Genomic DNA, 123,628 nt, shown 5'->3' with positions numbered 1-123,628 from the left:
GCACAGCCCCCAACGCGGGGCTTGACTCAGGAACTGTGAGATCATGACCTGAGCCAAAACCAAGAGTCAGATGCTTAACCAACTGAGCCACCTAGGCGCCCCAGTTTGGGATTTTTAAGAGGTGATCCAACTAGCAAAATCTTCTGCCTCTAGATAGGATGTTATTTAAGTTTCCTTCGATGCTTCCATGATTGTCCTCTCCTCAGGGCTACCCTATATCTGCTCACCTTTAGAATGTCCCCCTGTAGAAACATTGCTTCCTCCTCTCTTTCTGCACTTGATTCATACCTCAATTCCAGACAGCACAGTGTGACCCAGCTCCAAGTTTCATGGAGCAGAAATTGGACGGCTGTAGTGGGGAATGCAGAAGGCAGGAAATTGCCATTCTCCTGGGGGAGCCCAGACCCTGGCATCACAAGTGGATACTCACGCTGTTGTGGAATTGAGTTGAAGGCTTCCTCTCTGCCCCGCCCAGGAGACTTACTGGCTTCCCTCAGTGACTCCTTTCCAACTTTCCCTGCCAATTCCTAACCAAAACTCTTTACCCCGAATCTCAAAGCTTTTTTCTTGGAAGTAAATTACTAGATAGGAGCTGGCTTCTTCCCCACTCTTGTGGTTTTTATAGGAGGGAATTCTCTGTACCTTCCTGACTGCTTGCTTCACCCAAGACCCCTCCCCACTGGTGGGAGCTGGGTTTGCTGTGTGAAAGTTAAGGAGGGGAGAATTATCCTTCCAGGAAATAGAGCTGACATTTTTACTTCTATCTGCTGTTTCTGTATTTTGGAATTTGTGTGAGGAAAACATAGATGTTCTATATTGACCTCCTCGAGCCCCAGCAGGCCCAGAAAAAAACCACAGAGACATTTTCAAGAGCTGGCTTGTGCCCCAGAGGCATATGGTGCCCAAGGCCTGGCCCTCCATGTTCCCGAGTACCTGTTTGGGTCTCTAAACCCATTCATTGTTGTGCTATCTCCCTAGGGCCTCCTGACATGTATGGGTGCCTGGCTGGGTCCCAGGAGATGCAGTGTTGAATTAGACACTGTGCCCAGCCCTGTGTAATTATCCAGAGTCAAAATGAGTCAGCAGGCAACCCAGATTAAAAACTGTGGCTCCCGACTCAGGCCTGCACACACAAGTGCCCACAGTCGGCTGAAGGAAATCTCTGAAGGAAATCTGGGATGGGGGTGGGGGGTAGATAAAGAGGAGCCACCAGGGAGCTGGATTACATTCTGGGGGAGGCAGGAAGGATGATGAGTGTCTCAGGAAGGAAGTCAGGACCCTCTAGCACCCATTCTTTCTTTGTAATTAGAACCTCCCCTCCCCCATCTTCTAACCCCCAATACCCCACCCACCCACCCCCCACCCCGCCCCCCCAACACACACAGACACACTGCAGCTCTCTGCTCCATCCTGATTCCCTGGAGATCAGAAATATTGGTCAATACCTCCTGTTCACAGCAAACATTTGCAATAGACGAATTCTGGGCCCAACCCCAACCCCTGAAATGGTGCCATATGGAGGGCCATGTGAATCTACATAAAACACAGGTTTTTTAAGGATTTTAGGCCAGACTACACTGTCTATCTTCTGAAATAATTGTGGAGGATTCCTTAGCCTTCTATTGCCCTGAAGAGTTGACACTTGACAAGGTACATGAAGCAGTAATCGAAAGAATATTCCTGTAAAAAGTCCTGAAATTTCCAAGCCCCATGTGAGCCCAGATTAAACACTTTAAGAGGCCACTCTATCTTTAACCAACTCTGTGACCCAGCTGACCAGGAAATCAATGGAGTTGGGTGATTTTATAGCTTGGGTAATGCCAAGCTGTCATGTCCAGCTAGTGCGTTGATCACTTATCAATCTTTAGGGGTTTCCAAGTACTCTTGGGAGCATCATTGACATTCCACAGACCTGTCCAGAGTGGGAGACCTATGGGAGGAGCCAGGGCATTTAGTCTAAAGAAAGGAATACTCAGTCTATTAATGTGAGAAGGGTGCCTTGTGGACAAGGGTCAGGCAAGTTTAGTATAGTCCAGACAGCAGAACTGTTTTCAGTGGATGGAGGTAGTGAGTTTCCTGTCACTGAGGAAGTTAAAAGGGAGACTGTGTGTGCATAGTCAGAAGGGCTGTTTCTGTCACCTGTTGGGGTTGGCCCCCAAGACGCTTCCCACCTGTTATGGACTGAATGTTTGTGTCCCCCTAAATTCGTCTGTTGAAGCCCTAACCCCCAATGTAGTGATACTACAAGGTGAGGACCTTATGGGGTAATGAGATTTAGATTAGATTAGATGAAATTATAAGAGTGGAGTCCCCCTGATAGGATTAGTGCCCTTATAAGAAAAGGAACAGACACCAGGGCATCTTTTCTCTGCCAGGAAGTGAGACGGTACCTGTCTGCAAGCCAGAAAGCCGGCCCTCACCAAGAAGTGAATTGGCAAGCACTAGATCTTGATCTTGGACTTCCCAGCCACTGTGAGAAACAGCGGTCTGTCAGTTAAGCCACCCAGTTTATGGTATTTTATCATAGCAGCCAGAGCTAAGATACCAGCAGAGTCATTGATTTCATAGAAATTCAAGAGATGAGGTTGGGTCTACACCAGCCTTATGAGATCCCTTCTGCCCACAGAACTGTCCTGGTGCCTCCCTCTCTGGAAGGTTAAACAACAGCACCGAGGCAGGAATCCAGGACATTCACTAATTCAGCCAACCTCCAAGTGATCATCATGGAAAAGAAAATATGAATCTGGTCCCTCTTCCTTATGCTGATTTTATTTTGAATCTTGAGCTATTTTACAGTCACAGAATAATCTAACCAGCACCCAGAGTTTCACCGCTTAAAATTTAAGCTAAGATTGATTTCACCTTTGCTTTCAATCATTTCATTTTGTAAGAAATAAACATTTCAGGTAGAGCAGAGTGCCCTTGTAGTCGGGAAGTCAATCCTATTCTTACAACTCTGTGCAGCGTTCTGTTTGTGTAAATAAAAACAATGTAATTCTAAAATTACAAATGGGGACCGGCTCTCCATGATATTTTCAGTGCGGCCCGCTCCGGAGTGTCTGGGGCCAGCTGACCCCAGGTTCTCTCTGCCTCTCCCGCGGGCCGAGGGCCAGAGCAGCCGGAGAGGGAGGGGGTCGCTTCCTAGAAAAACCCGCCCAGGCTTCCGCGGCCTTGGCCATCCCGCGGCGAGCCATTGTGCGCGCGCCTGGGGACCGCGCCGCCGGCCGGGGGGAGGCGTTTCCTGGACGCGCGGCCGGGCAGCCTGGCAGGGCGGCCCCGCCGAGGAAGCGCTCGATTCTCCGAGTGGCACGTTCGCCTCGGGCCGTGCCAAATGCCCCGCTGGGCGGAGGTGAGGGGGGTGGCGCCACGCTGGGGTCCAAATCAGGCCCTGGGGTTTGCAGGGGCAGCCGGGTGCGCTCCCTTCTTGGATCGTTCCTTCGTTCCTTCCCCTGATCGTTATAGCACTTCGTACTGCCAAGCTGTGTTGGCCGCTGGCGTTACAAAGACGGTTTCCGCTTCATTCATTCATTCATTCATTCATTCGCTCATGCATTCGTTCCACAAGTAGTTACTGTTCTTTTAACTATTTGGCCAGGCACTAATGGGTCAGGCACTGTTCTAGGCGCTAGGGATACAGCCAGGGATCTTTGCTCCTAAAGCTTTCATTCTAGCGGAGGGACAGACCATGAATAACGGATGTAAAAAGTAATTATACAGCCGACAAGTGCTGCGGAGGGAAAGAAAGAGGAGGGGGTGGGAAGATCAATAATGGGAGTGGGGGGTTGGAGTTGCCAAATCGCTGTCTGGAGGAAGAACATTCTAGGTAGAGGAAACAAGCAATGGAAAGCCCTGAGGTGAGAGCTTGCTTGGCAGAATGTGACTTATACAGAGATCGTTGTTCTCCAACCCCGCCCCCCGCCCCCCTTAGCCACCTGGGCCTCACCTGGACCCCCAGAGTTCAGCTGAAGGGAAAAAAAATCTCCCTGAGGCAGGGCCAACATGAGTGGCCACGTCTGTGCTCCAGTGACTCCCCTCGGTCTGCAGAATAACATTGATATACCTTTGATATACCTTGGGATGCCCACAGGTATCCTCATTATCTGGGCCTTCTTTCTGTCTCCAGTCCCTCATCGGAGCCTTCTCCATTTGCACTGTGCCCAGCTTGCCCAGTGACTTGTGGTTCCCCAGGTGCATCGTGCTGCTTCAGGCCTGGGTACATGGCATCTCCTGGAATGCCACACACATTCCTCCTACCTGTGCCCACCTGACAAGCCCTTACTTTTCCTTCAAGAGTCAGTTCAATGTCACATCCTCCATGAGGCCCCTTTTCACTTCCCCTTGAATGTTCCAGCCCGTCCTCTGCTTATGTGATGCCTGGCACAGATCTCAACAGGCGAGTGTCTGGCCACGGGGCAGTTATGTGTTGACTTGTCGGTGGCCTCTTGTCAGTGACTCCCTCACCTCTGTATCCTCAGCATCCAGCACCTGCTTGGCACAGAGTAGGTGCTCAGTAAAGACAACTCGACTGAATGAGTGAGCAGTACTTGGCTGCTTTGGTTCCCTAAGTGCCTTGAGGCCTGAATCAACCAGTCCCTGGCCCTGCCCTTGGATATTTAACAGACTGTATTCACAGCTGTGGACTCCCGGGTCACGGATTTCCTGTGGGTGAGGGACTGGCCGGGAGAAAGGCCTTCATTTTAACTACAGAAAATGACGGGCTCACGGGGCATTGTTGTCCGAGAGAATAGGAGAGGCTGCCCCTCTCCCTGACTCCACCCCAGCCTTGGATGCCAGTCTGTGGCTGGCCACACAACTCCTGGAAACCCTGGTCAGAAATGGGCTTCCTCTCCCTCCCACCAGGACTCTGAGCACTCCTGCAGAAGCACCACTTACAAAGAGTTCAGTGGAAGAGTGCCTGGGCCGCTCAGTCAGGTGGGCATCCGACTTTGGCTCAGGTCATGATCTCATGGCTCGTGGGTTCGAACCCCGCATCGGGCTCTGTGCTGACAGCTCAGAGCCCGGAGCCTGCTTTGGATTCTGTGTCTCCCTCTGTCTCTCTGCCCCTCCCCTCTCTCTCTCTTTCTCTCTCTCTTTCAAAAATAAATAAACATTAAAAAAAAATTAAAAGTGCAGTTGACTGGCTGGCCGGTCACCGCTCAGCCTCCAAGGCCTGCCAGCCTTCCCTTGAAAGTCATTGTCCTTTTCTTCCTATTCTGACATGCACAGTCCTAACCCATGCCCCTGTCTTCTCATGTGGACAGCCCAGAAGGTTTTCTGGTTCACCACCTTGTCTCCATCCCCTATCAGTTCCTACCTTCTCCTTCCAATGTTAGAACCATTTTCAGACACTTCTGTTTTCTAAGTCACCTCTCACCTCCACTTGGAGAGGTGACTCTGGGTGTCAAGAGACAAAATCTGAACATTCAAACCTGGTGTCCTGGGTCCTCTGAAGATTGACCTTAACTCCCCTGTGTGCACCTTTGTTTACCCTTCCCTGTCACCAAACTCTGTGCAATAGTGTACTTACTGTCTCTCAAATACTGTCCCACTCTGGCCTTTACCTGTCCTCGATGCCTTTCCTGCTCCTCACTACTTACCCAATCCTAACAAATGCTTCCACGTACAAACCTGTCTAGACAGCCCTGGGCTACCCATCTCTGAGCCCTGAATCACATATGCTTACTACCTATGACAGTCATTTAATAACTAGAAAGTTGACCTTGAGAGCTTTTAGGGTCCCTTCCGTCCTGCAGTTGTATTACGACCATGTGATTTTGCTGTCATTTTTTGCAAGTTCACTTCTCTACTCATAGAGCAAGAGCCTTAGGGACCAGACCTTGCCTTTGCCAACTGGTATGTTCTGTGCTATAGCAATGCCTGGTGCACGATAGCAGGCTCAGTGTGGCTTTGCTGATGGGAAGTTTCCAGACCTCAGCCCCAGATGTTCCTGTCTCCAGTCATTCCCTGTATAGTTGCCATGTGCCGGGGCTGCCACCTACATGCTTCTGAAGGGGAGCTGATAAATATATGCATATTGAGGGATCGGGAATTTCATACATCTGTCCTCCAAAGGGAATCTGCATTGCCAGAGGTGCCTGGAAAGAGCATTAGTGAACCATCATTTAGCTTTTGTGGTGGAATGCCAGTTATCAACAAGGGAGGAATGGTGGGCATGAGAACCTTTCTCGGAGCCATTCAGTCATACCCCGCTCTCCTTGCCTTCTGTGCTGCCGGTTCTAGACAGGGCACGGGGGCAGGGCGGGAGACAAGGGGCACAGGGTAGAAAGAGGAGAAAGGAACTTACAAGGAAACCTACCACTCCCTTACTCCATGCAGACCTTACTTCTTTAGATATCGCCATGAGCAACCTTGTGGATGTTTGTCTGCTCCTCTGTCCCTGGTCAGCGTCAGCAAGGCAGCAAGCTCCTGCCAGCCCCTTGCCCAGAAGGAAGAGCTATCGGAAGGAACTAACTCAGTCCTCTTGGACCCATGGTCCCACTGGAGGGACAAATGTTACTCAATTATAGGAGAGTGGGACAGACTGCCAGTGGTGCATAAGGATGGGAAAAGCGGGTGTGGGGATTGAGAGGGAGGGAGGGAGGGATGAACTTGCATTTACTGAGCACCTATTGTGTGCCAGGCACTGTGCTAATCACATTTACATATGTTACCTCGCCTAATCTTCCCCCAAATCTTGGGAGATAATTGTCATTAGCTGCATTCCCCAACATAGTTTATTTCCTCTCACACCCTTTCTCCATTGTTCTTTTTCCTGGTTTTTTTTTTTTTTTCTTTTTTGGTCATAAAGTGATTCATATTCATTGTAAACATGGTATATGAAAATAATATAAAAGTGCAGGGGAGAGAAGAAACTCATCTCTAATCTCATAACAAAGATATAACCATTATTAGCACTTATATATGTGTATATTCCAGTTTTTAAAATCCATTTTAAATATATGTGATATTACCTTGTACCTACAATTTTCTATTCTTTTTTTTACTGAACTTTACGACAGAAATATTTTTATGTCATTGAAAATTCTAAAATAACATCTGTTGTGCCTTCGCAGTGGCCGTTCTGCGAATATACAACTAATTTTACTATTTCCCAACTACCGGGCATCTGTTTTTCTACCCTTTGAAATTATAAATAATGATTCAGTAACATCTTGGTACCAACATCTTTCTATGAATTTCTGAGTTTGTTTTCTGTTTTTGTATTTTTGATAGATTTGAAGAAGAACAGTTGGGGTCAGTGTAACTGATTTTAAATAGTAGTTTTATTTTCTGACTTCAAAAGTGAGAGTTGTTTTTTGTGAAATATTTGGAATGCATAAAAAAGAAAATAGCATCATAACTTTTCAAATGACTGTTATTAACATTTTGGGGTGCTTATTTCTCAGCGTTTTTTCCAATGACATACATATGTAAGTATAAATAAATATGACTGCAAAAAATTGGTATTACTAGTATATACCATGCTCCAGCCTGCTCATCAGCAAGCATTGTATTGTTAATTGTATTATTAATTATCTTTGACAATATTACTTTTTTTTAACTTTTTTTTTAACATGTATTCATTTTTGAGAGACAGAGAGGGACAGACTGTGAGTGGGGGAGGGGCAGAGAGAGAGAGGGAGACACAGAATCTGAAGCAGGCTCCAGGCTCTGAACTGTCAGCACAGAGCCCGACGCAGGGCTCGAACCCACGAACTGCATCATGACCTGAGCCGAAGTCGGATGCCTAACCAACAGAGCCACCCAGGCACCCGGACAATATTACTTTTAACAGCTGCCCAATGCCACTGTAGGGATGCAGCATACAAATGGAAGCCTTCTTTTATTCATGGCCACTTAGAGTTTTGTTTCCCCAAATTTTCCATTAGTAACTCTCTTATGAATATCTGAACATCTTGAATATCTGTGAATACTAATCTTTGACCTCATCTCTGATCATATCCTTCATACACATTCCTAGAAGTGAAATTACCAGGTCGAAGCCTACGAGCATTGTCAGAGCTACTGGCTCACATTGCCAAATTGCGTTCCAAAATGTATCCTTATAACCAGAGATAATTGCAATACTGATTATGATTCATTTCTTTAATGTTCACTTTTCTTATTAATGATAATGTTTTGAAATATTTATTAGCTACTTGTAGTTCATTTTGGGGGATTATCTGTTCATGACGCCTATTCACCTTACTGTTTTTGTCTTAGTATATATTTCTTGATGTTTTAGATGAACTCTGTGTTTTAAAGGTTATAAACATAACCTTATGTTTATCATACTTATTCTTGGAGAATTTTCCAAGTAAAGAAGAAAATATCTCCATTTTTACAGATGACTAAGCCAAGACTCAGTGAAGAAGTGAATTATCCAAGGTCACCCAACTGGCAAATGGTCTAGCTGGGATTTGAGCCCAGGTCTTACTGGCTGTAGAACTCTTAATCAGAAAAAATTATGAAGAGTAGAGAAATGGTAACGGTAGCTGTGGAAGCCTCAGTGGTGGAACTTGAGTCTGTTCTGTAGGATGAGTACAAATCAGCTCCTGGAAGCGTTGGAGATGTTTATGGAGGAGGAGAAGGAACACAGTGCTGGGGGACTTGGAAGCCAGGAAGGGGCCTGGCCTGGTGCCAGCTGTGCGTCTTTTTGATCATTGCTTCCAAGCTGAGGGACACCCTTCTGGCATCCTTCTTACTTTCATGACCCTTCAGGGGACTGCCTCCAGCAATTACCCACATCCTCTTCAAATCTGTATGCCGCAGCACAACTTTCAGTTTGTCCTCACCTGTATGTTCCCAGGTCTTTGAAAGGCCCCTTGTTACCTCTTACACTGATCTTTAGAGATGGGATAGGCCCTGGAGGCCACATCCTTCAGCGGAGTCCAGAATCAGAGGTCTTCTTTGGTCATCTTTTCTTACCCAGTTACATTTATTACAATCCTCATTTCTACTGATCCTTGCTAACTGCCAGGGAAAGAAAGAGGAAGAAGGCAGAAGACTGGATTGTTGATTTCCTTAGGATGGGTGCACGTGCTCTCCCGACTAGCACTTAAGCCCCTTGACATCCATGCAGGCTTCTCCTCCATGTTTCCTGCACCAAGCACAGGGCATGGGCTGAGATGGGCTCAGTAAATGCCTGTGAATGACTGACAGGGGGGTCTACACTACTGCTGAAAGGTTGTCTACTGTCCTCCCTCCTCCAGGAAAGAAAGGATGTAAGAACAGTAAATAAATGCAGTAGTTTAATTTTTCATTCTGGGGTGAAGCAGATACCCTTTAGAGGGAGGGCAGAGGCAGAGAAGGGGGTGGTGGCACAGGAAGGGGAAAGAAGGGATGCCCCTTGTTACTTGCCCTTTCCTCTCTCATAGCTCCATCTGGACCCATCCTCAGGGAGTTTGGAAATGCTTAAAATTGTATCTTGGCAGTTAACTGCACTATGGGGAATGGATGGAAACTTGCAGATTTTGGAGGCTTCAGTGTCCATGGAGGTGGGAAGAGAATTGTGGTGTTCTGCAGGTTGAAGGGAAATAATAACATGGAAGCTTGATCTACAGAAAGGAATAAAGAGCATCAGAAATTGTAATTATATGGGTAGCTCTAACAGAACAATCTTTCCATTCTTAATTTCTTTAAAAGACAGCTGTCAAGGGGCGTCTGGGTGGCTCAACTGGTTAAGTGTCCGACTCTTAGTTTCGGCTCAGGTCATGATCTCACTGTTTGTGGGTTCGAGCCCCACATCGGGCTCTGGGCTGCCAGTGCAGAGCCTGCTCGGGATTCTCTCTCCCCACTCTCTCTCTGCCCCTCCCCCACTCACGAGCTCTCTCCCTCTCAAAATAAGTCAACTTAAAAAAAATTAAAAAGAAAAAGACAATTGTCAAAAGCAATAACAACAACAACAACAATGTACCCTGGGGCTTATGTTCAAGAAACAACATACAGGACAACAGAACAAAGGATGGGGGGTGGGGGGGTGGGAAAGGGATTTGCACTGGTTTAAGTTCTCATATGCAAATCCCAGGTAAACTGGGAGAAGTTAAGGAGGCATATGGTAATACTTAGAACAAAAAGTTAAAACAACACAGAGGTTTAGCTACAAATCCAAGAGTGGAGGTAAAATGGAATATTAAGTTATAATCCGCAGTTGATCTGAAAGAGTACATGAAAAATGAGCACAGAACCAATGGACAGATAGGAAAGCAATGATAGCATCCATTAATGGTAATGTCATCCATGAAGGGAAGAAATGAGATCATCTCTAAGGTCTTTTCCAGCTTTTGTTGTCTCTGATTGTAATTCACGTGACAACATCTACTAGTGTCACTGAGGCAGAGTTTGTTAGGATGAGTTATGGCAGAATTGGGATGAATGAGTCTGCTGGTTCCGGGGTCTGAAATTAGCCCATGGAGACTATAGTTATGAGTCTGCCGTGCCATTGCCATTCGAGTAGCAACTTGAGGTGATGATTCAGGGTGGGGCAAAGTCAGGGAAGATGCTGGTGCTACCAGACAGGCCCAGGGTGAACGGCTGAATTTATAGTCAGTCTGCTTGGATTTGGTTTGCCTGAGAGCTCTGAGAGAGAGCTGGCTTAGAGAAGCCGGGGCTCAGGAAGGCCCAGTTGAGTGGGGCTGGGCTGGGCTGACCGGGCGGGCAGGGCTCCTGTGGCCTCTCACAGCAGCTGCTCCTTCAGGGGACCGGAGGCATGTGTTTCCCATTGCTAATAACCTCTCTTGCCCAGGACATTTTCTCTGTCTCTTAATGATACAGTGTAATAATAGCCATTCATTCAAAAACCTTTACTGATTACCCGATCTTACCTGATTACCCACCAGGTGCTATGCTAGCTACTGGGAGCGTGAACCTGGGGAGCAAAACTCCGGGGATGCATGGATATCACAGAGCTTAAGTTCTAATTGGGAGACCGTGTGCCCTCATCCTAAGGAAATCAACAATCCTGTCTTCTCCCTTCTGCCTTCTTCTCTTTCTTCCCTGGCAATTAGCAAGGATCAGTGGGTAGAAATGGAGAAGCCCCTGTGACCCATGAGGAGAGGGCTCTGAAGGCCAGTGGGGAGCTGGACCAGGGGGCTGGGAACCCAGAGCCTGGAGGGCAACACTGCCTGGGGGGGTGGGCAGGACCAGAGCTCAGAGAAGGAGTAGCAGCTGCACCAGGAAGGGATTGTCTTCCATTGCAGATAGAAGCCACGTGAGGGTGTAAAGAAAGGACTGACATGGCCACATCTGAGATTTCAAAGATGACTGGCCACTGTGTGGAGAATAGCCTGGAGCGGTGACAAGAGAAAACCAAACAAAACAGGACAATGGGCAAGGAGATAGGAGTCTTGGATTCCTCAGTGTGCTGTGTGTGATCTTGGATGCATCACTTAGCCTCTCTCCTGTCTTATCTGTCTGTCAAATGCCAGTAGTAGTATCTAGGCTATTTACGTCATAGAGAGAGGGTAGCAATCAGTGATAGACCATTTAAAACATTACCTTTAAAGGACAAAGGGCAGTACAAAACAAAGACTGTGGTATCTTCTTGCCCCTCAGTATGTTAGACACACTAAATTCAAGTGAAGAAGTGGGGTCTGCGTCATAAGAACTTGAGTTCATTTCCTCCATGAACATCATGGCGTCTGAGTCTTCACTGGCACAGAGGCTGGTCAGTTCATTTGGCTAATGAGGCCAAACTCAACCCCAGTGCCAGCCAGATTCTTTCCCTCCATCCCCGGGCCACGACCTGATCAGACAGCTTTTAGCTGGATGTCACTGGTCACCACTGGCCCCACAGAACCAGTGGCCGCCCCACCACCGCCACTAAGACAGCCTCTGTACAGGGGAATGGGAACATCACCTGGGACTGAAGATGAGTTTCAAACCAGCCATATGGCTGAGTTGCTTCACTCCTCCAAGGCAATTGCCTCGTAAGAATGGGGAATAGGGCCTTGTCCCGGCTTCTCCGGGGGAGTGTGGGATCCACAGAAATGGATGTGTTAGTCCTGGAGTGTTAGTCCTGTTGTTGCTGCTGCCAAGGGAACTACCACTGTTGTCACTGGATTGGGAAAGAAAGCCTGTGATACATCAAGAAAGATTATTGCCTCCAGCCCTGCAGGCTGGATTCCAGCGGAAGGCCATTTTGTGAAACACATGCACGAAGCAGAAAACAAACAAACAAACAAAACCGTAAGAAGCCAGAGTCTATGGGCACATATACCTTGGGTGAGATCAAGGTGTTTTTTGTGCCTTAGCACTGTGAGTGCATTAAAGCTCACTTCTTCCTAACCGGGTGGATATCATCATCCTCATTTTGCAGACTGAGAAACTGGTAATTCAGAGAAAGTAATGGATTTGTCCAAGGCTGCCTGATGGGCTGCAGAGCTGGGAGTTAGGCCCGGTCAGCTGATTCCAAGGCCTTGTGCACCCCAGCCCTGAGGCTTACAGTCCTAAAGCATTTAGGGTACCTCTCCATAGTTCTTTCCATGAAGGCCAGCTCTCCAGACATTCTGGGAACCCCTCAGGCCAGAGATGATTGAGGACAAAGTCAGACCTCTTGGGGCTGGCTTGTCATTTAATCCATCAAAAGACAAATGATCAATCAGCCAGCAGATGTTAATTACGGGCCTGGGGAAGAGGTCTGGCAGGCAGGCAGGAGGTGTGCAGATTCAAGAATAATTTGAGAACAAGATGCAGCCGTGTCTATGCCCAGAGGAGAGGCAGGGCTGGCCACTGAGGAAGGAGCTGACCAGGATCTGACAGTGAATCAGGGTCCGTGCAATGCTGACGGGTGGAAGAGGGTGATGATATGGGCTCAGCTACCACCATGAGAAGGCCAGAGGGCCTGACGGTTTCCCTTTCCAGGGTCTGGGACTCAGGTTGTATGTCTCTCTGAAGCACAGCAGAAAGCCGGGACAGGGCCACGGGAGTGCCCAGCACAGACTGCACGCACACTTCAGGATAGCCCAGATGCCCCAGGCACAGCCCCGGGCCCCGCTGCCCATTTTCCCTACAGAGTCATTCTCTCAGCATTGCCAGCTGCTAGCTGAGTGACTGGCTGAGTGACCGAGACTGAGGCTGGCTCAGTGACTGAGTGACTGAGGGCCTGGATGCAGGAACCGAGAGCTAGGAAAAGGGATTTCTTTCTATGTCAGGGGGAAGCCCCTGGGGAAAAGGGAAACACAGTGGGAAGGACAAATTCTTGCGGTAAGTCTGTGCAGGGCCAGCATAGTGCCCTCTAATGTGTGAGATTGGGTCCACGCTCCTCTGGGGTGACAAGGTGACAGGGTGTGGGGCTCAGCTGCTTGGCCTGCTTTAGGACCTCAGGCAGGGAGAGAAGAAGACGAACCTGCCCTTCCTGTCAAGTGGGCCTCCCTGCCTGCCACCCTCCCTCTCTCTCTCCCTCTACACTATTTTAAAAATGTGACTAGAGGCTTACCTGGTCCCCACCCATCTGCTCAGGGAGAAGGGGAGGGAGTTCAGCTGGATAGCTCTACCCTAGTGGGGGAGTGGGGTGGGGGGGTGGGGCCTCCCTTCCAGAAGTAGGCTAATTTAGCAATGGCAAAGAGCAGAAGACAGGGGTCTTTACTGACTCTTAAAAAAAAATGCCTCTTAATTTTAAAATAAATTGGTTTAAAATTATATTGGATAAATACTACGCTTCAAAGGTATGGAATTTACATTAGTATGCAAAATTCAGAGTTTTTTTTTTTTGTTCAGTCTGAGACGATTCCGTCTTGCTAATGCTTTCCCTTTGGAAATCCATAACAGTATGAGAAACTATGATATTGATAGGACATTAATAATCACATTTGTATCATAGTTTTATAAGGGGCTTCTGGGCACAGGATTGCATCTGACCCTGTCCCGAAGTCTGTGAAGTAGGAACCCTTAGTATCTTCATCTTGCATATGGGGACACTGGGACTCAGTGAATGAATCTGTGACCACCTAAGAAGTGGAGGCCAGAATCTGGGCTCCAGTCTTCAGACTCCAAGCCTACCAGTGGGGCTCCGCAGCACTGCCCCGTGCACAGCCTCTGGGCCCAAGGGAGAAAAGGGCACCTTTGAATGCGCCTCCTGTTCTAGCCCAGCCCAGAGCATTGAGTTCACACAGACCCGGTTCAGTCAAATCAGGTCCCTATGGTTATATAGGGCTTTAGACTCTCCTCATTCTGTGGCTCATTAACTTCCTCACCTTTCTTTTAATTTGGAAGAAAAATAAATGTAGGAGCAAATGGGAAGCGAGATGTGTTTATTCCTCATGCCTTCTCTTGAGGTCTCTTGGTCATACCTCTCCAGCATTTGTGGGCCCGATGCGCAGCCCGGTGCTGGCTTCTTCAGCACTGGCCTGAGTGACTTCAAGCCACAGAAGCTGGCTGGAGTGTCACCTCCCACACATCTTTGCCACCAGTTCATCTTGAACAGCCCAGGCAGGACTGCACAGAGAGACCTCTCAACTGTGCTCTCTCTTATGCAGGTACTAATGGAAGTGGCCTTCTTATCTCTGAGATCATTGTGTCTGGGAAAAGCATGGTCACTGAAACCCTCAAACTCAGTAGAAACTTGTGGAGAGAAAAGGTGTATTCACTGGGAGAGACGAGTGAAGAAAGAGAAGGAAGAAGGTAGGGAGCAGGTAGGGGGTGGGATTGTCCATGGCAAGACATACAGAAGAAACTTGCAGGGCCTGTGTCCACCCGTCACACCTCCAGGGGCCTCCCCCATGCTGCTTACACATAAATATCCCCTGAACTGGACTGTGGGGAGAGCTTGATTTGCCTTTGAACCTACTTAACATCCCCAAGATGCTATGGCCTCTACAGCTACCTGTCTATACTTCCAGGGCCGTGCATACAGACCAGAATCCCCTCAAATTTCAGGCCTGTACTAATTGGCTCCTTGCTTAGAGAGGTCGTACCCAGGAGATTCTAGAACCTACAGGAAGTTTGCTCTGATGTTAATGCCTATTGTGCAAAACTCTAGTATAAACTGAGCATGAAGGTTTTGTAAAAAAAAAAAAAAGGGGGGGGGTTGCTGAACAAGAATGATAAATTGTTCTTATGAAAGCCTGGGAAAAGCTACCTGGTAACCTGAGTTAAGGGCTGCCCAGATCAAGGACATCCACACTCCTTTCCACATGTGCTCCCAGAGTTTGCAGAGAAATACTCAGTCCTATACAGTGGTATCATTACTGCCACAATGGCCACCTAATTATTGGGAGCAAATTCATGATGGGAAAACTGGAATGTCATGGCTAAAAGAAGAGGGTCACAGTCCCTTCCTCACCAGCATAGGTGTTGCTGTCATCCTCCAAAGGTCCCAGGAGGCATGAATACAGGTGGTCTACGTGTTCTATAGAGCCAATAATAGCTGATGACCTCAGATGACAACAATAGCTAACCGCCCCTGAAGGGTGTTTTGTGTTGCTTCTGTATGCCCTTCCCTTTGCTCTGAGGGGTGTAAAAGAGGATTTGGTCCCTACTCCCAGACCCAAATGCTGTTCTGCCACTTCTCTGACTAGCAAACTCCAGGTCTACGCTTCAAGACCCAGCCAAAATGTCACCTTTCCTGCAGGCTTTTACTCTCATCCCCCAACCCCCACCAGACTGACAGAATCATTCTCTATTCTGAACTCCCAGAAAAACAAAAACGGGGGTGAAAACTTCTGCCGTGTGGTGTTTTGTCTGTTTCTGAGTTTGTCCCCAATGGTACACTGTGAGTTTAGAGGGTAGGGCTGTGTCTCACTCATCCGCCCAAGCTGAATTTCAACCACATTGATGAGTGTGAGCTGGGCACCCATTAAATGCTTAAGAATGGAAGGATGAATGAATAAAATTAATTAATTAAACAAAATCGGACTTCTTGCGAAGGGGATGATGCCTCACGTGGGATGAGATTTGAGGAGAGAATTTGGAAAGGTGCATTTTTAAACGCTGTTGTTTTATTACTTTTAAAATGTGCTATCTATTCTTAACTGGTAAAGTTACTATGGAATTGTCTTTAGATCTTTCAAGTACTCTTCTAAGTATGATCCTAATTATTGAACCTTGCGTATATGAGCTTCACTTTGATACGCAATGAACTCTGGGCTCTCTGACTTGGAGTCATCTACTTAGAGCTTTACCACTGGCATGTTTTTATGACAGAAGGCATCTCTCTACCATAAATTCCTGTCTGATCAAGGTTGACTTTAATTTAGCCTAAAATAGAATAATTAGGAAGGCTTATCTGCTCTAATTTAAAATTACCAAGATAAAGCATGCCCAGACCCATTGTCTAAAGGCTTTGACATGTCTATGCCTCCCCCTCCATCAGAGTAGATCATTGAGTACACTGGTCATAGCTGGGCTTGCAACCCCAGCATTCATGTACCTGAGTCTGCAATCCTCTGAAGCAGACCCAGAGAAAATCCTCAGAGTTTAAAATCTTAAGTATTTATAGGCACATTCTCGGCATTGCATCTCTGGTTTTCTTCAAAGGGCTAAGACAGAGGTATGCATTCAGAGAAAATCAAACATTTCAATGAGGTTTGTGTGGGAACTTATTTCTGGGCTTGGCACCTGGGGAGGTAAAGGTGCATGTAGGTGCATGAATGTACAGGTGCACTTAGGGCCATGTTAGTATGCACCCCTGACGCTCTCCCCTGTAACATCAGTGCTGCAGAAGGACCCAGCTTTAGTTCCAAAGTGATGCAGATAGGAAAAGCCTTTACATAGCCATGGAAATCATAAAGGGGCAAACTTTTTCCTCATTCCCTGTATATTAATAAGTTTCAAAACCAACTCCTATAGTATCCAGACCCCCTAAATGTCATGTGACCATCCTTCTCAACTACAAGTCTCAATTATATCTTGTTATCTCTGACCATTTCTTGAATCTGCAGGTGCTGTGCCGGGGAGACATGATAATGAGTTGCAGGGAAAGCCATTTGTGAGGTCGTGAGGCTTTTTCCTTCCATTTTCCCTTGTGTTTCTATTAGCTTAAATCTGAAATTTAAACCCAGAGAGAGTGGGCCAGACAACACTACGATCTGCTCGTAGTAGACAAGCCCCCTCACAGACCTTGCTGGGTGCTCTGTGGTCTGCCACAGGGATGGGTTCAGGCTGGCAGCAGAACGGCTCTAAATGAGATCAAGAGAAGGCAGGGTGAGAAGATGCTGGAAACCAGCTCCCACCGAGTCAAACGTTAGTCAAGCACCTGCCTAAATAAGATGCCGAGAGTGGTTAATTTCCCATGTAGGAAATGGAAGCCCTAAAGACATAGCTTATGGCCTGACCCAAAGTAATCCACAGATGGTCTCACATCTCTGCCAGCTGAAGCTAATGGGGTAAAGACCTCCGCTTAATTGAATGATGCATAGCCAATTCAAACGTCAGAGCCCAAAGTATCTAAAGATCCAGCCCTCTCACTTTAAAGAAAAGGAAACTCAGGGCCAGAGGTAGAAAATTAGTTGTTCAAGTTATCTGCCTGTAGGTTCCTTGAGGAATGGAGCATGTCTCATTGATCTTGGTGTCACCAATGCCAAGCAGCGTACCTGGCATATAGTGAGCATTCAACAGGTGCTGATCAAGTAAATACCATATACAAATGAATGAGGGAAGGAATGAATGAATATATCAGCCAAGATTCTTAGCTGCAAGTAACAGAAATTGTCTCTAGCGATTTGAGAAGAAATGATTTATTAAGAAGGTTCTGGTTATCTCACAAAATCTCTGGGGTGGGGGTGGTAACTGAAGAGTCAGAGGTTGAGGCAACCAGGAATAACGTCCCAGACTGGAACCACGAGAGCACCATAGTTGCCACCGCAGGTGACTGTAGTTCACATGGCCAACCCGCCAACTCATGACTCTGAACGCTGATGTCAGAACTGCTGGCACCAAGATGGCGACCACTTTGCAAGGTGCCCACTTCCCCCAGATTCAACTAGATTTGAAATCTAGGGAGACGTGTCTGATTCAAAGAACCTGAGTCACATGTCCATGCCAAGGGTTCTAGGGGAGCTGAGATTAATCTAGCATTTTTACTATCTTTAGTGAAAGGCAGGCCTTACTTCATAAGGTGAGTAAGGAACTCCCCAGTCATGGGAAGGTGCTAAGGTTCGGAAGCTAAGGAGCTAAGAAGAAAGAAAATATTCATTACCACCAATAAATTAAGAAAATGTAGGTGCAGGATGTAAATACATTGTGCATTTAGCCAACTCTTGCCTCTATTTGCTCCATTTGGCTGACTCTTGCTGCAGGATGCCCCCTCCTTGCTCCTCGGTCTCCCTGTTACTTATTTCTGGGAGTCCCTGGAGCTTTTTTTCATAAGTTCTACCTTTGCTGTCATTTTTCCCCCAGCCTTCTACAACCCTTCCTGTGATTTCCATAGTTAAGGCCTTCTGCAAAATTAGGTCGGTACATTTACCACTGCCTCCCGGGCCCAATTTTTTTTCTGGGCCACCTCTTGAGCCTCTTCCAACGAGTCTCTAAGCATTACTGTGGCTTCTGACATCATCCACACGCACAGACCTGAAAAGGGTCTCAAGACCTCTGGAAGAGTTACATTAAACAAACAGGGTGCGTATGACACAATCAGAAGGCAACATTATTATTTTCTTCCATTAAACTTTTAAGTAGTCCATTTGATGGATTATTTTATTCCCACTTCAAATAAAATCTCAGGTCCCAAGACTTTTTAAATCACTCTTTAGTAGTAAAAATAGAAATTCCTTTGCTCATATTAAATAAATGTCCAAATCCAGTAGATAATGAAAATTCCAAGCTTCACCCCAACTTAAAGCTCTGTCCTCCCCAGCTCAGACTTCCTTGAACTTGGAAACCTGTGCAGGAGGCAAGATGCTATACATTGCTTACACCTTAGAATCTTGACTGATCCATTCATTTGCTCATTCATTTATACATTTGCATATTTGTTTGGTCAGCATTTACTGGGTGCCCGTTTTATGCCAGATGCCCTCTTAGGCACTGAGGATGCTAAGATATTTCCTTACCTAGCACCTCTACACCTAACCCCTCTACTAGCCTACATTGGCCCCTCTAGGCTAGGAGAGAGGGAAAACTAAGATAAGAAAGGTCTTCTTCCTCTTCTTCCCCCTCTTCTTCTTCCCCCTCCCCTCCCCCTCTTCTCCTTCTCCTTCTCCTTCCTCTCCTCCTCTTCCTCCTCCTCCTCCTTCTCCTTTTTCTTCTTCTTCTTCTTCCTTCTCTTTCTTCTTCCTTCTCCTTCTCCTTCTCCTCCTTCTCCTCCTCCTTCTCCTCCCCCTTCTTCCTCTCCTCCCTCTTCTTCCTCTCCTCCCCCTTCCCCGTTTCCTCCCCCTTCTCCTTCCTCCCCCCTTCTTCTTCTTCTTCTTCTTCTTCTTCTTCTTCTTCTTCACTAGCATGAATGTAATTTCTCTTTGGTTTTCTCTTACCATGGCAGTTATTTGACTCTTTGGTATCTCTGTGGATTCCTTGGATATTCCCCTTACAGTCTCCTCCAACTGCAACCCCCATGGCTCCGGAAGGACCCTCCACCAGTGGATCACTTGTGATCCTCCTCAGTTTCGGCCTCCAGTAGTGCCCCCCATCTTTTTCTGTTGAGACCTTCTTGAAGAAGTCCATGTGGCAAGGTCATCTTAAAAATCCTCACTGGGGGGTGCCTGGGTGGCGCAGTCGGTTAAGCGTCCGACTTCAGCCAGGTCACGATCTCGCGGTCTATGAGTTCGAGCCCCGCGTCAGGCTCTGGGCTGATGGCTCGGAGCCTGGAGCCTGTTTCCGATTCTGTGTCTCCCTCTCTCTCTGCCCCTCCCCTGTTCATGCTCTGTCTCTCTCTGTCCCAAAAATAAATAAAAACGTTGAAAAAAAAAAATTCCTCACTGGGTATTCCTCCTGTGGATTCCACATCTGATCTGTAAACATCATGCTCTGTATTGGAGCTCCAAATCCCTACTCAGATCCCTCTGCAGGAATGAAGGCCTTTCCCCCCGCTGAGTGCTGTTGCCCAAAGCCACACCCCTTGACTGATCAACACAGAGATAGAAAGGCCTGGCCCCTTCACCCGACTTTGGGACTGTGAAGAGCCATTACAGTTCCAGACCCCCTGAGGGTTTGAATGAGACTTTTCTTGAGGCTCCACTTCTCTCTGCCCAATCCCACCTCTGTCCCCCAAATGTGATCCCTCAGAGCATTCCTTCATCAATCTGCTGAACACTAATCTCCCCCTCCTGTTGGCTTCCAGGGAATCCAGCCTGCAAAATACACCATTGCCATGACTAGGTGAGAGGGAGTAAGTTCCAAACCCAGCCCTCCACCTGGCTGCAATAGCCACTTAAGCCAGCTCTCACCCGGGGGCAGTGTCCTGTGTCCCTCAAGCTGCAGGGGACAGACATCAAGCTCTCATGTGGTCTCCAGTAAGCCCCAGTCACAGGACTTGGAGATAGTTGAAAAGCATTCCTTTGTCCATGGTGTAGGGAGGGGAAATTCCATGATGTTGACAACTCTACCCCAGAAATCAAACTCTTAGTCCTTGTCTCTATCAGTTCATGCATTCCCTTGAGATGGGCATTGACTAAAGCATGCAAAACCATTTTCAAAAGCACTCTGTCCAGTTCTGTATTTCTGTATTTTGAAACTGAGCTAGAAAAAGTCCCATTTTAACATCCTATTACAGGCCAAAGCCATACTATAGGAGTGGGGAGGGTGTCTCTGCCCCCCACTCTGTGTCATTCTTAGTTACCAGACTTCAGGGCAGTGTTGCTTGGGGCCCAATGTCATCATCTTTATTGACAGCGGCACCTTCATTTCTGCTTGTGTCCTTTCCACTCTAAGGTGGGGCTGGCACATCCTTCCTATTGGCCATTCCTCTCACATGTGTGTGACTTTACCACCCCAGAGCTCACACCCACCAGCCAGGCAGACGGGCCAGTGTGGGCGAGGCATCTCTGAGTCCTAGCAGTGAATATGGCTGGGACTCGAGGTTTACCTGCCTTCTTGTTCACTCTCTCCACCCTCCCACCCACCATCACCAGATTCTCACAACACCTATTGTTTAGAGTATATGATTTTGCTCTCAATGTTCATATTTAAAAAGTTCTAAGAATACATACCTATATATATGTATTTTAAAGTAGTCTGGGAGAGGAAGACTTCTTCACTATTTGTTGAGTGACAAAATGATAAACACACAAGACCTTTCATGGGCAAAGACATTAATCTCTAAGTCACTGATCATCCAGATGGGAGGGGGGATGGGGAAACTGTGTTTCTTTTAAAACTGGATCCTTCTTAGTAAGCACTAAGAATTCAAGTAGAAAAAAAAAAGCTCTACTTTTTCTTCCTCCTTTTCCTCAATAAGAGTCACAGAACTCTTTTTGAAAGATGACAAATTCTGGATTTGTACGGTCAAAAGTCACATTTCACTGTAGATATAGCATATGTCTGTGTGAAATAGCCCATGGCTTTGGCCTGAAGCCAAACACAAGGGGTGTGGTTTTCTGGTCACGGAGTTCACTGACGAGGGGTATGAGAATAGATTTGTAAAGTCACAATTTAAGAGTTGGTTTTGTTTGGAGGACTAACAGGCAAATATGAGGGAAGGGGTGACTTCCCTTCCAACCAAATAAATGGCGAGACTAGGCCAGATGGGTGTTACGAGAGATGACATATGTGGCAGGGCCAGGGCTGGTACCACCCTGAGAGTAAATACCTCCTTAAATTTTGCACCCTGGCCCTGACATGTGACAATACATTGCAAGTTGTAAAATAGTAAAGAAACAGCCCTGCCTTCCAAGATCTCTCCTGTTAGATCCCACTCATCCCAACCTAAATTCCAACCATATCCTGGATCATACTGTTACTTTAACAAAATTACTGAGGCCCTCTGTCTTCTACCTGCCCACTACCTCCCAGTGCCCGCTCTCTACTAAGTTTGTAAGTTAACTGTTTGTCTCGCATCTATCCCACCCTATCCTGTCCTATCCCTCTGTGCTCTACAGAGGACAGAGGAAGCTGGAGACCCAGTCTTGTCCCATATTAAAACAAGAGGGTGTTCTCCTGGGGTCACAGACTTTGTTGCCAAGAGGTCCAGGCTACAGCTGGGGGACAGGGAGGGAAATTTGCTGGGAGATGGGCAGCTGCTCCCATTTTAAGCAGTTTGGGAGTTTCTTTTAGTAATGCCCTCTGCTGCCCTCTGTGGCCAAAACATCAGTGTCTCTAGAGACACTCCTCTAAATCCTGGAATCCATCTCTCTCTGCCACTATCTTTTAAAGCTCTTCTCCTTTAGTGCTCCATGGGCATTAAAAAGTAAAATGGGACCCTCCAGCCACAAGCTGGTGTTGGGTTAACACTCTCAGCTCCTTCCTGAAAAGGTTGTTGAACTGAATCCTGGAAGAAATCTTAAAAGGTCATTGGGCTGCTCAGCTCTGCTCTAAGCAAGGCTGGGCCAATCCTTCTGTATAGGGCTTTTGGTGAATCTCTCAGATTCAATCAGAGAGTCTGGATTCAATCCCAGACTCTTCAAAGTTACTCACTGGGATTTCCACGAAATCCATCCAGTTGTTTATCAGAGCTTGGGGACCTTTCACTTAGAGGGCAAAATCCCAACTAGAAAGATGGGCAGGCTGGCCATGGGGAAGGAGCAATATTGATATGGTAGACGTGTTCTTAAGTGATCCTTTACCTTTCCTCTTTTTTTTTTTTTAACATCAAAAAATCTAATTTCATAAGCTCAGTACAACTGAAATGTTCTGTGTAGGTTGGAGGTGTTGTTCTGTGACTTGAGAGCACAGCCCAGGACTCAGGAGGTTTCTCCTTGCTCTGGCAGTGAACCACTTTGAGCACCTTGGAAGCTGCCAAAGCACCTGTTTCTTCTCCCACTCCTGCACCAAGTGAGATAAGTAAGCTAATTGTTGATTAAGGGAGCGCTGTGTCTTACCAATCTCCTTATTAAGGTTAATAAATGTGTCCACTAGGACTGGGCGGCTGGAGAAGCCCAGTTTGAAATCACTCTATTTCTGAAAACCCACAACCTCCAAGAAATGGCCCCCTAAAGATATTTGCAATCTTTGTTTGAATCCCTTCACTGTCAGGCGTGATGTTTGATTTCAAAGTCTGTGTACACAGTGCTCAGTGGCTCTAGGAAAATGAGAAAATGTGCTTGGTTATCCGGTTCTCAGCAGGTTTTCTCCTCTGCTTTCCAATGCCTTCCAGGCACCTGAAAAGTATTCCCATCCCTCCTGATATGCAAAACAAACAAACAAACAAACAAAAAACTCTGTATTTTGGTGATTAACACAAACCTATACAAAAAAAAAGTTCCACTTAGGATTATTTTTTCTTAATATTTATTTTTGTATTGTGGTAAAAAAGCATGGCATTAAATTTACCACCTTAACTATTTTTAAGTGTTCAGTTTAGTAGAGTTAAATATATCCACATTTTGTGCAACAGATTCTAGAATGTTTTCATCTTGCAAGAAGCAAAACTGTATACCCATTAAACACTAATTTGCCATCCCATCCCCCTCACACACAACCACCTTTCTACTGTGTTCCTATGAATTTGGTTACTTCAGATACTTCATGTAAGTGGGATCATATGGAATTTTTTTGTGACTGGCCTTTCTCACTTTGCATAAAGTCCTAGAGTTTCATTATGCAGATTATTTAATATAAAATATGGCAAAGCTTATGGGGAAACACACAGCAAGGCTTTTGGTGCCCAGGCTACCAGTTCTGTGGGCCTTTCTCTTCTTTTCCACTCACACCTGTGAAGCCCACAGGCTTTTCTCAAGGCTTGGAAGACTGAGCCTCCCCTGTCCCCGATCCCTACCACCTGGATCAACCAAATGTAGGTAGACGATGGGGTGGGATTCTTGGGAGAGCAGACTGAGTCCACCCAGTTACAGAGAACATAGGTGCCTGGGCCAGCACCGATTGAAGGCAGCGTTTAAAAAAAATTTTTTTTAATGTTTATTTTTGAGAGACACAGAGCACCAGCGGGAGAGGGGCAGAGAGAGAAAGAGAGAGGGAGACACAGGCTCCCATGCGGGCTCAGGCTCTGAGCTGTCAGCACAGAGCCCTATGACCGGAGCAGAAATCCCATCCTTGACCGACTGAGCCACCCAGGTGTCCCAAAGGCAGCGTTTAAAGCACATCTGGAAAATCCCTGAGTTCTGACAGACCGCTCCTTAGATCTCTGGTCTCCCCACACTCGACACCTGAAGTTTTCATGTTCCTAGTGCTTCAATAAAACCTTGGAGACACACAGGGCAGGCCTGAGATCCTGTGATTTGAGGACACGCTGTCAACTCTTAATCCGAAAATTACACTGGGAAGCCAGACTGCCTTGGCCAACTCTGAAGTGGCGCAGGCCCACGCTGTGGTGGCCAGGTGAGAGTAGGGTGCGGCAGGCAGGCCAGACAGCTCAAAGCGAGGACCCTCCTTTCCCGCATCCTTATCAAGGTCACAGGGTCCAACACAACCCCGCAAGCAAACCGGTGTATCAGTCGGAACGGAAGAGCAGGCGAAGCCCTAGCTCTGCCTCACCGAACTGTTTCCCCCAGACCCAACAGCTGCAGGTGGTCTCCCCGCCTCTTCTTCCAGACGGCAAAGTCAGCTGCGTTCGGCCGAAAAAGTGCATCGCCTAGGCTCGGAGCGCGGCTGCTGGGCCCTCGAATTATCCCCGTCGGGCCAGGGGACCAGGCAGCAGGGCGAGGGAAGCAGGAGCGCAGCACTTAGGAGCGGCTCTGCGAGGCCCGGCAGAGCGCGGGACCCTCTGAACTAGCGGTCCTGCCCCAGACCCAAAGGTATGGCGGAGGTGGAAGGACACCGGTGCAAAGGGGCGCTCCCGGTGCTCGCAGCACTCCGGGAGACCGACTTCTCGCTGCCGGTTAGCCCCACTTAAGCTGCGCCTGCCCGGTGCGGAGTCCCACCTTGCCACCCGCCACCCCGCGACCTCATAAACAACTTCTGGAACTGCGAAGGGAGGAGGCGGGGCGGGCGGGCCGCGGCGGAGCCGGGAGCGCGGGGGCAGGGGGCGGGCCGGGGTCAGGGCAGAGGCTGCGGCCGCGCCTCCCCATTGGCCGGGACGCAGTGGGCTGCCCCGGCGCGCGGCGCTGCGCGGGCGGGGTGGGCGGGGGCGGGGCCCGCCGGCGCACGCCCGCCCCCGCCCCCCGTGCGCCCGCGTCCGCGCCCCCAGCGCCCTCCCCCGCGCGGCAGTAGGAGTTTTTAAAGTGGGCGGGCGGCCGCGGGAGCCGGACATTCGAGAGCGGTCCGCGACACAGTCCCTGCACCCAACACAGCTCTAGCCTGAGGAGGCTGTACAATCCTCGGCAGTGTCCTGAGACTGTACGGTCATCTCCGCGTACGCGCCTGCCGGGCCTGGACTCTTCCAACTCCCATCGTTGCAGCCACTTTTTCTTCTCTCTCTCTTTTCTTTCCTTTCTTTTTTTTTTTTTTTTTTTTTTTTTTTTTTTGAAAACCCAGAAAAGTGACTCTTCTTCGTGGGAAAAAGGAACTTCGGTCCCGCTCTCTCTGCCCTCTTTTTGGATTTGACAGCCTCCTCCCACTCCTTTTCCCGACCCCGCCTCCCTGTGCAGGTTCCTCCCAGTCACCTTTCTCCACCCTCCTCCCCCGCACCTACCCAGCCTCCCGCAAACTTCCACCTGACCGTGCGGGGCGCCCGGAACCTGTGAGCACCTGGGACCTTTAACACCGGCCCCGGCCGCGAGGAGTTGGCGAGGGCCACAGCGAAGGCGGCGCCTGCAATCCCTACCGGCCACGGAGCCCAGGTGTCCGGCGTCTCAGAGCACCACGGCGACAATGACAACTGACAAGGAGAAGAAAAGGTAAGCAGGCGTCCGAGCCGGCGAGGGACCTGGTTGGAGCGGGATGGCCAGGCTGCGCGGGGTCGGCACGACCAAGAGCCGCTAGGAGAGAAGTGCGGAGAGGTCTTTGAGGCCCGAGGATCGGTTTGGAGGGGTTTGAGAGGGAGAGCAGGTGCCCCGTCCCTGGACGCGGACTCGGGGCTGCGGCTTCGCAGGGGAGGGTTCTGTGTCCCGAAGGAATCACGAATCTGAGCGCGCGACGAAGCCAGGAGGCCCAGGGAGATGGCCCTGGAGGTCGGAGGGGCTCTGGGGCGCAGAACCTTCCCAGATCGCCGCCGCTCCAGCCCCCGCACCGAACTCATGTGGCCAGCATGTTGAAATGTTTCTGGGTTGACTCGACTTAGGTCAACTTTCGACCTTCTCAGGTCTTGCATGTGGGGCACCATCCACTCGTCTTCTTTTCCTTCGGACCCCTCGGGTTCTTGCAAGTGAGCTATTTTCGTACTGCGCCCCAAACTAGCCAGGGGCCGGAAGCGAAGCGCGGCTCTGGGACGCGCCCCCGCGGAAGGGCCAGTACGCAGCAAAGGGCCCCCCCAACTCTGGGTTTACAGACCTTATTGAAGCCTGGAGAAACGCCCTTACTGGTCCCGCACCTTGACTCCGGAGGGGAGTGGGTGGTGGGCCAGGTTGCTTCGCGGGGGGCAGGTGTGTTGGTGTGCGAGGAGGGAATGGCGACACCGGGTGACCCCGGCAGGTCCTGGTGTCTCTCCCTCAAGAGGACAGAGAAGGGCAGCCACGATCTGCGCGTCTGCCCTCGTTAGCTTCTCGGCTCTGGGTGAGAGGCAACTCCGGCCAACTCTCACTGCTTTCCCGCCCCCTCCCAGCCGCTCCCCGCCTGGCCCTCTCCGGGCGGGGGTGGGAGCGCGCTGCGCGGCCGCACGGCGTGGGCATGGCCTCGCCTCCAGCAATGGAGCGAGGCCGGCCGCCTAGACCCCAACTGCTCAGGGTCTCCTCCTCTGGGGCTGCCCGGTGGGCTGGCGCTTTCAGCCCTGCCCTCGGCGGCGGCTTGGCGGGGCTGGGTTTCGAGGGAACCGAATCGAACTTGTTGTGGCCAGAGCCGGGTCAGATAAGCTGCAGGGCTGCGGGGCGGTGGTACGGAGATGGGGGAACGGAGCCGCGAAGGGAGGGGGTGACTGACCCCGAACCGAGGCCCGGGAGAGCTCCGTTCCGGGATTGATTTGCTCTTGTTCTGACTTCCACTGTGGGACCTGCGCCAGAAACAGTGCATCTTTCGGTCAAGCGGCGGTTCCCACCTCGAGGCACCGATAAGGATTTGATAACCGGGAGCGAATCGCGCGCGTTCTGGCAGGGCGCCCGGGCCGGCGCTCCCGGATCGCCGGGGGAGGGGACTGAGCCTGGCTCCCGAGTCACTGTGGCGCCCCCCCGGCCTGACACGGGTGAGGGAGCGTGGGCCCGGCCACGCTGGGTCCCCAGGGCCCGCAGCTTCTCTGGGGTCCTGTGTCTTTTGACGGCGGCAAAGCAAGAGACCTTAAGATCTCTTAAGACGTATTTTGTAAAACCAACACAGCCTGCATCGTCATGATGCCAATGCTAACGACTGAACAACCAAAAAACGAGGTTGTAGTCCGCTCTTATGAGCGCGCTCTGGGCTCCGGAGCCGGCGAGGGATCTTATGGTAGGTACATGTTACAACTGTGATGCCTATCGGGGAAGGTCGCAATCGCGGAGGTGGGGCCTGATGGTAATCTTGACAGATATGTGAAGTGTCAGTTTCTCCCCGCGGCTCAGCGCCTGGGTCCTTGTGTTATGTATTTTAATAATTGTAAGAAACTTGGGAGTAGGGGAAATAATTACTTCGATAAGCCTGGCTGTATTACCTCCTTGGTTAGAGATGGAGAGAGCTGGAATAGGAGAAGGAAAGAAAGTGGATAAACAGACTCCAATTAACTCTCCTGAACGGCGGCGGGTGTGAGAACTGCTGTGGGGATAGCGTGCAAAGTCGCCTTGAAGGCCCCCTTGGGGCTGAGGAGCAGAGCTGGTGACAGAGCCCAGTGTGTCTAACCTCTGTGGCTTGCTTTGATTTTTGCGTCCCAGACTGGCAGCATACACAGCATGCCCCTCACCTTCCAGATCCCCAGGAGGACTTGTCCAATTCCTGTTGGGTTGTTTTGAGATCTATTTACTTTTCCTGCCCGACTCTGTTTGTTCACTGCAGGCTCCTTGCGGGACCAAGGTGTAATTAAAGCATGTGAACCAATACATTGAAAGATACTGTCTTAGTTACTGTCTTAGTTAAATCTAAGTGTCTGTCCTTAGCTTTCCATACGTGCCTCACAAGTGATGCCTGCCCAGGGGGCTCTCAGGATGATGATTCTGAACATGGATTCTTAAGATTTTGTAATCTTCTGGTTCAACAGAACCATTTCTTACCCCAAATTCAAGAGGCACAGAACTTTTGCAATGTTCCTTCTAACAACAGCCCTTCAAGAAGTGGGCGGGATTATTTTGTTCCAAAAACGTTTATGCCTCCATGGATATGTTAATGTTTAATAGTAAAGAGTTTGCTTTCTAAAGGTTGGCTGGCTGGCCTCCAGAATGGGTATCAAAGTGCGCTTTTTGGGTGGTAGTGGGCATTCCCATTGATTTCAGAGGTCAGAAACCGAAGTTTGGTAAGGGTACTGCACTCACCTTTCTGTATCAGTCTATCTTGAGCAAGTGGGGGTCTCATTAGTTAAGGTTCCTGATTCTCTGAAGAGCTAGAAAGTGTCTCACCTCCTGATAAAACCATTCCTGAGTCCCTTCCCTGGGAGAGAAGAGTTTGGAAATCCTTAGCGATGTGGGGGATTTGGAGAGTGGTTCAGGTAAATGTAAATGAGATCTTTGGATAATCAGGGAGCAAAGTCTACCCCAAAGCCAGACCCAGCTCAGAGCACCTTTCTGGAATGCATAGGTCACTTAGTGCAGGGCCAGTAGTGGAACGGAGTTGGAGATATCTGGACCAGAAGTTTTCAAACTACCTCCCCATCCCCCTGCCGGCTGGAGTTAGTTGTTCTCTGCTAAAATAAACGCAAAGCCCATCTTTTCCCAATTCTGATGGGGATATTATTGCTAGGCACTTTTTCTCAATTTATTTCCTATAAATATTTCTTTATCATTTGATTATCTCTGTCCACTGCATGACCATGCAGAGATGATACGGAGTTGGTTTAACACATTAGGTTCAGGCATTTAAAATTTAATTCATACAGCTTTCACAAAGTTCAAAAAGAATGCTGTGGCTCAGGTTTTTTTCAGTGTCGCTGAAGAGGGGCTTAATGATCATTTTATGAGGGGTCATGGAAATCATCTAGTACTGAGGCCCAGAGAAGTTAAGTGACTTTTCCAGTCACAAGGAAAGTTAGTGCTGGTAAGAATCAGAACCCTGGTTCATTACTTTCATTAATGATGTATTTTCCTATTGTTGACCAAATAGTATCCCCTGCCCTGAAATGCCTCTAAACAGTGAGGATGATTTCCAAGGGATTACAGTGCCCTCTCCCCCACCCCCGCCAAATCACTGAACCTTGTAGAAAGGAGACTTGTTCTTCTAGATAATTATAAGAGACTCCAAGCTGCAGCAGGAGCAGTTCTGTTTGCTTTTTGCAAAATAGGAAGCCTGGTTCCATTGTCTATAAACTTGAGGAAGTATGAATTCAGTTGTTTTAGTGCTCTCCCTTTATTTCACTTAGAAGAAAATTTACTTATATGTGGACCTCATTAAACAAAACCAGTGCAAGGACTGTTCCACAGTAGGGCAGATTGCATTGTGAAGTAGTGAGCCCCCTGTCAGGAGACACATTCAAGCAGCTACTAGATTGATTCCTGTATGGAGTTGGTAGTACTAAAGTGTTTAATTCACTTGGAATGTAAATCAGTCACTCTGTGTGTACACATTTGTGTGTGTGCACACGTGTGTGCCTGTGTAGGGTGATCCTCAACTTTGTAGGAATTTATTCTATAAAATGTTTACAGAAAGAAGGAACCAATTAGATAATGCTTAGTGCTCCAGGATTTTAGCCCCATACATTTGAAAATACTTGCCATCATTACTTGTCTCAAGATTTAGGCTTTTTCACTTTTTAAGAAACCTATCCAGTCCTATTTGCTTTTACTGGCTTTTCCCCAGTTCTGTCTCCTACCAACATGACTTTTCCTTTTCATTTTAGCCTAATGAATCTTCCCTTTTGCTTTCAGTACTGCCCATCACTGATAGTTCATCACCGATAGTTCACCTGGTCGGGTGTTTGCCAATATTGTGAAGTTACCAATGTTGGCTCACCAGAGCCCTCCCTGCCCCCCTGCCACCCTCCCACCCCCCCACCACCCCGGACCATGATGTCATCTCTCCTGATGGAAACTGGCTCTGCTGTTCACACCATGATGTAAATCCCTAAGACAACAAACGAGTGTTGGACACCCGTACCTGGAGAAAATGCTAAACAAGAGACTAAGAAATAGGGGATATGGTCCTTCAAGTTGTTTAGTTTGATTGGTGGGGGGAGGAGGACACATAAGGAGGTTTACCTAAAAATATAGTTAGGTAGCAGCTTACATGTAACTTTTTGGTTGAGATCAAATCTTTTGAAGCCAAAGAAAAGAAGCTCATAACCATACACATAAGCACGCAGTTATTGAAAGGTATTGTGTGGGTTTGTGGGTGGGAGAGTTGGTTCATAGTTTTTCGTGGAATCGTACAGGCAGACGCTGATCACCAGCATGGAGACTGACTCTGGTAGGGTCAAACGGGGGTAGTCCGTGTTGGGGGTAATGAGAGTAAAGAGAAAATGGAGGATTCAGGAGTATTTCCTGTTGTATACTTCCATACTATGGACACAAAGGCCCCTAAGATGTGTGTTTGCTGTTCTTTAGAACTTTTGGATGAGGGGCATGGGAAGGGGTCTCTAGCAGGGCCCTGGGAGTGATGGGGATAGAGGTTGTGGTCCCTCTCCCTCTGAGGATAACAGTGTAGACAGCTGTGACTTCAAGAAGGCCAAGAAGACAGAGGGAGCTTCTTTTTTTTTTTAATGTTTATTTCTGAGAGACAGAGACACAGAGCACAAGTGGGGGAGGAACAGAGAGAGGGAGACACAGAATCCAAAGCAGGCTCCAGGCTCTGAGCTGTCAGCACAGAGCCCGATGTGGGGCTCGAACCCACAAACCGAGAGATCATGACCTGAGCTGAAGTCAGACTCCTAACCGACTGAGCCACCCAGGTGCTCCTTGAGAGAGAGGGAACTTCTTAACATGGGCTTTGTGAGTAGGCTTCAGGGGATGGTCTATGAGCTTCTGAAATTGGGTGCAAGATACTATGTATATATGCCTCCCCCCCCCCCCCCCCCCCCCCCCCCGCCCCAGGATGAAAGTCTGTTCAGCTCTCAATAGCCTTTAAAAGGTTCTAGGATCTGAAAAAGGCAAGCCCTTGTTCTTCAGTGTCTGATTCGGTGACTGCCTTCCATTTCAGGGTCTTTCTGTTCACGTCCCAGACAGTTCCTACATTTACTGCCAGTGTCTCTCCCCGGTTGCAAATGGGAGAGGGCTTTGGTATGTGTATCTAGTAGAGATTTTGTGGTGCACCTTAACCTTACCTGTACCTGGCTGTCCTGTGTATCCAGCTACATGTCTGCTTTCGGTGATGGAAGGAAGGGGAGCTGAGTGTGCAGCACAGGGTTAGCTCTGGTGTGATTCATTTTCTTAATGCTTCTTAAAACACCCGTGAAAATGTGTCCTCACATTTTCCATCATCCTCAAACAGTTATTTGGAGGCCCTTTTATGTAGTAAGAATGTGTGTCCTTAACAGAAATCATATATGCAGTAGGACAAAACCATAAAACCTGAACATTTTAGTCTTATTAGGGCAGGCTCTGTTCTCAGAACTGTACATGGATTAACTCTTTTAATCCTCCGATCAGCCCCGTTAAATAAGCCCTGTTATCCCCATTTCACCGATGGGAAAGCTGAAGTGTAGGAAGGTAACTGCCAGAGGTCACATGGGTGGGAGTGGGATTTGAACTGGGCAGATAATCTCCAGAGTCTATATTCTGAACTGGGGCTCCATTCCCCCTTACCTTTTCGAAGCTATCTAATACCATGCCTGATACGTGGTAAGTACTCTCTAGATGATAACTGCTTTTGCTGCTGTATTTATAATTATTACAATTACTTTTTTGTGACTCATCGCTGGATTGAACCTCATACACAGACAGGGATTGAAGATCTGAAGGGTAGACGTGGAAGTCCTGGAAATTCTTACTTTTCATGCGTTTTCCTCAGCTCTGATAGGAGGTGGTTCTCTACTGCCCCCAACAAGTTCAAAGCTTTCCACCTCCCACCCTTAACTGGTGGCAAGACTTCAATAATTACTTTAGCCTTCAGACCCCATTGTGCAGAAGAACCTGTTAGAAGTTTTCCTCTGTGGCTTCTGAAGAACCATCTCCAAATCAAGATGCACAAGACTTCCTCTGGCTCTTTTGATCTTTTGAAACTGCGAGGACAGGAAGGAAAGAATGGATGGGGGGAATAAAGAATAGCTATGACCGTTGCAATAATAATACATTGCGTTTTTCTAGAGCCCTTTCTCTGAGGAGCCCTGAGCTTTTTCGCAGCCGTCACACCATTGGCTTCTGTACTGTGGGCCTAGACGGGTTTCTTGAGTTTTCGTCATGCTGTAAACTATAAGTGCACCAACACATACCATCACACAGAGAGAAGCAAATCCTAGTGGCAGTTGCACATCACCGTATGTGTGGTAGGTCATGCGTGGGTGTGTGCTACTCACAGCATCTATGATTTTCAAGCAGAGTCTGGGTGTAATTTGTTGCCAGTTGTCTGGTATTGAAAGCCACAGACTGGTCTGCAAGTAAGTCAGGAAGAGTGGTGGGGCCCTTTGAGATCTCCGGAGCCAAGGAGGCAGGTGCAGAATGGGTCAGAACGTCATCTATTTCTAGGTGGCCTTTCTCTTTTTTTCTAGTTTCTCTAGAAATACTGGTTTGTTTGACTGCCTTGGGCCCTTCCCAGGGGCCACTTGTACATCAGCAACACTGATTACGTGGCATGACCACCAGAGGCTTCACGTGTTCCCAGGAGGCACACATTTCCCCCTTAATTTGGAAAAATTCTTCAGTTTTAAAGTTACAAGTAACTTCTGTGCAAGATAATGACTCTGAGAAGCAGTTTCTTTTCTCACATGGGAAGGTATTTCAGAAAGGGTGGTTCATGAGTAAGGAAAAGGACCCCGTTAAAAATGTGTATTGATCTGCCACACACCCATCTGGCATTTTCCCAATTCTACAAAGCCGTGAAATGGATTGTTAGAACTCTCTTCTTATATTCCTCTGGTGACTTCCCCTTTCCATGGCACCCTCCGATTAAAAAAAAAAAAAAAAAGTCAAACCTGAGAGGTTCTAGGAATCTTGGCAGATTAGTGATTTTATTGGGTTAGGCTGTGTAGGAAAACACATGAGTGGGAAAATGACTCCACTGTGCTATACTCATGCTGCTACTACTGGAGGGTAGTCCCCACCCCCAGGTTCGCTTCCTGCAACTGCTGGGGGTACAGCCAATATTATAGTTTCTGTAGGAGCTTGTCAACTCTGTGACAACTTTAGTTGACTCTCTCGGTCTTATTTTCAGTCTGAGGCTCCTTTCTCTTGTGGAGAGTCAGTGGTTTGCTATGCATAAGAGATCCATGGGTTCTATCTGAGACTGTTCAGAAGCATTTTGTAAATCCTTTAAAATACGTCAGTTAAAGTATATGGTTATTTTTGGTGGTAATCATTTAAGTCACTGTGCTGTATTGTCTATCCACGCAGTACTCTTTCTCTGTGTCTTGATGTTGTATTAACAAATACATGTATTTTACTTGTGATACAAAATTTTCAAAAAAAAAATTTTTTCATATTGTAACCACGTTGTATATAATATTGGTCCTGACTGCCCCTGGGTTGGGGGCAAGGGGAAGGAAGGGCAAAACATTATCCTAACTTTGTACTTGGGAAATTGAGCTGCTAACAGGAGCAAACCACGCTGTCTGCAGTGAAATCTACCACTGGGTCCAGGTGCCCTTGGTGAGGCTAGACCCCTAAGGCTCCTGCTATAAGGTAATAAAGAGTCAAGAGCACAAAAGGGGTGACTCAAATTTAAGTGGTAACTGTTCTCATTACTAATGAGTAATTATAGCAAATATTTACAGGCCTCCTTCCTACCTTTACGACTTCCTGTTGCTGAAGCACTTTGGAGTATTGAGAAAGATTGTCCTGGAAAAATACGTCATACACAGTTGCAGGAAAGAGTGGCTTTAAGCACACACGAAAAAATCGGTTGCTTGGCTCTGTTCACCGAGATTCCACATGGAAACAACAAAATTATGCTCATGAGGAGCTGTTTGAGGATCCATTCCTAGGAACTTTAAAACAAATTTTAAAAAATCAATTCTGGGTGATCAAATATATGGGGAAATGGGACACCAGATGTTTTTGCGGATTATTCTAGAAATGAAACGACTTTGCAAAGAAAAGTTTTTGAGTTCAAGCACAGGTCATTCGGTAAATACTATTTTATGAACGCGATCTCTACAGTATTTTTTTGAATGAAAACAGTCATCATAATGGAGTAAATCAGGATTTATAAAATATGCCATGTGGGGATTTCAGGGAGCAAGAAGAATATCATCCACTTAATAAAGATTCCGGAGTAAATCCTGATAATGCTCGTTTCCTATACACTTGGTTTAGAGAGCACTTCACTGCAATTTTTCTCTTCAGTGTCTGTAAACCACTGTACCCTTGTATTTCTCTCCCATGTTTCCAAGAGTCCTCAGATCCTATTTTAGAATGGCAGCTTTCACTCCAGCACTGGCTAAGGTTGATGAAGCTAATTTTGGTGCCCAGGGTAAAGGGAGAGAGAAGTCCTCTGCAGAGCCAAAAGGGCTTTCTGGTGCCTCGGTTTGGAGCAGCATGGTGTTGCCAGACACACCACATTTCACCTTTAGAACATTTATTTGTGTGCTTGCACAACAAATGTTTACCCAGATATTAAGATAAGAAAAGTATGAAGGTCACATTTTGCCAGGGACAGGCGCTTCTATAAATGTAACCATATCACTGTGCGGCAGGAGTCTGTCTTTTATTCTAAACCAGGGACTTAGGGGAATTAATGGTGGGTGGGGCATGGGAACCAGGCCCTTCTTGGTTTTTTGGCTTCCTTGCCTTTACTCAGCATGTCCTGGCTCAGCTGATGTGCCCCTCCCATTAGGCGAGGCCCTTTGGGGTGGTCAAGAAGTCAGAGGAAATTGTAGTCCACTGTGGGGCCCCACTCTCTGGCGTCTTATGGTGTTCCATGGAAGTTGGTGCCCCATGCATTTACCTGATATCTGACTGGCTGGGAAGCAGCCTGGCTACTAAAATAGCTTTCCTAGCCTCCCATCAGAGGTTTGCATGGTGCTGATACCGCCCCTGTTTTAGGCAGGGTTGTCACGTCCTCAGAGCACAGAGAGTCTTCAGGGTGGGAAAAGGGTTTCTTTTGTCGTAGATTGGACTGTTTCTCCTAAAGATCTCGAAGGATTGGCTTGCGTAGAGTCTGAAAGAAGACCTGGATCCTTGGCCTAATTTCCTTCCCAAGGGCAGCCTACACGGCAGTGGAAGGGACCCCATCCCAGCTCTCTCCCCCCAACCACCATCACCCAACATGCCTTCTGAGCTCCAGCTATGCAGACCTCCACCTCCCCGTGCCCTAGTGACTTGTTTACCTCATGTCACAGGCTCCTTCCCACCTGGATTCCCTCACCCTAGTACTGCTATCTTGGATGCTCTTTCTACTCAAATATCCGCCACTTTCCTAGTGCAAGCCCAAGTTCTCCGGCTCCAGCAAAGCCTGCTGTAGTAATTCCCATGCTCGTACCGCACCCCCCTCCACCGCACTGTAGCTCTTCCTTATGTTTACTAAAGAGGCTGCCTGATTCTGTTTCCTTGTTATCTAATGACATTTCATGTATTCTCGTCCTTCCAACTAGATTGTGTGTTGCTTAAGGGCCAGGGTGTCTAAATTTTCTGCTGTGTTCTGTAATATTTTCCATATTTTGAGTCCCTAAAATCACACTTAACTTTCAAAAATCATAGAATTGCTTGGTTGTTGGCCCTTGGGTCACTTAGAAAGCCCTCCTCTTGGGCCCTCCTTTTCTCAGTCATGTAAATTTGAGCCCTGGACTCATTTTCCTTTAAAAAGAACGAAAAAGGAAAAGAAAAACTTGGGGGAACCACATGCAGGTCTTGTTGATACCTGATTTTACATCAAATGCAAACCTCAGGCTAGAACTATGTCAACACTTCACTTCAGGAGCACCCAATACACCAAGGCAAGTGCGAGCCAAACAATAAAGTACTCCAGCTTAGTGTCAGTGTTTAAAAGGCCAGATGGGAAAGTGTGTGCAGAAGGAAACACAACTCTCAGTTCAGAAGAGTCACCTCCCCTGAGATACCTTCCCCGATCAGCAGCACATTGGTTACCCCTGTATTTATATGGTTTTCCGTCTGTATTTTATTTGTATGAGGCTTTCACACCTTGCTTTTGAGTGTGCGTGTGCATGTGTGTGTCTGTCTCTGAAAACATGTAGGTAGTAAGGCCTTCATGAGCAGGGACCAATCATCTTTTTCTTTTTGTTTTTTTTTGGTTTTTTTTTGTTTGTTTTTGCATTACACTTGTGATTTTACTCAGGTTTGATTTTTAAAAATGTGGCGGGGAGAGAGCCCGTAGGAAAGGGTGAAGCTAATGGAGGCAGGGCCCTCCCAAGTGCCTGAGGAGGAGGCAGGTCCCCTCCCCTCTGTCCTCTTCCTTCCCCAACTAAAGGGATTTGGGGAGAGACTTAGGGGAGGGATCTGGTGCCCAGTCTGTTGGGTGGTGCTTGGGGTAAAGGGCCATGGGGAGCAAGGGGCAGTCACCTTTCTCTTTCTTCCCATAGCACCCAGAACAGAGGCCCACATTTGGGTGCCCAGTAGTTCTTTGTAGACTCAGTAATTCTGTGACCGGAATTTTGGGTGCTTAGTTACAGAGGGTTGGAGACACAGGGAGAAACCTTTGCTCAGATCAACTTTCCCATTCTCCTTGGTCACCCACCATGCATGTGGTGAGGTCTGTGTGTAAACATTTATGGTCACCTACCACATTCAGGTGGCATGCCATGCAGTGAGGTCCATTAGATGGACCTGTACTCGGGAATTACAGTCTAGTGTTGGTGTTAACGAATCCCTAAAATTGTCTGTTTAACACATTGCAAGATGGTTATGTTGATGGGGACCCTAGGCCCCTTTTTAAGATTTACAGTCTTGTTTGGTAGTTGAAACTAGCTCAGATAAAAGACTGACCGAACAGTGGAATATTGGTAGTAATTAAATGAGTGTGAATAAGGGTAAATAGGTCTTGTGTGTTGCGAATAGTTAGGAAGGGAGATGGTTAGCATTTATTAGAGGGCCATTTAACAGAGGAGCCTTAAGATCTGGGTCTTGAACATTGGGTAGAACTTGGGTAGGCATGTGGGTATGGGACATTCCAGCTGGAGCGAACAGCTTAAGTTAAGGGAGGAGGCAGGAATAAACAAGGTGTGCATGTCAGGGCTGGTGCGCTGGCTCCTTGCACAGCTGAATCCAGAGCACTGTTAACAGACAGGAGGTGAGGACCAGGCCTGGGCCGCTATAGAGAAGTTTGGAACAGTCCGTCCTGAGTTATCTTGTGATAGAATCGTTGGACTGCCTTGGGGCCACAGGAGCAGCCCACGTCTCTCTTGAGAATTAGTGGGACAGGAGAGAGCTGCTCAGGGCACCTCTTTTATCTTCCAACCAGGAGCCTGGCTCTCGTGTGAACCCGGCAGGATGGCTGGATGAGGCTGTGGTTGTTCTCCGTAGGAATGACTTCCAAGACTGAAAAGTCCCCCCATATTGCTTAGGAAATCGGTCATTTGCCAGTGTATCCAAATCACACTGGAACATATATATAAATATATATAGGACTATACCATCACTCAGGGGCATAAATACCTCCCGTTGTACCAAACAGGAGCTCAAAGGGGTCAGCTTACCATATGCTACAATAGTTTCCTTCAGGCTCTGAGGGAGGGTGCAATGACCCTTACCCTGTGTTCTCGTTTTTGGTGGTAAAGTCTTTGTCCCCTTCAATTTGATCAAGTCTGTCACTCTGTCCCTTCTTGCTCTTTCTCATTCCAGATTCTAGGGCTTTGAGTCTGATTATTGTAAAGTCCCTTCAACACACCACTACTTATAGGAAGAGACACCACCAAATCCAAGTCAGACCAGCCCTCTTGCCAGTCTCTACCCATTAATAGCATTTCTTGTGCAGAGAACTGCAGCCAAGCAGTTCCTTGACCTTTGTCTTTCCTGTTGTGTGCCTACACCACTCCCTAAAGCCTGAGCTCTGATGTTCTTGGGCAGATGCTGCCAGAAGAGAAAGAAAAGGCATTATCTTTCTGGAGTCACCTGGTGGCTGAAATTTTTGCGCTCCCCCAGCAGGTGCAACCTTTCCCCTGGAGGTATTTAGAAGCACTAGAGGTCATGGTTGGACACTTGTGAGCAGAGCGTTGACCAGAGATCCCAAATCACTGGAGAGGATCCCACACCAAGGACCAGCAGAGTCACCTCAGCGCATGCTGTCCAATGGCACCTTGAGGGAGCCTGTAGCTCCTGAATGCTCTTGGCTTGGGATTTAATCTCATCATGACAACCGCATGTCTTCATCTCTTATTCCTTTTCTATCCCTTCAGTAATCAATAAATGGTTGTGAAACTGGGAAACTGCTACCCAGCGCTGGCATAATAGCTTTATTCAGCGGTGTGCTCAGTAATCATGTCTGTACCTACTCTGTGCAGGCTGCTGAACCTTGGGCCTGAACCGAAGGAAGGGCCTCTGGAGGCAGGTGGAAGGAGGCTTCCTCATCTGGGACTGCAGGTGACAGACAGCTGCAGAGCCCTGTGCAGCCCAGATATAGGGTTGTCTGGGGCCATGGGCAGTCCCCAGGAAGTTGCCTTTGGGGCATCCTAAGAACCCCCATTGGCCGGAAAGTGGTGTTTACTTGAATCTGGCTAGGCCTAGAAGCTTGAGTTTGGCGTCTACTTAACCTCAGCTCCAGGTAGGCCTTTGGGAGGAAAAGAAGGTGTCCTAACCAAGATAATTTGTGACTACACCACTGGGGTCTAAAACCTGTGAACATAGTGTATCCATTCCTTTGTGTTTTTCTCTTTTCCCTTCCTTTCCAAAGTAAAAATTCCTTTTGAAAAATTTCAATGTTGCCTCTGCAGAACTCCTGGCAAACTGTTCTCCCCACCTAGGTCAGTGAGGACAGGGGACCCGGGCACTCTTGGTGATGGTGGGATCACCACAGCCTCTGGCCAACTTCGGGCCTTGGGAAAGCCTAGTGACCAGAGAATGCTGGCAGAAAGGAGTCTGAGCTCACTATGAACATTGATCCCGTCTTTTCCAAGCCATTCATTCGAGCACCTTTGAAACTATTTCAATAGATTAGCATAAGCCTTGTGATTCTGGGCCACCTGTATCTCCTTGTATGGATTCAGATTTTATAAGGGTTATGACGACAGCTGTAATTCTCCTTGAGTTAGATCTTCTGGGCCACAGCAAGGTACATGTTTATTTTGGAAAGGGACAAACTTTCACCCACTTGAGTTTCTTTGCCTCCTAAATTAGCGTCAGGGAATGACCACAAGAGTTCCATATTTCTTTTTTTTTTTTTTTTTTTTAAGTGTTTGTTTGTTTGGAGAGAGTGCAGGGGAGGGGCAGAGAGAGAGAGAGAGAGAGAGAGAGGGAGAGAGAATCCAAGCAGGCTCCAAGCTGTCAGTGCAGAGCCTAATGTGGGACTCTATCTCACAGTTCATTAGATCACGACCCGACCTGAGCCAAAACCAAGAGTCGGACCCTTAACTGACTGAGCCACCCAGGTGTCCCAAGAATTCCATATTTCTTAGCCGTTGTGTTGCCAAACAGATTGTAAATGCTCCAGGGCCACCTTCATTTGTTTTGTGTCCCTGGCAGGACTTGCCTCCACGTGCAGGTCAGGGGAGCTCTCAACAGTCTCAAGGAATCTGAAAGACTGTTCTAGATTCCTTTCTGACTTGTGTGATCGAAAACCAGTAATTTAACCTCTCTGAATGTTTCTCACTCCTAGATGGGGATTAGACACACTAACTGCTTTCTATGAGTGCTGTCATGAGGTTGAAATGAGCTAGAGTTTCAATAAAACCACTTATGTTAAAAGTGTATTACACTTTAAAAATCATTTCTGCAGCCATTATCTCCCTACAAAGATCTTTGAAAGTATAAAGTGCAGACGTTAAGGCATCATTACTAACAAGCACAGCAGTGTAATTATTCAGCACATCGTTACCTTTTGGTAACTAATAACTGGTAACATGGTTACCTGTTGACTGCAGTTAGAAGGGAGTCTCAGGAGAATCTAAAAGAAGATGCTTTTCAGGATTATGGGCTCCTGCCAATAGTGATTTCAGGGCATGAGTTATATTTTTCCCATGCTCTGAGACGTGAGGAAATCTGATAACACCAAGAGACCAAGAAACCTTCCAGGACTCCTGAACAATGGTGTGACTTGGGACGTGTCCCTTTCCATGCCTGGCCTGTGTCCCCTCACCTGTGGAGACAGAGCATCCATGCTGGCTACCATCCTGTTATGAGTGGGAATTTCCCTTTGACTTGGCACCCCCAGATCTCATGATCTAAAGGGCTGTATCCACATCACATCTGCTCAGGACCCACCTGATGCTTTGCATCTTACAAGCAAGACCTAATCGTGGGCTCTTGAAGGGACAGGGTGCCTGGTCCAAGGTCTTTAAAATAAAGGTCAGGCAACTTACTGGAAGATCCAGATATGGGGGGACATACACTGCCTAGATGATACCTGGGCCTCTGGGTGTTACTAGAAGTGGGAAGAGGCTTTGGGTGGGAGGACCCTGGCTCTGCCACACGGTGACCATGATACTTGGCCTCAGATCTGCAGCATTCCTGATATCTCTTGTGCCTGAACCTGCCCTTCCTGCAGCCCCGTGCCCAGGCCAGCCAGCTGACTAGGGTCTGAGGTCTCAGCTTAAGTATCACCTCCTTGGGAAGCCTTTCCTGACCTCCCTCAGTTAATTTCCATCCCTCTGTCCCTGTTCTATTTTTTTTTTTAACAATACTTCCACATGCTGTTATTTTTTTATTTTTTTTTATTTATTTTTTTTTTTTTTTGTCTGCCTGTTACCTGTTGTTCTCCTCTAGTTTTAATATCCTGGAGCACAGGGACTGTGCTGACTTGCTCAACATCATATCCTTAGCATTTGGGAAAGTGCCAGGCACATATTAGATGCTTCTTAAATAATTGCTAAGTGAAATAATTAAGCTAGGATTGCTGGGTCTTTGTCCTCAACTCTGCACTTTTGTTTCTTACATTCATTTGGTGCTTAATTTTTTCCCCCAAAGCTCATGATATAGATTAAAGTAGTTGTCATTCTCATGTGGCATAAAAATGTGATCACAAAAAATGTTGGAGCCCGTGTTAACAAACCCCCAGGCCCAGCCTCTTTTTACTGATTTTGTGTTGTGATGATGTTATTGTTTGCCCTATTTGGCAATGTTTACACCGGAGGAGTAGTGGCCATTGTGTGTTGGTGGCGTCTGGAAATATACAACAGAGTCCCAGGAGACTTCCAGTGTTGCTCCTTACCACAATTGGCAATTGTCAGGCCAGGGGCAGTGACTGGGTTGGTGTCGTTCCCTATGTGGCTGGTTTTGCATGTTGGAATACCATTGCCTGCTCCTGACAGAGGCAAAGGGGAGTGGGAGTCCTAGGACCATAGCCGCATTTCTGCCTGCGTCTGTCTACCCCACCACCCACATCTTGTCCCCCTCTGCTTGGGAAAGGTCCTGTTTGGGTAGCTAGTGGAATTTCTGTGGTCTGGTGAAGAGGAAAGAGGCATGCTAACTGGCCGAGTGACCTCTGGGCCTCAGTGTCTCCACCTTTAAAATGGGCCAGTAGGGGGCAACCAGACACAAAGATGCCTTTTAGGGTTCTAATTCCATTGTGAAGTGCCGTCCAAGTGGAGCCTGGTTTCCAGGTGCTTCCTTAGGGAAGGAGGATGGGTGTTAAAGGTGATCAGTGGGTGCCTGGAGGAAGCCTCTCCAATTTCCCTGAACTGCTCCCCGCCCAAGAGGAGGTTCAAGTGGACAGGGGCAGAGACTTGGCAGTCGCTGTTGGGCATGGCGTGATGCCAGAAAGAAGGGCTGGATCCACTTCCACAGTAGCAGCAGGACCTCCCTTAAGTAGGAAGGGGTGAGCTGTGACACAATGTGCACTGCCCAGTGGTTTCTACAGAGGGAACAGCCGTGTGTTATCAGGAGGGGCAGTGGCTCATCTCCTAATGCCAGAGAAGTAGGGGGTGGGCTGCTGGGGTGAGTGAGAGCACCCTTAACTAAGAGACCGGCTCCCAACTGCCACAACCATGCTGCAGTCAGTCATGGACTCCCTTGGAGCCTCAGATTCCACATCTGTTACATGGCTGCTATTATCTCTGCCTGGGCTGAGAAAATAGAAACTGCTGCAAGAGAGGGTGTTATTACTGCCACGACCCCCCTATATACAGGAATAGGTATATGTGCATGTGTGTGTGTGTGTGTGTGTGTGTGTGTGTGTAAATGAACATAACTGGGGTCCTCAGGCTTGATATTGCCATGAGATGAGAGACACAAGCCACCTGAAAGTATTGATCTGAGGCAGTGAGCAGGAGGCCCGAGTCAGGAAGCCGGTGGCCTTGAGAGGAACAGGCTCAAACATTACTGAATGGAATCATGTTGTACTGGGGGGGGGGGGGGGGGCGGGGAGGGGAGCACGCTGTGGGACAGAGGTGAGTCACCGTGCGTGAGTGTTGGGGAGTCACCTTGAACTTGGGCCAAAAAAGTAGAAATATTGGGATGTGGGTTTATCTGCCTTTAATCAGGTACATCAAGTTCTGGATGGCGGCCCACTGGCCGGAGACCTGAGGTGGACGGCTCTCCCTTGCCGCCCTGGGAAGGCTCTCCGCTGGCTTCAGCACCACTGAGCAAAGTCCGCATGTTCACTGGAGTTCACACAGACTCCTTGCCAGGCCTGCCCAGAATCCTGTCTCCTCTGACTTCCTGTGCTCTTGCATAATATTTCCTTGCTTCTTGAATGGCTGCCCCCAGTGCAAGGGGCAGCTCAGTGACGCTGCTGGATGGAGAGCAGGATATGGAGGGAGGATGGGGATGTGTAAACATCACCCAGGAGTGCCCTGGGCCCTGTGAGTCAAAGGCAGGAGGGATAGTGCTCCCCATATTGGCTGGTGAGAGATGATAGCATAAGGGGAGTTGGGGAGACTGTGCAAGAATGTTCATGTACACACACACACACACACACACAGCAGTCCCTATAAATTGTCTCTCCTGTAAGATTATTTTTAAAGTGGCTAAGTTTTTTTATCATTAAAAGTATGCATTTTCCTATAAAAAGTCATAATATGCGAGGACCTCAGGATTAAAAATCAGCAAAATTTTACCACCCAGAGATAACACTGTTAACATTTTCTTGCTCGTACTTCTTTATATTAAATATAGATACGTAATTATAGAATACTATTATATCTTGTGAAAACTGCACTTTCTATACAGCAATATATCAGAGTTATTTCTTAGCTATCATGGTACATAGATTTAATAAGTAGCTGTATTACATCCCACTTACAGATGTATCATAATGCAACCCCTGTTCATTAACGTGTCTGGGCTCAGAAAACAAGCTATAACCAGCCCAAACATTATTCTCAAACCTGAAAAGCAGCATCTCTTCCATGTTCCCGACCAGTGTATTAGTTCTGGTATCCCAGAAATAACTACAAATTAAAAGGTGCTTCACCCCCCCCCCCCCCACCCATGTAAGCTTTTCTCTAGGCTTAGAATAATACACATGATTGCATAGAGAAGGCTGAGGCCATAGGGCTGTCAGGACTGGGCTTGGTCTCACTTTGGATAAGATGATCTCCCAGTGTGGCCCATGTATCTGCTTTGAGCAAGGAGCCACTAGCTGGGAGAACAAGTTTTTCTTCAGTGGTGTTCTTGTGCCTGAGATTTCAAATAAGCCCCATTTAAAATTTTAATTGGTTATTGCCCTTCTGAAATTTTGTGATACAATCCATATCTTGTAAAAGGCGCCCTTTCTTCTTCACACAATAGTGTGTTCCTGATACTGGAAACTTTAATGTGTGTAAAGTATCATTTGGGTATGTCACAGTTAGAAGATTTTTTTTTTAATTAGCTGATATAAATGGTATCAATACAATGTTTCTGTCCCATCCCTGAAAGCTATGTGTTTTTAAGGGTTATGATGAGCTATTTTTCTTCCTTTGCTGATGATGGCTGGAAGTGTGACATAGATTTAGTCCACTTTGACATAAAAATGGCTCCTGTTCATTTAGGAGCCTGGTGTCTACAGCATTTGCTTATTTTCTTTGAATGACTTTAAACTGGTCTGGCTATTTCTTTGATTTCATCAGGAGTTTTAGCGTGAGACTGGGGTTCATTACTCGTGGTTGGAAATTGCTTGTTAGGTTTACTCTTGAGTCAAAGACAAATTGTTTCCTAGAGCTTTCTGTTTCAGATTCTTCTTCCAAATCTAAACCTTCTGAAATGTGATAATGCTAGTCAATTGAAACACATTTATTTAAAACCTCTCAGGCATTATTTAAAAGAAAAAAATTGCAATCAAAATTAGCACCAATTAAATCCAAGTATCTTACCCCATTTCATTTATAGTTGTCTGCTCTCTGGGAAAATAATCTATTACAGCAAATTTGTGTAATTCTGGTTTCTCCTTCAGTTTATTCCCTCTGGACTCCTTTTTCTAGAATTACTGGCGAAATGGTTATTACATCAGATTCCCTGACTGTACTCCTGAGGAATTAGGATGGGGGTCAGAGATAGAGGAAATAACTATATTGCCTGCCTTACAGCGTTTTCAGTATGTGGACATGCAGCTGGTCAATTTTGTCATTGCTCTTTTTCTCGGTCATTTACCTGATTTTGGTGGGGTCTTTGCCACGTGGGCACATCTCGGAAGTGAGGAGGGACAACAAGACTGAATCGGTCCTCAGAACTATGAAGCGGGACTTTGTTGAAATTGATACTTCTGTACAATGAACATGGAGCAGCTGTTGGCATGGCAACCCCTACGTGGAAAAGTGCACGCTGCTTGCAGATGACTTTTGCAGTACTCAGTGTTAATCTGATAAATGGCTTTTTTAATAGTAGTTTGTGGGCTAATGGAAAGGTCGAAGCAAACCTTCATTAACAGGAAGAAGGATGGGGATTTTGAAGCTACCGAGCAAACACACTGGAGAGCCACAGCCAAATCTCCGTTTTCAGCTGAGTGTCTCTTTTTCACATCAGATATGCTCAGAGCTTGGCAAGCTGAAGTAAATTGGGAACACTGTCTTGAAAAGGTGTAGCTGTCATTATCATTTTAGATTTCAAACATGGAGATGTTTGGGAGTCCTTTTTGTTCAAGACATTTACTTTGAGACTTAAGACTACAAGGTTGCCATTGTGGTGTCTTTTTCCTTAGGTGATGGTGGTGGGGTGAGGGTGGTTAACGACTCTCTTTTTATTGTGGCAAAAAATATGTAACATAAAATTTACCATTTTAACCATTTTTTAAGTGTACAGTTCATTGGCATTAAGCACATCCACACTGTTTTGCAGCCATCACCACCATCCATCTCAAGAACTTCATCTTCCCAAATTGAAAAGTCTACATCCATTCAAAAATAACTTCCCATTCCTTCCTCCCCCAGGCCCATAGTAACTGCTACTCTACCTTGTCTGTGAATTTGACTCCTCTAGGTGCCTCATGTAAGCGGAATCATACAATATTTGCCCTTTTCTGTCTGGCTTATTTCACTTACCATAATGTGTCCAAGTTTCATTCATGTTGTAGCACATGTCAAAATTGCATTCCTATTGAAGAGTGAATAATATTCCATTGTGTGCCTATACTGCATTCTGTTTATTCTTCATAAATGGGCATTTGGGTTGTTTCCACCTTTGACTATTGTGAATAATGCTGCTAGGAACACTGGTCTACAAATACCTGTTTGAGTCCCTAGGAGTGGACTTGCTGGATCATATGGTAATTCTATGTTTAAATTTTTGAGGAACCACCACATGTTTTCCACAGCCCCTGCACCATTGTACATTCCCACCAAGAGTGTACAAGGGCTCCAATTTCTCCACATCCTCGCCAGCACTTGCCCTTCTCTGGTTTTTTGTTTTTGGTAAAAGCCATCCTAGCAGGTATGAAAAGGTATTTCATTGTGGTTCTAATTTGTACTTCCCTAACAATTAGCAGTTTATTTGTCTTTGTGCATATGTTGGCCTATGCGCGATGGCCTGTGTGGCGGTGGAAATCACGGCCTCGTTGTTTATATCTGTGAGGCGAATGGGACTCTCTGTGTGGTGATCCTCGTTGGAGTAGGAGGTGGTGGAAGGGAGGGAGGCACCGTATGATTATTGCACAGGCATGTCAGTAGACCACCTACCTATTCTCAAAGCCTGCACTGTGGAGCAAGTGAAACTGTGTTAAACTGGAGACCTTTGGGACTGAAGGAATGGCGGTTCTTTGGAGGAGATTTAACAAAGGCAAGCCCTCTGTGGGCTGGATCTACCCGCTGTAATCCTTCCTGCTTTAGCATGGTGTATAGGCATAAGTGTCTCTCTTCCCTGAGAATAATCATTGTTGGCACTGGCTACAGAAGCATGAGTCCATCTTCTTTCCTCTCCTTGGGGAGGAAGTCTCCCAGATGACTTACCAAGGGGGTTAGAATTGAGCACCCGTGGTTAAGCCTGGTACTTTGCTGGTCACTTTGTAGCAGATGAAAAACATGACTTCTGTCCTTAAAATAAGTTACTCTAGGACTTATAACTTAAGGACTCATATGACTCTTTATAACAGGGGTTCCAAACTTTAGTGTGCATCAGAACCAGAATTCACAATCTTGGGCCTCATCCCCAGAGTTCCTGATTCAGGATCTGGGGTGGGGCCTGAGAATTTGTCTTTCTAACAAGTTCCCAGGTGATGCTGCTGCTGGTGGTCTGGGGACCACACTTTGAGAGCCAGTACTTTATATCAACCCTGTGAAATAGATACTATTCCCATTTATAGAAAAGGAGCTGAGTTGTAGAGAGGCAAAATGACTTGCCCCGGGTCACCTAGAGTGCCAGAAGCCCAGATTTGAAGGTGTGGCCCTCACTCCAAAGCCTCTGTTGTTTCCGTTGAATCAGCAGTGGCAGGTACACAGCCTTTGAGCATCTCTCATCCAGTCCACCCCCAGGACAAGCAGTATTAACCAAGCATAGCATATCTGAGCACAGACATGGCCTTGGGCTCCTTCACACACTGCTCCCCACAACCATACCTACCCATCAGTGGGAGCCAAAATAAGTTATACCTATACCTAAAATAGAGACATTACCAAAAAGCGGTCTGTTAACATCTGACGAGCCCTAGCCTGAGCTCCAGTCCCCACTGCTTCGGAGAGAAGTAGTTGGTGGATTTGGAGCCGTGAGAAGCACAGCCATCCCAAACAGTGCCGGAACAGCATGGATCACCAGTGAGAGTCTTGGTTCAGCACCCAGGCAGGGACAGGATCCTTGGCTAGCGGCCCTCACCCATAACTTTTAAAATTTAGATGACATTAATAAGGAGATTTTTTAAGGCTGCCATAATCTATTCATCTCTGCTGTATTTTACTCAAAAATTAGTTATTCCATTAAAGCAGAGTTTTATAAAGGTCAAGAGTGTTCTAAACTATATATGGTAATGATCAAAGTAAACTGATTATGTCAGGTGTGATTATCCTGTCTTCTGAAATAACCCGCCCCCCCCAACCACCACCACCACCTTGTGCATGTTTCTCCCAGCCCACACAATGTCTGGCCCTCATCACCACCACCAACAGATATTTAGTCTGTTGCTATTATGTGTATAGGGAGATCTCTTGTTTCTTTGAATGTTTGCTTTGAATGTTTGTTCACAGCCTAAAAGGAAGGGCAGGGTGAATTATGATTTCGTATGTCTTGAGTCCCATAGTATTTAGCAAGACTTTGTGTAGTAGGTACTCAATAAAAATTCATTATCTGAAAACACAGATCTTTTCTTTTTTAAATTTGGGAAAAAGAAACAATGTAATGTCCATAAGCATACATATAATATGGGTGTATATGTATGCATCTACCTTGTATATCTGACATGAGAATGAGTAGGGTGGGTGTGTGTGTGTGTGTGTGTGTGTGTGTGTGTGTGTGTGTATTCTTTTTAAGTGATGGGTGACTTTGCATTTCAGATCTGAAATGGACATGTGATGGGGTTGAGGGGAAGATTGGGGCTGAGGTCACATGCACATGGTTGAAAAGAGCTTCGGTAGAGAAGGTGTATATATGTTGGAGGTGGGGAAAAGTAACTGTCCAGGGCTGTCTGGCCAAACCAGGAAGCAGTTACAGGGAGCATTTATGTTTATTACCTTGAAGGGCCTTCCTGGGTTTTGCCTTCTGGATTGTTTTAAAAGGAAAGACTTTGTGGTACTTGACCATCTCCACCTTGGAATCTTTATAGAGAAAAAAGAAAACCCAATTTTCTCTGCACATTCCTAATGCCTGTGTTTCTATATGAGTATGCTTGTAGTCATGCTATCTTTTTTTTAAAAATAAGACCACCTGTGTAGCCCCCTGGCAAAAGGAGGAAGAATATTTCATCCAACAATCTGTCTGGAGACAAGAACGCTTTCCAAGATATTGAATGGGTCTTCAATGAAACTGTATGGGATTAGAAGTCAGTTTCATGCAGATACACAATGATGACTCAGTTAGCTATTGAAAGCCATTGGCCATGGTTGGGCAGGTTAAACGAAGTAGATCAACAAGAACAGATCATTTAATGGTTAAAAACTTGAACCTAGGCCCCTAGAGAAAAACAAAAGAGGTTCCTTCATGATGTCTCCTGTCCTGGCTAATTAGTATACATGCTTTGAGCAGGCCATTTTAGTTTGGGAATAGCATATAGATGTTGGGAGCATAAGAAAAGGAATGACATCATCTCTGTCCATTTTGGCTTGATGATGCCCCATGGTGGGCAAGACTGGGGCTGGTTAGAATAAAAACTGGTCATCTTTGGGCAATTCCTAGATGCCAAGGTTTTTCCTTTCCACAGTAAGTTTTAAAGCCACGTATTAAAAACAGCTATGTAATTGGGAAGCTGACTGCACCTAATAAAAGGCTTAACAGAAGAGGCAGAGTCCTCTCTTTGGAGCCCGTTTCGTTAAATGTCAAGGGTAAGGAAATTCAAAACCAGTGAATGTTCCTGCTCTGCACTGAAAATGGATTTGGCTGGAGTCAGTCTCATGGCCTGCACGAACCATACTTTTGTTCTGCTTAATGTGGGTACAGACTTTAGCCGTAGTTAGTGCTGGATTGGGAAGTTCCTCATTGACAGAGATTGCTTAATATTCAGTTATGTTCTAGAGTTCGAACAACAAAAGAAAAGAAAACAGATCCAGTTTATCTTTTGGGTGGATATGAACTTCCCAGATGGAGCAGAGAAACCCCCTAAGGACAGGCTCCTGGGAAGAGCCCACCTCCCTGCCTAAGCACAGAGAAGAAGGTTTCCCAGTGCCTGATGGACCACTGCACTCCACTGGGCAGTGACTCTGGATATGCAAAGGTCAGAGTTTTCCAAAAGGTGTTAAAAGTCATTATTGTGTTACATTAGAATAATAATGTCTTTGGAAGTATTTTAGATAGTTATTCTTTGGAGGGAAAGCTATTTTGCCCCATCCACTGGAGGTGGGAGAGGAGAATGTAAAACAGCGTGTGAACTCTACTGATGTGTTTACTTAAGGGCTGAGAGACAGGGAGAGACACCAGGGGTGTGCGTCTTTCATGGTAAAATCCCTGATAGTCTCAGTGTAAGAATGCCCAGGAAGCCAGTGGGGGACAGATGAGGTGACTCACTCTGGTGGTGACCTCCTGGTAGTTCAACTGAGAGTCCAGGTGAATCGGGTCAGTAGAGGTTACTTGTATGGTAGCTGGTCAGCCTCCACATTGCTCAGCAGGAGAATTCCAGTGTTTTCAGGCACATGTTAGAGGACCCTGAGTTCCATAACCACTTTTCTCTCTTCCTGCCATCTGTTACAGAAAAACTCCACTGGGATGAGCACCCTCACTTCCAGTAGGTCTTGTTTACATTTATCCATAGCTGCTGTATAGACAAGAAATTTGGTGAAAAACTTGAAATTCCATTACCATGTTGGTTTTCAAAATTTGTGTTAGGGCTTTTTGCTTTTAAAACAAGGACGCAAAATATAGAAGAAACAGAAAGCTATATATACAAGGTTAATGAAAACCCCTCATTCCTACAGCATTTAAATCCTGAACAGAGAAAATAGCAAGCTGTAGTAATCACTTCCTGCAAAGAAAACTGTAATTATGGGGCCAGTTAGTCTTCCTAAGGGGCAGCCTTGGAGTAGCAGGGACACCATTTTGAATATTTGAGAAAAGAGTGGGGTTCTCTGTGAAAGGGACATGATCGCGTGCTGCTGGGATTGGACATGATCGCATGCTTCTGGGATTGCATGCCCCCGGCCTCAGTTGTCCATGGGGATAGCCCGGTTCCCTCTCCTGTGTGGAGCTGGGAAACACCCAAATCCAGTAGTCACTGCTGACTGTCTTGCCAGCAGGGGACCAACTTATGTTCCTGGGAGAAGCTGGGGGATGGTGGGTCTGCTTTCACATTAGTTTCCAGTCCCAGCTGCCTACTTAATATTAAGGGACATAAGATGTCTTGGAGTAGTAAGTAGCTTAAGGATGTGGGCCAGGATGGAGTCTTCTGTACAGAGTGAAAGAGTAAGGGAAGGAAAACCATGAATAAGCTGCAGAAAGGAGTGGCCAGATCACCTGCCTGGAGGATGAACCTCCCTTGTGACTCCATGGTTGTGCAAGAGTTGTGCAATGTTTGGTCAGGGTGGAGAGGCCTTGGCAAAGGCATTTGCACTTTTAACAGATGCCTGTACCCTGTAGGTAAACAGGGGAAACGTGGGGAAAACATGTTGGTAAACATGGGGAAAACAGGTGTAAAGAGTTCGTCACAGGGGCACCTGGGTGGCTTTGTCGGTTAAGCATCCTACTTCATCTCAGGTCATGATCTCAGGTTTGAGGGTTCGAGCCCCGCATCCGGATCCGGCTCTGTGCTGGCAGCTCAGAGCCTGGAGACTACTTCAAATTCTGTGTTTCCTTCTCTCTACTCCTCCCTCTCCCTCTCTCTCTCTCTCTCAAAAACAAATAAACATTAAAAAAACTTTTTTAGAGTTCTGCACAGCATTCTAGGAGGAAGAAATTTATTGCCTTATCTAGTCTAGCATATTTTATTTGTATTTTCTGGGAATTTTACCCATAAACATCCACTTTAGGGAAGGCACTGAATGGAGACCCTGGAAGATTAAAGGAGAAGAAAACACCTTTGTTCCTGCCCATGAGAGCTGCAATCTAGTGGGGGCTGGGTAGGGGGAGACAGGCATGCAGGTGGTCATAGTCAAGGCAGGAGATAGTAAATGCCATGATGGGGAATTGGCGAGAGATGATTCTAGGGGTTCTGGAGAGGAGAAATGGGATAGAGTGGTGGTAACCATGTATGCCCTGGAACCACATAGCCTCTGCTCAAGTCCCGGATCTGCTGTTCATTAGTGGAAGCATCTTGGATAAGTTGCTTAAGCACTCCCTACTCCTGTTTCTTCATCTGCAAAATGGGGGTCGTTCTAGTAGAGTCTATGTCAGAGGGTGTGTCCTAATGGCTCGTAACGTTGGTCTTAGCTCCAAGACGTGAAAATGGGTTGTGCTGCCTGAGTCAGTGAATGATGACCTCCAGCCTCAGTTTCCTCTGTGTCCATCAGAGGGACCTGATCCGACTAGATACATGCTAACATCGTGTGTACTCTAAAATGCTGTTGTTCTGTGATTGAGTGTACATTCAGTGCCAGTGGTGTGCTGGTCCCAGTACTGTGCTGAGCATGGTGGGAGAGAGAAAAAATAGAATATATGGCCCCAGCCCTCAAGGAGCTATAATCTAAGAGGAGAGAGGACATTAATATTCAGGAGAAAATTAGAGAGTGAGAGAATATTAGAAATTTAAATCTTGGTGGTAGGGGTGGTAAGACAATAGGAATAGAGAATATCAAGGGGACCAGAGCAGTCAGGAGATTTGTAGCAGCCATAAATCCAACACAAAGACTGTAGACGGCACCTCAGACCAGTTGATCAAATCCCAGGATTCTTCAGCTTGGAACACTGTATTCATATTTAAAGTAGAACTGTAGCAAGACCAGGGTTACACATCAGGATGGAGAGGGACAAAGTCTAGAAAACTCACTGGTTTTCCAGATCTTCTTAGACAATCATTCCGGTAGAACATAGCAGCTGGCACAAAGTAGGCATAAAGCAATCATGTGTTGCACGACTTGTGGGAAAAAAGCCCAGCGCTGTGCCCTCCCGAGGCTTCGAACGGCCCCGGGCATCCTGGTGGTGTTCTCAGCCCCTCCTCTAGAGGGCAGCGCTCAGAGGCAGCTCTGCAGAGCCCTCCAGCCCCAGCTTTGTCAGAGCTCGGTTTTACCTCATGCCTACTGAACCATCCTTATCAGAGATGAGTCCACCTGCTCCCTGAGGCTTCCCCACCTCTGCCCAGCAGTGTTGGAACTTAGGTTTTGAGGAAACTTGGCAATAGCCTCCAATTTCTCCTGCAGCCTGACTATCCCATAGTTCCTCAAGGTAGATATGCAGACTGGGCCTTGAGTGCCCCTGACCTACAAAGGTGACAAGAGACTTAACAATACTTGGCAAAGACCGCCGTGTGACAAAAGAGTGGTGCAGACAAAAGAGAGGTCACCCCAGCCAGGGAATGTGGGGGAATGTCCTTGGAGGGGTGAGCTGGGGGCTTGAGGAACAAGTAGAGGCCAAGTCAGCAGATAAGATGGGTAGAGGCATCAAGTATTTGTATCCCCCCTACTCGCACTCCCATACTTCCTCCTCACTAACCAAACATGGGAGGTGGCAGGGCCAGTTAGATCTGGCGCTTTATCCTGGGGGATGGATATGAAGTGGATATGACAGATGAGTTTCAAGAATGAACTCCCTGGCCTCCCTCGGTCACTGAGAACTTCTGCTCCCCAACCCCCCCCCCGCCCCAAGCCGTCAGTGATGGCCTGGCTCAATAGGCCAGTTGTGACACCCTGGCTTCAGATGCACAGACCACAAACCCTCACACACAGCTTTCTGCTGAATTCCTTTCACGGTAAAGAACCCAGAAATCTTGGTAATCCCTGTCAGTTCACTTTATTTATATAGCACCCTCTGTGAAGGCACAAGCTTGTATTACATTTGCCATCAGAGCACCCGTTGACACAAGCAGCCACAAAGATAGGGAGGACAGGTGCGGTCACACAGGTTCAGAAGAGTGAAGGGTACAGTGAGCTGGCCTTACGACCCTTCAGAGAAAATCAGAGATAAAAAATGTTCAGAACTTGAGCCTGCCCTCCAGGCCAGTATTCTAAGCACCTTTCTTCTCTCCCAAATTTTACCCTTGGCTCATCCCCCACCCCCTCCCTTCCTTTCATAAAAAAAGTTATTTTTTCCCAAATAAGCAAGATGGAATCAAACTTTGCAACCCCAAATATGTGAAATAAACATTATTCCTAATAAGCCTCTGGGAAAGTGCTCACCTTTGAACTTGGCCAAGGATTATGGAGGAAAGAAAACGTCTTAAGAACTTGATAGAGTGTTAGAGCTTCCTGGATTTTTTAAGTCAAGTTACATATTACATTTCCTTAATAAGGGCAGTTCCAGAAATCCTTCCTGGGTGATTAGACCCTGTCCTAAAGTGGAGACCTCTGGCTGGGGATGCTGGTTTGGGCATCATCATCTGGGTGCTAGGCAACATCAGGACAGGAGGTACCGTTTCTAGAATGCTCCTTCTTTCCTGGGACTCAGCCTCTACTCTGGATCCTTACAAGGCAGGAGAGGAGCATGGAGGTTATTCTGCAGAACAGGAAGATACTCAAGGGAAGCTGGCAGCTAAAAGCAATAGGAGTCAGGAGCCCTCCCTCTATATAGCAAGTTTTTTTTCCCTGGAGACTTGCTTGTTCATTGGCCTGTGCTCATCCCTATTTCTATCTCTAAGAAAATTTTAAGAATAGTAAGATTTTTCATTAAAAAAAAAAAACTTTCCCTAAAGCTAAAAGCACCACTGGCTATCTGGATAGCCTCTGCCTGCTTCTTAATGGGATAGTATACATTTTAATTTCCCCAGCCATCCCTTCACAGCCAGGAAGTTCACTTATAGGCATCAAGATGAATCATTCACAGTGACTTAAATCCAACTAAGAATGTGTAACTGCTGACCATATTTTGATTGAGGTCCCGGAACATATGTGCTTCCCTGCTTGTTGTAACATGTAGAAAAAACAGGAATATTTTCATCGTTTCCCTTTTCTTAAAACTTTTCCTCCAGTGTTTCACCTTAATGCTTTTGATCACGCAAGAGTCAAACAAGCTCAGTGCTCACCACTCCTTTGATGTGAGCTGTACTGAACACTCCCAGTCCACAGAAATCTGGGGTGAAATCCTAATTTATGGAATCCAGAAGTGCAGATGACCATTTCTTTTTTTTTTTTTAATTTTTTTAATATTATTTATTTTTGAGAGAGAGTGTGTGCGCATGTGAGTTGGGGAGGGGCAGAGAGAGAGGGAGACACAATCCAAAGCAGGCTCCAGGCTCTGAGCTGTCAGCGCAGAGTCGGATGCTGGGCTCGAACCCACAAACCACGAGATCATGACCTGAGCCAAAGTCGGATGCTTTAACTGACTGAGCCACCCAGGCGCCTGAACAGATGACCGTTTCTGTGCAGTTACTGCCTCACGGCAGAGGGTACTTCTTTCTTCCCTCAATTCCTTGCACACAAAGCTAGGCACACGAAGATGTTTAGTGTGCCACCCTGAATTGAAACTGTCCCCTGCACAGACTGTCTCCTATCCAACACCTGTGTAGCATGGCTTATCTTTTAAAATAAGCCATCCTGCAAAGAGCAGTTTCCCTGGTGGCCTTGAGGTTTGTCGGAGGTTCTCTAGAACTGGCAACTCAGCGGTGACCTCAGAAGTCTTGGCTCTGGCAAGGCAAAGTCTTTGCACTAAAACAGGCTCAGCGCCCATGGAGATAATCACCTCTTGTAATATCCACACAATCATCTCATTGTCAAAACACGAGGAATGCAAAAATAGAAGAAATGCCACAACAGGGTTGCCCCATGTTCCAGCGGACCCAGGATTCTGCCTCTGGCCGAGGGCACCTTGGGACACCTTGGGAGGGACGGTCCCAAACATTGTTCTGGAAGCCAGCCCCGATTGGTAAGGCCTGTGCTCCTAAAAACCTGAGCCAAGCACCTCCTTATTAGACCTCCCCAGGCCTGTTGTGCTGCATCTTCTCGAGACCCCTTTACCACTTCTTTGTCCTGGCCAACTCCTGTTTATCCGCACAGTCTCACTGAGAGAGCCCTCCGTGAGGCTCCCCTTCTCCCTGCCTTGGGTCACGGCACCTTCTGTGCTCCCAAGAGCACTCTCTGCTGACTTCTGCAGCAGCACCTTCAGCACCGCCCAGCCCACGGTGTGCCACAGACATGGATTGAGGCTACATGTACATGTGTTACTCCGCACAAAAGCTCAAGGAGGCCAGCACTTTTAGAGTAACTGTTTTGTAGGACACTGAGGTTTAGAAAAACCTGAGGGACTCTTGCTGGGTCACAGAGGGGGTGTCTGAGCCCCAAATTCCAGGCGGTCCACCTGGCCGTGGTTTGTTTATTTGTCTCCCTCACTAGACTGCCAGCTGGTTGAGGGCAGAGCCCTGTCTTTCCTTCTGTATCCCCAGTGCCTGGCACAGGGCGGACACTCAGTAAATGTTCAGTTAATGAAAGCTAAAAGCTCGCCAAACATAAACGCCAGATGGGACTTAAATTCCAGAGAGCCACACTTCTATCAAAAATGCTAAACTGCAAAGGAGTACTTGCCGTTTTAGCCAAGTAAATAGTGGCTTTGTAGACACCTCTGGCTGCTTTAGAACTTTCTTCCAGGTGCTACAGAGTTGTGGGGTGTGGCCCACCGCAGCGGGTATAGGACAAATGGGTTTGTCCCAGTCTGTAAGTCAATCAGAAGTCACTCAAAGCTGCATCTGGCATTTTAAAAAATAATTAGGAGAAACAAGTAAGCAGTAGGACAGAAAAGAACATTTCTTAGTTGATTCCGGAGGAATGGGCCTTTTCCTTCCACACGCTGGCGGCCTGGTTGGGACTATTCCAGGCATAGCTGAGAGCCACTCTAAAGAGCCACTGGGGGTTACACAACCACCCTCCGATCAGGTCTCCCTATACTAGGGCTAATCTTCTAAATCATTTAATCGAACACTGTCCGGCCTCTGAGGCCTCAGGGACTCTGGGGCTGTTTCTTCCCTGGGCTTAAAGTCTTTCTCTGCTGCTGACTCATATGTTAATTATCACTTTCTACAAAGTAGAATTAACAGTGCTGCTGCACTCGCCTGCCCAGATGTCATACAATCATTTTTATCTGCCGAGTTGGGACTGAGCGTGCAGGATGGCTGAGGCAAAACCAATGGGCCCTTCTTGAGCATTCGGGGTAATGGGCATCAGAAACATAGAAACCATCCTTGGCTCTGTAGCCATGATGGAAGAGGCTTCTGGGGTGCTCCGCTCCACCCAGGAAACAGAGGGTTAACTGCCCAGTCTTTTGCCCAAAATTGTGGCCAAAGAGTTTCAGTTTGCTGTCACCTGTCATCATTAATGGACGGAACTGGTGTTTCACAGAAAAAAATAGCAACTTGTTTTCTCTTTGACTGCTGGGCTGGATAATGAAGTAAAAATGACATTATCTCTAATAAAAGTGATCTGCAGAAATCACTGATAAAATATCAGTAGCAGAGATTTGCCATTAGCAGGTTAGCCAGATAAGGGGAGCAGCTGGGTTCTATTAACCCCCTCCTGGTCTGGTGTGTGTGTTGAGGGGGTGGGATTGAGGTTTGGGGACTAGATTTTTAAACACTGACATTTGGGCTAATGGAGGATGTTTATTCCAAAGTGTGGGTCCTTCTTGAACCCTTCTTGCTGACCTCCAGGGTATTCATTGGGTTTTAAATTTGTTTGGTTTTTGTCTCTTAGGATTTTTGTCTTTAGAAGCTTTTTTGGGGCGGGGGGATGGCTTGGCCCATTTTCTCAAGTTACATCACTAAAGGGGTGGAACCCTGGCCAACCCCTGGCATCTTCTTTGTTTAAAATCTGATTCCAAGAAGGGCATCCATACATGTGACGTAAAAGCTTTGGGTGATGGGTGGTGTTGGGCAGCAAATTGTTCTGTTGTGCCAAGGAACTGGGATCTGAGACAGAAACCTCCCCGGTCTCATCTGGTGCGGGGGGGGGGGGGGGGGCACCTCTGTCCAGGCTTGCACATTGTCAGTGAAAGCTGAGTGGCATTTGGCTCACTGAACACCCCCTGTGATGAGGACAGCAGGCACAGCCAGCACCTTCAGTATGAAGACAGGGTATGGAGACCTGTTTCCTGGGACAGTGAGGAGTCATCGGATGTTAGGTAACCTAGTGAGGAAGACAGTCACCATCGTTCCTCTTTATTAACCCCCTTTCTACTCAGAAAGCACCAAAGCATTAGAAATCTGCAGTCCTGATCCTATAGCTGGGGGTGGGGGGGGGGGGGTGGGGGGGGTGGTCTTGGCTGCTTTGGCCTTCACTCCAACTTGCCATCTGAAAGAGATGAAACTCTTATTTTGAGGGTAAGGTATAGTGCTAGGCTGTGTGTACATAAGAACTTGGACATTTGCCTCTGCCATCAGAGAAGGCCCATAAGATAAGGAACAATAAGGTGATGCTACCTTACAGGTAAGTATTGATCAGCTCTCCATGTGTTCAGGACAGCGGTGGGGGATCAGGGTGGGCTGGGTAGAGTGATCAGAAAAATCTCCATGGAAGAGGTGGTTCTGAAAGTACAGGGTTTGGAATATAGGAGAGTAAAGATCACATTTCAGGTGGAAAAAAATAACTGGGTGGCAGTTAGGGGTGCTCAGTGATGGGGGGGCGGTATGGAACGTGGTCTGGCTGGAGCAGGTAGGGTGCTGCTGGCTTCCAGGAATAAAGACGAGAAGGCAAGGTCGTGGCTAGGTGACCTCAAGGGACGTCTAGAGCTTGGGCTTCATCAGGAGGGCAGTAGGGAGCCACTCTCATTTTTAAACAGGGCAGTGACATGCTGAAATGGTCTGGGGGCAAGAGGAATGGACTGGAGAGCTGTTCCTTCCCCTGAGGTCTGATTGGAATTGTATTCTTCTCAATCAGGAAGCAAGGGGAAACAGCCAGAAGATGGGGGCTGATGTCTTTGAAAATAAACAAAGCACCACTGGAGCCAGAAGAGCCGCTCACCCTCAGTGAAGTTTGTTTTTCGTCCCATGGGTAGCGGTTATGAGTTACTGTTTAGCAAGCATGCCTTGCTGAGGTCTCTGTGGGCTGAGCCAAGGCTCCAGTCCGTGGTGGCCCACAATTTGCTGCCATATTTAGAGCTCCTAATAAAGGGACTCATTTCCCCTGGCATTACTTCCAAGAGGGGTTCTCATACTTGCTGTCCAGCGTGGCAAAAGCACATCCAGCAGAAAAGGGATCCAGGTTGGGTTCTGCCCTGCCCACCACCTGGCACCTCAGACACTACCAGTCAGTGGGGTAGGCAGGTATCTGATCATCAGACTTTATTTCCCTGTCGTTTTGTTGTTGAAAGCCCTCCTCTGTGCTTGGCACCTTGTGGATACTCAGTGGTGTTTGTGGAATGAATGCATCTCCCCACTCTGACTTCTCCAGCCTGGTACCTGCTCCAGCCTGTCTCCTGACTCCCAGCCACCCCGCCCCCAAATTTCTTCAGCAGTATCTTTGTCCTTGTCATCCCTCCTGCCCACCGATTGCCTCCCTGTACCCCCTGCTCCAGCAGCCCTCTTCCAGAAGCCAGCTTTCCCTGTATTGTTCAGCCTTGCAGACTTTTTCCTGGTGCCTGGCATCACAGTGGCTGATTGCCAGGCCAGCCCTTCAGGACTTGACCCTGCACTTCTCTGCAAACTCCCTGAGGCCAGGAGTGGTCATTCTAGGCTTCATTCTACTGCTCCCATTCTGAGCACATGAAGAGGGGTTCATAAATACTTGCTGAGTGAGTGGAGAGGAAAGGCTGTTGCCGGGGAGAAAACCCCATTTCCCAAATTGCTCAATATTATCATCTGAGAGCATGATAGTAACTTGGGGGAAGACTTTGGCATTTCCCGTGGCGTTTGATGACTTCTCTACAAAGGAATGGAATGTAGCTTCTATAATGTGCATGAACATCTCCCTTCTCATTGTAGTATGGCAGGCAGAATTGGAAGAAAGCAAGGACTAGCGTTTGGCCATGAATCAGATCCCACAGCTCTGGACATGCAACTGTGTAACAGTCTGAAAATAGGCTTGAAGCCCAGGACAGAAAGGGTCCCCGAGGTTTTCTTTGGGTTCCTTTCTCTCTCCTTTTCTTTTTCCTTAATCTTTGATTGCATTCTTCTTCTTCTTTTTTTTTTTTTTTTTTGTATTAAAAAAATTTTTTTTAATGTTTATCTTAGAGAGAGAGAGAGAGAGCGCGCGCGTGAGCGAGTGTGAGTGGGGGAGGGGCAGAAAGAGAAGGAGACACAGAATCTGAAGCAGGCGCCAGGCTCTGAGCTGTCAGCACAGAGCCCGACACAGGGCTCAAATCCACGAACCGTGAGATCATGACCTGAGCCGAAGTCGGACGTTTAACTGACTGAGCCACCCAGGTTCCCCATGTTCTTCTTTTTTTAAATAGGGAGGAGAGAAGGCGTTATGGGATGGGGGGAGAAAGTAAGAGATTCTGTCTGTGCGCCACCACCCCCCCCCCCCCGCCTTCTATTTCTGTTTTGAAATACTTTAAATACCAGGCACCAGAATTTCTGGCGTCAAATTGGGATTAGTAAGGCAGATCCTGGGATATTTCACTATTAGCATATGATCAAGCGTCAGTCCCGATTCAAAGACTAAATAAATGTTATTTTCTTTGAAATTAAAGTGTCTGAAATAGGAGAGAACAGACCTTTAAAATCATATTCTTTTCAAGAAGAGCGTTCTTTCTGACAACTGTCTACTCCAGTTATAGCTTTTTAAATTTTTTCACCCAGAATGCCTGACGACACTGCCAGGGGAATTTTTGCCCCCTCCTTCCTGCCTATGCCCAGCGCTGGCCCCAGAGGCGGCCCAGTTCTGTTTTCTCATGACACGGTGATTATTTTTGGCACTGCACATATTTTCTCTAATGTTATTACTCACCCCCTCCCCTCGGTTGCCTTTTTGAGGAGCAGTGGTTTGGGCAACTCCATGTACATCGGGGGTTAATTTGGTTCAGCGTGGTGAAGAGGGGGAGCGGGAGAGAGGAGGAGTTCTACTTTTGCACCCACTCTGCAGCACCCAGCCCTGCTTCCCTGCTCATGAAAGAGCTTGCTTTCACTAGGCTCTGTGCTCACCATTCATCCTTTGTGCCGAAGAGCTGAGGGGATATCTAGAGGTGAGGCTGGGGGCTGCGCCTTGGGGCTGGCATCTTAATGGCTTGACTTGGCTGACTTAGAACAGCCCCATTCAGAGTGAGTTCACTCCCTGTGCAGTTGGCTCGCTCAGCCTCCGTCCATAGATGTTCTCTTGTTCAAGCTGCATGAGGAAATGGAGGTTTCCAAGTGGGAAGCAGCCTTCCCGGTGCTTTAACTCTTCACTGAAGGGAAGAGGAGCTGCGGAGCACTACACAAAATCTAAGCTGGCCCAGCTGCAGCTCCTGGGAGAGGCAAGGCCCCGGGGCTGGGGCTGGAGGCCAAGGCTGCTGTGATCACTTTTGCTTTCGGCCCTGAGAGGGAAAGGAGAAGAGTAAAGGGCATGCTTGAATTGTCCTTAGAGTCAATTAGCAAATATTTACCCAGTGTGTCTGCCCTGGGCCAAGGTCCCGTGAAGGATGCACAGAAGTAAATGTTGTGTCTGCGCCCCTTCTCCGTGCAAAAGCACCAAGGTACTTACAGTCCAGCTCTAGCAGCAGGGCTCTGGCTTAGAAAAGCCAGCAAGACAGGGAGGCCTCTCATGAGAGCTAGTGAGTAATGTAGGCAGGAAGCGCCTTGGAGAAGGGAGTGAGGGTGGCCGGGAAGCGTCTGCGGGAGGTTGGGCTTGGACTGGCCCCTAGGGAAGGAGTTTTAAGAAATAAAAGGGGATGAGATGATGGAGGGAGGGGGTACTCAAAGGAGAGCGGGGACATCCAAGTGGAGCCCAGTGAAATATCCTGTAAGAAAATATAAAAAGAGAGGGAGCTTCTTCCTGGCAGAAGAGAGATCTGACTTGTTAGACTTTAGGTGGCTTTGGATAAGGATGACATCAAGGGTAACATTGACCCTGTCAACATCGACATCTCCGTTGTGTCCCTGGGTGTGGTCAGTGGAATCAGCATCGTCTGGAAGGTTGCTAGAAATGCAGACTCACAGGCCCCAGCCCAGACCTACTGAGTCAGAAACTGTAACAAGATCCTGGGGTGACTTGTGTGCGCAGTCAAGTTTGAGAAGTGCTGGTGCGTGGGACCCCACAGGCAGCTGTCAGCAGTACTAGTTCAGACCCCAGGTTTCATTCAAGGAGTTGGAAACGTGTGCGCCGCCCCCCCCCCCACACACACACACACACGCACACACACACACACGTCTTTGAATCTGTCTGTGGCTCTTCCTGGATGGAAACCTTTTATTCTGATTGAGAACTGGATTAGAATTCTTACAAAAGACCTAGAACGGTGAGAGACTTTGAGGAATTCACAGAACAGAAATCATTCAAGTGCTTTTTTTTTTTTTTTTTTTTAAATTTTTTTTTCAACGTTTATTTTTATTTTTGGGACAGAGAGAGACAGAGCATGAACGGGGGAGGGACAGAGAGAGAGGGAGACACAGAATCGGAAACAGGCTCCAGGCTCCGAGCCATCAGCCCAGAGCCCGACGCGGGGCTCGAACTCACGGACCGTGAGATCGTGACCTGGCTGAAGTCGGACGCTTAACCGACTGCGCCACCCAGGTGCCCCTCAAGTGCTTTTTATCCACTGTCTCCAATTTGTACCACTTTGTACTATTTATGCTTTAGAGGACACCAGAAGAACAGGTGATGGGTCCTTTCCCTGGGGAATATGTGGTCTAGAGGGAGAGACAAAGACTACAGAAGTGATATAAGAAGAGAATAAATACCAGGGCTGGATCATGCAGTGCGGAATCTCTGATGCGGGATGTGCAGAAGTCTGCAGAGGTGAGGCCTTCCCGGAGAACATGGGCTGCGGGAGGTCCCGAGAGATGGGTGTCACTTAGGCAGGCCAGGTGGATGAAGGGCATGTGTATCAGGTGGGATGTGGGACAGGGAAGGCCAGGAGCTGGTCTGTAGAGGCTGGGGTCACTGACGGTAAGCTGTTCCCGACTCCCTCCAGAGAAAGTGCATGCTTCATGCGTGGGAATCCGTTCACATCTCATCTCAGGCACTTTTTCCTTTGTCTTTCTGCTGTGTCATTTCTTCAGTTTTCTTAGCTGCACGCAGCGGTATAGGATCAGGATGGCTGCACATGCAGAATGGCTTGAGCCAAACCACCAGATCATGCGGTTGGAAGCCCGTGGGACCCAGGGGAAGAAGGGCTGCTGGCAGATAGAAGCTTTAGAGAAAGACCCTTGAGTGCGGACAGATAGTCTCAAGCCTAGGGAAGTCGCCCCGAGGAAAATAGTGTGGGGACCAGACGTATTGTGGTGATCACTTTGCAGTGTGTGCAGATAGAGAATCATTCTGTTGTGTACTTGAAACAAATGTAACTTAGGTCAATTAGACATCAATAAAAGTTTTTTAATAGGAAAAAATTAGAATGAAACACTTTACCTGTGGTGTCTGCAAAGTCTGCTAGCAAAGTAAGGACTTTTTTTTTTTTTTTTTTTTTTTTTTTTTTAACACAGACATCTCCAAGCAGAGAAAATATATCCCACTGGGCCTGGCTTAAAAGGGGCTGACCTAGGGCAAGAGGGTGGCCAGGGTGTCTCTTTTGGGGACATCCCTTCCCAGATCGAGAATTCATCTAATAAAGTATCCTTAGAGGGAAGGCTTCACCCCCAATACACCCAGCTCAGCTAACCCATTTGAACCTGCAAGAGGGATCTGCTTATGAGCATTTCCCAGAAGGTGGCAATGCAATGAAGAGAAATAGGATTTATGATTAAATGACAGGTTTGAAGGGCGCCTGGGTGGCTCAGTCGGTTAAGCATCCAACTTCAGCTCAGGTCATGATCTCATGGCTTGTGAGTTCAAGCCCCATGTCAGACTCTGTGCTGACAGCTCAGAGCCTGGAGCCGGCTTCGGATTCTGTGTCTCCTCCTCTCTCTGCCCCTCCCCCACTTGTGCTCTGTCTCTCAAAAATAAGTAAACTTTACAAAAAAATTTTTTTTAATGACAGGTTTGAGTGCTGGCTCTATCACTGGGTGATACCGGGCATGTCACTTAACATCCTTGCAACCTATTTCTTTCTGTGTAAAATGGGGATGATACCATACCTCCCTGATAGGATTGTTTCAGGATTAAATCAGAGGCAGTATGATGAGAGACCTTTACAACAGCAAGTATCTCATGCTGTAGCACCAGCAGCCACAGTATCTCAGCTCACTGAGGTTGATTAGTCCCTCGGCTAGAGTCTGCACAGTGTAGGGTCAGGCAGTAGCAGGCATCAGAGACCAGAGAGCACCATGGAGAGCCAGGCTGATGCCCCCCGCAGCTACTCGCTTTCCTCCCCTTCTCATGGGTACAGATGCCACGGAGCCTTCTCTGTCCACACATTGGTTGTGGTGAGATCAGAGTAGATGGAAAGACACTTATACAATGGGGAAGGAGGTCCTCCTGACCAACAAGAGTGGCTGCCTTTACAGAACTGGGATCTCCAATTCCAACTCAGTTGGCCATCTCTCTTCAGTTGTGTTAACATGGATATGGCAAGAGAGAGAAAGGAGGCCTCTGAGACTGGGCAGGGAAAGTGGCCAAGAGGGTGTGCGCTTTCTACCTTCCTGCCCCTGATACCTCCCTCTGCGGCACCTGTCCCGAGACCCTGCCTTCAATAGCAGCCGTCATGGCCCTGGAAATGCTAATGTTGTCCAGTCCTCAACTTGCACAGGGGAGTCACTGCGAGGCAGCTGTGGGGAGCTGAGAGCCAGCTGATACGTGTCCTCATTTATCATAAAAAATAAATTAGAAAGCAACACCTAATGCAGAGTCACCTTAGTGGTGTTTATAACACCAAGAAATTAGAAACCATAACTCAACAATAGCATAGTGCATTGTGATATACCCACACAATATATGACTGACTGTTATGAGTATCTTTAAAGAATTCTTTAAAATGTGATAAACCATTAAGAAGCCATAAATCCAATAAAATCTCAATTCGTTTTGTTTATACCTTTCTGAACTTTTAAAGTTGCCTACACTAAATGTGTATTACCCTTATCTTCACCAAAGCATTTTTTAAAAAGGAAATGATTTAAGATAAGCTAGGTTATAGAATGGCAATGAATAACGAAGGTCTGTTGCAGTTGTGTGACATGTCTAGTGCTGGTTGGCAGGGGGCTCTCTGTTCGTGTGTCCTTGGAAAACCCGGAGCTCAGGGCTCCTGTTCCAGCTCCGCACATTGATACTCCCCTTCTGAACTTCAAGTTGCCTCAGCTCTCAAATGGGGATAATGGTACCTGCTCTTTCTATCCTACTGGGTGAGATTTACAGACTAGCTCATAAAGCGCTTTACAAACTGTAGTGATTGGTACAAAGTGGTGTTGCTCATAATATGTCGAATAAGGAAAACCCCGCTAAGGCTTGGGCTCGGAGAAGCTAGGCACGGCAACAGTTCACCACTGGTACTCCTCTGCCTGCCTGGCTTTTCCCAGCTGGGCTGGGGACTGCACACGTCCTCAGATTATATAAGGCGCTGGGTCATCTGGAGCCCCACATGGGCTATACCTATGGGGCTGCTTGGTAATTGGGTCTGCTGCTCTTCTCCCAGGCTGCCTGGAGCCCAGAAGCCCACGAGATAAGCATCTCCAGCGGGCCCTAAGCAGAATTGACCATTAGAGGGCCATGTTGGGTGGGCCCCAGACATTACTGTCAGCTCTGAATGCAGTCCAGGCCCGCTCTCCAGGGACACAGACCATCAACGTGGGTCAGGGAGTCAGGGGCTCGGCCCCAGTGGAGGGGAGGTTGGGAGGCTGAGGTATGAGACACTCTCCAGGATTCGTCCTTCAGGGAAGAGATGAGTGGGAGCATCCACTCCTGTTTTAGCCACTCTAGCCCTCACCTCTTCTTGGTATTCCCTGTTTTAGGACTTTCGATACACAAATCTATAGTATTAGTCTTCTCTCCCAGTGAGGCTTGGTTTCTTTTCGGGCAGAGCCCATGCCTCTCACCAGAGGTGTGCATAGTGAAGCTATATTAATGTGGTTCCCCGCCCCCCCCCCCCTTGTGGAGGTCTGTCTGATATGCCCAGTTCCTCCTGAGTTTGCAAGTTTAATTTCTTCTATTTTGACTGATTAACATTGATGCCTTTACTCCCCTCTGTTATAGATTCATATACTAATTTCTGCTCCCTTTGGACAAACATCCGAATACACCAGAAAATTGGCCGTGAGAATACCACCCTCTTCTGCACATTTTTGCCACTCCTTTAGAATTGTCTGTAGAGCTAAAGACTATTCTTTTGAGTAACTTCAATTGTGGCAAGGCCTTATCTCTGAGGGCACATTTCATTCTTTCAAACAACCAACATCCATCCACAGCCAAATCTGGTGATTAAAGGAGGCGGGCAAACAGGATGATATTGTTTAGGGTTTAAAATGAAATATGTTCTGTGAAGTGTTACAACTGCTTTTCTTTTGTGGCTCTGAAATTCATTCTAAAAGGCCACCCCAAATACTTAGAGCAGTGGTTAATTTCAGAAATAGACATGGGTTTCAGGCCTCTGAAGACATGTGATCGCAGGTGTAGAAGCTTGTGGTTTAGTGAGCCCCCGGGTGATTCTGCTGGAGGCCAAAGTTGAGAATCACTGCTCTGCAAAAACCAGTACCAGTATCGCCCCATAGTTTAACCAAGGATCAGATGAGATTGTCCATGAAATGCACCTTGCCCCAGTGCGCAATAAATATCAATTTCCTTTTCCTTCCACAAAAACCAAAACCAAAACCTTTTTATTTTAAGCTGACTGCTTTGCAACAGTGGTTGCCAGGCCTGGGCGCACATGAGAATCACACGGGAAGCTTTAAAATCCCTGATACCCCGACTCCACACCATTAAATCAGTCTATTAAGTCAGACTCTGGGGGAGGGGACCCAGGCATCAGTCTTTAAGGCTCCTCTGGTGACTCAAGTGAGCAGCCAAGATTGAGAAGTACTTGCTTTGGCTCTGCTCTGATTTCATCCATGCAGCTGTCGACCCCTGGGTGTGGGGTTCGTCCTGATCTCTGGGACCTGAAGCTGTTGTTCTTCGTCCCTTTCAGGCGGCCCTTGTGCAGCGGCCACACAGCCTTACGGAAGGGTCACGAGAGCCCTCCCAAAGGCTTTTGACCTTCATCTGTTCACAACCTCCTGCAGTTTGGCACAGCTTAGAATTTTGCTGCCAACGGGGCACGTAGTGGCTCAGTTGGTTGAGTGTCCAACTCTTGATTTAGGCTCAGATGGTGATCCTGGCATTGTGGGACTGAGCCCTGCATCACGCTCCATGCTCAGCGTGGAGCCTGCTTGGGATTCTCTCCCCCCCCCTCTCTCTCTCTCTCTCTCTCTCTCTCTCTCTCTCTCTCTCCCTCTCCTCCCCCCTTCCCCTCCTCTCAAAAATAAACATTTTTAAAACAAAGAATTTCACCACCAACCAATAGACTGATGCAAGCTGGCTTAATTAACTTCAGTCTCTCTCTCTCTACCTGCTGAAATCCATCCTGCTTATAGGGTAACAGGCATAGTGTTTTGGTCCCCTGGTGGCCCACAGACATTAGGCACGGAGTCCTGAAGGTCAGAAGAAGATAGCTAATTAAGCAACCAGCCTTACTGGTGCCATGTGGGGACATCTTGGGGGCCCCACACCAGGCTGTATTCAGCTGGAAGTCAGCAACCAGGATCGTCTTGACCAAGAGCTGATAATGGTTCTATTATTGACTTAAGCCAAGCTTGGACCAATGACCCAGAAGTTGAGACATTTTGGAGAGCAAAGCTCTGGACACAGAGGTCTTTCCTGGCTGAGTTGTGGCATATACCCACTGAAGCTTTACATCAGTTTTGTTTTCTTTTCTGACTAGCTTCCTGGTCCTTACATGGTTGCTTCCCTTGATCAGGATCAAATGTTTCAGAATGTGAGTTTCCATCTTGGGGAGAGTAAGTATAAACTTGTAGGTATTAACATGTCAAAAAAAAAAAAAAAATGATAGAAACGTGTTCCTCCCCTGCAGCGTGGAGAGAAACGTATCTGCAGGCTGCATCCCACAGCCTCCAGCGGGTCCCCTCCAGCAGTCCCCCTCCACAATCCACCCCATAGTGATGGAGGCTGCATCCCATGAAGGGCCACCACACTGACTCCTGCCTTCTTCTCACACCCAATAGGAACACGGATAGTGCCCTTAATCCTCCTTCTGAGGTTTCAGGTCTTTTTCCCAAATGAGTGGGTACTCACTTAAGGACAGAGAATCTTTATGTCACTGTGTCCTTTTCAAATTTTAACCCACCTCTTTTCCCTGCAGTGTCTGGACATCCACTTTGTGGGAAAGTATCTAACACAGCATGTCAAAGCTGTGCAATAAACAGCAGTTTCCCCACTGCCAGTGGGGAAATCTTTGATCTTGGACCCAGAAGAACTCCCTTGGAGACAATGTCTTTTATCAAGTTACTTAATCTCTCTAAATCTCTGCTTCTTCATCTATTAAGTGGGGATAATAGTTCCTATCCCTCAGGGTTGTTGGAGAATCAAATGAGATAGCACATATATGGGTGGGGGAGGGGCAGAAGCAGTTTCTGACCCTCAAGCCATGTAAGGATGGTATTATGTATCCTTCTAGGATCTGCTGAAGTCCTGCCTCCCTGAGTAGTTTTCTGTGACCCTGCTCATCCTAGCTGGTTCCTTATCTTAACCGCTTATACTGTTTACTGCCTGTGGTTCACGGAGGTGTTTCAAGCTGTTGGCTCCTAACGAGACTGCATGTGGACTGCATGCTCCATGCAAACAAGGAATGAGCACCTTACCCACTCTGCAGTTTCACGAGGTCCAGCGTGGAGTTCAGTAAATGCTTCTGGGCCTGCAGGAGGACAGAGTTAACCAGGCCCATGTTTATGTTGTGCGTTCTGGATACCAAATACTCTGCAGGACCACCCTGTGGTTGCAGGAGGGCCACCAAGAAAGACAGGAGTGGGCACTTCGTAGAAAGAACAATTTGGAGTAAGAAATAAATTTGAGTCTTTTCGGATGATTTGGAAAACTTATTTAACTATCTTATGATGAGAAAGCAGAGAATTCTAACATGCCATGTCTAGAATTGTCATTAAAAACGAACAAAAAAAAAATGCTGGTCTATATTGCAGGTAATTCTAGTACCTATCTAGGGAGAGAAAACAAAATGCCAAGTATTTTAGTACATGAAGCCTCCTTGCCCTAAGAAGGTTCAGCAACAGGGGCGCCTGGGTGGCTCAGTCGGTTAAGTGGCCGACTTCGGCTCAGGTCATGATCTCACGGTCCGTGAGTTCGAGCCCCGAGTCAGGCTCTGTGCTGACAGCTCAGAGCCTGGAGCCTGTTTCGGATTCTGTGTCTCCCTCTCTTTGACCCTCCCCCGTTCATGCTCTGTCTCTCTCTGTCTCAAAAATAAATAAACATTAAAAAAAAATTAAAAAAAAAAAAAAAAAAGAAGGTTCAGCAACATAACGTGAACTGGTCAAGAGCAGCTTGACCCCCAGTTATGCCTCCAGCCCTGGGACAGTGTGGATTTGGTGATGAAGAGCAGCTGTTATGGCCAAACTCTGTGACTGACACTCAGATTAGCCTGATGTCATGATGGTTTTTGTTTGTGGAGAAGCTTTCTAGCGCTTCCAACCCTTGTACACTCACCTTTGATCCTGACAAATAAATAAGACATGAGACCTCTTCCATTTTTCAGATGAGGCTATCAAGGCACCGAGAATGTATTTCTTCATCTGTATCAGATAGTCTTGTGGCCAGTATATTAAAACACCAGTTGGGGCACCTGGGTGGCTCAGTCAGTTAAGCGTCCAATTTCGGCTCAGGTCATGATCTCGCAGTTTGTGAGTTCAAGCCCCGTGTTGGGCTCTGTGCTGACAGCTCAGAGTCTGGAGCCTGCTTTGAATTCTGTGTCTCTGTCTCTCTCTGCGCACCCCCCACTCCCCGCCCATCTCTGTCTCTCAAAAATAAATAAACATTTACAAAAATTAAAAATAAAACAAATACAGACAAACAAAAACACCAGCCCTCCTAACTTCCAGCCCCTTTTTCCATTTGCTGAGAGGCTCAACCTGTGGCAAATTGAAGTAGGCTGTGGATGTGTCTATTAGGGAGGTCTTACCTTCACACTTATCATTAATTATGCTTCTTCTTCAGTGTTGCTAATTAAATGAGAGCAGCGTTACACATTTTTGTTCTTGTAAGAGTCAGCATTAAACAGATATCCCTGGGCTGTGTCAAGGTTAACTAGATAATCTAATTAAAGTTATACTAGCCCCAGAGTGCAACTGTAAAAACAAGGTAGCTAACATGTAGCTCATGACTTTTAAAAGAGGCTGCCTGAGATTCTCCGTCTTTCTTTTTCTAAATGTTAAGATGTTGCGGTTTCTTTATTTCTTGCTAGAGCCACTATCTCCTGCCATTGAGCAGTGGACAGAGTATTGGCCTAGGAAGAGATGGGTTCTAGCCCTAGTTCCGCCACTGATTAGCTCGATTGTCCTAGGTAAGTAACTTAGCCTGGTCGGGCCTCAGTTTCCAGATCTGTGAAATGGGGGCAAGAGTTATGCCTGTCTTGCCCATCTCACATGCAGGTTGTAAAGACAGAATTAGACACAGAGCGTCAGCGCGTCTTAGGACTTCTAAGTGTCTGCTCAACTGACTTCATGCTTTCCAAGGGCTTAAGCAGGCATTTACTTTGTGACCGTGGGCAAGTTATACATCATGTCAGAGCCTTTGTTTTGACATGTATAAACTGTGCCCACAGTACCTACCATATTGTCATTAGAATTATAATAAGGTCATATATGTAAGGTCCTTGGTGCAGTTTTGAGGCACAAAAGGGGGTGTGAATAAACATTTTCATGGTTGAGGGAACATGGTAGGACCCAAGTCATGAATGCCATTGCCAGACAGAGCATCGACTCCAGCCTTTTTTTTTTTTTTTTTTTTTTTCCTTACCTCTGGCTCTTCCTCTCTGCCTTGTCTATCGCACTCTAAGAAAGGGGCAGTAGCAAAGGGAAGCTTTGTGCATGCAGATGTTGGCATGAATGTCACAGCCAGTGCTGGCCATCTGTTCTGCCCAGGATTGCTTCTCTAGAAGCCTTAATACTGATCATGTGCTGATGATGCTTTTGTTGGGGAGCCACGGGTTGGTGCTAGAGAGTGGAATCCATCATCTTGAAGACACTAGCGCTCCCTTGCCTGCTCTCATGACAGACAGGTGTGATGTGTCCAGTTTTAGCGTCCTGTCCCCTCCCAATCTCCTTCCCTATGTTGAAATGTTGGCAAGCCTTGAACAACTGCTTTTGCTCCACAGTCAGAGGTCAGGACTAAAATATAAGTGGAAGGGACTCATACACAGACTGCTGTTAAAACTCTTATACAGGAGCAAGCTGGTCCTGAGGTTCTGAGAGGGTGCAGGTGGTAGGGTATGGAGTGAGGACTCAGAGAATGGATGCAGGGGGAGCGAAGGAAACAGGAGTTTGGTAAAGGAAACAGAATAGGGAGAGGGGACAGGAAATAACTATCTAACCCATTTCACACTTTTTCTGAAGCTTCTCCCTGCCTATCAACAGCTGTTGGACATTCTTCCCGTAGTCTGAGTATGTGATGCTTAATCCATCCAGGGAGCTGGATTCTCTGTTTTTTAAAAATGAAGCATCTTATAAAGCCAAACAGTGCCTCCGCCCCAAATCTGGAGGGGTTGGAGAGACACGTCAACATTCTGTGAATCCCCAGATACCAATCTTCTGTCCAGATAATAGTCTGCAAAACCAAACAGAAGGAGAAGCCGTGGCTGGCTCTGCAAGTCTCAGATGGGAGGACAGAGGGAGCAAGGTGGAGCTGGTCGGATGAGGCCTTGGGAACTATTAACTACATTGGGCAGTTTATTTAAAAATGAAAGAATTTTGGGGGGCCCCTGGGTGGCTCAGTCGATCAAGCATCTGACTTCGGCTAGGGCATGATCCCTCAGTTGGTGAGTTCGAGCCCCGCCTGGGGCTTGCTGCTGTCAGTGTGGAGCCCGCTTTGGATTCTTTGTATCCATCCCTCTGCCCCTGCCCTGCTGGCGCACTCTCACAAAAACAAACATTAAAAAAAATATATATATATATATATAAATAGAAGAAGTTTTTTAAAAACTTGTTTACTAAACGAGCAGTACAGATTATTTATAGAAACGTAAGAAAATACAGATAAGTACTAAAAAATAATAATCCCTCCACTAACTTCACTGATGGATAAAAGCCTGGCACAAAGCCACTTCTGCACTTAACCTGCCCAAGGACTGCAGGTGAATTACTTCACCTCTCTGGATGTGTTTCCTCATCTATAAATTAAACACAACAGCAGTACTATTTTTAAGGACAATTGTGAGAATTCAAGAAGCTAATGTAGGAGTGCTTAAAACCGCTCCTGGAATATAGTAAGCACTATATATGTTACAACTATAAGAATAATATTTATTTTGGGGGGTGCCTGGGTGGCTCAGTCGGTTAAGTGTCCAATTTCAGCTCAGGTCATGATCACACAGTTTGGAGTTTGAGCCCCACATTAGGCTCTGGGCTGATAGCTCAGAGCCTGGAGCCTGCTTTGGATTCTGTGTCTCCCTGTCTCTCCGCCCCTCCCCTGGTTACATTCTGTCTCTCTCTTTCTCTCTCTCAAAAATAAACATTAAAAGTTTTTTTTACAAAAAGAATAATAGTTATTTTTGTTATATTTCTAGATTTTTTTCCTATGTAATGTATAAGAAGTATTATGTTTAATACCTCCCTTTCTATGAAAATAGGTTGAACTGTACTCTTGTGTAACATTTTTACTCTCAGGATCTTTTTTTTTCAGATTTGTTATTAATATAAGCTAACATTGATTGCTTATAGTTGTGATAAACCTGTTGTAAAGGTTTCACATACATTATCATATCCAATCCTCACAGTAACTTGGTGGGATAAGTTCTATTAGTCCCATTTTGCAGATGAGAAAAAGCACTCTGAGCGGTTTAAATAATTTAAGTGTACAGAGCTGGCACATGGAGAAATTAGAATTTCAACCCAGGCAGGCTGGCTTTTGAACTTGCCCACATTAGGACCTAACATAGGCTTTGTAAGATACAGGATTTCTTTAGGATTTCCTGAAAGAGGCAGGTTTGACTGTGTGTCATCTTTCCTTCTGTCCTGCAAAGAAGAGGAAAGTGAGCGTGAGACAGGCTGCTAACCTAATGCTGGCAGGATGAGAGAGGAGGAGTGTTTGTGCACACTCCTTTTTAACCCTTGCCAGGCATGCACTTTGGGACACCAGCCTGACAGATGTCTGGCCGACTGTTTCTTCTTGGGCTCTCATGGCATTTTCAATGTTTACTGAGGAAATCACTCTTTGATACAAAATGGGATCTAAGGTCCAGTCCTGGGCTTAATTTTTTCAAAGTGCGTTTTATCCAGAAAGAGGGCCTTGAAGTGGTTTTTCGTCTTGTTCTGCAGATCCTTTGACACAGCCCTCTGGGCCAGTGGCCACGGCTTCCTCACTCTGCCCCCACCATTCCCGGGCACTCACCTCAGTCCCCAGATAATGTGGGACCAGTCCCAGTCATTGCCAGTTGATTAATTGGCAAGTCTTTGCTCCAAGCCCCTGCATGTGAAGCCCCCAGTCTGGACACTGTAGGTGCACAAGAGGAGGGAGGCGGTTAGAGGCACACACACATACACAAACACACACACACGAAAATAGAGCTGATAATGTACAGCTGAGGCTGTGTGTGCTTGAACGACAGGTATGGACCCACCTCCATTCAGGGGAAGAGTCTGGCTGCCCCATGGTTTGTGGCCCTGGGGATGTCTTGACCAGAGGCGTGATAGGATGACCGTGACATATCAGGAACTAACCCCTTCTCTCTCAATTTAGGAGCAGCTCGGAGAGGAGGAAGGAGAAGTCCCGGGATGCTGCCCGGTGCCGACGGAGCAAGGAGACGGAGGTCTTCTACGAGCTGGCCCACGAGCTGCCCCTGCCTCACAGCGTGAGCTCCCACCTGGACAAAGCCTCCATCATGCGGCTGGCCATCAGCTTCCTGCGCACACACAAGCTCCTGTCCTCAGGTGAGGCTGGCAGTCTCCCCAGGCTGGTAGGGCTGGAGTCCTTACCAGCATGTGCTTACACGCAGCAGGCTCTGTCGTGCCGGGGTCAGGAGGCTCCTGGGAAGGTCTTCCTCTGCAGGACCCCCACCCACACAGACACCATCACTGGTGCTTCCTTTCTTGGTGTTGAACACCTCCTGTCCAGCAGTGACCTTTACAGTGAATACCGCCATGGGGTGAAGAGCAGGGACAGGACCAAGGAAGCACATGGGCACCCGGAAGCTGAGGAGGAGAGAAAGGTCTGGGGCATCAGGAGTGGCTTTCACCAGCTTCCCAGGTGCCCGGCCATCCAGCCATCAGACCCACACTCCACTCCAGAGCACGTCTTTAGGAAGCATTTCTGTGCTTATCTTCCAGCTACCTTCTCCAGAAGGGCAGCTGGTGTGCCCGTGCAGTCTTTTCCCTCCTACCAGCCCATACACCATACCGATTGTATGGTGTCTCCACTCTTGGTTTGCTCGCCTGTAAAATGCCTACCACACAGGGTGTCTGTGGGAATGAGAGGAGGTGAAGCGTGTGTGAGGCCCCTGAGCCAGCCACACTCATTCCCACCACAGAGTCCTGGGTGGATAACAGCCTCCCCAGAGCTCACTACCCTCCCTGCTATCACTGTGAGTCTCCAGTTCACAATCTTTTTTTTTTTTCCCCTCCGAATTCACAATCTTCAGAGAAACCTTTTCCTGTTAGCCCTGGCCAGAAAGAAGCAGCCTGGGGAATTAGTTTTCCAGTTTCAGATCCTATGTGACAGTCCCATCCGGTCTGTCAGTTTCGTGAGGAAACTGGGCAGCAGGTAGCACCTCTCCCCACGCGGCAGCTGAGGCACCACGGGTGGGCAGCGTCCCAGCCAGTGAGCGGCCGGGAGGCGGGCAAGGGAAGGTTCTTTTGTGGCTGGCTTTCAGTTTTCCTGAGTGAGCCTGGTGCCTGGGAGCTGGTTGACTCTGCCATCCTGTTATGAAGTGGCTATTCTGGGAAGGAAACCCAGAGCAGAGGGAATCCAGCGCGAGGCAGGGAGGCCAGACCAGCATGTGCTATTCTGGGCCTGAAGCACAGGAAGGATATGGGGAAAGAAAAACCTTCAGAAAATAGGATGACAGTTCAGTGGGTCCAAGGGTCGGAGGGCTAACCCTGTCCTGCAAATCTAAAGAGTCTCCGAAAAGAGTAGACAGGGGGGAGAACCAAGGGCAAAGACATGCTCTATAAATACTTACAAAGAAACAATGCCAAGGAATGGCAGTTTTGTCACAGATGCTAGTGAGAGAGGGGACAGTGGCCGGGAGACACCATCAGAGGGCACGTGTGTACCTCTCTCTTTTAAAGAGGCTTCTCTTTCTGGACAGGTGAGGGCAGTGTCTGGTACCACTGAAATCATCTTTACACACACAAAGAGTCTGCACTGGAGGATTTCATGACCAGACAGACGCTTCCTCCACACCCAGAAGCATCTCCTCAACTCCCCTGTTATGATGCTTGAAATCCTACTCTTAGACATTAATTTCATTGGGTAAATTATTGCTTCCTTCCACCACAAGCCCCGTCCCACCACCACCAGAGACCCCGAAAGGAATACTGTATTCATCCTGGGACACCTCTCTGATTGAATTTGGACTTGTAGAATGTCATAGAACTTGTAGAATGATGAGAAGAAGTGAGGTACAAAAAAGATTGCTCAGAGCCACACGCTTAGCACTTGGTGAATCTGCACCTGCTATGCAAGTCCTTTGGAGTCTGTCTTTGTGAGAAGGGCAGACATGGGAGGGCAGGAGCATTGTGCAAACCTGGTCAGGCAAAGACGTTGATGAGGGCTAGGTGTGGGGGGCAGGTTCTTCCTTGGTGGGAGAACCAAGGTTGAGCAGAAGCACCTGGGGGCCAGCCCTGAGTAGGGGGTGCAGCGATGGCCCTCACACATTCAGTGAGTTGTTTCTGTTCTTTCTTCTGATAGACAGCTTTGATTTCCATGCTCTCCCACATGCAATCATTTTTCTCAGTGGTTCAGAGGTTGGCTTGGTGAAAGCCGTGAACCAGAGGCTGGGTCCCCTGAGCACATCTGCCTGCCTATGTGCTGGCATGAGCCTCCGTGTGCCAGCCACGCCCTGGGAGACGGGACCACGGCGAGACCGCACACATCCCGCTCAGGAGCTGTTGCAAGTTGTGGACACAAACTGCCTGCCCTCTGGCTGGTCTTGGCCCCAGACGGACCAGAGCCCTCAGCACGTCAGCTCTGGTCCTCTCTGTCCTGAGGAAAGAAATGACGGAAAATGATAAGAGTGTCTACATTTGGCCGTCGGGTCCTGCTGTCCTTGACAGAGCAGTTCTCATAAAACACGCATTACCCACGGTGGGGAGGAGGCAGTGGATGGCTTTTCAACATCCCCTTTCTCTGCCTTCTCTTCCAGGCTCCAGCTGCACATTCTTTAGACCAGTTGTTGAAATCATCTTCAGGAATTGCATGTGAGACAGGATTTTTTTTTTTTAAATCACATTTTGCTTTTTCAAAACATGCCATACAGTAAAAAGGAGAATGGGACTTGTGGGCACACAGACCCACCCTGGAGCCTTCTTTACAAGTTTGTGAGAATCTCTTCACTGCCTTTGAACTTTCCTGTCTCATCTGTACGAGTGGGATGACAGGAGTTCTTTTGCAGTGCTATCTGAGGATTGATCTAAGTGGATAGAAAAGCCCTATCCTCTCTGCTGCCACATAGGAGGTTCTTCACAAGTTACAGCTTAGAAATAAAAGTCATTACGAAGAAGCAAATGGATTTAGACTAAGTATAGGCTTCTGGAGAAATCGCATAGACGGAAACCTGGCAGAAACTCTTACTGTCCTCTTATACCCACCTTCCAGCAACGCCTATCAAAATGCCGAACAGCCAGGGTTTTCCAAGTCAAAACAAACCACAGATTCATTATTGAAGCCTTTTTAACAAAGGTGAGCACTTGTGTTGGCTCACTTTAAAATAGGAAATAGCCGGTTGCCTAGCTCAGAGTTCAAAAGGCTAAAAAAGACCAGGTTTTGCTTTAGAAAAGTTTCTGCTTTACTTAGTAACACGCTTCCCTTTGATTTTCACAGTAGGCTGTTCTGTGTGGGAATGTTGGAGAGGAAAACCTCAGCGCTGAGAAATTCAGCCTGGGAGTCGGGACGGCCGAATGAGATCCATATCACAGGAAACAAACTGAAACAATAGCTTTATGATATTAGCTTCCACGCTGGGCCGAGAACAGAACACACTCTGACGGGAACATCAGTGGAAGTACCGCTTGATTGTCTGAAATCCTCTTTCAAGATGAGCCCTGCAAACCGTGACCAAATGAGGGTTGCTCCTGCATTTGGGGGGCATCAAACAGCAGCAAATATGCAAAATTGGCTTTCCACCGTAAAATTGATTTTTGGCTTCCCACACTCATACGAGGTGAAATCAAATTGATTTTACATGATTGCTAGAGGTCATTATGTAGCAAGGTTTCAAAAGACAAATGTTAGGTTTATTATCAATTCATTGGCATGAATGAATCGATTGATTCATGTCTTGCCCACTCACCTTCTACTTCGAGCCTTTTGTCTGTCCTGTTTGGAGAGGAACTGAGAAGCTGATTCGTGCCGAAATGTAAATGGCTAAAAGCAGATAATACACAGTCTCTTCTAGAGATACTGACCTTGTTCAGATCACTCCCTTAACTTAAACCAAAAAAGTCTGGTAAAAAGGTATTTGGTGACCCCGGCCCTGTACATCTTACGAAGGGTACTACAAAGACGTAAGATAGGATAATAAGCTATGTAAAGAACAAAGGAATGAATCTCACATGGTGGATGTTTAAGGCCCATTGGGAGGCCAGCAAGATCAGGTAAAACGCAGTGCCTTCTGCTAAAGATGTAAGGATAGCCCAGGCCCATTACCTGGTGATGGCAGTGGTGGGTCTATGGGCCTGGGAAAGTTGGAGGGGAGGAATTGGATTGAAAAAGGAGGCCCCTGTAATAATAACTAAATGGTGACTGCCGAGCACATGTGAACTGGGAAGATCACATCAGCATGGTTTTAAGAATGGTCAGAGCAGTCCTGGAACTTTTCAGGGTAGGAAATAAAGAGGGAAGATGACCCTGGTGGAATAAAAATGCATCCTGACTGACAGTACCTTGTAACAGTCTGGTCTCAGAGACCTGGTCAGGAATGTCTGCCCTGCCACCCTGCCCGCTCACCCCAGATGCCCAGCTCCTGCTGCCCATGGGGTCCCGCCCCACATGGGTGGTGCTGCCTGAAGGAAATGAGCAGTGCTCCGGAAAAAGTGCTCCGAAACCTCAGCCCGCGCATATCCTGGCTGTGGGGAGTCGTCATCAAAGCCTGTTTACTGGGGCTATTTTTAGCATTAAAGAATCTTGTTGTGCTCCCCACGCTGAGCATGCATCGCCTCAGCAGATTGCCTCTGATTCTGATGACCCTCCTCTCTCTTCTGGGGGTCAGAGCCTGAAGGGTCCTGGGAAGCGAGTAACTGAGACCGAACCCAAGGCAACTTAAAGACCCCTTAAAGAACCCAAGGCAACTTAAAGCATCTACTAGTGGGCTCCTCTTTATTTAGCACCGAAGATTTCTTCTGGATCATCGTGAAACTTTATGGTGGTTTATCTTTGTCCTCCCCACCCATCTGTAGATTCCCTCAGCAAAAAGATTGCTTTTAAGGGCACCTGGGTGGCTCAGTCAGTTAAGTGTCTGACTCTTGATTTCAGCTCAGAATGATTTCATGCTTTGTGGGATCGAGCCCCGTGTTGGGCTCTGGGCTGCCAGCACGGAACCTGCTTGGGATTCTCTCTCTCCTCTTTCTCTGCCCCTCCCCAACTCACTCATGTGCATGTGTGCACACGGTCTCTCTCAATAAATTAAAAAAAAAAAAAAAAAAAAAGATTGCTCTTACACCTTTCAGTATCCCTGATTCTCCCTAAGACGGGATTGAGTACATAGTGACACTTCTTTACAGATGTCCTGACTGATTTCCTGCCCGGTGCCTAGCACAGGGCAGACACATAGTAGGGATGTGATAGCAGAGAGTGATAGACGCGTACCACTGGCCCCTAGGGTGAAGGTCCGCCTCCATCCCTGCAGTTTTCAGCGTCAGCTCCAAGCTGACAGTGAGCTGGCCAGGTTCCTTCAGAATCCCCTAGGAGGAAAAGCAGGTGCTGGAGCAAATAGTACCACAAAGGCAAGAGGCCAGCTTGTCCCAGGGGTCCCTCGGGGCCGGCCAGCTGGCTTCCTGGCCCTGCAGCCATTGTGACTTCAGTCCCAAGATGTTCTATTTCCATTCGTGGTCCCTGAGTGCCCCTTTGCCTTCCTCCCAGAGGCCGGCTGGCCAGCTGCTATGGCCAATTCACCACCTCCTGGAAGCAAGTGTACTAGGCATGGATGGAAACCAGTTTGGCTAGGTTGGAACTGTTAAAAACAGGAAATTTTAAGCAGAACTATTTCCTCTGGGCCTAGCTAACCCAAATAGAGCTGTCTTGGGATTACACCAGATTTTGATGTCAGTGTTGCCACTGAGATCAAAGAAATTGAGGAGAAAAAAATTGTCTCAATAGGCCAGGAATCACAGAGCTGGCCTTTGCTGTCTGGAGAGGGTAGTCACCTATCTGGTGTGATTTAATGGTGCTGGAAACCTCTCCTCACCCATCCCCAAAATAGGTCACCACCTGCCAAAACAGTTTGATTTTCCCAGCACTAAGGGTCACTCATAGGACCTTGAGTTAAGGCAGTGATTCTCAACCTGTAGCCGTAGGTCCAGCATGTCCACATTACCTGGGAACTTGTGACAAAAGCATATTCTCAGCCCCACCTGAGCCCTACTGAATCAGGAACCCTGGGGAAGGGACCATCCAAGGCCGGCTTCATGAGTGCGTGCCCTGTGTGGTCCCCCAAGGCACATTGAGAGGGGCCCTGGACGTGGCTTAAGTTTTCAACGAGAGGTCTCACATTTTTGCTTTGAGTTATGTAGTAGTCTGGGCCCCCAAATCCTTGGCTTTAGCAAGCCCTGCAGGGGACTCTGGTGCACGCTCAACTTTGAAAGTACTGAGTTCTATCACCATCTCTCCTAAAGCCCCAGGTTAAATATGGCTGTTGACTGGAACCACAACATTAGCAGTAACGGCATCCACACCTAGAACTTTGGCTCATTATCATCAGTTCAGCTGACTAGTTGGTGGGCAGAAACCCAATGCAGGGATCGAGTGTGGGTATGTGTGTGGCACCAGGCTGTCCCCAGATGGTCTCCCCTCCCAGAGGCTAGCTAGGGTGTGAAGGGGAAAGAATTTCTCTCATTGTTTTCACCATTTTTGCAAAACAGAAGGGAAGCCACCAGGCTACTACTGTCTGCAGCCCAGCCCTTAGCTTTAAAGGCTGCTAGCCTGTCCCTGGACTGCCTGCTCTCTTGGTGCCTCGGGCACGTGTGATGGTCCCATGTCCTGAAGGTGGCTGGTCCCCAGGGGTGCCACCGAAGCCCCATGGTAGAAACATCTCCTAATTTGGATTTGTTCTTGAGGAATGACAGCATATAGCCCAGAGCTTAAATTTAGGGGCTCCAGGGAAAAGAAAACTAAATAAATCCAGTGCCCTCATGGAGAGGGCCTTGGACCTCATATCACAGTATCCATGCGTTCCTTGCCAAGTGGGCCATAAATCTAACTGCATTTCACATTCCCCAGAACAGCCTCGTGTTGGAAGACTCCTTTTAGTTAAGTGAGTATTCACTTTTTATAAGGGACAAATTACTCTCTAACCCCCTTGTTCTGTTAAGTTAAAGGAGGTCTACGTGGCCTAATGTTTGTACTGGATGAATACAAATTTTTGTAAGTACATGTATGTTTGGAGTTCAATGATGAGGTAGGAGAAGCAGGGCCAAAAGAAAGTCCTTGGTCCGAGGACAACAGCCAAGGGCCCGGGGCCTGAGAGCTTTGTTTGGGACAAGAGCTGAGCCTACATCTCGTCTGCTGTTCCGCAGGCGGCAGGGGTGCCCTTGAAAAGCTGGCGCTACTCAGAGTGGTGGTTGTGGGGTGGGCTCTTCCCCGGGTTGCCCCTAGCGACTACTTCTGCAACCTGATTCGTGGCCTCCTCGTGTGATCTCTGCACCTCTGGTCTTCACAGTCTGTCTCCAAACCATTCAGAGTACCATTGCCAGGTGATTCTCCCTAGAGCAGTGCTCTGCGATGCCACCGCTCCAGGATGCTGGGCTCCCCTCAGCAGTGTCTCCTCAGTCCCCGGGTGGGAGCTTGCTCCAGGCCGTACCACCTCCCTGTTTGCCCAGTGTCTGCCCACCTCGACCGGGCCCAGAAAGTTCTTTCACCTAACAGAGTGAATCCCTGTTTTTTATGAGCTGCCTCAAATGCCCTTTTTTGGAACAGTTGTCTCTGACCACCACAAAGTGACCCCCTCTTCCCCTGAACCCTTGAGCACTTACTGTCTATATTCGTCTTTGGTCACCCAGTTCTGTTGCTCCTGCATTCTTACTTAGATTTGTACCATCGTGTGCTACACGTCCCCTATCTAGGCTTTCAGCAATTTGGGGAAAGCGGCACTATCCTAGACGGAGCAGAAGAGGGGGGAAATCACAATGATAGGTGGTGTTTTAGGCATTTTAGACACTCATTTAATCCTTGCTACTCAAAAGATGGAAATTATTCTTTCCATTTGGCTGATGAGGAGACGGATATTCAGAGAAGGTGTTAGCCAAAGTCATAGCCTAATGGGAGGAATGGAACCTGCATTTATTTGACTCCAAAGCCTATAAATAGGAGTGTAGCTGTTGAATTCAGCGGCCTGAGCCCACTAACCACAGTCCTTATAACCTAGGGCAAATGACTGACTACGTCTCTCTAAGCCTCGTCTGTAAGGTGAGACAAAGAATAGTACCTACGTCACAGGCGTTGTAAAGATAAGACAGTATATTCAGTGCAGTACCTAATATATATAGTCATTGCTCAGTGTGTGTTAGTGGTGAAGGTTACGGTTTCTAGTACCACTGTGACTGCCATCATATCTATGACGCCTGCTGCCACCGTTACCCCTGGTCCTTCAAGTATGCTGCCACTACAGCCACACTCCTGCAGAGCCCCATCAGGGTGTCCTCTGTGTAGTGCTTATCAAATACCCACGTTTTAGGCATGTGGTGACACTTAGATGGTTGGCAGTGTGAGTTCCAGAAAAGTCCACCTAATGCCTTTGAGCCATCCCTGGCTGGTGTTCGTTTGTGCCAGTCACATCTGTTTTAGGACCACATTCGTGTAAGCCACCCAACCCCCCCACCTCTCTTTCCAGTTTGCTCTGAAAATGAGTCTGAAGCTGAGGCTAACCAACAGATGGACAACTTGTACCTGAAAGCGTTGGAGGGTTTCATTGCCGTGGTGACCCAAGATGGCGACATGATCTTTCTATCGGAAAACATCAGCAAGTTCATGGGACTCACACAGGTGACACCCTCCTCTGGCTCTTTCAAAAAGGGAAGACGTTCGCTTTTGGGGGTAGAGATGAGTGGAAGGTTCTGTTCACATCCATCCTGACTTCTCCCTACCTGTGCCCTCCCCCACTCTCTCTGATCTCAGGCTACAAGCCTCAGGAGCACACTCCCAGGCCCTGGTGTTGAGTTTGACATTGCTGATGGACAGTTCTACTGACTAGATTAACAGACCAACCCTGTGAATCAATTCTCTGTCATCAATGGCAGTCTTTTATGTATTATGTCCACGTGTCTGTAGGAGGCCAGACTGGAATATGGGAAGACCCAGTTCAGCCTACTCTCTGTCTCCCGACCTGGAAGGTGGCTCAAATGTCTCTTGGAGACCTCTTCTTCAGAATTAGGAGTAATGAAGCCCAACCTTGTTTTTGAAACAGGTGGAGCTAACAGGACACAGTATCTTTGACTTCACTCATCCCTGTGACCACGAGGAGATTCGTGAGAACCTGAGTCTCAAAAATGGTAAAGTATTCTTCACTCTATGTTTCATTCCTTCTTACATCACTTGGGAGGGGATCTGTATTCCCTCTGTCTACGAATGTAAGGCTGATGGATCATGGTCATTATGATCCAGAAAAAAACTGGCATCCCTAAAATACCCAGAACATTGTACTCAGAACTGTGTCTGGACGGCCCTTCATGGCACCTGATGCCATGCTAGTAAGGCAGTCCTTTAGGTTAGGACATTGTCTCCAGCAGGTTTCACCACCTGTGAGGCCAGCGCCTCTGCCAAATGGGGCCACCCAAACCAGTACACTCGTCTGTGCGCAGATGTTCGTGGAACCTATTGCTTTTACCTGTTGTGTAACAAACCACACAGTGCATTGTGGCTTGAATGATCATTTTATTACCTGTCATATTCTGTGGGTTCTGCGACTGGTTCTTTTGCTCCACATGACATCAGCTGGGCTACTGTTGTCTGGGGGCTGGACTGAGTGGAATGACCAGGATGGCTCCCCCACACGTCTGGGACCTTGTGACCAATAGCTGAGGCTGGGACTCTGCTGGGCTGCCGGCAGTGCTGGACCTCTCTCTCACTCTGTGGAGTCTCAGAGCCCCTCCCTCTCCAGACTTCTGACACAGCAGCTCAGGGCTCCCAAAGTACAAAAGCGGAAGCTGCCAGAGTTTCTGAAGGCTTAGCCCTGAAACTGGCACTGCATCACCCTGCCCCATTCTGTTATTAGAGGGAGTTATAAGCCAGTCCCTGCTCAGGGTGGGAGGTGAGTACACAAGGCCACGGATATCAGGAGGCATGGCTCATGGGGGCCAACTTTGAAGACTAGATAAGGAATGAATCTGGTCCCCGGGTGATAAGACGCACAACAGGTAGTTTTTGACGGAGAAGAGATTGAAAAGCTCTCATATATTGTATCCTACCTATGGGGGGTATCCAGCACATACCAGCGGATGGAAGGGCCCACATAAGCTGAAATCACTTTGCAAGGACAGTCAGAGCTGGGGACCTCCAGGCACAGGCACAAATGAAGATATTGTCAAGAAGACTGAAGCTTTGAGCGGAAGCAGGGCTCAGTGACTTTCCAGGTCCCTTCTGAATCAGACATTCCATCACTGTCCTGGGCAGATTGTGCCCATGGCTGTCCATCCCCTGTAACATCTCTTACCATGGGGTAACATCACGGCCATGGGGTGCTTGGCCAGCCTGAATGACAGAGGCAGTGGCACCAAGCCTGCAGGGTTGGGCTTCTGTTCCTGCACACAACTGCAGAAACAGGTGCTTCACAGGCCTACCTCCACCCTTGCTACAGTCGGAGCCCGCAAAGTGTGGAATTATAACCCCCTCCCCCGCTAAAGTTCTCACCCAGCCCCTGCGCTCTCCCACCTCAGGACCTCGGGCCACCTGGCTCCTAGAGTGCACAGGCTGGAGAGCATTCCACAGGCCGTTCAGTGCCTTATCTGTGCTGCTGAAAGATCTTGTCTGCTTCTCAGAGGAAGGGGCTACCAGACTTTCTGAATCTCTTTCTAAGGGAGGTGTTGGGAGCCTGGGAAAATGGAAAAGTCTCTTGTTCTGGACTCCAGAAACTCTTCAGCCCTTAGGTTCTCAGTCGGAGCTCAGCCACTGACCTAGTCTCAGTCTGACCGTGAGACCTGAGCCAGGCCACTCCATTGCTCTGTTCCTCAGAGCCTCTCCTTTCAGACTGATGGTATTGGACCAGGCAAAGTCTAGGCGGGACCTTCTGCTCGCAACTACCATGATTCATAGCATGATTCTACTCTATTTATCTAAGTAGAACTTTAGGTCGCTTGGTCCATGTGTCAAGGACTTGGGATCAAACTGTATGAATCAGCAAATCCTCATTGAAGGTGCCGGCCTGCGTGGACTCACAATCTGGAAGCAAAGGGTTAGTGTGAACACTGAGAAGGAGATAAGGCCATGAGGCAGATTGTGGAAGGCTTTGAAGGCCAGGTAGAGGGCCTCGAACTTTATCCTGTAGACAGACGGGAGCTTTTGAAAGTTTTTGAGCAGGGGTGGGGTAATCTGATTGGAGCTATGTTTAGAAAGATTAATTGAATGGCAGAATGGGGAGAATCTAGAGGTTAGCAAAGTTAGGAGGCCACAATAGTAACCTATGCCACAGCCACAAATGAGTCCCTCCAGTCCACTTATCAACAGCACCTGAACTGATCCTAATAGTGGATCCAGGCCCCAGGATAGAAGAATATCTCATGATATGTAGACCCCACTGATGAAAATGAAAATTGTAGGGACCATCATTAAGTTTTGGGAGAGATGATTTTATAATCGTGTTGAAGGAATGTTCTCTCTTAAAAAAAAAAAAAAAAAAGAGAGATTCACTTTTGTTCTCTTATTTCATGGGCTAAACAGCTCCTAGGGAAGTTTAAGATAGATTCAGAGATGCCAAAATTCATTTGATACAGCCCTTTGAGGATACATCAGTCCGATATATCATGGCCCTCTAGAGGTTTATGGAGGGCTGTGACTATTTGGGAAAAAAAGGCTCTGGATTGTTCTGTGATGCTGGGCAGGGGAGCAGGAGTGCACCTAGGAAGGTCCAAGAGGTGGTGGTGGTGGAGGCAGAATTTAGGCACTGATGAGGGGGACTCAGCTGGCACTCACCACATTCATCACTGTTCTGTGGAAAGTGGGAAAAGTTCTGAGTGGGCAGGCATCTGAAGACTATCAGAAAGGAGGCTGTGGTATTTGTCGTGGCGATTTATTTAATTCTGGCTGAGAAAGGATATGATCCGTGTTGAGTTAATCTTCAAAGTGAACTTGCTCACTAAACCCAGGAGGCTTGGACCAGAGCCCTGACACATGTCGCTTTAGGGAGAAAGCTGATGGCTTGGTATCCTGAATGCAGCTACCGCAGGTTGAAAATAGGGCCCTGGAGGGATCAAATTACTGAGGGCCAGGGATGAGGAAAAAACGGGGGTGTCTGAGGGACATTTCTAATCTGAGAGGTTTATCCCTTTGAGGAGACTGGGTCTCACCCAGACCGTCCCTTGGAATTCCTTCTAGGGGACATGGGCCTGACCCAGGAGAGGCATGCCAAGATCATGGCTACTGGTCACTCCTTGCCTTGCAACCCTGAAGTGAGCACTGACTATGTACTAGGTGCAGTGGGAAACAAAACAGTGGAACAGCCTTCAGGAGCTTCTACTCCAGTTGGAGAGACCAGCCGAAGATGAGACAACGTTAGTCCGTGGGCCAATATGGTACTGAGCGTTCATGGCAGGCCACAGGTGCTACGGGAGCAGATTCTCGGGAAATACGCACAATACATTGCCCAGAAAAACTGCATCAGGGCCCCTCTTCTGAATATAAGCATGAAACTAAAAGTCAACCGGGTCCCTCTGCTCGCCCCCATCCAGGCTCTGGTTTTGGGAAGAAAGGCAAAGACATGTCCACAGAGCGGGACTTCTTCATGAGGATGAAATGCACCGTCACCAACAGAGGCCGGACCGTCAACCTCAAGTCAGCCACCTGGAAGGTAGGACGACAGCAGGCCTGGGCTGGAGTCCCCCACCCCGACCCCCGTGTGTGCCACTGGCCCCGCAGCTGATCCCCCCATGGCTGGTCTCCAGGTCTTGCACTGCACCGGCCAGGTGAAGGTGTACAACAGCTGCCCCCCTCACAGTAGTCTGTGCAGCTTCAAGGAGCCCCTGCTCTCCTGCCTCATCATCATGTGCGAACCCATCCAGCACCCATCCCACATGGACATCCCCCTGGACAGCAAGACCTTCCTGAGCCGCCACAGCATGGACATGAAGTTCACCTACTGTGACGACAGGTGGGGGCCCCGGAGCGCGTGTGCCGTGGCAGGGCTGTGTCTCACCTGCATGGGCGTGCATGTGTGGCTGTGCCTGTGGGAAAGGTGTGGGTCTGGGGCGGGAACGTTGCATTGCCAGGTACAAGTCTGTGGGCATGTGTCACTGTTTCATCCCATCAGTGCGGCTGAGGGGCTCTGGGTACCCTATTTGGTGGTTCCCCATTGATGCGATGTCAGGGGCCAAAGGCAGAGCCATTCTGCTCTGTGGCCCCGTTGTCCTTGTTGAGTGTGTACATAGTCCTCCACATATGTGTCAGGCTCCTGAGCAAATTTCCAGGAGTCTCATTCCCAGGAGACCAGGGTCTAGAGATCTCCATCAGCACTCCCAATTCAGAGAGCAGCCAGGAGCTTTGGGGTCTGAAACTGCCCCATGGCTGCAAGCCTTCCACCTGTTCTCTTCCATTAATGAGCTCTTCCCTCAGCCTTTGTTCCTTCTGTGTCACCTCCATCCCAGCTACAGTCCAGGCTAATTTCAAAGACTTTTTGATGAAGGAAGCTAAGCTAGACTCTAACCCCCCCAAACCAGGCCCCACTGACAGCTCTCCTATGGGAGAGTGACGTGCTTCAGTGTTGGCTCTGGCGGGATGGCCCGGGTTCAAGTCCAATAGGAAATGTTCAGTGTGGGCTATTATTCTCATGCTAAATTGTTCTTTATTATAAGTTGTTGAAAGAGTGCCTAAGATTGCATATGTCCCTTCTTAGAATTGGTCTCCACTCGAGGCACAATTAAAGGACTTTTGTGAAAGGGTCCTTGAGTCATTCCTGGCCCCCTGTTCTGACCACCATGGCACCAGGACCCAGGCAGCAGCTAATTCTCTAAGTAGTAAGAAGTACTCTAACCTCATAGGGAGAAAATGCACATATGAAGACTTTTGTCCTAGAACTCTGACACAGTCGATGTTGATTACTGTGGTTAATAGTGTCATTATTGTGATCGGGATGAAGATTGGAGATAAAGGTTGTCCCAAAGGCAGGCATTGGAGAAATCCATGTTGTGTGTAAGGGGTCATCTGTCAGATGAAGCCTTTGCATTCAAAGGAACATTCTTGGCAGAAGACACAGATCTATAACATAGACTCTCCAGATGACATGGGAATTCCCACTGCGTGGCCCACATGTCTGGCTCCAGGATGGGGTTGTGCTCTGGATGCCTTAGCCATACAGCCCGGAGCAGCCGCTGTCGTGCCTGGGACTCTGCAAGCTGCATGTAGCCCCTGTGAGTGAAGCCATCCCTCATGTGACCCCACAAGCTCTGGAAACCCTACAGTCCAAGAAAATAACTCAGCATCTCTAGTTAATAGAAGACAGGGATTTTTTTTAAGCTTAAGACTTTGATCCTTGTTAAAGTGAAGAAAAAAATCCTCTGGAAAGAGTAATCTGAGGTTGTCCTCCTTTCATTACCTTATTTGAATGGGTCTCAGGTCATTTCCTGAAAGCAGCTTTGCTTTGGATAAAAGAAGAGGGGACACACGTAGCAGGAATTGGCCTAACAGTGGTCGAGGAGGGAACGGACACAGAGCAGAGAGAGATCCCTGGTGCCGACTGCTTAGTCTGGCTCAGGGCTTACAGGCAGAGTCGATACTGGCTTGAAGGAACCTGTGATTTAGGGCTTTGTGACTCAGAGTGTGGAGGGTGATAGTGCTTCTAAGTTCTGCTGGACACATTGCATTTTCAGCAAAATCTTGCCTTTCAATAAACCTAATTACATGGCCCGAACTCTGAGTTCAGTGGGCTGGAGGGATGAATACAGAGGTGCTTTACGTATACAGAATGCTGTGCCTCACGGAAGTTGTGTTTAACTGATTAGCAGATTAGTTAACAAGGGCACAGACATGGCTTAGACGGTTTATAAAGTGACTATTTTAAGTCCTTAATCCTTAAGTGCTATTTCTCTATTGCTTTGATGAGAACTGGAGTTTTTTGGGTTTGGTAGCTTGTTTTGTTTTCGCTCTTTCATTAGAATGGGGAAAGGTGTACATGAGCACACATGTACACAGACACACACTCTCTCTTCCTCTCTCTCTCTCTCTCTCTCTCTCTCACTCTGCCTCCTTAATACCCTTCCGAGATCAATGTTTCAAAAACCAACACTTACATATGATAGCTAATGGGGCGGGGGACTGCTTTCCATTTCCCATTTAATCTAGGAATTCACTAGATTTGATGACATCTAACTACATTGAGGGCTGTAATTTCCCACCCAGGGGACTACTTTACCATAAGGAAAACTGAAAGAATCTGATGAAAATATAAGGCAATTGGAATCCACAAAATCACTTTTTAAAGAGGGCTGAGTACTTTTTCTTCCGTGTATAGAAACCACAGACTGATGATAATCAAAAAAAAAAAAAAAAAAGGGTGTTGGAGAAGAAATAAAGGGAGAGGGGAGAGAAATAAAGCAGAAAGAAGAGAGAAAATCAGGCTGTAATCTCACATTTAACTTTCGGGTTCCTACAGTCCATGGAATCCAGGCAACGGGGTTCTGAGGCAGCCACAGCAGAATAAAGGAAAACAGCTCAGAATGCGCTGGTCCCGTGCCTCATCATAAAGGGTTAGAGGACCGTTATTAGGTCTCGCATTAATCATCTAAAAAGTAAACATTTTACAAAGTAAATTCTGTGACACTTCATGTCAGTTACATTTGCGTATATGTGGTTGACTGCTCCTGACAAGGGGAGCACCATGGTGGCAAGGTTAAGGAAGGATGTCCTGACTATCACTATGACCGATGATCTGTCTCCATTTAGGACTCCCACAGAGCCGTTCTACTCCGTTTCCTAAAATACTGAGCAACCAGTGAGCCAGCTGTTATTTACTGAGCATGTACTGTGTATCTAGCCCTGTGCTGGAGACTATTCTAGCAAATAAGTAAAAGAAATGGCTCCTGATCTCCAAGAGTTTAGATATTGAGACACCAGCAACTTAATGAACTGCAGTAGATGGCACAAAATAGAGCATTCCGTTCACTGAAAAGGGAGATAAAGGTTATTCACAAATAGTTTAACTCTAAAATGGGGTGGTTCTTAAATTCATGTGGAGGTGCCACCTAGTGGTGACAGGGAGTAACTGCGAAGGGAGCCAGGCATCCAGGGAGAGGGCCAACTCTAATTCACATAATCCTACCGTGATTTGTGTGTGAGTGTTCCTGTCTCTGAGAAATAAATTATAAAAGCAGATTGTGGGTAGGCTCCATATCAATAGGGAGAATACGGTATCAGAGTTACAGTGAAAATTTCAGATTAACAAAGAGGATCGTATAGTCTACAGTTAAAGAATTTGAAGGCAACCCTGTTTTGCCATTGGATTAAGGCAACATGAGGCATAATTGGGTAAGTTAAGATGTCTGTGTTTCAAATTCTGTGGGTCAAATTTATGACGAATTCTCTTTATACACAGAAGAGGGGGGCACCTGGGTGGCTCAGTCGGTTGAGCGTTCGACTTTGGCTCAGGTCGTGATCTCATGATTCGTGAGTTCAAGCCCCCCAATGGGAGGGCTGCTGTCAGCACAGAGCCCTCTTTGAATCCTCTGTCCCCCTTTCTCTGTCCTTCCCTTGCTCTTTCATGCACTCTCTCTCTCTCTCTAAAATAAATAAGCATTAAAAAAAAGTCTGGAATAATAAAAATAATAGTAGTGAGAGAAGAATTGGGGATCATAAAGAGAATGTCAGTGAAGAAAACTATAAAGAGCCATGAGTCATGAAATACATACACATCAAAATACTTGGGAGGCAGGAGTATTGAAATCTGAGAATAAAATACATTAATTTTAGGCAAATTAGTAGTAAAAGATTATATGCTTTCATTGCATCATGAGATACACTTAATAAATTATTGTACTTTTTTTAGAGGGTGGGTGGCATTTGAAAACTCAGAGTGGCTTTTCAAATTAATACATGTAGCTTTTTAGTACCATACCTAGTGTATTCTAAATATTTTTGCAGCCCTACACATTATTAGCCTTTCTGCTCACATCTAATAGAAGAGGGTGTAGTGACTTTCTTTAAATCTTTGAATTAGAAGAAGTTTTAAGTGCTCTCCTTGACACCTATGTCTCCTCCAAATGACAGTGTCCTGAAATCAGCCAGAGTTTGAACATACATATGAGAAATGCTTATATATTATCCTGCCTGGTCTGCTTGAGATACTCCCCTAGAAGAGACAGCTCTACAAATTCTCTTTGCAATATATTTCGAAGTTGAATCAACGTCCTAATTCAAAGATTATTTCTTCTACACGATCTGCTCCTCTCTTGCAACAATTCAAGGCAGATTTCTTCTTACTGCTTGGGGGTCCCAAGGTAACCAAAGGCAGCTGTGGCATTTGGTGGTACTCAGAGCAGGGTCAGTCCGGGACTGAGCTAGGGCGGTCTTCCTAGGTATAAAGTCACCACACCCATTGCACATCACACCGACAAGATGAAAACTGTCCCTTAACTACAGAGCTGTTTGTATAGATTTCACAAGGCCACATAATATTTGAGGAAAACACAAAGCTTAAGGACTACTGTTTAAAGCAAACAAAATCTGGGTAAAAGTATATTAAAACAGAAGGCATTGAAATCTGAGTCTGTGAGCAGTCTGGCTATTATTAAGGAAATGAAGTTCCAAAGCTTCTAAGCCCATTATAGAAACCAAACTGAGGTGAATCAGGTTGTTGCTGGAGACAGGCCACGGCCAGAAAGGGTGGAAGGAAAGAAAACAGACTTCAGCAGAAGTATGGTTTATTAGCACATGCATTCTTTGGAAAACAAATACGCGGTTTACAAAGTCCTTAAAACTTTTATCCTCTTGAATAGTTTAAAATACCCTCTAAACAGCTTGTTTACATGACGAATTGATTTAGCAAACCCTTTACCCGCCTAGGAAGCAGGGGTAAAAGCCATGGCCAGACCTTGTTTGCCTCCAGGCAGTGGTGTCTAGAGTCAGGGAGCTTGCTGCCGTGTCCCGCGTGCACGTGTGCTTAGCGGTGTCACCTGGAGGAGGAACGAGCCATCTTAGGCCTTTTGCTGGGTTTCCGCTGCCCACTGAGGCAATGGCATGGATACTGTAGCCAAGAGAGGCACAGGTAATCCGTGTTGAAAAGAACCTGTGGGCATTTACAGGTAAAGAACAGTTGAAGGACAATGAGTAACTGTCATTTTACATTATGAAGACATATCTGATTCTGAATCCCAAAGCCAGGCGGTCTGACCCACATCTTAACTTGGCATAACACTTCAGAATCTAGTGACCTTTTTTCCTCTGTATTTTCTGTTTTCTTTCTGCCTTCTATCTCTGCCTCCTGTGGCTGCCCATCTGTGTCTATCTCTCTCTCTGTGCCTCACCCTTGATCTGTTTCTTCTACTTTATTGTTAAAGAGTGAGCTCTACTCTTCTCATTTCTGAAATCTGGTAAATTAGGCCCTTTTACATTTCCCTCTTCTCTAAAACAGAACAGCCCTACTGAGTTGACTTTTTAAATTTATGGGTGACCCCAGACTGATTTTTTTTTTTCCAGTGAGTCAGGGCCCTTAATTAGAAAGAAAGAAAAAAAAAATAGTTTTCTCTGCCCCTGATGGAGAGAGCAGATGAAAGCGTTATCACAGCCCAGCTCCACAGGCTTCTCTGGGGCCCGGGGAAATTAGCAGCGAAGGCCCTTCTGTGCTGTCATAGCTGACCCTATAAACAAGCTGGGTTCATTAACCTCCCCACTGGCGTCTGCGTGCCTGCAGATGGAGGGGAATGACCATTAGCTTGAAGTTGGGGTTTCCTGGCTTTGTGAAGTTTGACAACTCGAATGTTCTTCAATTGTGTTTGGGGTATGTGTATTTCCCAGTTTTTATAGTAGTCTGTTTAAAGGAATGAAGAAGGAGACATTAAATATTTATTTTAGTTGACAAGATAAATGAAGGCCACTCCTGGGAAGTTAGCTGGCAATTCTGAAATCTAGGTTTGTTTGTCTCCTTCCAAAATATGCCCATTGTGTGCCTTTGAATGCATGGTAAAGTAATTAGATTTTTTAAATGTTTTATTATGAGGCTGATTATCATAAACATTTACTTTGAACATTTTAAAGATTCTAATCTTGAAAGAAAATTTAATTTCTTCAGGGAGTGGTATCCTATCTTTTACAGGATGGCCTCATTTTTGAGGGTCTCTAGAAAATGCTAGCCCTGTCCAGAAACAGAAGCAATTTATCTGGCAAACCGGCAAGCCTGTTAATGGCCGGTCCACTGTCAGCAGGGCCCACTGGTATAATTCCTATTCCCAGGCTTACGCTCAAAAGCCCCGGATCCAATAAGAAAGTTATTTGGTTGTAGAGAAGGAAGAAAAGGCCAGCACTGTTCCGCTGTCTCCATGTTCTCCCCCAGGCTTCACCTCGCTAAGGTGCTGTTGGGCACCACCCCCAGGATCAGGCTGCCAAGGAACATGTCTGTTGCCGATGAGTTTAAAGGCCTCTCTGCTCCTGGCCAAGTGAGGGGACAGATCCTCCTGGTGGGAGAGCAGCTGGCTGGCACAAGTGAACTGCTGAGAATCTTTCTGAAGAAGTCTCCATTGGGGCTGAATCAGCTGAGGCCTAAGCTGCTTAGCCCCGTTGGGCTGCTCCTTGTCTGACCAAGCGTTTAACCCCAAAGTCTCACCTAGGCAGAGAATTTTTCTCTTCTCTGACCACACCAGCCACAGCTTCCAGAATGAAGACAGGATGTATTGAATATCACGAGGGGTTCTGCTGAGAATTGTGTGTGTGTGTGTGTGTGTGTGTGTGTGTGTGTGTGTGTGCGCGCGCGCGCACTCACTGACATGCATTGAGACAAGTTACTCATGTTCTGGGAGAAAAAGTCGAGTTTTATTGCCCAGATCCCTTAGCAGTGCTGGAGGAGACAGGGCTCTTGTTGTACTTTAGGTCCTAAGACAGAATCAATCCACTGGTCAGTTACTCAAGTATTTATCAAGTGTCCATTGGAGGGAAGGCCAAAGGAGAAAGTGGTCCCTAAGTTCAGGGGTTGGCAGCCTAGGATGTGGGTAATTCTCTGTGATGTTATATCCACCTGCAGGACTCCATGAGAAGGAGACATGGGTGAGGGGTGGGGGGATTAGGGCTCCGTGGCGAGGGCCAGGCCTTGAGCTGGCTTTGCAGTCATCAGGGCCTGGAGAAGAGGGGGAAGGAGAAAGTGTCAAGGCTCTGCAGCAAGAATGGGTTTTCTGGGTGTGGGGCACTTTGAGGAGAGCTATCTGCCAGGGCACAGCATGTAAGACACGCTGCAGGTTAGTTGAAAATCAAATTGCTGGGGAAGTTGGGGACCAGATTCCAGGGGGTCTTTGAAGTTAGGCAGAGTATATTTACTCTTGATCATGGTGATGATAGTGGTTGACAATACAGAAAGCTGTCAGTGCTTAAATAGGGGAGTGACAAGATGGAAATAATATTTTAGGGTGATTTGCTCTGGAAGACACGTGCAAAGGCCCTTTGGAGGGGGGAGAGAATAGGGACAGGAAATCAGGGGGCCCTTGCGTCTACTCTCTGCTTGTGCTTTCTCCTCTGTTATTAATTCCCAAAATGGATCGATGACAGGGCTTTACTCAGAAGTCATGCGTTCTGAAATAGAGCTCGTAATCATAAGAACATAGCCCCACTCTGACTTGTGGTAGGCCAGGTAAACAAGACAATGAGCCCATTAGGAAAGCTGTGAGATAAGAAAGACAAGAAATAATATTTAGATATGATGTGGGAAAGCGGCTAATCTGGTGGTTCTTGGGCAGGTCTTCTTGATTTCAATGGTTCTGGTACAGAGCAAAGAGTCCTAAGAGTGTTACATGACCCTTCACAGTTCTCCACATTTGTCTGCTCTCTGCCCACTTTCCGTCAAACCCAGACACCTTACAGGGTGAAGACAGGGACGCTTGGGACAGCCGAGCCCTGTCATTTCAGAGCTGCCCCTGCCCTTTATCAGAGTATAATGAGGAGACACTTTTCCACCACCTTACTATTATATTTCTTCCCCTCAGCACTTCCCACCTGCCCCCTTCCCTTGAAGTAGGGAGGGGCAGGTTAAAGTTCCATGGAAGACAAGCCTGATGTCCAAGAGGTACCCGAAGTCACCAGGCAGGGCCTAAGGAAAAGCACTCAGAGAAGTGAATATCAGACACACACGGGGATCTCCTGCCCACTCTCCTCCTCAGTCACGACTTAACACACAGACGAAGGCCGACTCTGTGCTTTTTCCCAACTTGACACCACATCGTCTTCACTTGTGTTTATATCACCCTGTACTAGCATAAGCTTGAGCTGGCGATCGGATCCCTGGTTTTCATTCTTGGTCTGTCCCTGGATGCTTGTGTGGGCATCAAGCAAATTGTCTGCTCTCCCTGGATCTCTGCTCCCTCGCCTGCAGAAATCGGGAGGTGGAGGGTGGGAGAGCCCCGTCCAGTGGAAGGGCAGGAAAAGCGGAGGTTGGGTGGAGCCACAGTTGCAGGTTGACCACATGTTTTGTTTTGTTTTTTAACTTGGATGAATGGTGTGACCAGGAAGCCTGGAGTGTTTTCATCAGAATGCGTGCATTTGATTTACCTTCTGGATTTAGCTCCTTGAGCCCCCGCCCACATTCATGCAGTGTCTCTTCCCACCTGATTTTTTTTTTTTTTTTTTTAATTCAGAATCACAGAACTGATTGGTTACCACCCTGAGGAGCTGCTCGGCCGCTCAGCCTACGAGTTCTACCATGCCCTGGACTCAGAGAACATGACCAAAAGTCACCAGAACCGTAAGTTCCTAGAGTGCCCTATGTGGCTCCCTTGTATCTGTGGAATATGGCCTTGAGTGAGGTGTGACCAGTGAGATAAGACCTGCTTACCTCCTTCACAGACGTCACATCTTCTGTGGCAGACAAGCCCCGTGCCCTCAGGATGGTCAGAAACTGAGGCTGCCACCAGCCCAGATGACAACTTCACACAAATTAGGAAGAGGGCACACACCCTTCCTCAGGGGGGGACACACCCATGCCAAGGCACACAGCTTGGCGAGTGGAAGGCAGGCTGAATCTCAGTCCCCACGGGCCACCTCCACCCAACACCCACATGCAGTCAGCAGTCTGTACAACCCTGTGGGACAGCTCTGTAGAGAGCAGTACGAGACAACACACAGTCAACTGGGTTGTATGCTATTGAAGGAAGTCCACACATCCTGAGAAGAGGAGGCCTGGGAGAGTTCAGGAAAAGGAGAGGACAGAGCACTTGAGTTGCACCTTGAAGGATGGGGGAGGATGGGGCTACATGGGTGAAAGTCATAGGGCACAACTCAAAAGATGTGTTGAGGTAGGCTGTGGTTCTCCCAAGAGATCTTGCTGGATCAGAGAAGTCAGTTGGAGGCTGTCCCAGGCATACTAGTGATGGCATATGGACACTGTGCTTTGCCCCTTGAACGAAAACCTGAATTCTAAAAGAGATTCTGGAACAGGACTGTCCAATAGAACTTTCTGCAGTGGAACTGTTCTATACCTGCATAGTCCATATGAAATGTCTAGTGCACCTGAGGAACTGAATTTTTTGTTTAATTTAATTAAATTTAAATAGCCACACCTGGCTAGTAGCTACCGTATGGGACAGGGCAACTCTAATGCATTCACTTAGCCATTGTCCTAATTCAGACATCCTATTTGCAGGTGATCCAAGACAACTTCCTTAAATCCATACAGCCCGTCAACACGCAAGGACTCTGGGCCTATAACCCTATATTGGCCCACTGGGGGACAGAGAAATTTATGGGATTACTGCCCGACTTAAGGGATCTCATTTCTGAAGGAAAAGGAGGGTTGTGGGCTCTGTGGGAGCAAGGTGGCTCTTACCTTTAGCCTCAATATCTAGCACAGTGTTTGGCAAAATGCAGGCACTGAGTGATAAACCCAAGGGCAAAACACATATTTGGGAAAGAATGCTTCAAAATAAGTGGTGATAGTGGTGCAGACCAAGGTGCTGAGAGGATCATAGGAGGATTAAAAATGGGTAAGTCTAACAAGATTCCCTGGGGCCCTGCTGCTCTTGGGCCTCCAGGATTAGCTGTGGCTTGGGGCAGCAGTGAAGAAAATGGCGGTGCTGCTGTGTGTCCATTGTTCTTAAATCCATTGTCTGTCCTAAGGCTAGGCCAGCTGAGTTCAGAGCAGCTAACAGATTAGCAACCCCTATAAGCTGTACGTGAGCACAGTTAATATTCTCTTATGGAGTGGGATCTTCTCTTTCTAATTGGTCTCTCTGTTTATTCCTCATGGCTTTGGGGTTTGAGCTGACAGTGCAGAAGGGCCCCTGAGGATATCTCAGAGAAGTTTATCACTCTGCTCTCTGGCAAAAAAACCAACCTAGATTCAGTCCCACTTAGAGACCCAGAGATGGGTGCCCGTGGATGTGACCCAGCCCTAGCCTGCCCCAGCTTTGAAATTGTAGGATGTGGTTCTAGCCTTCGTGGTAGGATTCCCCATGCTTTTCTGTTACATGATGGTTCTTGCTCCCAAAGTTATCCCAACAATGCGACTCAGGGACCTGGGCTCTGGCCCAGCTCTGGCCCAGGGCCTGGCTTTCTGGGCCTTTGCTCCTTTAGACGTAAAATTGGGGAAAAGTCCAGCTTTTTTTTTTAATGAGCCAAGGGTGAAGTCAAATTAGGGTTCTACAAGTAGACTAGAAGGTACTAGAAGGTTCTGGGAAATCCTGGAGGACAGTATTGTACTTTGTCTTCTGGGGTGGGAAAGTGGAGGTCACTACTATCAAAGGGAACAAAAATGATGACTTCTCACAAGGCATATAAAAAAGATTTTTTCTTTCTTCTTAGAAAATCCTGGATCCTTAAAACAGAGCTGGGGTAAAAATTTGTCATATCAGTTTCCTGCTGACTCCAGGGAAAATACGGTGCTTTTTATTGAATCTGTATATTTAAGCATTAGGCACACTTAAAGGTAATTCATGACCCAAATAGAAATCACAGGCTCCCTTCTTCTCCTGATGAAGCCAAGTGAAGCTGCTCTGAGCTCAGAGGCCTTGTACCCAGCCAGCAAACCCAAATCCAACAAAGGGAAATCTGCATGGGTTGGAAATCGTGTTAATGCCAGCTAAAACGGAAGCATCTATTTCTCTGTGTGTGTGTGTGTGTGTGTGTGTGTGTGTGTGTGTGAGAGAGAGAGAGAGAGAGAGATTGGGTTTGTGCAAATAAAGTTGTAGCACAGATTCACACCAATGCTGTGGAATAATTGGAGGCCCAACTTTGAGGCTGGTCCAGGTTTATACACCAGCATCCTGAGTTTCCGCATCTTTGTGTGTTTTAGCCTGTGAAAGTTTACCATTGAAATTACTGGGGAAGCTCTGTCCCCAAACCAGATTTAGATAATTGAAAGCCATCATTTCCAAATGGATTAGTAATTTATACATTGTTACTCTTGGAGGTAGGGGTGGGAAGAGCTAGGCGGGAAGGTGGGGGGGTCGGTTTCTCTTTGTTGTGTGAGGACATTATGTGCTCTTAGGAAAACAAGATTAAAGGCCATAAAAGGCCTATCTACCAGGGAGCAGGCCCCTCACCAAGGCTGGCATTAATGAACAGATGGTTAGAAAGCAGGCGTAATTATATTCTACTGACAGAGCAGGCCCTCGCCTGCAATCACTAGAAATGTAGTTAAGACCTTTGCTCACTGTACTGTTTAATCAAAAAGAGTAAGAGCCCTGAACTTTGTCTGCATTAAGATCCCACTAAATAAGTTAACTCCAGGCACTTGAAATTGTGCAAGAATCGTTTCTTTGCAGCAAGGGATCCTCAGCAGGGCACATAAAGGGACATCAGGGAGGAAGTGATTTCTTTGGCCAAGGAGTCCCTGATGATTTCAGACCACAGCAATAGCAAATCAAGTCTTCCCAGTGAATGGCGGCTTGGGGGATATAGGAAGAGAGCGTGGTGCCTGGAGTGCTGTTGTCCAGCCCAGACTGTGTCACTGTTGTCCTGCATCATGTCAAGCAGGTCACCATCCCCCTGGCTTTAGTTTCTTCCTGTTAAAAGAAGATCGTATCTGTCCTCTCTACGGCCCAGGATTTTGTTAAAAAGATTAGACGAGGCTGATACACCACTTTGGAAAGTAACGTGGCCGCTTCTTATAAGGGAAGTGTGTTCTTAGCGTGTGATCTGGCCATTGCACTCCTAGCTGCACCCACAATGCGTGTCCGTACCAAGATCTGTACACAAATGTTTATAGCAGCTTTATTGGTAATAAGCAAAGAAACTGAAAACAACTTACACATCCATCTACAGGTGAATGGATAAACCAATTATGGTACCTCCATACAATGGAATACTACTCAGCTATAAAAAGGAACAAACCATGAATACCTGCAGCACCATGAGGAATCTGGAAAACATGCTGAGTGACAAGAAGCCAGACACAAATGAGTACACACTCTTGTATGGCTCCACTTACATGCAGATGGAGAGAAGAGCAACATGCAGTGACAGAAAATAGATCAGGGGTGGCCTGGGACCAGGGGTGGCGATGGGGATTAACCATCAGGAGGCATAAAGAATTTGGTGGTGTGGGGGAGGGGTGACGGGAAGGGCATTTACCTTTGATTGTGGGGTGATAGCTGCAAGAGTGTGTACGTTAGTCCAAACTCACTGAACTGTGTGCTTAAAGCAGGTGCATTTTCTATTGAAGGTAAATTAAACCTCACTCCAGTTGATTTTAAAAATGAAAACCGAACCACAAAAGCCTAGATTAGGAGTCTTTAATTTAGGCTGTGATCCCGTCTACTGTTTCCACCGAGGGGACCTTTCAGTAAGTCACTCAATAGTTCGAAGCCTCCGTTTCTTCAGATGTAAAACAGGAATCACAGGAGACACTTCATGGTGTCACCATGTGTCACATGAGCTGCTGATAACACTCATCCTCATTGATCACTTACGTGCGGGCATTTCTAGTTGCTTTGCAGCAGTGCGTTCATCTTGAGATGGGTTTGACCGCTGCAAAGCACCGCACACCCGTAAGTTAGTATTTCCTGCACCCTGGAGGTGGTGCTTGTTCAATTTTTGAAGACGGTAACTGTGCCTAGAAAAACATTAATGTAAAAGACCACAAGTGGCGTTAGCGTGAACCACGCTGCCTTCCTCCACCACACAGGGCTGGTGAATGGGGAGGTGGCCCGTGAGCGTACCCAGAGAATGGGGGGCAATTTTCTGCGTTTACAGAGAATCTGGGTCTTCTCCGTGGGGTCCCTCACAACGTTACCTGCAGCCCTGGGGAAGAGGTGGCTTTTCCTATACAGCATTTGTCCAGGATATTCAGTCAACACTTCTGCACCTGATAAGCCAGACAGGCAGACGTCGTGCCCAGTACAAATAGCTGTGGTATACGGGTAGTTAAGAATGATTATCATCATTACTATTACTTTTATCAGTACCTCATTTTGCAGATAAGGAAACCAAATCTCAGGGGGATTGTTCTTTTCCCAAAGTCCCCATGAAGCAAGATTTTCTAATGCTTACACTGTGCCTCTTCCAGTTCTCTGTGATTTGAGTTCTGAGCTAGGATTCTGAAGAATGAATTCCCAAGGAATGAAAATGTATATGTCCAGGTTGGAAAACTACCAGAAATTCTAACATTAGACTTTAATTTAAGGAGATTTATTGATTCCTTTTTACTGGGAGCAGATGAAGAATTCCGGAGTAGGGAATGTGAGACGCCTTCCCAGGGCTTTCATACAGTAAACAAATGCTACATGAGCATTTAGAACAATCTGGAGGAGGAAAGAAGCCATAAGCAGGTCCTTGCTGCCTTAGGGGCCAGTCTTGTCTGTTTCCCTGCAGACTGCCTTCCCTGTGAGGTCTCCCTTTCCAACCTCCCTGACCTCAGGCTCCGTTTCTCCTCCCCCAGTGTGCACCAAAGGTCAGGTGGTGAGTGGCCAGTACCGGATGCTTGCAAAGCATGGGGGCTACGTGTGGCTGGAGACCCAGGGGACAGTCATCTACAACCCTCGCAACCTGCAGCCCCAGTGCATCATGTGTGTGAACTATGTCCTGAGGTAAGCCTATGAGGGCCACGGTTCTCCCTGGACTGAGGGCAGCAGGCCCGGGGAACCCAGACCTGCCAGAACCTGGGCACTACTTCTGCAAGCTCTTTGCAGTGCTGATCCTTATGACCCACAGGATTTCTATGGCTGCCTCAGGAATTATAGGACACCTGGCATTTCCCCTTCACAGTGTTTTTTTTTTTCCTGCATCTTTCTCCCTGCTTGTCCTCTGTGTCATGCCTCTGACCCACGTGGGGAGGCAGAAAGCATAGTTGTCACTTAATATTTTCTAAATGGGGGACAAGGAAAGAGGATTGCTCGTTCTTTCTGGGAGAAGATGTAACACCTTCACTCCATAGTGTCTGGGAAGAGAGCTGGAGGTGGTCACACTGCTAGAGTAGAAAAACAAAAGCCCTCAAACCTACGTACACAGTGCAGCCCACACACAATAATAAAAAGCATCCAAGATGCATCCATACTCAGAGGGCACTCTTCAGGATTGCTGCCGCCATGACTCCAGACGTCATCGTGTGGTTCCTTACAAAGCGCTGGCATGGGGGCCGAACCCATGTTTTTGGCTGAAAGGCTTGGCTACCTGGTATTCCACGGGTCTGGGGGTGTAAAAGGATTTTGCTGGAAAACCCGGAAAGTCTGACACACCTCTCGTCCCATCAGCGAGATTGAGAAGAACGACGTGGTGTTCTCCATGGACCAGACGGAATCCCTGTTCAAGCCGCACCTGACAGCCATGAGCAGCATCTTTGACAGCAGCAGTGAGGTGGCTGTGTCTGAGCAGAGTGACTACCTGTTCACCAAGCTGAAGGAGGAGCCGGAGGAGCTGGCCCAGCTGGCCCCCACTGCGGGGGATGCCATCATTGCCCTGGATTTCGGTGGGTGCTTCTTAGCTCAAAGGGGCCTGCTGAGCCTCTCTGGGTGAGGCAGTTCTGACTGTAGCAGGCTTCCCTGGCTTCAGCTTTTTCTTAACCCCTGCGTCTTGTGAATGTGGCCAGACTGTGCTGAGCCCCAAAACACAATGCATGCTCTTGCCACTAAGACAGTCCTGCTTCTGACCTTGCACAGTGCAGAGTGGGGCGGGGTTATGGGGGACTCCCTCCTGAGACGTCTACTGATTTTCTGGTCCAGGCAGCAGAGAGTCTGAGACGAGGGAGGGGGCAGCAGGAGAGATGCCCTGAGGCCACTGGTACATTTTCATAGAGGATAAATCTCCACCTGGGCCTTGAAGGACAGATTGACTGTTTAGGTGGAGGGCCAGGCTGAAATAGTGTCAGAAATAATTCCAGAAATGTGGATGGAGAAAAGATTCTGGCCCAGCATGAAGCCCTCATATGCACTATTTCTTACAAATGTATGCCAGTCCAGTGGAGATGCCTGTCCTATGGCCCCAGGCAAAATTTTTAGCCCTGGTCCCCCTCCCGTGCTGGAGGCACCCCAAGTGTGCACCCGGGGAGCCCCATGCTCCCAGGTCGTGACCCCCATCTTCCTCCCCCAGCCTTGCACAGCTGCCCCAGGGCCAGCAGCACCTCCCCGTGCTCACCCTACAACTGTCTTGGCCCCTTCAGAAGTGCTCTGGAAGGCCATGTGAGGATTGCAACCTCAGAAACTATAAAGGGCAGCAGCCCCAGGACAAGAGGTCTTGCAGCTTCCTTATTTTGTGGCAGAACTGAGGCAAATTGTCCACTTGTCCTTTTGCAACCTCCTGCTCCTCAACATTCCCAATCGCCTGTCAAGGAAGTGGGTGCTAGGATCTGACATGAGGTCTCTGAAAATGAGATGCTCCCGGAAGGTGTTCGCTTCAAAGGGAGCCTGTTCATTGACTCACAGACCCAGTAATGGCCTCTTGGTCACAGCCAGACCTCGGAGCATGGAGGGCTGAGCTCCCAGGTACACCTTCAGAGCCTCCTCGGACGCTCTGTGCTTCCTTTGGGTTTTCTCTGCCCAGGGGTGGGCCTAGTGCTTGTGGGGGTTAAGCGGCCAGGCCCTTGTCTCCACAGGGAGCCAGAACTTTGAGAAGTCCTCAGCCTACAGCAGTGCCCTTCTGCCCCCGAGCCAGCCGTGGTCCAGAGAGCTGAGGAGCCACAGCACCCAGAGCGAGGCCGGGAGCCTGCCCGCCTTCACCGTGCCCCAAGCGGCTGCCTCCGGGAGCGCCACCCCAAGTGCCACCAGCAGCAGCAGCTGCTCCACGGTGAGCACCCCGTCTTGGGGTGAGGACACTGAAAGGGTGGGCTGCTCTTTCTGGCTGCTGCAGGATGGCTGAGTAGACCGCCCAGACAAGAATACTGCCCGCATGCCCCTCAAGCTATCCCAGAGTCCCCTAGGGCAGTGGTAACCCTTACCTGCCGGCTGTTCCAGCCGTTTGCTATTAATATCTGTCCGCACCCCCCCCCCCCATCTATGTGATAAGATCCTTGAAGATGGGGGCTAAGTTACACACAGCTTGGAGCCCGTGGCTCATTCCCTGTGCAGGGCAGTAACCATCCTGCTCGAGGCAGACAGCTGTACAGTTTCTGGAGCACTCCCCTCCCCACCACTGGCCCCTGGCCATAGCCTTCTTGTAAGGATTGTTCCCTCTACACATGCTTGTCCCATGGATTGGCGTTGACTCTGTGGGTCCAGAAATAGATTTCTCCTTTCACCTTGGACTTCTGGGAAGACCAGTGTCCTACTCTTGACTTGGTCACCCTCCTTCCTGGCCCCCAGCCCAGCAGCCCCGGAGACTATTACACATCTCTGAATGATGATCTGAAGATTGAAGTGATCGAGAAGCTCTTCACCATAGATACAGAGGCAAAGGACCAGGGCAGCACCCAGGTAGGTGGACCGTGAAGGCTCACGCCCATTCTTGCAGCCCCGTTCCTTTTGGTCTTGCAGCCCCATTCCTTTTGGCGGAGACCGGTGGGAACACTTGGCCAAGGCCCTGGTCTTAACTGGGAAATGGGGCCGGTGGGTAGCCCCTTCTCCCCCTTCTGCCCTCTGCTTTGTGTGCCAAATCCAGCTCTTGCATTCTTTAAAGAGGCCCTATGTTTAAAGAGCATCTCCAGATTTGTGAGATGTTTAGAAGCAATAAGGAGCAATTACTCTCCTCACAGACACCTTCACCTTAGGATTCTGTAAGAACAATTTTTATTTGAAATGGATTTAAAAATGACAGGCGTCTGACAAATTTTCACTTACGCACAACTTTTTAGGAACGCACTTCTTACAGAAGGGCCACTGTTCTCGAAACATTATAAAAACAAGGAGGAGGTGGGTGGATATTTCACAAAGCCCCAAGAAGAATTATTAATCCGCCTTTGTCTCAGTCCCAGTTATAAAACAAATCCCACCTTGCTGCTCAGCTGGTCTCTTTGCCCTGCCTCGCACAAGCTCCCGCAATTCTGTAAAACGTCCTTTGTGCTGGGGCATATAAAGCTGTTTCTGGCTTTCCAGGAGCCCCTGTGTATGCTCTGGCCCCAGGGGCAGTCACCACAGGCAGAGAAGTCTTACTGGGGCCACAGGAGAGAAGGGGGCGGGGGTTGGACAGGTAGACTGGAGAGAGGAGGGCATTTCGGGGTGGGTGAGGCAGTGACAGCAGTGTGGGGCACAGGCTGAAGAGGGGTGGACCCCTGGAAAGGCTAGCATCACGTGCGGGGAGACGCGTACATGGGGTAGACAAACCTGGGTTTCCTTTTGGTGGGCAACGGCCAGAGGTGCTGAAGCAAGGGAGGGACGCCGGGAGGGGCACGAGAGATGGGGGACAGGGGCAGGGCTGTGAGGGGCAGACGGCGGCTGGACCAGCGTTCTCAGGAGGCACCAGCCTCACCGCTCCTCTCCCGCTGCCCTGCCCCCAGACGGACTTCAGTGAGCTGGACTTGGAGACCCTGGCCCCCTACATCCCCATGGACGGGGAAGACTTCCAGCTCAGTCCCATCCGCCCCGAGGAGAGGCTTCTGCAGGAGAAGCCCCAGTCGACTCCCCAGCACTGCTTCAGCACCATGACGAACATCTTCCAGCCGCTGGCACCTGTGGCCTCCCACAGCCCTTTCCTCCTGGACAAGTATCAACAGCAGCTGGGAAGCAAGAAGATAGAGCCTGAGCACCGGCCCCTGTCCTCCATCTTCTTTGATGGCGGCAGTAAAGCGTCCCTGCCCGCATGTTGTGGCCAAGCCGGCACCCCTCTCTCCTCCCTGGGAGGCAGGTCCAGCAGCACACAGTGGCCCCCTGATCCGCCATTACATTTTGGGCCCACGAAGTGGCCTGTTGTGGATCAGCACACGGAGTCCTTGGGGCCATCACCGTTGGGGCCCCCTGTCAACTCGCCCCATCTCTCCGTCTTCAAGAAAAAGTAAGTGGCAGAGCCCCTTGGCTGAAGCAGCAGACTCCCACTGTAATCTCTGGGGCCCCAGAAAGGCTCCCTGCCTCCTCCCCTTCTCCCCCACCACAGCCTTCTCTGTACTCAGAGTCTGGATGCGTTGAGGGAATCACCCCAAGGTATGTGAGGCCTCAAGCAGGACATATTTCTATCAGGGCTGGAGACCAAGAGGGGACTGAGGCCCAGAGAAGGAAGAGAAGGGGGGTGTTGAGGGCCTTGAGCCCCACCGTCTCTCTCTTCAGACCAGGGTTCATCAGCTGAGCCACAGAATGCAAAGAATGATTTGAGTGACTATTTTCTTAGTTCTCTCCTAGAACCCTGATTGAGAAAAGCAAAAAGATGCCCTTGATTCACCCTGCCTTTTGGCTTCCCAAGGTCCTAGTGCAGCAACATCTTAGGGCTCCTTTAAATCTCCCCAATAAGCCTCATGCCAACCAGCAGGGTGCTCACTGGGCGGAGTCACATGGTTGGGATGTGACTTCTAGCTCCCAGGACCTACTGGTATGCTTCCCTGGGGCACTTGCCCATCACTGGTCCTCAGTGGGGAATGGTTCCGGGCAGTGGTACAGGGGAGAGACAGGGCAGGAGACAGTGGTCTTAAAGACAGATGGAATGAGGTCAGGCCTAAAGGCTGTCTGGGTACAGCTGGGCCAGCAGGCAGATGTGGAGGGAGGTACAGGTGATCTGAGCCATCGGTATCTCAAGCTCCTGCCCCTCCTCTGGGACTCTGCCCTTTGGGTCTTAGAGCCAGCACGGTCAACTACTGGTTCTGGGAGGTCCCCTGGAGCAGGGGGAAGGCCCTGGGGGGTATGGGGCTCCCCACTTCTTCACAGCTCACTCTCTCGGGCTTGGCAGGTCTGCAAAAGGCTTTGGGCCCCAGGGCCCGGATGTGATGAGCCCGGCCATGGTAGCCCTGTCCAACAAGCTGAAGCTGAAGCGACAGCGAGAATATGAGGAGCAGGCCTTCCAGGACCTGAGCGGGGTGAGCCATCTGCCTGGTGTGGCCTAGGGACGCTGGCTGGGGGTGGAAACAGCCCGAGAGCAGAGGTCCGGCCCGGGGAAGAAACTCTCACGATGGCTGTGAGGGCTCAGAGAGCCTATGACGGGCAGCAGGGAGGGATACAGCCTTGCATAGAGAGCAGCCCACCCCCGACTCAGTTTGAGGACCAGGTATCTGGCCTTCTCCCCTCTAGATCCAGGGGGACCCATCAGGCAGCAGCACTTCACATCAGATGTGGAAAAGGATGAAGAGCCTCAGGGGCAGCGTGAACTGCCCTTTGGTGCCCGACAAGTTGCTGAGCGCAAGCCCCCCCAGTGGTAAGCAGCAGGCCCAGGCCTCCTGGGGGGACAGTGTTTGCAGGGGCCCACCCGGGATCCCCCACCGTCTCACCGCCTGCACCTCTGAGCCGTGGTAGAACAGGGTGGTGTCCTCTGCCCTGCCTTCCACACACCCAGCACCCCCTTTCCACTCTGGCTCAGCCGATACAGTCAGAAAGCTCTGGGCTCTGCTGCCCCAGGAGCTGGCTCTAGTTCCGAGCACCTTTTGTGAAGGAAGGGGGATGCTGGGGGCTGACAGCCTCTCCCTTCCCTCAGCCCGGCACTGCCCTCACTCGCCGGCATTGGTCTTTCAGATGAGTTCACCCAACTTCCCATGAGGGGTGCGGGACAGCCTCTGAGACATCTGCCACCGCCGCCGTCTGCCATGAGCCCCAGGGAGAACACCAAGAGTGGGTTCCCCCCACAGTGCTACGCACCCCAGTACCAGGACTACAGCCTGCCGTCAGCTCCCAAGGTGTCAGGTGAGTGCGTTCAGGAAGTAGACCCACCATGCTAGGGTCTGACGGGGGACAGAGAGCGCCAGGAGCTGGATCTCACAAGGCCACAGAGCTCAGCAGGGCACGAGAATGAGACTGACGCCCTGGAAGGCAGCGACCTTTCCAGATTTTTACTACAGCAGGGGCTGGGTGCCGTGTGCCCACAGGGCTCTAGAAGGGACATCCAGGGCCCTTTGGACCTACGAGTCCCCGAACCCCTGTCTTTTGCTCAGGGTTTCATGTTACCATACTGCCTGCTGCTCACTCCCATAGCAGGAGTGCCGCTCTGCCTTCAGGCAGGAACTGAGCGGAGGACGTGCCCAGAGAGCTCTGCGGGGGCCACCCTCCTGGACCTTGTTCTCTGGGTTAGGCACCTGATGCCCGTCTTCCTCCCTGGGCTGCCTGAGTGTGCTGCCATTTACAAAACATAGATACCATCACGAAAAGGGTACTGTTTGGGGGAAACACGCCAGAACCCCTCTTATGGAAGAGACCCTTTTGGCACATTTGGTACCATGTTTTTAAAACTCTCATTCTTTCAGGCATGGCGAGTCGGCTGCTTGGGCCCTCCTTTGAGCCCTACCTGCTGCCCGAATTGACCAGATATGACTGTGAGGTGAATGTTCCTGTGCCAGGAAGCTCCACGCTCCTGCAAGGAGGGGACCTCCTCAGAGCCCTGGACCAGGCCACCTGAGCCAGGGCCCTCCACTGGGCAGGCCCCCCGCCCCCCCTGCCCGCGCCGCCCCACCAGCTTCACTCTCTACGTCTGTTTTTGCAACTAGGTATTTCTAACACCAACACACTTTTTACAAGATGTACCTACCTGGTGAACTCGCCCACGTCCCCACGTGGTGGCCTTTTTCTAAAGATGCTCACTTTAGTGTATTTTTAAGATGCACAGTTGTTTTACCTGCTGTTTTATTCTGTCAATGAAACGTTCTTAAATTTTGTAAGATTTTTCTTCCCCCGACTTTGATTACTTCTAATTTATATTATTCATGGGTCCCTCTGTCTCTCTCACACACACGATATCCATACTAACGAGTTTTGTGTACATTTGTTCTCTTGTAGGGAAAGCTTTGGCTTCATTTAACTAAAAAGGTCTTCTTGTTGTTGTTGCCAAAGAGAAACAAAATAATTTTGCTTTCCAAGCTTGATTTTCATGGCCTCTTCCCTCTCAAAGCCCTTCTTTCTTTTTTAAAACTAATCACCATATAATAAATTTCCATCTTTTCTTCTTTTCTTAAGCTGACTCTCGGCTCTAATTTTGACACAACCGTTGGGGAAAAGGAAAACGCAAAGGGTGGGCTCAGCATATGGGGTTAACTGTGAAGGTTGTGTAGTGTGGCTTTTCCCCCAGTGTGGTTTTTCTCCCGCATTCAGTGGATTTGTTTGGTAATTATTATTCAAAAATATAAGAGTTCTTTAAAAAGAAAAGTTATATCTGGGTTAAGTGTTTATCATATATATGGGTACTTTGTAATATCTAAAAACTTGGAAATGGAATCCTGCTCACGAAATCACTTTAAGATCTTTTTGAAGCTGTCCATTTTCTCTCCCCTGGTGTTGCTGACACTGCAGATTGTACAGAACTCCCACGGGCCTGTACCAGCACTGCTCAAGGCCTCTTGCTGGTGGCTTTTTGCTTCGGGGATATGCCCTGGGCATGACAGACAATCCAAGACGTGGAATCATAAAGTGTGGGAGCACTGTGAGCTGTCTTCTCGTGTTCTATATGTATTATGTATGTATGTATGTATGTATATTATTATTGCTGCCAAGAGGGTCTGATGGCATGTCATGGGGTGGGGGTGAGGGCGGGGCAAATCTAAGGGAGGGGAAGTGCTTTAATTTTTCTTCAGATTTTGTTGCCAGCCCTTCAAGTGCACTGAGCTATGGGACCCAAAAGGTCTTTCACATGGCACATTTGGATATTTCCAGAATTACCACGAGACGGTTTCGGTGGGAGTTCATGAAAGACAGGATTCAGAAATGGGGGTCGTGATCCAGCCATGGTGCTCCCAGCTTACCAGCCGGGAGCACATGTTGCTGGCCTGAGAGAGGATATGGGAAGGGGGCACAGCTGGTCCTGACCGGCCACGCACCCCTTCCTCAGCCTGCCGTTAGGTGGCCCAGCGAGGAACAGCAGGCAGACTTCCTGGGTGGCCCCTAGCCTCAGGCCTTCCCCAAGTTCTGTCTGTCACCTGAAGTGACTTATTTAGGTAGGAAGCACTGAAAATCAAGTGTTCTCAGAGCACTTTGTAACTCACTGGGTAAGAAGGACGATACCTTTTTGGTTTTTAAATACCAATCACATGGAGCTTTTCTGTCCTGGATACAACAAGGAAGTTTCTAGAAACACACACAAAGCACAGCAGGTGAAGAATTTGGTAAAGCTGGAGGGACATATTGCCAAAAACACAACAAAAAAAACAATTTCAAAAGAAATCTCTAAGAAGAATGACCCGGTCGCTGCATTGACCAAATCACACTTTAGCACCACCGCTTTGCCCCACGCACGGCGGCAGAACTTGAAGGGTTACTGACACGTAAACGCTGGTGTTTGGTGTTTGATTTCCTGTGTGTGTTGCCTCAGCATTAAGGGCATTTTTACCCTTGCAGTTTTACTAAAACACTCTGAAAAATATTCCAAGCTTCATAGTAACCTTACCTGTCAACGTAACGAGTTCATGAACATTATTGTATTGTCAAACTCCTACTGACAACATTATTACTATAGGGGAGCTTAACTTTATAAAGAAATGTATTTTGACACTGATATCTTATTAAAGTGTTCTGATCCTACCACTGCCGGTGACTCTTGTTCCGTGGGGACTTATCATGGGCTACACCGACGTAAAGCAAAGAATCTGTTAAACAGTTTACAGACCACGAACCTTGGCGCTGATCTCTGTGAGGCAACGGAGGCCAGCCGACAGGAAGAACAGAGCAACATTAACACTTAGGAACGGCTCAAGACCGGGCGCCATGTTGCATTGTCCATATTTCCCACATATTTTTCTGTCTGCCTCTGGGCCCTTTCTCATATCCTAGGGAGTCCCCAAGGACAGAAGTCATGGCCCTGCTTTCAGAAGACTGAAGCAGCGTGACAGCTGCACGAAGGGTCAGGAAGGACCTCCATTTGGAGGTGGCAGGGCTCCAGCGGGACCTTCCTAGGTAGGATGGGAAGGGCAAAGACCGCCTCAGACCGAGACCGTATGTGATACGTTCTCGAGTTCAGATTTTACTTTTCTAAATCATGACCTGCTTATGAATAGGCAGCTGTCTCCATGCAGGGCTGGGGAGACAGCCGGCAGCAGCCTCTGCTTACAACCATCAGTCCTAGCACCAGCCATTCCAGCATATTCCTTTGACCTCTGTGGCCCCAATGGGAACTGCTTGGCTTCTCTGTGGCCTCTGTGAAAATGAAATTAATTCCTTCACTTCCATGACCACCCAGGCAGGACCCAGGAGAAAAGAGTTTTAAAGTATTCCCCCCTACACACAGTTGTTTTTTTAACTATACTCATTTGGTGAAGTCATGATCTCCACAAGAGCTTACCAGATAGTGGCGGAAACAAAATCCTGAACAACTCCCCTGTGTGAGCTGGTGTACAATGATGGAGGCCCTTGGCCCGCATTTTCCCAGATAGTCCCTGTCTCAAATACTGTGCTCCAGTGTCCCCAGCTACACTTGTACTTGGGCCAAGGACGCCCATGTTGGGTTCAAAAAGCACAAAACTAATAGATGCAAATGAGCCCTCAGTTGCTTTTGGGCAGAGTCCAGGTCCTGTGGCAGTTCAGGGGAGGCCAGGAAAGATCAGCCTGGGCCTCAAGAATGCAGAAACCTCCCACCACAGCTGGGAGGGAAGAAGCTTAGTAAGGGGGGAATGGCGGGAAGGTCATTCCAGGAGTGTAGGAGGAGGATGAAAGCATAAGGCCAGAATGGATAGTACATGCAGGGGACCCCGGGGAGCAGACAGGATGCTAGACTGGGGGAAAGGGCAGCCTGGCCACTCACAGCACAGGCCTGTAGTCACAAAGACGTGCGTTCAGGTCCTGGCTCTGCTGCTTCTAGCTGTGTAACCTCGGGGAAGCCCCTTCATGCCCGAGAGCCTGTGTCTGCCTCCCTGTGAACTGGGTAGAAAATCCCTATTTCATAGATGAGGCCTGGAGATATAAATTTGGGAGTCAACAGCAGGTAAGTTATACTTCATGAGACTGGATTAAATTACCCAGATTAGAGCATAGAGAGTACCATTCTAAGGTAGAGCCTTTGGGCCATGTAAGTGCTGGTCAAAGTCAGAGGAGGAGCCAGCAAAGAGGCTAAGCAGAAGCAGCCACGAGTAGGAAAAACCCAGGAATGTCACATCCCAAAAGCTAATGGAAGAGGGTGTTCCAGGAAGCAGGAACAGTTAACTGGGTCACACCCTAGACTGAAAGGCCAGGTAAGAGAAGGAAACAAAGTTGGCTCTGGGAACATCAGGTTTGGGAACACGAAGATCGAAGATCATCACTGACCTTGTCCGAAGTAATTTGGGTAGAGAGCTAAGAAAAGCAGCTTGATGGGAGTAGATTGAGGAATGAGCTGGGTGGGGCAGGGGCAGATAGAGACCACAGCAACACACAACTCTTTCAGGAAGTTTCCCTGTGAAGGGAAGCAGGGAAATGGAGTAAAGCTGGAGGACAGGTGGTTTTGCTTTTTAACATTTAATGAACTTCCGTTTTAGAGTAATTTTAGAATCATAAACAAGTTGCAAGAATATTCTAGAGCATTCCTGCACCCAGTTCCCTCTTTTGTTAACATTACTATGGGACACATGTCACAACAAAGGAACCAATATGGAGACGTTCTTATTATCTAAAATCTGTACTTTATTCAAATTTTCTTAGTTTTGGCCTAAAGTATTTCTTTTATGTTCCAGGATCCCATCCCAGATACCACACTGCACGTAATTGCCATGAGTCCTTAGGTTTCTCTACACTGATAGTTTTCATGGTCCATCATAAGAGCCATTCAGACTTTCCGTGTTGTTGATGACCTTGACAGTTTTGAGGAGTGCTATTCAGATATTCTTAAATTACAGCATCCCTCAATTTGTATTTCTCTCACGTTATCTTCATAGTTAGAATAGTTAGATGATGGGTTTGTGGGAGGAAGACTGTAGAGGTAAAGTGCCATTCTCATCGCTTCGTATCAAGGCCACATACAATCAATGTGACATCTCACTGCTGATGTTCATCTCAATTAGTTGGCTGAGGTACTGCGTATCAGGTTGCCCCCCCTGTAAAGTTACAGATTTTTTTTTCAGGGAAGTTATGTTTCAAGATGAGCTATAGTATTTGGAGTGTTTAGATGGTGATGGCAGAGGGAAAAATCGATCAGGACAGAAAAGAGAAGGGATACTTTCAGGAATACCACCACCGAGAAGGTGGGGTGGCCACAGACGGGATCCAGTGCAGCATGGAGTGGCTACCCATAGATGGAAGCATGGGCAGTTGATCGTTTTAAAGCGGGGGGGGGGGGGGGGGGGAGTAAAGAGAAGAATGAGTCCGCAGCCTGTCAGGCGGAATTGATGGGGGGAAGATGATGAGCAACCTCTAATCTAATTGTTTCCATTTCCTCAGTGATGTGTGAGACAAGACCATCAGTGGAGAGGATGGGAGGCGTTATCAGTTTGAGGAGAGAGAAGTATGGAACTGTCATTCCAGGAGGTCAGATTGATGGTTAGTATTAGATGCTCAAATGCGATTTGGATCACAAATTAGCCCATTGGCACAGTTGTTTTTCTCCAACCACATTGGTCCACCTTAGTGGAGGCAGAATGGATGGATAGCTGAGGTTACCAGGTTGGGGGGCAGCCGGGGCAGTATGTTAGAAGGAACTAGGAATGTTTCCAAGACTATTATGCTAGACCATGAAAACCAAGTTGTCTGAGAAGGAAAGAAAAAAAGATGAGGCGGATGATGATCGATGCAAAATCAGTAGGCTCAGGGAACCGGAGGCCTTAGTAAGGTCAGACAGGGGTCGGAGAGAGGTGTGGAGAAAAGGAAGCATGCAGATAGTCACCGCCAGAGAGGAGAGGAAACTTAACATTGAAACTTCACTTAGACTCACATATGACCCAGCACCACCATAAACAAATACAATAGGTATTTATCTTGAGTGAAAACTTTAGATCTATGCAAAATCTGCCCACAGATATTCATTAATATTCATTATTTGTGAACAATCCCACTGTATTTATCAAGGACTAGAAACAACCCAGATGCCTTTCCACAGGGGTATGGATTTAAAACAAAACAAAACTGTAATCCATCCCAACGATGGAATACCACTCGGCAACCAAAGTTAACTAACTTGACTCACGTGACATAAAGGAAGCGCAAAGGTATTCTGTCGAGTGAAAGAAGGCAATAACAAATAGTACGTTCTAATAATTCTATTTATATGACATTCTGGAAAAAGGCAAAATCTACAGGAACAGACAACAGATCATTGGTTGCCAGGAGTTAGCGGTGGGAGCACCTTGAATAAAGGGGCTGCATGGAGGAGTTCTTTGGAGTGTTAGAATTGTTCTGTATCCTGGCAGTGGTGTTAGTTATGCAAATCTGTGCATGTACACAAATCATAGAACCATACATCAGAAAAAGAATTCTACTTTGTGTAAATACAAAACTTTTAAAAAGAAAAGCAAATTTTGAGATTTCAGAGGTGGTGGAAATAACATGGAGGGGAAGACGTGAGGAAGTAGGAGAGACAGGTTGATGAGGTGGGGGTCACGAGGATGCTGAGCAGAGAGGTGGAGGAGAGGTATGAGCCGTGGGCTGAAATCACTGAAGGGGGAGTGACCAGAGGCCAAGGTAGACAGCCACAAGGAGAAAGAAGTGTCCTAGGACATAAAGGGAAAAGGGAGAAGTGGTTTGGAGGCAGCATCCCAAAACTAGGAGGACCCCCTCCCCATCCAGGCCCTGCCTGATATCTGCCCATAGGAGAGAAACCATCCCCTCCCCGAAGGCTGCAGGGAGTAGGGGCCTCAGCAGAGAGCCAGGGTCCAGTTCAAGAGAAAGGTGAAGGCATGTTTGGAGAAGAGGGAAGGATCTAGGAGGTGGCTGATGTCAGATTCCAGAGAGTGTGGTGGAAGGATCTGGAGGATGGGAGATGGGAGAGAATGATGGATGCAGAGAACCAACTGGGGCCAGGGGCCAAATGGTGACAGATGACCTGGAAGCCTTGGTCTGCCACCGCTGACTGAGGTAGAGAGAGTAAAGAGATGGTGTATCATCCTGACCATCTCTTAGAGGTGGCAAGCCAAAGGGTGGGGAGCTGGCCACCCCCCTGCAGACTGCATGGCTTCTCCACCCTGCCTGCAGAATTTTCTAGGCCCGCCTTATACCCTGCAGCGCCTAGGGACCATCACACGAGTGTTATCACTGAATGAAAGGTGGAGTTGTTGCTTTCTAGGGTAGGTGTGAGGGTAGCCAGGGCCCCCCCCCCCCCCGCTTCCCGGCCTCTTGGGATCTGGGTTTTACACCCTGTAGGTGGGCCCAGCGCTTACAGAAACAGAGGAAGTCGGCTGTAGTTGGAGGACCCATTGGCCAGAAACAAAGGGACCTTCTCCTGTCCTTGTTAGCCCGGTTGAGGCGAGGGCAGCTGAGCATGAACATTGACATCATTTGGGGGGCCTTGCTTAAAAGCCAAGGCAGAGCTCCAAGTAAAGATTCAAATCTGGATGAGAGAGAGAACTCAGAATGGGGTAAATTGGCCCAGATGGGTGTGGGAAATCGAGAGAATGTGCTTCCAGTCCTGCTGCTTCTTAAAACATGGAGTGGCCGCTATGCTGACTGGGGTGGCCTCTGCTGTGAGGACCGGCTATTCCCAGCAGCCCACATACCAAGGACCCTCAGGTTAGGCACCAGCTCTGAGCTGTGCTGTGTTGAGGCCCTGGAAGCTTATGTTCCACAAGACCATGAGCTAGGCAGCAACCCCGATACACTATGGCCCTCTCTAACACCACACTTTGAGATGTAAACAGGAATCTACTCACAGAAGGAAGACGAAAATGATGACGGGGCTCACAACCACATCACAACAGTTGGCTAGAAAAGTTGAGACAGTTTGTCCCAGAAGAAATAAGATTCGGGGGAGCTCAAAAGCACACTTTCAAATATCCAGAGAAGCATAGTGTGTATTTTTCTGGATGGCCCCACATGATAGAACCAGGCCCATAGGTCAGACAGCGTTCAGCTCAGTGCAAATACACTCAAGAGTTAACCTCACTTTTTCCCCAATGTGTCAGTGTTCACCTGCTCAGTATAGCAGGGAAATAAGGGCTTTACCCTGATCACCAAACAAAGCTACTTGGAGAGCGAGGTCATCTCAGGAGATCTTGTCAAGATAAAGAAAAACTGTGATTTCAAATCTTTGCTCAGGTCTTGGCCTGGCCGTCAGACATCGATGGCCCCCGTGGAAATTGGCACAGGCAGAGGGGGACTTGAACGGCTCCTTAAGTGTTCCTTTCCTGTCTGGTCAGAAGAAAGTGCAAATTTTGCTGAATTTAAATAGAACTACCCTACGACCCAGCAATAGCACTACTAGGAGTTTATCCAAAGGATACAGGAATGCTGATTCACAGGGCACATGTACCCCAATGGTTATTGCAGCGCTATCAACAATAGCCAAATCATGGAAAGAGCCCAAATGTCCATCATCTGATGAATAGATAAAGAAGATAAAGACTACTTGGCAATGAGAAAGAATGACATGCTGCCATTTGCAACAATGTGAATGGAACTGGAGGATGTTATGCTAAGTGGAAGAAGTCAGTCAGAGAAGGACAGATATCATAAGTTTTCACTCATATGTGGAACTTGAGAAACTTAACAGAAGGCCATGGGGGAGGGGAAGGAAAAACAATAGTTACAGAGAGGGAGGGAAACCCATAAGAGACTCTTAAATATAGAGAATAAACTGAAGGTTGATGGGGGGTCAAGGGAGGGGAGGGGGAATGGGTGATGGGCATTGAGGAGAGCACTTGCTGGGATGAGCACTGGGTGTTATATGTAAGCAATGAATCATGGGAATTTACCCCTGAAATCAAGAGCACACTGTATATATTGTATGTTAGCCAACTTGACAATACGTTATATTTTAAAAAGTAAAATAAAATAAAACGGTTTTCTTATACAGATTTAAACTGCATGATCTCTAAGAATTACTGCTTCTATTTAAGAGATACTGTGGAGTCACATCTTTTTAATGTTTATTCATTCTTGAGAGACACAGAGACAGAGTGTGAGCAGGGGTGGGACAGAGAGAGAGAGAGAGAGAGAGACAGAATCCAAAGCAGGCTCCAGGCTATGAGCTGCCAGCACAGAGCCCAATGCGGGGCTCAAACTCACAAGCCGTGAGGTCATGACCTGAGCTGAAGTCGGACGCTTAACCGACTGAGCCACCCAAGCACACCCTGTGGGGTCACATCTAAAGGCAGTGAGTAAAACAAAAATCACCTGAGCCAAAATTACCCTTGCGAACCTTTTCAGAAGGTATGACCCTGTTGAAAACTGGCACCCCAGCCAGCCCAGCACCGCCGGCTTTCCCTCCAGTGTCAGAACAATCGCAGTGTTTCTGGATGAGCACCAGATGAAATAGTTGGCTTACATCTAGGGAGCGTGTTGCAAAGCAGAGGCATGTCTTTCAACACAACTACACTCAGAACAGCAGGATGCTCACACCTTGAGAAGGGAGTGGTGACAGACTCCCTGAGGACAGAACATCCACAGCTACTTCCCCAACCTACCTCAGGGACACGTGTCATTTCCTAGAATGGTCAGTGGGCATGGGGACCCACATTCAGGGGCAGATCCTGATTTTGAGGGGCCTGTTAACTGTGTGTACCCTTGACAAGATGTGGTAAAAAGGACACCTTACTTCTGTGGTTCTTCCGCCCCAAAATCTGTAACACCAATCTAGTAACAGGAAAAATATCAGGCAAATCCCAATTGAGGGACACTCTACAAAATGCCTCCCTAGTATTGTTCACGACTGTCAAGGTCCTCAAAAATAAGTAAACTTAAAAAAAAGAAGGAGGAGGAGGAGGGGTGCTGGGGTGGCTTAGTCCGTGTGCTTCTGATTCTTCATTTTGACTCAGGTCATGATCTCAGCGTCATGGGATCGAGCACCGCACTGGGCTCCACACTGAGCATGGAGCCTGCTTGGGATTTCTCTTTTTCTCTTTCCCTCTGCACCCCTCCCCAGTTCACTCTCATTCTGTCTCTCAAAATTAAAATTAAAACTAAAACAGTTAAAAAAAAAAGTAACCTTGGGGTGCCTGGGTAGCTCATCAGTTAAGTGTTGGACTCTTGATTTCAGCTCAGATCACGATCTCACTCTTCGTGAGTTTGAGCCCCACATTGGGCTCTGTACTGACAGCATGGAGCCTACTTGGGATTCTCTCTCTCCCTCTCTGCCCCTCCCCTGCTCATGCTTTCCCTCTTTCTCTCTCAAAATAAACAAACATTAGGGAAAAAAAATAATAAACTTGAGAAATGTCACAAAGGGAGCCTATGGAGACAGGATGATTAAATATAATGCGATTTCTTGCATGGGGAAAAAATGAACATTAGGTAAAAAATAAGGAAATTTGACTAGAGTATGTACATTACCTAGTGTTAATGTATCAGTATTGGTTCATTAATTGTAAGAAATAAATTATACTGATGTAAGATGATAATAGGGGAAAGTGGCCGCACGATAAATGGCAATCCTCTGTACTTCCTTTGCGACTTTTCTGTAAATGCAAAACTGTTCTTTGAAGAAAAAGAAAGTATTTAATAAAAAAAATTTTAAAAAGATGTCAGATAAAGACAAATAAATGCAGGAGAAAATGGAAAGCAAAGAAAAGGATAGGTAAGTGAATAAATCTAAGTGAATATTGATTGTTAAAGCAATAATGATAATATATTGTGGAGTTTTAAATAACTGTGAAATTAACATATGCAAACAATAGCATAAAAGTTGGGAAGGGGTAAATGGAGTGACTTTCAGTTTCTGCATTGTCTAGGAAGTGGTCAATGTACTAACTTATATTCAACTTTAATAAGCCAAGAATGCATATTGTCATCACTAGGGAAGTCACTAGAAGAATTGTAAAATAATGTGTAACAAGCTAATACAGCAGAGAAACTTTAAAAAATACATGGTGACTCCAAAAGAAAACAAAAAAGGAGAGAAAAATGAACATCGAATAAGTGGGACAAATTGAAAACAAGTAAGATGATAGATTTGAATCTAAATGTATCAGTAATTACATAAAATACAAATAAGTTAAATATTTCAACTAAATGCAAAATGTCAGACTGGGTGTAAAAAATAAACATTAGCTGCTTACAGGATATAGGACTTCTAAATAAGAATACAGACAGGAGAATTTAAAAGGACAAAAAAAAAAAAAGACAAACACTAAAAAGAAAAAATCCCAAAAATCTGGTATAGCACACTAATAGCAGATAGGTAGGCTTTAAGGAAGAAGCATTACTAAAATAAAGACAGACATCCCATAATAAAAGTGTCAGCACAACAGAAAGATATTATAAGTCTCTGACTTATGCACCCAATAAGCCTTAGAAATAGATACTACCACAAGAAAAAACAGAAAATCTATAATCATGGTAGGAGATTTTAACTGATAGAACAAGCAGGAAAATTGTAAATAATAATCAAGAAAGTAAAAAGATGACTCACAAAATAGGGGACATATTTGCTAAAAAAAAATAGGGGACATATTTGTGAAATCATATATCTGATAAGGAGCTAATATTCAGAATATATAAAGGACACAACTCAACAAGTGAAAGGCAGATAACCTTTTTAAAATGGGCAATTAACCAATTAAAAATGGGCAAAAGATTTTAGACATTCCTCCAAGAAGATACACAAATGGCCAATAAGCATATAAAAATATGCTCAATGTCTTTAGTTGTTAGGGAAACACAAGTGAAAACCACAATCAGATACCACTTCACACACCACTAGAATGGCTAAAATCTAAAAGATAGACAGTAACAAATGTTGGTGAGGATGTGGGGAAATTGTAAACCTCAAATTTCTGGTGGGAATGTACAATGGTGCAGCTTTTTGGATAGCAGTCTGACAGTTCCTCAAAAATTTAAACATAGTATTACTATATGACCCTGAAATTTATACATGTACACACACACACACACACACACACACACACACACACGTACATATATCTACACACCCCAAGGAACTGAAAACCTATGCTCACACAACAATTTGTATACAAATGTTTATAGAGGCATTATTTATAATAGCCAAAAAAGGAGAAACAACCTAGATGTCCATCAACTGATGAAAGCATAAACAAGATGTGGTATAACTACACAATGGAATATTATTTATTCAGCCATATAACATAATGAATACATACTAGAACATGGACGAACCTTAAAAACATGATATGGATCAAAAGATGCCAGACACAAAAGGCCACATATTATATGACTCCAGTTATACGAAATGTCCTGAATAAGTAAATCCATAGATACAGAATGTAAATTAGTGGTTGCCAAGGACTAAAGAAGAGAGAAGTGAACAGGGTTTCTTTTGGGGTTGATGAAATATTCTGGAATTAGTGGTGATAGTTGCACAATTTTGTTAACATACTAAAAACTATTGAATTGTAACTTCAAAAGAGTGAATGAATATTATGGCATGTGAATTATAGTTCAATAAAAAATAAAGTAGATAATGACATAAAAAATTGAAGCACACAATTAAGAAACAGACCTAATGGCATATGTAGAACTTTTGCCAAATAACTACAAAATAGACATTCTGTGTGTGTGGGGGTGGGGGGGGTGGGGGGGGTGGGCAGGGAGAGAAGGAGATGGAGAATCTTAAGCAGGCTACACGCTCATCGTGGAGCCCGGTACAGGGCTCAGTCTCACAACCCTGAGATCACAACCTGAGCTGAAATCAAGAGTTGGACACTTAACCAACTGAGCCACCCAGGCACCCCAAGAACAGACATTCTTTCAAGTGCAGATGGAGAATTTACTAAAATTGGCCCTGTACTAAGCCATAGTATTAGTACCAAGCAAATATCAATGTATTTCAAAGGTTTTAAATGATACACAGTATAGTCCCTGAATGAAGTGGAATTAAACTAGACGTCGATAACCAAATGGAAGTTTAAGAATCACAAAGTCTTGAATGTAAGGAATATACAGTACTTTGTTCCAAAAAAAAAATCACATTGGAAATTAGAGCAGACGTTAAATATTAATGAAAGCAGTGTGTCAAAACTTCTAGGATTCAGTTAGCCTTAAATAGATACATTAAGAAAAAAATAAAGGATGAAAACCAATGATATAAGTATTTATATCAAGAAGTTAGGAAATAAATAGCAAATTAAACCTAATAGAAAGCAGAAATAAGAAAATAATAAATATGAGAGGAAAACAATGAAATAGAAAACAAATATAAAATAAAGACAAATAAACAAAGCTAAAGTTAGTTCTTTGAAAACAATAAAATTGATAAACACCTGAAGAAAAGGAGACAAATTATTAATACAAAGTATACAAGTTATTAATATCCCAAAATAAAGTTAAAGACTATAAAAGAATATTAAAAACAACTTTATGCCATTAAACTAGATGAAATGGACTAACTTCTTGAAAAACAAAAGACTGACTCAAGAATAGAAAATAATTCCATATTAATTAAAGAAATTGAATCCTTAAATAAAACTTTCCCACTAAGAAAACTTCAGTCCCAGATGGCTTCATTACTAAATTCTCCCAAGTGCTTGAGGAAAACCACTCTTTCTCAAACACATTTAGCAAATAGAAAAAGAGGGACTACTTTGAATTCATTTACAAGGCCAATAAAGCCTTGATGCCAAAGCCTGACAAGCATTTAACAAGAAAGAAAGCTTACAGGAGGTCAATCTCTTTCACAAACACCAATTTCAATATCTTCAACAAAACATGATCCAATCAAACCCAGTAACATATAAAAAGGAAAATGCACTATGAGAAAGCTGAGTTTATTAAAGAATACAAAGCTAATTTAACAAATGATCAATGTAACTCACCATATTAACAGAATAAACACAAGAGATCTAGAAAAGATATTTGATAAAATTTGAAATGCATTATTAGGAAAAAAACTCTAAGTACACTTTGAATAGAGAGTAATTCTCTCAATCTGATAAAGGATATTTATTTAAAAACCTAAATAAACATCATATTTAGTGGTGAAGTTAATAGTAACACTAAAAGCTTTCCCCTTGAGAGAAACAAGATAAAGATGCCAACTCTCATTACTTCTATTCAACACAATGTTAGAGGACCTAGCCAGTGAAATAAAATAAGAAAAATAAATAAAAGAACAAGGATTAGAAAGGGAAAAAACCTGTCATTATTTATAGTCTACATGATTGTGTATGCAGAAAATGCAAAAGGATCTTCAGATTACTGAATATAAATATATAAAAGTCAACTGTATTTTTATATGCTAATAATTGAAAAATAACATTTTAAAATATTTACTCAATCAGGAAAAATATAATATCCAAATAGACATAGAAGATGAAGAAGAGTGCTAAATACAGAACCTTGAAAAATATTGAGAAAAAATTAAATACCAAAATAAAAGAGGGGCTATCCCTTGTTCATGGATTGGAAAAGTCATTATGTCTAAGATATCAATTCTCAAATTTAGTTATGTATCAAATGTAATCCCCATCAGAACACTAGAGCTTAGTTTGTGTGTATATGTGTGTTTGTAGTCTGAAAAATGTATTCTGAACTTTACGTGGAAATGCTAAGAGTCAAAAGTATCCAAAACAATATTAAAGAAGAGCAAAGTTGAAAGACATATACTCCTGGATACCAAAACTTATTGTAAAATCACAAAAATCATAGCAGCATGATAGCATGTAAAGATAGACAAATAGACCAGTAAAACAGAAAAAGACTGCCCAGAAATCAACCCACTCATACATGAACATTCACTCTATTACAAAGGTAATAATACTGCAGAGCAATGAGGAAAGGATGGTCTTTTCAATAAATATACCCAATCAATAGGATATCCATATGGGGAAAAAAACTGTTCTTAACTCCTACTTTATACCAAATGAGATTTCCAGATGGAATAGAGATCTAAACATAAAAGATATATAAAGCCTCTAGAAAAGAACATAGGAGACTATCTTCATCACCTCAAAGTAGACAAGACTTCTTGTACACGGAAAGGTAATTCACAGAATGGGAGACAATATTTGCACTATTTACATCTGACCAAAAAAAAACCAAAAAAACAAAAAACAAAAAACAAAACCTCATGTCCAGAATATATAAAGAATTCCTCAAATCAATTTTAAAAACAATAGAAACATTAATGAAAGACTTGAAGAGATACTTTATGGAAGTTTTTATGGGCAAAAAATATAAAATAGAGCTCAAATGCAGCAGTCATCAGGAGAATGAAAACTAAAACCACAGTGAGAAACCACTTCCACCCCCAAAGAATGACTAAAAAACTCTGTCAAACCAAGTCCTGGAGAGGACACAAAGCGGCTGGAGCTTTCACACAATGCCAGGCAGCTGAACATAAGCATGCTGCCTTGCCCAGCTGCTCTGCTCATAGAAATGCCCGAAAAATTAGTACAGTTGTCCTGCAAGACAGGCACACGAACATACATAACAGCATTATTCTCAATGGCCCCAGACTAAAATCCACCCAAATGTCTGTCACCAGAAGAATGGAAAATAAGTCAAGCTATATTTTTTTAAATGGAATATGCAACAGCAATGAAAACGGATGAGTGCTGCCACACACAAGAACGCGGATGAGTTTCATAAATGCTGAGTGTGAGAAACCAGAAGCAATAGGTTACAAACTGTATAATCCCATGTAAAAGTTTAGTACAGGCAAAAGTAACGTATGGTATTAAAAAAGTCAGATATTAAGGGGCACCTGGGTGGCTCAGTTGGTTAAGTGTATGACTTCGGCTCAGGTCATGATCTCACAGTTTGTGAGTTCGAGCCCCGCATCAGGCTCTGTGCTGACAGCTCAGAGCCTGGAGCCTGCTTCGGGTTCTGTGTCTCCCTCTCTCTGCTCCTCCCCTGCTCACCCCACTCTGCCCCAGCTGACCCCACTCTGTCTGTCTGTCTGTCTCTCTCTCGAAAATAAACATTAAAAATAAATTTTAAGATATTGGGGCACCTGGGTAGCTCAGTTGGTTAAGCCTCAGACTATTGATTTTACAGTCATAGATCCAGTCCCAAGTCGGGCTCCCTGCTGGGCATGGAACCTGTTTAAGATTCTCTTTCCCTCTCCCTTTGGCCCTCCCCCACTTGCACATGCACTTTCTCAAAAAAGCAATAAGTCAGATATTGATTACCCTTGGGCAGAATAGGGAGTAGTGACAAAAAAGCATGGGGGAGGGGGCTCTGGAATACTGTTAATATGCGACTTCTAACCTAGAAGGTAGTTATATAGGCATGTTCCACTCTGGGAAAACTCATCTACTATACACTTAATGATTTGATAAATATTATTGGTGCTGGTTTGTGGGCAGATGGGCACTTTATATTGTAGGCAGAAGTATAAATTGTAAATATCATTGAATGGGAATTTGGTCATATCTATACAAACTGAAATGCCATATATATCTTTTGATCCAGTAATTCTACTTCCAGGATTTTTGTAGTTATATTTGTACATGTGCACAGAGATACATATATAAGGATATGCATTGCAGCACTATTTTTAAGCTGGGGGGAGGGTGCTGAATAAATTATGGGGCATCTCGACGATAGCATTCCAGTGTCAAAACAAACAAATGTTGACCCAGTGTGGCCCAAGTCCTCAAGCTTTATTCTAGGTTTCTGTATACTAAAATGTCCCTGGAGGGACACCTGAGGACCT

General features: G+C 47.1%; 1 protein-coding gene across 1 annotated transcript; it reads left to right on the top strand.

The window, feature by feature from the left end:
* Positions 1–25,209: 25,209 nt before the first annotated feature.
* Positions 25,210–109,467, top strand: EPAS1 (endothelial PAS domain protein 1). Its single transcript, XM_060606820.3, has 16 exons — positions 25,210–25,817; positions 73,448–73,638; positions 81,969–82,120; positions 82,542–82,626; positions 86,017–86,135; positions 86,230–86,435; positions 95,107–95,213; positions 100,344–100,491; positions 101,155–101,369; positions 102,492–102,682; positions 103,198–103,308; positions 104,328–104,821; positions 105,704–105,830; positions 106,042–106,165; positions 106,480–106,647; positions 107,205–109,467. Exons 1-16 carry the CDS (start codon positions 25,792–25,794, stop codon positions 107,354–107,356), a joined length of 2,616 nt encoding a protein of 871 aa, XP_060462803.1. The 5' UTR covers positions 25,210–25,791; the 3' UTR covers positions 107,357–109,467.
* Positions 109,468–123,628: the final 14,161 nt, after the last annotated feature.

Source organism: Panthera onca, chromosome A3, assembly GCF_046562875.1.
Source record: "Panthera onca isolate mPanOnc1 chromosome A3, mPanOnc1 haplotype 2, whole genome shotgun sequence".
NCBI classification, from domain to species: domain Eukaryota; kingdom Metazoa; phylum Chordata; class Mammalia; order Carnivora; family Felidae; genus Panthera; species Panthera onca.
This window is presented reverse-complemented; position numbering and strand designations above follow the sequence as displayed.

What these genes read in the sequence shown, in the direction of transcription:
- EPAS1 (XM_060606820.3), top strand. Translation starts at nt 25,792, where the DNA reads ATGACAACTGACAAGGAGAAGAAAAG. An exon ending in ACTGACAAGGAGAAGAAAAG is followed by an intron (nt 25,818 to 73,447) that starts GTAAGCAGGCGT and finishes CTCTCAATTTAG; the next exon opens with GAGCAGCTCGGAGAGGAGGA. An exon ending in TGTGTGAACTATGTCCTGAG is followed by an intron (nt 100,492 to 101,154) that starts GTAAGCCTATGA and finishes TCGTCCCATCAG; the next exon opens with CGAGATTGAGAAGAACGACG.